Source organism: Thermobia domestica, chromosome 15, assembly GCF_964235325.1.
Source record: "Thermobia domestica chromosome 15, izTheDome1.hap1.1, whole genome shotgun sequence".
Lineage (NCBI taxonomy): Eukaryota > Metazoa > Arthropoda > Insecta > Zygentoma > Lepismatidae > Thermobia > Thermobia domestica.
The window spans coordinates 1,845,151-1,989,329 of record NC_137468.1 but is presented as its reverse complement, the minus strand read 5'-3'; the positions used below and the strand labels follow the sequence as shown (position 1 = coordinate 1,989,329).

Below are 144,179 nucleotides of genomic sequence, written 5' to 3'. Positions count from 1 at the left end.
GTCCCTACGAGGGTATTTTCAAAAGCTTCCAGCCTGACATTGAAATATCATGTCACTAGTAATAAGCCGTTATAGAATATAATGCCATCCATGGAAGAAATAATGGATCGGTTTTAATTGTCGACCTGCGTCAGTTCGTTGTATGAATAATTGAGTCAGCCGCGTTGCGTTGAGCTTTTACAAACTGCATGAAAATGCTCCACTCCACACACGACTTTTGCTGCCAAGGCTACAGTGTTATGAGCTTCTACATCTTGGCTGTGGGGTGAGTGCTAAATCTCTCCACTATTTTTCACTGGAACCTTGGCAATAACAGGCGTGTGAGATGGGGCATTGTCATTCTCTGTCAAGCTCAATGCACGGAAGTTGATTCAAATGATTTCCTCCAACGAAGTGACGCAGTTAGACTACATTATTTCTTTCAAATAAGGCATTTATATGTCTTGAAGGGTTATTATCAGTATTACGATATTTCAGTCTGAAATCAGAATTTTTTGAAAATATCCTCTTAAATGTGTTTTCTGACATCATATACATTGTTCAACTGAAAATTATTGAATTTGACATGATGACTGGAGTTTAGTCTCACTTTTCAGCACGGAGGCTATGTAAGATGGAATCTAGAGTTTGAAGCGGGATCCGAACTAGTACTCTGGTTTGTATCCGAGAAAAGTATTCCCACCAGAAATCTAATTAGGAACGGTGCGTTCAGAAAACATGAATATTAGTTACTTGGCAAAACGAAGGGACAACTGATTTTGTGTTTGAACATGTTAGATAACTTGTAAATTGCACTAACTGGTCGAATGACAAAATGAAAGACTCACAAACGGAATTTCTCAAACATCGTGTAATCTGAGATCAATATCGAAACCCTGAATCCTTAGAGATGAACGCTTTAGAAGTCAGCTATGTTAGCTCATGCAAAGCTCTCTGTCTAATGATCATACATGGTAATGTACGATAGAGAAATAGTTCAAGGGTTTTCTCCCACCTTTTTTGTGATAAAAGTTTCCATACGGTTAATACAGTGGATTACAAATGAGTAATGTATCTAATGATCTTTTCTTCTATAGGTTACCCACAGCAGCGAGTAGTTTTAAGGGTTGTTAGTTAAGAATGGCCTTGCCCGATGTAGCTGGGTTGGAAGTGCAAAGATATAGTTAAAAGAGTGTCTCCCACCCAAAGCACATTGAAGAGATATGTAGGATGTGATTAATTGGTTACTAATCTCTCCTGCCGCTGTGAGTCCTCTTTTATAGTCAGTCTTCGGAGGCGGAGCCTATATAGGGGATGAAGGGGTTCTCTTCGTGACTTTTCGTGTCCTCCTCGTATTTCATCGGAGACGGGATTCGTTGGCTGCTTGATGGTGTTTGTGCTAAAGCTTGAGTGTTGTTTACTAATATGAGGGAATATTGCAATATGCTTCGTATGTTTAAGATTTTAGGATTTCCAACTATGATATACATATGTATGGGAAGTCTTATAGAATTGCTATTCCATAACTATTTGCTTGAACGTAACCCAAAATTTGCGTTTTAGCTTCCGATAATAGGCATAGCAGTTATAATTAAATTTTTCATGTTCCGCAATTCAGTATGCTCCGCAAGGAAAGTACTGAATAAAGCCTCGTTAGTTTGTCAACAGGTATCAGAATCAAAATGGTCACAGATAGCGAGATGTTTTGTAATCGATTCATCGTTGGAAAAATTGATTCCCCTCTCTTTCCCTGTCCCTCTATTAAAACAGGAAATAGTAGACTTATCAGTTTCTGTTTCAATATTGGAGCCATATAAGTCGGAAGGCTATTGCAGATTCACATTGTGAACTGATTCTCATTTGTTTTATAGCTACGTCCAGTTACGTATAGACTATTCTGTGCTAATACTATTTTTAACTTTTATTTTAGGATAATCCACAATTATGTCTTATGGAGAGTTGCTATGGACATTTTGACTCATATGATTGATGACTATCAACAAAAGAAAATTGAATTCCATAAGATTTTGTTGGGAGTTCGTTCGGAAAGGAATCGTTGGAGCCAATGTGTGGAATGGACAAACAAAAACCTTGGAATGGCTGTTGGAGCACTCTTCATACGAGACAATTTCAACCATGAGAGTAAGGTAAGTCAACTGATTGTTTATTTTTTACACTTGGGACAACTGAAAGATTATCAGAAAGCTACGTTGGACATTGCATCACAAGTCTCTCTTTTCAGCATCTACCGTGTCTCTGTAGATGAACATGCCCTCTGGAGTGTCTTTCATGGGGCAACCAGGGCTCCTGGGTGTCAGTGCTAGAGGGGTGCAAAATGTCATGGAAGAAATAGCAACTAGGCCCTATAACAGTCGCTTCGTGCATGTTATTTTATTCTATGTCAAGTTAACACTTCCAAAACTTTCTGCTTCTCCCATAGAGTTCTTTACGCTCTCTGTATGGAGCCTAGAGATGTGATACTACAGCTGACTGAACAACATGACATTAGACTTCTCAAATTCGACAAGAACACAAGAAGAGCACTGTTAACTAACTCGTTACGAATAGAAATAATACCCTAGCCCAGGGACGCGCCCATCCGGGGGTCCACCTGGTACAATTTCCCATTCAAACTGTTCTAACTCGACATATATTTTTCAGGAGCACGGTGACCCTAGTATGTAGGGCCCTTGGTTCGCTCTCAGCTCGCGCCAACTGGGCTTTGTGGTGTACAAATATCGTGTTCGTAGGTTATCTTGGAGTGCAATTTCCTCCCACTTTATTCATTCCACCATTGCATTCATTTCTCGTCATCGCCGTCTCCTTTGTTGCATTGGACTTACTTCTTCAAATTAAAATACCAAAATCAATTGGGTAGTCTTACAAGGTGTGTTCAATATGTTTTGCACAAACGGTTATAATATTGTTATTAGTTGCAATATGACGATGGAATTTTAGGTAAACATATTTTGGTCCTTTGGCTACAAGATCATATTACTCAATGTGACCTGCATGTGCTTTGGCGCATCTCGCCCATCGTTCTTCGCACTTTGGTAAAATTCAGGATCCCGACTTTCACACTACTGTTTCACACAAGAAATGACGGCCTTGTCTCTCTCGAATGCTTTTCCTCGCAGGAGAGCCTTCAGACTACCAAACAGAAAGAAATCTAAAGGAGCCAAGATCAGACTATAAAGAGGCTGAGGAACGACTTCCCATCCCATTTTCATGATTTTCTTCTATGTCATCATGGCTTTGTGAGGCTTGGTATTGTCAGGATGGAGTTTGATTATCTTATTTTGCAGCTCCGGTCTCTTCGTCTGGAGAGCTCGTCGTACTTTATCCAGTGACAAGCAATAACTCTTCTTGTTAATTGTGGAGCCATGTTCCAAGAAGTGTATGAAAATGAAATCACATTGATCCCAGAAAAACTAGGCCATAATTTTCAGGGTTGATCTGGAAAGTGGAGGTCCTATGTGTGATCCCCATAAACAGGAAGCAACTTCCTATGAATTGATGTGGTTGATTCATCACCGGTTATGAACAGAAATCCCATTACCGACCTTTGTCAGACCCTGATATCTACTTCATTGTCCAGCGTACAATTAGTACCATGTAAATATATGTTTTCAAGATACCAACCAGGTGAAGTGTTCATTGTCCAACGTTTCGGGAAGAGACATTGCTCTCATTTTCAGGGTTAATATGAAGAGACAGGCAGAGGAATTGTATATATATATACTATCTGGACCGGACAAGGTAGGCTCTGATTGGTTGATAGATTGTCCGATCAGTCTGAAAACTGGATGTGGTTTTTCGGTGGCTGGGGCTTTCTGATTGGTTGGTGCATTGGCCAATCAATTACTGGCCTGATGACTGGCTGTGACTAATCGCTAGCTGCTGCTTTCTGATAAAGAAACTCCTGGTGTTACTGTGTTTATAGTCAATATCCCTGTTGAGATTGCTGCCTTCTTTCAAAATTGCTATGGCTTCTTTTATTTTCTATCTCAATATCCTAGACTTCCGAAAAACATAGTGGTTTTTTAAAACGAGATGGCATGCCCTTCCTTTTTAATATGTATCTCAGTTCCGACTTGTCTGCTTGGAGTTTTATATAGTTTCCATGTCCTTTATATAGTTTCCATGTCAATTGTGCTTCCAGTTTCTCGAATATAAGCTTTACGACAGTTAAACAGAATGCGGTAAACTCGCGGTGTTCTGGGTCCTAAGCTATATTTCAGTGGTCGTAAAAGCGCTCTGAGTTTTGCTGAAGGTTTGTGGATTGGTTTTGTTCCGTGTTTGGATACAGTCCTACTCAATTTCCCTAACAATTTACCGGTATATTGTAGACAGGTGATTTCTTCTGTTTCTTCTTTCGGTGTAGGTATCATGGCTTAAATTGGATGTGGCCCTTTTCAGGATCCTCACTGCCCAATGCCACTCAAGCTATAGCCTTTTTGTAGGAAAGTGACCTGTAGTTGCTGAAGTTCAGCTTGTAGGCTGTCATTATTGAAGATAGCAAAGGCTCTGTGTACTACAGTGTTAATTACTCCTAGTTCCTGAAATTTGTGGTGAAAGCTGTTAACATTGAGGTCAAGCTACTGTCTACACTATGTCCCAGGCTTCCGTCGGATTTTCTTCTGATTAGGATAAACAAGAACGGCAGGCAACTGTATTTTTCTAATTCCATGTGAACTTCATTCTTGTATGATGCCTAGTAAGGAACTCCAAGAAGGCTTCTAGTTTCCATGGGGAAAAAAAAATATTCAACATATCTATCAAAATCAGCTATCTTTAACGGGGCAGATTGTTAAACTTGATGTTCAAATTTTTCTATGAAAAGGTTCGCAACGGCAGGCGAAAGTGGTATTCCATTGGAACCGTACAGAAAGTAAGTGAATGTAAGTGTGTGACGAAATAAATGTACGATGCCTGCTAGAAATTGTTTCTCTAAAACGAGTGTCCTGAATTGGTGCTTTTGTGAAGAGAGAGACAACATCAAAGCTGACTAAAGCTGGATTGTCACTTTACAAGAATCTTGTAGCTGTCATAAAAGAAATCTTGCAACCTTACAATATTTCTCCATGTAAACATAGTCTTGATGGACATTCAACATTTTTTTCATCTTCCAAGGAGTCAAACCATGTGCAACTTTCTGGGTCGTCTTGCTTGCTACTTGCTATCGCCCTCCCAGTAACACAGTTTCGCCGCTTCCAAAACAACGGAATGTTGAAGGGGGAGGGAAAGCGCGCCAAATACACGCTTTTAATGAAGAGATTCACTATTTGTCCACTAGAGTGCAGTGCTGCATGGGTGGAGATATCTTTCTTGCTTTCAGAAAATTGTAATGTGTAAAAAGTAAATAGAAAGATTGGCTTACAAGAGTTTTAAATGACAGCTACAAGATTTTTGTAAAGTGACAACACAACATAACATATCGTCAGCAGATAGACGTATTTTCTTCAAAGTTTCTACGAAATCTATTGAGTTATTGACATGATGTTGGCCCACTAACGGCTGTAGAAGGAACGTCAAATATTTCGCTAAGCGGCAAGTTGGGCTGCTTATTGCATTGACAATTGGCCTCAGCGGGACGTCGGTCTTATATATCTTCGGTAGTCTATATACGCGGGAAGGCTGACTTCCGTGTGGCAAGAGCTGTTTGTGTAAAAGATTTGAGCCCTGTCAAAAATGAGATGTTAAGGTTGAAAGACATGAAAAGGAAATAAAATTATGCCTGGTGAGATCTCAATGGATAAACACTAAACATGAAATGCAAGAATTATGACGGGATCAAGGGGTCGTACTCTTCTGTAAGTGGATTATAAGTTCACTTTGTTTGATAATACTTATTCAAAATTGAGTTGGAGTTCCTTCTGAACGTTAACTCATTGTTATGGTTCTGAAAGTTACGATTTTGAAAGCAGCTTTGAACCATGGACAAAACCTACAGCAGTAATGTTGATACAAACCAATTACATGATAGTATTTTCCTTTATTTCGCGCTTCAAAATTTCAGGGCCTCAAGAGTTCGTCGATGTTATCGTGCAGTATAGTAATGAAAGCGTGTGACCGTCCCATACATCCACCCGAGGCGGCAGTGGTAATTTTTGGAATTCTGAAGCTGGTATAAATCAGTGTCAAAACACCTCAAGGAAGATCATCACTATTGTCTCAGGAAAGATGATTGATATGTTAGCGTTTCTCAGAGGAAAGCATTTATTTTTATACATTTTAATGTATCTCAGTAGGGATCATTGGCGATCGGTGGAGATAATGAAATTGTGTTTAGTTTACATCAAAGGAGAGCGGATGTTGTGTGAATAAATGTCTCAAAACATAGATACAACATATTTTTGATTAATGATGATACTAACATTTAGTTGTATTAAAAACATCTGTATGTCTTTTTGTTTTGTTTGTCAGGAGACTGCGATTGAGATGATCCATAACATCCGCGAGGCCTTCAATGAGCTTCTGTCAGAGAACGAGTGGATGGACGATGAAACGAGGGCTGTTGCCAGAGAAAAGGCTGATGCCATGAACGAGAGGATAGGCTACCCAGAGCTACTCACAAATCCAGAAGAACTGGCCAAGGAGTATGTTATGGTAAATGACATTATAAGCACTGCATAATGAGAACATGTTCACTGTTACTAGGTCATAGAGATTACGTGTTCCAGTACGTGGTTGGTTTCATTCTTTTGATAAATGATATGAGAGTCATTTCATAAATCATGGCAATAATGCTACCAGAGGTGGCTTTAGTGGGTAGGTCCGGGCTTACCTAAAAGTTTGGAAAACATGAACATTAAAAAGGTAATATATTTTACGGCAAAAGTATAAAGCCAATACATTTATTTTAAAAAAGCATTGTTAATTATACTATATCAATGATTGGAGATTATTTAATAAATAATATCAACTACAACTGCAAAAATATTCGTTGAAGCTTTAGTTTACAGAAGCAAAGCTAAAACCAGAGGGTGAAGGCCACCATAGACGTATGTGTATATCCAAAAGTGTCAGCCAATATTTCCTACTGTCATTATTCAAGAAAATATTGTAAGAATTATATATGCACATGAGCAAGGGAGCAGACCTACCCAAAATTAAAATACTAAAGCTGCCTCTGCGTACAATAACCTCAAAAAAAAAAAAAAAAAAAAAAAAAAAAAAACTATAATTCACTATACAGTAGTGTCATTCAAGACATTTTAACAACCGGTTCTATGATTACTATATTATGTTGACTTAGTATCAATATCATTACTATATTATTATGCATTTGTTTATTATTATTATTGTTATTATGTATTTCAATGATACTACTAAAAATGACTAGAATTAAGGGATATAGCATTCTTATATTGACACTCTGTTCGCAAAATTTGCCAGCTGTTGATACAAGTTTAGAGCTAGGGAAGAGATCTAAGTAAAGACGATCGTTACAAAAAGACCACTGTTCGTAAACAATATGACGAAACTATAACAAAAGAAATTCTGACCAAAGCCTCAACACACACTGTATTTTAATCTACAGTATAATGTGTTACAGTTTCGAACATGTATCATATACTTCATCAGACATTATATAAACACTGATGAAGGATATGGTAGATATCCGAAACTGTAATACATTATAGTTTAAAATACAGTGTGTGTTGAAGATTTGGTCAGTATTTCTTTTGTTGACATAGCCATGGACAGCGGCGCAAATTTGTCTTCAACATTGGGGAGACGAGTAAGACCGTTCCCTTAATTTTTTTTCTATTTTTTAAGCGATGTTCAAAATATTTATGAAGTTGAAAAACAATGCTGTGGAGGATCAGGGAAGCAGAGTTGTCTCCAAAATTGGGAGGCAGGCAGATTTGAGGCTTATTCTGGGGAAACATCAATTTCTTTGTAGTAATCGGACACAAGTCTCACATTTCTCTCCAAAAAAGACTTTCAAATCGAATTATTGGGGGGACAGTTCCCCCAGTTCGAAGATTGAAGGAGACATGTCACCCTCCCCCAGGGATTTGCGCCAGTGGCCATGAATAATGTTATTATGGAAACTATAACATAGTGTTTGCCATTTTCGTAACAGCAAATGTCCCGTCCTAAGTCATGCGATTTCCTGATTACATGCAAAATTTCCCACCAACTAAAATAGATATTCCTTTTGTTCATTCAAACATAACGGCGACGCCTGTGTGAGTGCTGAAACACTAAACGTCAGGAGAACATATTTTATCTGCTCCCATCAACGCAATGCAAAATTCGCGTTTCTGATGAGAAATTAAACATCTGTTACAGTAACGGACTAGTCTGCCCATCGGTAGAATTACATTTCCATTGTTAAATGCTGTAGAAAATTAAATTATTATATCTCAACTGCAGCATGTCTAAATTCTGTCTTGACAAGCAGGAAAGGAAAAAGATATGTACTAGATTTTCAATAATAACACGAAAACGTTATCATTATTATTATTTTGTAAGTACTGGAACTAGAGGTGGAGAGACAATTTTGACAACTAATTAGGGTGAATCAGCTAAATGATCTCACTGATTAATATGTTTAAATATCACAGGAAGATACTTCTAAATACCATGATCACTGCTTATATGCATCTGATTTCTCAAAGAAGCTGGGATAATATAAAATAGTAATTGTGAGAATCCATTAAAAATTAAGATAAGTATGGCCATTTAAAATTAGATACTAACTTTTCATCCATCCTATGTATACCTTCCACGTACTAAGCTAATTTGCGTAACCTGGCCTAGCCTGTCATAGCTACGAAGAGATATTTTGTACACACTCATAAAATCAAGTTAACTTACGTCACCGAAGTAAAATATGTGATTGCAAAGTTGGATTCATGCTACACACAACTTATTTTTTTGAGTTTTCTGTAGTATGCAGGGGTAAAAGTGGATCTGAAAAGATAGAGGGACGCTTGACGACACGCCGTCTCCCTTGACTATCTGTCCCCATTGTATTTTTTTTTTTTTAGAAAGTGAGGGGACGCCTCAGGTATTTTCTGGAAGTGGGGAACGACGTTCCACCGCGTTTCCCCTCACTTTTACCCCTGGTAACATGACACTAAGGCACTATACAAATATGTTTTTAAAAGTTACAGCTTGTGATAAACATCTCGATGGTTATGCTAACTACACGACTTTGTAGCACTGCAAAAGAAAATAAATGGTTTTGCAAGAGTTACAAAGGATGTCTAGGAGTAAATTATCACTTGCGTCATTATAAGTAAAACTGATACGATTCCATGATTATGAATATGAAAATACTACTAAAAAAAAAACTAATTTAGTTAGGAATGTGAATTGATTAAATATGAATATAAATATTTAATATGAAATTGGTGAAAGAAAATATTATGAAATTAAATGTTTTATTTAATTAGAAATTGATGACCTCGGTGCAAGAAGAGGATAGCTCCAATTTTACCTTTGGTTCAGGATTGAAACAAAATATCGTTAGAAACCTGTTTACTCTACTTTAGCCTCCAAACGTTTTGTAAAGAAATGTAGTATTATAGGGATGAAATTTCTTTGCAAAAAGTTTGGAGGCAAAAGTAGAGTAAACAGATTTCTGACGATATTTTGTTTCAATCCCGAACCAAAGGTAAAATTGGAGCTGTCCCCTTCTTGTACCGACGTCTTCAATTGCATTAATTGAATATGTATATGAATATTTAAGATAAAACTATGGAATAAAAATAAAACTATAATAAAAGGAAATACAATGAAATTAAACATTTAACGTAATTGGAAATGTGAATTGGCTGAATATAAATGTGAGTATTTAAGGTGTCAGTTTCGTAAATAGCAATAATTATCATATTTATTTTTGTTCTATCTGTATAGTGTCATAAGCTTGTTAGATTTTCAAAATGAATGTTGGAAAAGTCCGGAACCTACTTAATTGATTAAGATGCGAACGAAGACTTAAGAGACCTAATCACTGCGAAATTAAAATACCGCTAATTTTACAGTAATTATGTGATATCTTCAAATAGATAAAAGATAATCGAAATGTAGAACAAGAGCGCGCTAGACAATATTATTGTATTTTGCATGAGGTATTGTTATCACGAATCACCTAGTAGCTTTCCGTTTGCAGCCATTTATACACGCGAAAATAAATGCCGAAATTCTAAATGGCTGAAAATCGAAAGCAGATAAGTAAGTCGTGATAACGGTGTCTTACGTAAACTAATATTGTCTAGGGAGATCTTGTTCCACTTTTCGATTATCTTTATCTATTTGAAGATATCACATAATCACTGTAAAATTAGCGGTATTTTAATTTCACCGTGATGGGGCCTCTTGAGACTTATTCAATGCAAGTATTCTCACCAGATCGAACCCTAAGCCACGAGCAGCGAAAGCATACGTGTATGATAAAGAGAATTGAAAATATTGGATTGGATTGAAGTTTAGCGTCCCATTAAACATCGAGGTTATATGAACGTGAACCTACAGCTTAACGTGGGATCTGAACCACATGAGCTCGCACCGAGAAACGAACTCGAGTATCCCATACCAAAGGCACATGCGCTATCCACATATCCACAAAGGTGATAATTGGAAAATATTGCCAAGCATAAGGAACTAATACCAGCTGTAGCTACTTAATACTCAAATAGATGGCTGGTTAGTAGTAATATAAAACAGCACTGCACATTATTTTGCAACTTCTAATTACAGTTTTTTTTAAAAAAGCAAATATGAAGCTAAAAATTTATCAAAATCGAAATTAATTTTCCGGATACGGTACATTTATTTCGTGGACTTCTTAAACCCCTTTCTTCGTATAGTAGGCTGCTAGTTACGCCCATGATACTAAAACTTTTACAGTTCCTTAAGGCTTCTGCTCCAACTTTATAGCTTACTCTCACTTTGTGTACATATAGGACGTATCAAAAAGTCCGAGCCAATAGTTCAATATGAAGGAAGGTACGAAAAAATAAAAGTTGTATGAAATAGTTTTCAATATAAAATTTCTCGAATCGCATCAGACATAAAATCCACATACATAAAATGACCAATGTTAAATAAATAAAAAAACAATGATTCCAGTTCAACAGGTTGTTTGGACAGAACGTAAGGGAGCGCAAAAATGAGAAGGAGAACGTACATACAGGGGCTGCTTTAGGATTTTAAGTTTGGATAGGCCCACTCCCTCGCTTATGGATACACATTATAATGGTAGGAGGGATTTCCGATAAAACATTAATGGTTCGATTCCACATATCCCGGTTCATAAAGCCACATATTACGTTATCGGGATCCGAACTTTGGGTCTCACTAGAAAAGCAATCTTCTTTACAGCATCATTCAATTGCAAAAGATTAGTGAGATCCTGTAATGAAAATCAATGAACTAGTAACAAAATAAAATAACTCCACTCCCACGGTCTTAGGATTCGGACGTTAAGAAAACCAGAGGCATATGCCATGTACCCACCATCATCATTGCGTCAAGCTAAACGTAAACTCATTAATACCTGTAAAAGAATACAAAGTGGGACGCATATGCATAATTAACACCAGATGAGTAGCGGGAGACGAAAGTAAATGTTTGAACTTCACCGCTTCAAAGATACCTTACCTTAATCAAATCCTGGTTCAAGTTACGTACATATCTGATATGATATCTTTCATTCGCTTAGAAGGAAACACATGATTATCAATCACACATTATTAATATTGAATGTTAACTTAAGTTTGGAGAAATAAAAATTGATTTGTAGATAATATTTATATTTGATATCGATTTTCACTAAAGAAAACACATATGAATATATAATAACACCTTTGGATTGTAAATAATATTTCACTTGTAATCAAACTGGCCCATTGATATTATACGATCACGGGACGATACTGTTAATGCGCATGATTTTCACGACCGAACAGATACGGTTAGTTCCATGAAGATTATGAAGATCATTTCAACACAGGATTGCCATCGTTATATAGAGAACATTTTACTTAAGATGTTCAGTATTTGGATTGTCGTAGCACTCATTTATTGGTACCTTCTTTCCATGGCATCAACAGATTGAATGACGATGCACGTCTAAAGTACGTAGTTTACACAGTTACACCACAAAATGCCAGAAATATATTGATTTTCATTGCGCTGTTTAAAGAATGTTTAATAAAAATCTCGTAGCACAAAATTGTTATAAAGATAGCCTTTTGAAAAACTTTCCATTTTTATAACTTGTGGATTTTGTTTCTGTAAGACTATTACTTCAATACATGTTAGTCTTACGAAGTCTTCAAGTCACTCTGACGCGTTTTCGTGAGCGTCTCTTCGTTACCTATTGAGCAGCGCAAGAATACACTACCAAACTAGAATATAGTGCGCATGAAACATGTAGTTTTTACTTCACTGTTTCACTAATGATGTGTAATGGATAATCTATCGTTTAATTGAAATTACCTTGAAGATACTGATACTCCCAGTAATGCAGAAAATTGATGATTATTAGATTCTCACGTAGAATCTGTTGTCGTTGCTCGAGTCTGTTCTGCGTGGGCGTTAGTGAAGAGAGTAACAAATTCCTCACCTTGTTTGGTCTGACGGGAGAAGCAGGGCTGTCTGGAAAAGTGAGGCACCTTTTGGGTAAAAAATTCTTGTGCTTCGCTCTTCTGCGAATGTTGGCTGGCAACGTATTGCTTCTAAGAATTGACGTTGGAAAATACGAGGGTTGATTAAAAACTTAATGCATATCCATATTGCCACAACATACACATTTGATTGATTAATGACAGTAGGAAATTACTTTTACAGTAGTGATTGATGTTGTTTGTTAAATAATTATCTACCATTAATATAAATAGTGGAAACTATATTTATTCTTTATTATATCTTTTAGCGTTCATATATTTTTCAAAATCTTTGGATAGGCCCACGCCTACCCGCTAAAGCCTCCATTGAGTACACTTGTGTAAGGGAATCTAAAACATGTTGAATCCGTTTCTCAATAATGCTGTATTGTTGATATGTTGAGGACCCAAAGGAAAACCAGTTATATGTAACTGCAATAATGAAAAGTTAATGCTAAAAATGTATTTATAGTAAATTTTATAGTCTCCTCATATTGTCTGTCAGTGAAATTATCTCACAAAACGATTTGAACAAAATTTGGAATTAACATGATCGATAACCTTCTTAGGTAGCTTGCCAAATTGGTTAAGAACATTTAAAATTAGAATATGGAAACGATAAATGTCCCAAAAGTAGAAATCATAACAGACCTAACCTAAAATATGTTTGAAATGGCAGTCGAGAAGATACATTGCTTTTAGCCTGAATTAATTTTCATATTTATTCAAGGTAAATTGATACAATTAAATGCAACTTTGATTTCTAGGTATTTGGGTTTCTGAAAATCTATCATAGAATGTTATTTTCCGCTGTATAGTCCAACTTCTTTATTTTTTTGTTTGTTGCAGCTAAACATAAGCGAAGACCACTTCCTGGAGAATATATTGAACATCTACCGGTACATTGCCTATCACAATCTTCAAAAGCTTCGTCTACCAGTAAATAAAGATAAGTGGTCAACTGAACCAGCGGTTGTTAACGCCTTCTACAACCCTAACAAAAATGATATAGGTATGTATCAATTATATTTAGTTCTCTATATATTAAGGCATGGAAAGTGTAAAGACGCGTGGGTCGAGAATAGATGGAATCATATTCACCTATCTTTTCAATTTATATTTCAGGATTTCCCTATGTTTATAGTCAAATTCTAACGATTGACGTTGAATACCCCAAAAATATTGCATCAATAAACCGATGATAATCTGGGCATTTCTTTGATATTTCATTCAGTCAAATTCAAGATAATGTTTTTCAAACTTTCAAAAGACCAATTGAACTAGTAATCAGAGGATTGCCGAACATCTTTTTTTATGTTTCATTTAATCAAATTCAAGATAATGATTTTGAAACTTTCAAAAGACTAATTGAATTAATAATCAGAGGATTGCCGAACATCTTCTTTTTTTATGTTTCATTTAATCAAATTCAAGATAATGATTTTGAAACTTTCAAGACTAATTGAATTAATAATCAGAGGATTGCCGAACATCTTTTATTATGTTTCATTTAATCATATTCAAGATAATGATTTTGAAACTTTCAAAATACTAATTGAATTAATAATCAGAGGATTGCCGAACATCTTTTATTATGTTTCATTTAATCAAATTCAAGATAATGATTTTGAAACTTTCAAAAGACTAATTGAATTAATAATCAGAGGATTGCCAAACATCTTTTTTATCTTTCATTTAATCAAATTCAAGATAATGATTTTGAAACTTTCAAAATACTAATTGAATTAATAATCAGAGGATTGTCGAACATCTTCTTTTTTTATGTTTCATTTAATCAAATTCAAGATAATGATTTTGAAACTTTCAAAAGACTAATTGAATTAATAATCAGAGGATTGCCGAACATCTTCTTTTTTTATGTTTCATTTAATCAAATTCAAGATAATGATTTTCAAACTTTCAAGACTAATTGAATTAATAATCAGAGGATTGCCGAACATCTTTTTTTAATGTTTCATATAATCAAATTCAAGATAATGATTTTGAAACTTTCAAAAGACTAATTGAATTAATAATCAGAGGATTGCCGAACATCTTTTATTATGTTTCATTTAATCATATTCAAGATAATGATTTTGAAACTTTCAAAAGACTAATTGAATTAATAATCAGAGGATTGCCGAACATCTTCTTTTTTATGTTTCATTTAATCAAATTCAAGATAATGATTTTGAAACTTTCAAAAGACTAATTGAATTAATAATCAGAGGATTGCCGAACATCTTTTTTTTATGTTTCATATAATCAAATTCAAGATAATGATTTTGAAACTTTCAAAAGACTAATTGAATTAATAATCAGAGGATTGCCGAACATCTTCTTTTTTATGTTTCATTTAATCAAATTCAAGATAATGATTTTGAAACTTTCAAAAGACTAATTGAATTAATAATCAGAGGATTGCCGAACATCTTCTTTTTTATGTTTCATTTAATCAAATTCAAGATAATGATTTTGAAACTTTCAAAAGACAAATTGAATCAATAACCTGAAAATTATCCGAACAATTACATGATATCTTATTGAGACAAATTGAAGCCAATTATGTCCGAAGCCAAATTGAATCATTAATAAGCCTATACTATCTTCCTTTCTTTTAGATTTTGTGTCCATTATTGAGATAGTTAAATGATTGGTGGAATTATGCTCAAGTTTAAATTAAAATGCTCCTAAAGTAAATGAAACAATTCAAAAGAAATAAAGAAAGAAAAGCTTCACGAAAAATGCTTTAATTACTAATGTAATAAGTCATTATTTTAAGTTTCAACATTTGTTCCTTGAATTTTACTGAATTATTATGAATCAGAGTTGTCAATGTTAGTTATTCGAGTGACTAGTCGGCAAGAGAAAGTTGAGAACTTTATAACGTGAAATTTTGTTTATTTGATTACCTACAACAGAGTAGCACGCATTTTTCCCGCCTCAGAATCCACAAATGATGGTGGATATATGTGTTATTTATGGCACAGCCATTTTTGTTTTGTGCACACGGATTAATAAAAGAAGAAGAAAAAGAATTAGGTGCCAGGAGCACAAATTCTTCTTCTTATATGTTTTGTCATTTTTATGTGTCTGTCGTCCAAAGTGAAACAATACACTGTTTTTTTTTTTTTTAACTAATAAACCCTTGTTCTGTTTGCCTATTAAATTGTGTTTAAATGTTTATGTATGTATGTATATATGTGTGTATGTGTGTGTGTGTCTCAGGGAAAGGTAACGGTATGTTACATTTTCTAACTTTAGAATAAATGGGAAAGAAAATTAAACATTCCCATGCAATGCAATGCAATGACACATACAAACATCTTGAGGTACATTTCGAAATTAAACTACCTACATACTCTTCTCTGGTTCAATCCCAACCCGTTTTACCTAATTATTTAATTTCACCGGAAGTCGCGATTATCCCGGTAAAAGACAATGGTAACCGATATTTTCGAACTTTTGAGTAAACTAGAAAAGAATCGTCAACTTTCCTATGTGATGCAATGCAACGACATACACTAAACAAGTTTTCCTGTCATCTGCAGATGCATTTATATATTCCATGAAAATCTAAGATTTGTACGGAAGGTATCTTGAATCATATTATATTTTAATCGAAGAACAGAGTAATCGATACCACATTAAGAGGTTAAATTTACTGCTTATTCGTCACTGATTTTAATCCTTAGATTACGAAAAAGTCAAAGAAAATGTACATTATATCGTACCAAAACCAAATGGAACTTAGAAAATTTATCGTGGAATTCTCAAAGAAATCTGGGAGAGGAAGAGGATAGAAAAGTAAATCCGATACTTTATTCTTTAATGATTTTAATTCCTCGGAGAGGGAATAATGGAAAACTTCAGAGAAAATGTATGTATGATATGCTACGTCAAAATCGACATTTTGTAATAAAAATTATCATGGAACAAATTTTTGAAAATGACGGTACAGGGATAAATCCATACTTTCATTCTCACCAGATTTTAACCCTAAGCTGTGGGGATACTTCCAATTTCAGTAAAAAAATATACTTTGTTTCATCATATTTGAATTTTTTTTACGTGATTTATATTGAAAAATTGCCTTGCATCTACATATGTAAACTTGCTACATGGCATGGAGTTTATTCCGTTTAAATTGCTTATACTTAATAAGTTGTATCACCAAACAATATGGTTATTTCTCCAAGCAAAAGGGAAGAACATACCAAGTTTTATCAAAATCGAATATGTTTTATAAGAATTATCAAGAGCTTACAATAGTTTTACAAGAGACAGACGGATAGATGCATATACACACAAATGAAAATCAAGTCGAATACTAGAAACTTCACTAGCGGACAATTCAATAGTGTAATATTTGTCAATGGCAGCATAAAAAATATAAGTTTAGAGTACAAAGAAAAGATACATATTTAAAGTTTGAAGAAATATATTTATTCTATTATTATCATTTTTTAAATTTCATTTTTCTCTGCAGTGTTTCCAGCTGGAATCTTACAACCATCGTTCTACAGTCAACATTTCCCGAAGTCTTTGAACTACGGAGGAATTGGGGTAGTTATAGGACACGAAATTACTCATGGATTTGATGATAAAGGTACGTTTGTCTTTCGTCTTTGTCTTTGCTCATAAGTATCATAGATGCGCGATTAATCAAATCATTATTTGATTTCTGTACTTGTTACCATTCTATTTTTGTTAGATCTACTGTACTTGTAAAACATTCTTACAATGGAGATGAGATCATCATCAAATCATAAAGTTTGAAGTTAGTATAGTGAATACAAACACAATTCACAAATATCGGGTATCTATCTTATCTTTAGCATAACCATTCCATTTGTGAATCCGAGCTAAGGAAAAAATCAAAGACTAAATTGTCAGCCATACCTTAGCCAGCCGGCCCTAGCAAATTTGCCGCCCCATGCAATGGCATTATTTGCCGCCCCCTTTCTCCAGAAAGAACAAATCTTAAAAGCGACGATTTTAAGTATGTTACCCTATCATAAACAACAAAGGGAAGGGAAAGTGCACTTGCACTCAGAAAGGCCTAAACACTACAATTACAATGTTGTTTCTTTTTATCTTTAAATAATTATCTATTATATTAGTGGAAGATAAAGCAAACATCTTCAAATCAATTATGCTGTCTTAAATTTCCGGGACGAACTGCTCAGCAGTAGGCCTAAAGTGTGTTTCTGTATGTGATACCTTACGTGCTTTACACCTACATATTCTTCCAGTTATATACATATATGATAAAGCATTTAATTGTGTTTATTTTAAAAATAGTTTCAGTCAGCATTAAAAAATCTGAGTATTGTTATAATTTTACTGAAAACAGGAATAAATTTAGTGTCGAGAAATATCACACTATTTGGAGTTTCAAGTAATGGATACAAAAATATTGGTTGAAGGCTATTAGAAAGTGGCAAGTCGATGGTCGGTAGAGTTATTGTCATACCACTGGTAAAGCTGTCACTGTATGCTATTGCCATTATATATACAGCTACCAAACACATGGCAATATCAGAACATTTTTCCTTGACGCCATATTGAGTATACTTACTGATCCACTTGGACTCTTCAAAGCTATTTTGTTTTTTCTTTCTTTCTTCCTTATTCCTACGCATCGTCTGCTACGCATCTGATGAATCCTTTAGCGAAAGTACTTACAATGTGCTCTCTCAGTGTTGTGTGATATTGTTTTTAACAGTTGTAGTAAGCAGCTAATTTTCCATGCTTGTTGGGAATTCTTTCCTTCCAACTCTACACACATATGTGTTAGTGGGGTTTAACTTTAAGTGCGCACATTGGCTCAGAACGAGATAAATTTCAAATCAAAAAATATCTTGTGAAAAATCAAGCATCTTCCTTTCAGTATCTTAGAATATAATTTTGAATTTAGTATTAATCATGCCGCTGTTCTTATGAATTATGACTCCATGATACACATCTTTTTCAAAGATACTGATCATATATAGTCTCTCAGCGCCTATAAGATTATATCGAGGTTTTTGATATTAGTTGAAAAACTATTATTATTATTATTATTATTATTATTATTATTATTATTATTATTATTATTATTATTATTATTATTATTATTATTATTATTATTATTATTATTATTATTATTATTATTATTATTATTATTATTATTATTATTATTATTATTATTGTCATTTATTCAAAAGTTAATGTTCTACCTCCGAATCTTAATAAAACATGTTTTGTATCTTTTACTTCAAAAACAAATCATGTTCATTATAATTATGTTGACAATGTTTGGGTCAAAGAGCTTTTCTCTATTAAGGATCGTGGTATTACCTTTGATGCCAAATTGTTGTTTAATAAACATCTGGAATACATAGTTTCTAAAGCTAGAAGAAAGTTAGGAATTATAAATGGATTTCTAAAGATTTTTCCTCTTTGAAAACCCGCTTAATTTTATACTATACTAAAGTAAGAAGTCACCATGAATATTGTACTGGTATTTTGAATAAAGGAGCTCAGTACTTTCAAAAAGATATCAAAGTAGTCCAAAATTTGTTTCTATCATGGCTAAGATGGAAATTCAAATTTCTATCAGAGAAAACTCAGGATAAAATTAGGCACCTTCTTGGTCTACTAAAACTATCTGAACAAAGAACTTTATTAGATATTAAATTACTCCATAATATCTTGACTAGCAAATTACCATTAATTGAGGCTGTTACTCTTGATGTCCCTAACATGGCAAGAAGAAATTTTAGATTTTTCAAATATAATCCTATTTTTAGTGACACTCCGATATATAAATGTTTGTCAAATGCCAATTATTCATATAGCACTGATGTCTTTTCTCCTGATTTTTCTTCTATTCAAAGGAAGTTTATAACTTACCACTTATCATAAACCGTTGTCTGTGCATGGTTGTGTCTTTTACAATCTGATTGTAATTTCAGTTATGTTTTACTTAATATGTGTTATTATGTTACTTTATGTATCTTTATATTTTAATATTATAGTATGCATGTTCGCTTTGTTATTTTTGTACTATTCTTGGAAATTGTAATTGGAGTGAGAATCTGTAATTTCCTGATACTAATGAAAAAATAATAAATATTTTATTATTATTATTATTATTATTATTATTATTATTATTATTATTATTATTATTATTATTATTATTATTATTATTATTACTCAAAGTTTAATGTAAAAAATCGATTTATCTTTTCGTAAGAATACTTTTTTTTTTTTTTTTTAAAGTAGTTAGCTTCATTGCTTATCCATTTTATCAATTTGTTGATTCTTTTACCATCGTGTTAAGAACTACACGCATGCCGACGGAAGAACAGAATTCACATACTTATTTTTCTACAACACAACTCTTGGTTATCAGAATACACAGAGTGTTTCGATAAATTTAACTTTTCGTGTGGTATAAATGTTCATTGAATCCAACAATCAAACCAGTAAAAATTTAAATATCTCTATAAACTAAGGGACGAAAGCCCACTTAATAGACTAATTATTTATATTGATTTAGGGAGCTGTATGAAGCTTTCTTCCCATAGATTTAGCAATAAATCAGCTTTAGTGAGTTGTATGAAGCTTTCTTTCCATAGATTTAGCAATAAATCAGCTTTAGTGAGCTGTATGAAGCTTTCTTTCCATAGATTTAGCAATAAATCAGCTTTAGTGAGTTGTATGAAGCTTTCTTTCCATAGATTTAGCAATAAATCAGCTTTAGTGAGTTGTATGAAGCTTTCTTCCCATAGGTTTAGCAATAAATGAGCTTTAGTGAGTTGTATAAAGCTTTCTTTCCATAGATTTAGCAATAAATCAGCTTTAGTGAGTTGTATGAAGCTTTCTTTCCATAGATTTAGCAATAAATCAGCTTTAGTGAGTTGTATGAAGCTTTCTTTCCATAGATTTAGCAATAAATCAGCTTTAGTGAGTTGTATGAAGCTTGCTTTCCATAGATTTAGCAAGAAATCAGCTTTAGTGAGTTGTATGAAGCTTTCTTTCCATAGATTTAGCAAGAAATCAACTTTAGTGAGTTGTATGAAGCTTTCTTCCCATAAATTTAGCAATAAATCAACTTTAGTGAGTTGTATGAAGCTTTCTTTCTATAAATTTAGCAATAAATCAGCTTTAGTGAGTTGTATGAAGCTTTCTTTCCATAGATTTAGCAATAAATCAGCTTTAGGGAGCTGTATGAAGCTTTTTTCCCATAGATTTAGCAATAAATCAGCTGTAGGGAGCTGTATGAAGCTTTTTTCCATAGATTTAGCAATAAATCAGCTTTAGTGAGTTGTATGAAGCTTTCTTTCCATAGATTTAGCAATAAATCAGCTTTAGTGAGTTGTATGAAGCTTTCTTTCCATAGATTTAGCAATAAAACAGCTTTAGTGAGTTGTATGAAGCTTTTTTTCCATAGATTTAGCAATAAATCAGCTTTAGTGAGTTGTATGAAGCTTTCTGTCCATAGATTTAGCAAGAAATCAGCTTTAGTGAGTTGTATAAAGCTTTTTTCCCATAGATTTAGCAATAAATCAGCTTTAGGGAGCTGTATGAAGCTTTGTTCCCATAGATTGTAACAATAACATTTAAATTTTTACTGATGTGACATCACTTCAAACTCATTTTAGGTTAAATCACCGTTCCAATTCATTAAAGAAAGTGTGTCTTCCTCTCTTCTCAATATTAAATATTCCCGAAATTGGCTGAAGTTTGTCCCTGCCTGCCCCCTTCCTCCCAACAGGCGTATAATATCCATTTTATATAATCACCTTGATAATTAAAACTTGTTTCGCTTGCAGGCCGCCAATTCGACAAGGATGGAAATATGATGCAATGGTGGAATGATGCAACGGTGCAGGCGTTCCGTGAAAGAGCCCAATGTATCACAGACCAATATTCCAAATACAAACTGGATGAAGTGGGCCTTTTTGTCAACGGTCGAATGACACAGGGTGAAAATATTGCAGATAATGGAGGCCTTAAGCAGTCATTTAGGGTATGTACAATAACAGAATTCGTATCAGAAAAGAAAGAGAAATGTCTTCATTTATTTTGACTTCTCAACTAGTTCACTGTTAGTTTTATTCTACCACCATGAATGATTTTATTTGTTGATTTATATTTTTATCCTCCCACCATTGATGACTTTGCTCCTTGATTTTTATTTTTATCCTATTACTATGGGTGACTTAAGTTTTTGACTTTTATTTTGTCTTACCGGCATGGATAACTTTAGTTCTTAATTTTTATTTTTATTCCATCACTATGGATGACTTATGTTTTTAATTTTCATTTTCATTATATCACCATGGGTGACATTAGTTCATCGTTCTTATTTTTATGCAACTACGATAGATGACTTAATTATTGGATTTTTATTTTTATCTTACCACCATGAATGATTTAGGCTGCTGATTTATATTTTTATCCTATCACCATGGATGACTGCTTTCTGATTTATATTTTTATTCTACCACTATGGATGACTTCAGTTTTTTTATTTTTATTTGTATCCTAACCGTGGATGATTTTACTTCTTGATTTTTATTTTCATCTTACCACCATGAATGACTTCTTTATTTTTATTTTTATTCTATTGTCATGAATGACTTTAGTTCTTGATTTTTATATTTATTCTACCACCATCGAGAATTTTAGTTTTTTATTTTTATTTTACCACCATTAATGATTTTAGTTCTTGACTTTTATGTTTATTGTGTCATCCTGGATGACTTTAGTTCTTGATTTTTATTTCTATCCTAGAACCATGAATGACTTTAGTTCTTGATTTTTATTTTTATCCTACCATGATGGATGATTTTAGTTGTTGATTTTTATTTCTATCCTATGAGTATGGGTGACTTTAATTCTTGATTTTTATTTTTATCCTACCACCATTTATAACTTTAGTTCTTGATTTTTATTTTTATCCTACCATGATGGATGATTTTAGTTGTTGATTTTTATTTCTATCCTATGAGTATGGGTGACTTTAGTTCTTGATTTTTATTTTTATCCTATCACCATGGATGACTTTAGTTCTTGATTTTTATTTTTATCCTACCATGATGGATGATTTTAGTTGTTGATTTTTATTTCTATCCTATGAGTATGGGTGACTTTAGTTCTTGATTTTTATTTTTATCCTACCACCATGGATGACTTTAGTTCTTGATTTTTATTTTTATCTTACCATGATGGATGATTTTAGTTGTTGATTTTTATTTCTATCCTATGAGTATGGGTGACTTTAGTTCTTGATTTTTATTTTTATCCTACCATGATGGATGACTTTAGTTCTTGATTTTTATTTTTATCCTACCATGATGGATGATTTTAGTTGTTGATTTTTATTTCTATCCTATGAGTATGGGTGACTTTAGTTCTTGATTTTTATTTTTATCCTACCACCATGGATGACTTTAGTTCTTGACTTTTATTTTTATCCTACCACCATGGATTATTTTAGTTCTTGACTTTTATGTTTATCATTACATCTTGGATGATTTTAATTGTTGATTTTTATTTCTATCCTATGAGTATGGGTGACTTTAGTTCTTGATTTTTATTTTTATCTTATCATGATGGATGATTTTAATTGTTGATTTTTATTTACATCCTAGCCCATGAATGACTAGTTCTTGATTTTTATTTTTATCGTATCACTATGAGTGACTTTAGCTGTTGATTTTTGTTTTGCATCTCGTGGATATCTAGATGTTTAATTTTTTGTATGCTTTGATTTTGGGTGCACACTATGAGCACCCTTAATCATTTAAGTCATTTTTGACCTACAATTTATTTAACAACAACAGAAAAATTCTAATATGATGCCCTTACCGTTTTTTCAATAGTCATTCTAATTTCTTTCATTGTCTCTTGTCTCTTACAAGTTATTTAAGTTTAGAATTGTAACTTTTATTCTCAAATTTTTGAAAACGAAACTTATTTGCAAACTTGATACAGTATTATCGCAATTAATTAAACAAAATTATATATATTATTTTCAATTCTAGAATATATATATATATATATATATATTCTAGAATTGGAAGTAAAATATACAGAATATACACATACCTATTAATAACAAAAGTAATAAACTATGTATTTAATTTTATAAGGTAAACAGCGCCTCATTATATCAGCATAAAAACAACACAACAAAAAGTGAATAAATTACAGGGTACACATCCATGGTTTTAGGTGTATATGTAGTATGAATTACTCCTCTGTTTTACTTGGATGCATTTCCAAATATGTTATCTTGAATCTTGTAACTGGTCTGGGTTGGCTAATTACTATTTATAATTTTATATGTATAAATTATATACAACAAACTTTCAGTTATTCATGGTAGTCAACAGATGAAGTGTCACGAATAAACAAATCATCACTTCTCGAAAATGTTTATTAATTTGCCAGAATAATGAGTTAGCATAAGGAAAACTTAAACTTGGCTGCTAGTTGTACCAGCTTAGTTTATACATATTCGAACTTTATTGACGTTTGAGTCTTTCGAACACCTTCGCCCAAGTAATAATAATAATAATAATAATAAGAAGAAAACCGTGCACGAATAACCCACAAACCGGATAATCTGTACACGCATAATCGAGACTTTGCTGTATAACTTAAATGAGTGTTAAATAATAATCTCTTTTAGATAACACACTAAAGAATTTAAACATCCATGTCTGTCACTTAAAATTCTAATTATTGAAAATTCCTTCCATTTCCAAGTTTTTGACCTTTACCTGGAGCCTTGTTCACGGAGATTAAAAAATAGGAGTAGAAATAACAAAAATATTCAGGAAATATAAAGGAAAGGATTCACGGGAGTAGAGCAGTGTACGAACACATCAATTATTGTTGATCACACGTCAAGTAATAGTGCAGCACCCAGTAAATTGGCGGGCTCAAGTTACATGTTCTTTTCTTCAAGCAGGAAAGGTTTCCAACTCATGTTAACGTTTTTGTTGTTGTGCTAACGCTGTATACATTTTTAGTTTCTGCAGGCTCGAAGAAAAAATCGGAAGCTTGAAAATGCAAGGAATATTTAGGAATTAGAATTTAACGTAACTGAAATGGTCCGCTAGATGCAGAGTGCCTACTTTGAACCAACTTCACACTCAATCAATCCAACATCACGCTCACTTAACCTCATACTCACGTAATTTCGGTCTCACGCTCACATTATCAACCCACCATCATGTTCATACCCTTTCGACATAACGCACACAAATCATTTCGATATCACACTCACATAATTTGGACATCACGCCCTTTGAACCTCACATAATAAAGCCTACATCGTACTTACTCAATCTGAAGCTCACATAATCAACATGTCATACTCATTCATTTGGCCTCACGCTTTCATCACCAGTCTGACATCATGTTTATTCAACCTCACACTCACAACATCTTTTCTGTTGAATACTATTTGTTACGAGAATTTGTTGTAAACACAGAGGAAGAGGAAAATGAAAGAAAAGCAACATTTATATAAATAATATTTATGGATTTTAAATGGTATAGGATTACATATTGAAAATATTAAGATTAGAAGTTATATGTCGTATATATAAAGAAAAATTATAGTTAATGTTGTATACATGATAAGAAGACTATGGTTTAAGTAGAATAAAAGAAATTTAATATTGGCCGACTTCATGAGTGTTGACCTTTGCTCTGAATGCTTTTGGTCTTCTGTGTTTCATCTGAATCCTCCAATTGTAGTCTCGTCTCTTTACTTTCAGGCTTACCGCAAATGGGTAGAGAAGTATGGCGAAGAACCAACGCTTCCAGGCATCAATCTCACCCATGATCAACTATTCTTCCTCAACTACGCACAGATATGGTGTGGCTCGATGAGACCGGAAGATGCTCTCACAAAAATTCGCTCATCAGTTCACCCACCTGGGCCAATTCGAGTTCTTGGTCCACTGTCGAACTCGTATGACTTCGCTAGAGCCTACAACTGTCCCGTGGGGTCACCTATGAACCCTGAGAGGAAGTGCTCAGTCTGGTAAGAACATCAGATTAGACAAATATTCATCAGGCGTCCGGTGGCAGTTCACAGTGCCACTGTAGCTGGGTACGAGCGAAAGAAGGTCTACACATATCAACAAAAGAAAGGAAAAAAATAGTTTATACAAAACATTCCTATCAAACACCAAACTAAACCGATTTTTTTAAAAGAAAAAAGCGTATCAGTTATATAATTGAAAGCGCTAATACAAGGCAAGAGACGGTAGTGAAAGAATTACGTGGAAAGTGAAGAGTTAATATAAATATTGATGTGATTTTTATAAAATAGGGGAAAAAAATATTGTATAAACCCTACAAAAAAACTTGACTTGCAACATCCGATCTATGCAGAAAAGAGTGTTTCATATCCAGAAAGGAAGTATTTTGAAATAAGACTTTTTCTGCTTATCGATAGAGCGGTATAACAATCAATTTAATGTAATGATCAGATGGACAATTGACCCGAATTGTTGATTGCTAATAATCTATTTTTGTAAGGTAGATAAAGTATACGGGGAAAGCCAGCATTGAACTTTATTTCAGTGAGAATGTGGGGATTCTAAAGGAATGAACCAGACCAAATCCTATAGAATAAATAATATAAATATGATCGTGTATAGACATTATGAAGTCTCATATTCGTACGGAAAATATTCGGAAAGTAAAAAGTTGATAGTTTACTTTAAAAAAGTCAGGCAATATGTTTGTCTCCAGACAACAAATATACACACAAAAGAATACCATTAACAATTGTTCAATCAACGTATACGCCAGTTATAGGAGGCTGTATTATACGCTTTATCTGGTAACAATTTCAAAACTATTTTCATGTTCGGGGTGTATATGTTCTATTGCTATCCTCTTGGGTAACATCAAATAACCAGATATAGAATTTACATGATAACTTTCTTACTGTAAAACTCTGAGTATGATATTATATAAAGAAAAGCAGTCAATTGTTCATAATCTGAATAATTTGTAACTGAAGTATTCCATCATTTTTAATTTCTAAAAATAACAAACATTCTGTTTAGCTATGTATTTAGTTAATATGAGCATGAACGTTGTGTTTCTACGACTGACCTTGTCTTCCAGCTAAACTCGTTCTTTTTTGTATCTTTCTCTTTAGAACCATGCAAGAGTAGGAAGACATTTAGATTGTTGACGAGTCTATCTGAATTTTTCACCTGCTTCTGTATGGGAATGCAGATTATGACCCTCGAGCATTTCTGCAAAATTTACTAACACAGATAAATGCATATCTTTTTTGTGAAAAATCGTTATTTTAAAGAATAACAGGCCTGATTAAAATATAAGACTTAAGTGTTTCTCTACAAAAGTTATTCTTCCAACAGTTCTGCGTAAGTGAATGGACTTTTATATTGGTTTTCATGTGTATGTTTAATTTTTAGAAATATACTAAAGCTTCTGTACTAATCTTTGAAGATTTATGATCCATTTTGAAGCATTACATTTCATTTAAAGGAAAAACACTCATGAACTATTATTACTGTGTAAGTATACAAGCAGCAAAATAATGTACAGTACAAATTAAATATTTAGCCACTTATATTAATTGACGTGTAGATTAACATATCATCTACCATAAAAAAAATATATATTGTGTGGAGTAGTTTATATCTAAATATATATAAAAATGAAACGATTCCACAAATTTTGCAAAGTGATTTTAGGCGTTATAGTAAGACAAAGTTTTTGTTTCTAATTTTTGTTGAGGGATGCTTAGTTTCGGAGTTACAGCCGTAGAAAACTTCTAGGAACAAGAATTATCAACTAGTTGGAAAAAATATTTATAACTGTTTCGTGTTTTCTATAGAGAACGATATACATAATTCAAACTCACCTACAATGTGTTGTGTATTAATGTTTCGTACCTTATAATTGCTTAATCTAATCTAACCACAATATACTATAAAAACATAGATATTTCAATCTCCTTGTAGAGGTTGTCCAAGGACATTACTTGGACATAATTTAAGGAAAATGTTTCATGGAGGCTGTGATAAAAGATATAATAGAAGGGTGAAGGATTGGTCCTTACTTCAAAATAAAGAGATTATAGAAAGGCTGTACTAAATGAAACCTAAATTTTCGTCAAGTAAACTAGAGTCATGATAGAACACTAATGACAATGATGGGAGAATTCTACTAAAGTTTCATTTTGAATATGAAAGTTTCCAGATTTCAATGGGATTTAAATAACTAGAAAACTTTCTGCTTGAGGATTACCCTTAAAGCTCTTTACGGAAAATAAAATAATTTATTTTTCTATCGACGTATCCACATCGGTTATACATTAATCTAATTGCACGAGTTTTCTTCAGAGCTGTAACTCAGATCTAAGAGTAGATTATACACTAACATGTAAATGTAGGTATTACTTAACAAAAGGAGTAACCTATCACTGAACTTGAAAACCATAAATATATACATACACTTGGATGTGTTTAGACAATGTCTTGTTCAAACACTGTTATTACATCCAGCCCTTAGTAATCTGCAGAAAATAGAAGATGGACTTTTATCTCAATGTCTAAAGTTCATTTGTAAATTTTCGTTAAATATGTACACTAGTTAATCAGTCTTTGCAAGTTATATTAAAACAGCTAAGTATTTTCTATTCTAACTAAATGGGAAGTTTGATTTTATTTACTGTCTTATCTACGCTATTTAGTTTGGAAATGATATTATTTACAAGTGAAATTGGCTCAGATATCTTAAGCTGAATAATAACAGTAAGTAACTTACTGTTAAATTTGTTCCTTAAGTTCAACAAACGCTACATATCAAGCATAACAACAACTCTATTAAGGAGTATTTATTTAGTAATAATACTCATTAAGAAAACCATACTGAACGTAATAACTAGAAGTAAAATATCAGCATAACGTGTAAAACAATGACTACAGTTTCTATTGCTAACTTTCTGAGAATAAAGTAAGAACTATAACATACATATCATAAATGCATCAAACTAATTTTGTAATTAGAATTTGATACTCTGTTTTATGTAAGTTAATACTAATCACTATATATTTTCGATAAATTATGTTTAATAGTGATATAGCGAACATTAAAGATAAATATGAAAAATAGAAGTGGTTTCGTTTCCATTAAAAGCCCATATATCTATGTGTTTCTGTGTAAAAAAAAAAAAAAAAAAAAAAAACTTATTTAAAGAACTGTAGTTTCTATTTTAGACTTTTGTTTAGGATTTGTACATAATACAAGAGCGGAAAAGGTCATAAGAGCAAAAATAGGGAAACAATAAATTTGAGTCTAGTTACGAACAAAATTCTTTCATGGATTCCATGATTAGGTTTATACGTATTATTAATTTTTGACAAAGTCACTGTGTTTTTTGGTCATATATCAGCTCAAAAGTTTACGTTGTTTGTTTGTTCTAGTTGTAAAAACTATACGTCAATTTTAAAACATGAAAGTTTAATAATACGATACACATCTAGAAATGTACTGTCTCTGTTACATATTTTTTTCTGTTAATTCAATTTTGTTCTTAAATAAGAGTACAAAAAGAGATTTTTTCCTGTCACAGGTTAAATAATTTAAAGCAGGAATTGTTATGACATACAGCTTTCATATGTAAAGATTTCGTCAATATTTAATTTAATAAATTGAAGATTTTAGTAAATAGTTTTTATTATTCACATAATTCTAGTTATTATCTACTTGTTATTTCTTAATTTTAAACCATAAATCGTTAAGTTCAAACTTTATATAACTTGCATTAGTTTATTTAACTATAATGAATTATTTTATGCTTGCTGTAATCTTAATTATACTATTAATTTTACTACGTTAATTTTACTATTAATCTCATTTATTACAGTAGACTCCCGAACACTCGGCCTAATGTTGACCGATGGGTGGCCAAGTTTGTGAAAATGCCGAATTATCGGGAATAGGATTAAAAAAAGAATAAGTACGAGTGTTTCCTCAGAAAATACAGTACTGTATTTGTATGTATTGGTTACTTTAGAATACAACAAAAAATAAACTGTCCAAATAGCCTTAAACAAAGAAAGAGTACGTACTTTATGAAGGTATAGAGCCTTTACTATACATGAGAATAAAAATTAATGAATACACACTGTACAGTAATTTACCTGATAAGACAAACCTCAGAAAAATACTTTATGAAGGCATAAAGCTGTCTATAATGAAAATTAACTAATCGACTTTGCAAAAACTATTTTTCCGCCCTGTCAAGGATGTGGCCGGGTTACGGACTCTACTGTACAGCCATTTCCTTTATCATCACAGTCATGTAGGTCAAATTAATGCATGTAATTAAACATTTTTGCAGTAATTGAATCATAATAATGTAAATAAGTCTTGACCGAAACAAAAAAGGTTATTTTAGAGAAAATATACACATGAGTTCACTTTTTTTCTTTTTTTTAACCGTTTGAACTAAAATGACGACAAATCATGGTTAATATTGCTTTAATAAAGCGATGTTTTACTTGACAAATTTTGCGAGATATTTTACATGTACTAACATATCAGATTGCATTGTGTAATATTAGCATGACAATAGTACGCCGTGGTTTATTGCAATTCTAGAAGTTGGAATTCTGTAACTTATGGAGGAATTTAAATTATACTTACGTTGAAGCCAACTGATTTCTGAAATTATATATTTTTTAAAAGAAATTTGATCTAGTCCTTCAGGTTATATGTTAAAAATTGAATATTGTTTCTTCAAAAGTTATATACTAGGATAAAATAAAATCACTGAAGTCTTTAAGTAGCTTTATTAGGTAAACATGTTACATTTCTACAAGGTATATAGTTTCTCAATACTTTTAGAAAACTAACTTTCTCTGCTGTCACACATGAGTACTTCCATACTTTAATAATGCGGTAGCTATAACTTCAGTATATGTAACCGAGTAAAGAATATGTGTTAATAAGGTATACCTCAACTTTTAGTATGGTGGCATTCTTCATATAATTGCTTTTTTTTAGATTAAATTAGTAGTTTTAGATATAGAGTTACTTATGAATCAAACTACCAATACCAGCGAAGAGAATCACTTACCAAGTCAATTGCAAACACTATGATGTACGGAACAAATTAAAATGTAAGAAGTTTTACGCAAGGACTGCAAGGTATATTGTGAATGTCGAACACTGTCACATGAACCATATATCAAAAAATGCGTTGTGATATTCTTCTTGACTTAGCTTCTAGTTTTAAGATCATTAGACATTTGTAGTGAGCATCGTGTGTTTTATAACTCAAGAGATTGTAATTTATTTATATCATCATATTCTATATGAGTTTAACTAAATTCATTTATTTAAAAAAACACTAATAATAATTTCCGTGTGTAAACAAAGTAAAATTAAACTTACCTTGTTATCTTCAACATTATTGTTTAGTAGGTTATCATTTAGATAACACTTTGTTGTTTCAATCGGAGGTAGAACCATTTCAGGCATATCCAGGTACTTATTTCAACGCAAATGCATGTAAATGATGTCAATATGTTATGTAAATTAAGAGAGCTGTGTAGAAAGAAACAGACGTTTTGAATTTTTTTTTTTTAAAAAAGGTAACAGAATGAGCAAACCAAACCGTATTATACACATTTGAAAGGTACACTCTTAAGCTATTTTTCCACATAATTGCCATTCAAATTAAGATATTTATCATACCGTGGCACAAGTTTTTCAATACCTTTGCAATAGAAATCTGCTGCCTGCGATTTCAACCACTGGCTTACACCAACATGCACTTCGGCGTCAGTATCAAACAGTTGTGTAGCGAGCTATGTCTTCACCGTCGATGAGAAGAGATGGTAGTCGCTCGGCGCCAAATCCCAGCTGTATGGTGGATGATCGAACACCTCCCATCCAAAACCATCGAAGCGTTCTCGGGTACGCTTGGCCTTGTGTTAACGTGCGTTGTCATGAGAAAACAACACTTTCGCGCTAAGTTTGCCCCGGCACTTGTTGCCGATGGATTTCAATTGACTTGTGGTTCTTTGCCAACAAAAAGCTAACCACAGAACGCACCTCACAAGAGGCAGGATTTTCTATTCCAGTGCACATTGTAACACGTTACAGAAAGCACAGTAAGAGCATCACAGTCCTCGCGCTACCACACCTGGATGCATACTGAGTGTAACAACGTTCTGACGCCAAGATAGCGACTCCAGCCCCGCCCTTTGCTGCAATTGGCCAAAACATTTGGTACCTTCTGGAGAGCTCTCGAATTATCGCATTTTCCGTATTCGCATTAAAAATCCAGATTTTAATAGATAGAGGAAATCTAAACACATACGGAATATAATTATCAAAGCCTTTATTAACAGACAATATGTTTAATTCTTACTACAAAATAGATGTTTAATTCTTACTACAAAATAGAGCCACTTATAAGTTGCTTCGTGATCTGACAACACTGAAAAGAAAAAGTATTATGAAAAGAGAGGAGAATAGGAATTTAACTGGGATTACATTCTGGATCTAAAACATCCTGACTCATCCTTATTTAGTGCTCCAAAGACAACAATAATATGAGATGGTTTCCGAAATTATAAGAACAAAACAATAATATTTAGCATTACAAGGTCAGTTTAATCTTATTTTGTGTTTCTTTGCGAACTATATAACTTGTTACTCGGTGTGTAAAGTTTCTTAATAACAAATTAACATTAAACAAGTGATACGTGTAGTTATTCTAGCTGTTGTATTTGTACTGTGCATATTTAAAATATTTAAGACAAATCTTATCTAACGTGAGAAAACATATCCCGCATTTTTCTATTTGTGTTCTCCATACGTATATATGTAAGTGTGTTCTGTGTTTGTAATATTAAGTCTGTGTATGTCTGGCTTTTGTTTCTTCAAGTATTCTGAGAGGAACGTTCGTATTGTTGTATGTACAAAAGGGCGTGGAAGAGGAAATGCATGATTGTGCAAATTGTAAAACATTTAAAAAAAATCAAATATAAATTTTCCTGTACATATAAATATGTATTTATATACATGTATGTATACTGTGCATTTATAACTGTGGCTGGTAGATTCAGCTTTTTAAGTTACTAAAACTCTTAGCTTTCTAGTTCTAAACAATATTTATTATTTCTTCTATTAAAAAAAACATGAAAAGAAATTTATTAGAAACTATTTTTCTACGCATTACGCTGTCGCTCTTAGAAAGAATAGTATATATTCTTTATTTGTGGTTTATTGTTCTATTTCGATGTACAAACAGAATAATTATGTCAGATTGGGCAATGTGTTCCTTCTTTCTGCAAATGTAGAATTTATAACTTTTTTCAAAATTAATGTAACAAGGATTAACTTGACCATTGAACAGTCAATCCTTCTGAATGTTTCATTATTATTAGAAGCAATACGAAAACTTTTGTTTTTGTTACATGACTAAGTATAAATATCAGTAACATAAAACCTGAGAACAATCTGTAAAATACGTATTGCATTAAATGTTAATTTAACAAACGTTTATAGTTGTATTATTTGTATTTCTTGTACTTAAACCATATCTCATAAGGAGGTATATTAACACGTTGACTGCCATGTGTATGGAATTCTATACACACGGCTCTCCTGTGCAGCGCCGCGTATATGATTTTCCATACACAAACAATATATTGCTCTTTTGCCGCGTTCGTTCTACAGGTGGGTATGCAATTACATACATATAGCGTAGAAGTCAAAATTTTATGTCCACGCAGCGTATATGCAAAACCATACACAAAGAAAATTATACATCCATGGGCCTAAAAACAAAGGACAAGGAAAACAAAGTATTACTAACGGACTGTGCTCTTGGTGCACAGATAATAACGGTCAACATATATGGTGGCAGTTAAGATGTTAAATATCAGGTAGACACATGATCTCTCCTGGTGACGTGAAGAGAAGAATAAATGTTACGAAACATGTTAAGAGACAGCGTTTATGACGTTTGAAGGCAGGGCTCTGAGTTCTTTTTAAACGCTATTAGAAAATAAGGGGACTGCGGTGTTCCCATGTCTTTATACATATTCATGTCCATATTTGTCAGCGTCTGCTTAATCACACACCCATTAATATACGGCAACGTCATGTCAGAGCCTAACTCACACACGTCATCGATTGTGTCGACAACTTAACAAAGATCGGCAACTGTGGCAAAGATGAAGGCTCACCTTAAATGCATTAACTTAAGGCACGTTAAGAACTGTAAGTAGTACTACTCAATGGCTTTGAAAGTTACGAAGAAATTAAAGAAACTTACAAATCATGCAAATATCATTAACGTAAAACTGCAGAAAAAGTATGCTACCGAATACTCTGACCAACAACTACGTGTGTAGAAAAAGAAAGAAAGAAAGTTCATTTTACAAGGGAAGTTCGGGAGAAAGTACTCACCTGCAGAGAAACTTAAGTATGCCATTTGAAAGACCAATTCATACTGATTATAACAAGCTAATAAAATTCCTGTACAGTTGAGAACTTTTTGAGAGATTCAAGGTTAAATGCCAGAAGTATATAACCGAAGTGTTCTCTCCCATGACGAAGCCTGATAGTTTGAAACTTGCTACTGCTTGATTGCTGGAGTCCATTCACAGACAAATTGTCCATTGCAAGTTGGATGACGGATGGCAAAAACGTAGCGGTTGAGAATATACCAAAGAACTGCACACGATTTGTACAACCACTTGATGTGTTTGGTTTCGGACCAATTGAAGATTGTTGCAGGAGATTTGTACATAGTATCAAGTTTCTTCATATGGACGTTATGATGTACCAACGAAACTATCAAATAAAGTTCGTGTCCATGCTAATGGATCAGTTCAATCACCGCGATACATTAGATAGTTTCTGCTTGCGTTCCACAAGGCAGGTTATCGAACAAATTATATGCCTTTTGAATCACCTGTCAAATTTACTTTTCGCGTTGGTTGTGCGAACTGTTCCTTGACGGATGCAACGCAATTGCACATATAAAACGTTCATAGTACAAGGAAGTCTTTTGCCTGCGTCATTTTTTCATAGAACAGAAGAACAACAGTGATCAATTTTTATCTGATCTATAATTATTGTGAACAGTATAATGACTAATTGTAACTAATTAACCCGTTTGTTATTGCAAAACAGTTTTTTTTCTGTTACCTCCGATAGATTTCAATTCGTATGTCAATATTCGTTGCTAATAATGTCGTACTTAACGCGTTTAATGCACATATAGTCATCTTTTCACATAAACTTCCAAGCTGAATCTCTCGAACAGTTCTCAACCGTACAGGAATTTTATTAGCTTGTTGTAATCAGCATCAATTGATCCTTCAAATGGCATACTTACAAGGAACGGATATGAACGAGTCATTTGGACATCCCAATCAAACCTAGGCCATTCGAAAAACATAACAAAGATATGTTCATGCACAAAAAAAGTGTCATGGACAACGGAGTAAGTGCCTGGGGCCCATTAACCCTGTTACTATTAAGAAAATCGTAAACTCGCAGTCAAATAGCTATTGCACCAACACTGTTAATTGGAAAGTCATGGTTTGTAGTTTATTCTCTTCAGCATGAAACAAGCTTTCCAGAGGTGATATGTGTTGGGGCCCATAACGTACTTGACCAGGGAAAATTCGAAAAATTCTCTCCAGAAATATATTCTATCACTTTTGGACCCCTCCGGAGTGGCCTCAGGTAAAAGCACACAATCCAATTGTATCTCGAAAAGTACTATAGAGGATAATCAATGACTGTACCTAGTTTTGTACTCACACCTATTTTGTCTATCAGTACAAAACTTGGTACACACATTTCTTATACATTTCTAATGGATCTTGTTTCTTGCTCTCTCATAATTTCTGCTCTACACATAGGAAAGAACAGGAGAATCATCAAATTGTTCCGCTGCAGTGTTTCTTTCAGGCATACACCCTAAGGTCCCCCGGGGTTGACCAATTTCCGTGTACCAAGTAAGATAAATTTACTTGCGATTATATGTCACTATGAAATCTTTAAGTCTTACGTCCTACGGTTATGCCGGTTAGGCTAAAGAAGACGGTGATGATGAAAGATGAATGAAATGGTGGAATGAAGAAAGTGGGAGGAAACGGGAGAACCCTGAGAAAACCCACGAGCACGATGTTTGTCCACCACAAAGTCCACACGGCGCGAGCTGGGATCGAACCAGGGACCCCAAGCACCGGAGGTGAACACTCTACCGCTGAGCCACTGCGCCCCTATATGTCACTATTATTAGGCCAAATTATGATACATGTACATATTTACTTGATTATGTTTATGATTGTATTCACAATACCGAAACATTGAAGATATGGTTCGTGTATAAATATTATTTGTTACACGTTTTATTGTACTCCAAATACAGGAAGTTTGATTTATAATAAAAGACTTAAAAAGGAATCTTCTGTTGTACTAGCATCGATTACCCGTTTCGCTAGGTTGAAATAAAAACGCGAAATGCACAATTCCTTATCTCATCTCTAAAAACTATGGATTCGGCACTAATATCGGTCATTTTCGAACATTTTTATATATCTCCCCCTTCCCCGAATTGCGGGGCTGAATTTGGATGTAAACAGTATCGGAAGTATGACTGTTCATCTCAAAGATCCCGAAAACTATGGATTCGACACTAATATAAGTCATTTTTGATCATTTATATATATCACTCATCCGTCTTCTCCAAGTTGAGGAGCTGAATTTGAAAACAAAATATTTGAGTTTTACGTCCACAGTTATGTCGGCTAGCCTAAAGAAGACGATGATGATAAGAAATTAAAGAAATAATGAAATTAATAAAGTAGGAGGAAACGGGAGAACCCCGAGAAGACCCATGCACATGGTGTTTGTCCACCACAAAGCTCACTTGACACGAGCTGGGATCGAACCAGGGACACCTTGCACTATCACTGAGCCACCACGGCCCCGTAGCTGAATTTGGATTTAATCACAGCATCGGAGTGTTACTGTTCATCTCAGCGACCCCGAAAACTATGGATTCAACACTAATATCGGTAATTTTCGATAATTTTTAAATATCACTCCCTCCCTCTCCCCCAAGTTGCACTGTCAAAGTGAAATGATAGAAACCATGCCAATCCCGAACCTCATCCTTGTTGAAAATTTGATCGAGATCGGTCGGGTGGTTCAAGAGATATTAAGTCACAAAGGTAGTCACGTTTATGTATTTTTGTGTATTTTTATATATTTTTGTATATCTCCCCCACCCCTCCCCTCGTAAGTTGCACTGTCAAAGTGAAATGAAAACTATCCCATCCATGTAGCAAAGTTGATTGAGATCGGTCTTTGTTTCAAGCGGTTCGAAGTCACAAATATAATCACTTTCATATATATATATATATATATATATATATATATATATATATTTATATATATATATATATTTATATATATATGTAGATATTAAAAATAAAAAAAGCGTTGGATGGCTATGGAGACAGCTGAAGGTTTTTTTTTTTTTTTTTTTTTTTTTTTTTTTTTTTTTTTAAGTAAATCTAACCATAAATTATAGTGTTTGCGGCACCGTCGCAGATCAGGAAAATTTCTTCCGGTCATGTATTCAGAGAAGTCAGGGAAATTGATATCGGAATTTAAGTATGAACCATGCATAATTATTTACTTTTCTTCTTCATCCGTTTTCTTTAGCGGAAAGAGCATAATCGTAGGAGGTTTAGTTCAAGATTTTACCTTGTAAACGGGGACTGAAGATAAAACTGCACAAATTCAGAAATAAAATTGATGAGTAGTTGGTTAAATGGAAGTAATCATTCCAGAAACTAAACATCAGCATTCATTCCTGTTCTATGTTAAATGTACTCCATTCAATATTTTATCGGTTGCAAATTTGTTTGCAACAGAATATCAAGAAATAAAAGAAACCAACTTTTTTTTTATTACCCAGCTTTATGGGGTGGCTGAAAGAATAGATAGATAGGAGGAAAGCAGGCAGAGGAGAAGGCTGGCTTCGGGACGGGTATAAGGGCACAGAGGGCATCAGGTCGGGATCAACATTTAGGATTCAGGCGTCAGGACAGATATCAAGAACCCCAGCGTCAGGTCAGACAGAAGCACAAATGCCCAACCAAACAGACAGAGAATATGTCGTGGTAAGGCTTCTTCTTCTTTCTTCTTCGACGAAAGAACTGAAAAAGAAATACTAACTGTTTGTGGATGCCCTCGTGAGAGAAGTTGCACCGGTAAAACTTAAGTTTTTTCGCTTGAAAGTAAAAGAAGATAACTTTCTTAATGTATTAATTGTTGCATACAACAATTAATACATTAGATAACTTCTATTCTTCTAATTTCAAACGATAAAACTAGCTTTTACCAGTGTGACTTCCCTCACGAGCCGTTTCTGTGTGTGAATAATGTTTGCGTACGATCTGTAGACATAGAAGGAACAAAAGCACACTGAAAGAATAAAGTATTTAGCTTTCAAGATTAAGACTCTCGTCATCAGAATGTATTCATGACCGAAGAAAATGGAAAATACTAGACAAAAGTGTCACTATCACCATATTGAATTTTATTATAGAACATTAACATGGAAGGATGCGTAGTGAGTCATGCAAGAGAAAACATTAAAAATGAATGCACGGCACTGAGAAAATCACTAGAGAAGCACGTAAATACAATGACTGTAATATGAAATACTGCAGAACGAGAAAAGATTCGGGTGAAGAGAACTGGAGATAGTGTGGTTGGTGATTAGGGTTATGATGACGATGATGATGATGATGATGATGATGGGAAGGAGTTATGATTTATTATTTATTTATTTAACTTTATTTATTACTTTTTATTTATATTTCTTACATACTGTAACAAATCTTTAAGTAATTTATTTATTTATTTGTTAATTTGGTTCACCACACTGTCTCCACATCTTTACCACCCTTTCATCCTAGTTTTCTCCTTCCTCCATTATTTTAGATTACAGCTATTATGTCTATTGACTTCTTTCCAGTGATTTTATATGTAGACGTGCCTCCATTCAAGATTTTCTCATCTCTGGATACTAGTCAGACTTTGACCTGATAGTACATTCTCCCATCACAACATTCTAGCAGAATATCTAATATGGTGAATAGTGACACATTTTTCTTCAATTCTTCATTCTTTTCTACATTCTGATGGAAAGATGTCCTAATGGAAGCTGTGGAAATGGAAAGAAATAATATTTAAAAAGTGTGAATTGAGAAACGAGTAATTGATATCATAATGTGTGAAAGAAATAGTAATAGAACAAATGTAGGTTCAGTAGCCAATGATTGTTATCAGAGAGAGAAATTAGAAAGAAGTAAAAACTATTGAATACAGAGAAAGAACAAAGAAGACACATTCAAAACCTATTTGAAGAAACCAGAAGAATTATTCGAAGTTGGTCAGTCATTTCACATACCCCAGAACAAGACTGTCGTGACTGTAAAATGTAAATTTTTCAGGTAAGTATAAAATTACCTTAGTTATCTAATAGCATTAATTATTGTATACAAAATCTTTCTTTAAAACATACAAATTACAATTATTGTACATTAAAAGTTGAAAACAATTTAAAATCTATTTTGAATTACGACAGTATTATTCTGGAAGCTCGATTTGTGTTGTAAGTTTGTAAATGCTACAATACTTACCCATCTGGATCGCAGTGCGTGGTCCCTCGCTGCATCAGTTTATGTGGTGATGAGGAATGTAGGCGTTTGGATGTGTGTACGTGTATATGTTGTGTATATCAATCCGCTCAGCCAAACACCCACACCCCCATCCTCCCTTCTTCCAAGGCCCCCTCAATCCACCCGTCAGCCCGTCTCCCCTTTACCGGACCGTCTGCCCAGCGGCCCAAACACCCGTCCTGTCCGCCAGTCTACTCCCCTGTCTGCCCATCCAGTCACCACCAATCTTCCTAGAGATCCTAATAAGATTGGTGGTAGACATACCCCATCCATCTATTGATCCAGCCACCCCATTTAATCAAAGCTCCCCCTAATTTTTTTTATTCATTTATCTTTTTTCTTTTCTTTTTTCTTTTTTGGTAACACATATACATTGTTAGAGTACTGATGACACCTCTGTTCTAGTTCACATGTGAAGACAGCCGTGAAGTTTGTGATGATTTGATGAAATGCAGACATGTTGATTCAGTATGAGTGATATCCTCTCAGCTACTAGAAGAAATTCGATGCTTATCACAAGGAAGATCCATATTTGAAACGTCCTTAATACATGTTTGTGTGTTTGCATATTTTCTCTGCGAAGTTTCAAAAGAGTTGCCTTATTTTAAGATGCTTTCATCTTAATGATAATATAAAATCATTCGAAATGCAAATCCATAAAGTGTTAACGAGAATATATATAAAAAGTCTTAGTTTAAAAAGAATCCTGATTACAGCCACTCGCGTTGTTGAGATCCATAATCTTGTCGTTTTTTATCTTTAGCATATAACGTATGATCGTTTTAATTCCACATATTTAGTGTCCGAAGAAAAACCACTTTCACTGGATTTAGATGATTTGTTGGAACCAAACACAAGTTGTTTCTAATAGTTAAACACATAATAGCTTTGCGTTTCGTATTGTGTTCAGACCTTAGAGCCACCAAAAGGGATTTGTTGCTTTTCAATAAGGAATAACATTTTGCAGACATGTAGTTTTAACTTTGCCAATTTTCTCAAAACCAATAATCTTGCTCTATAAATTTCAGTCTGCATGACAGCACAAAATCATTCGCGAAATATAAGTGGTGAATAGAAATGTTTTTCAAAAATACTTCAAGTGTCTTTGTTGAATATCATATTAGCAAACACTTTGGTTTATGTTTCATATCGTATTTACATGTGACACTGTATCATGTGGAACTAGTTCGGTTGTTATGGTTTGCAACTGCTTATTTTCACATTTGGTTCACTTGACTCAATAAAAGATACAGTCAATACTTTCTGATTTGATATTGAAACCATCTGTTTCTGACACCATTCAATAATACAAGATTTTAGTCTCCATGGAAGAAAGCTTCTTCACAAAATGTTAGGAACTAGTTCAGTAGAACTGTCGTCTGGTGGTTGAAGCTGCTCATCAATTACGCAGAAACACTTATCTCGAGGAAACATCTTTTCCAAACGAGATGCCTCTAGCTTCCTGTTCAGAAAAAAATATCTTTTAAGGACCCTTAAAATATTAATAAATCAAAAAGAAACTACAGAAAGCTAGATTATTTTTTCAAACTATTCGGTAAATACAAGAAAATCCCGTAATTTAAACTTTCTCCACAAGAAAACAGTGATTTCTGTTAGCGATGGAAATGAAGGAAGGTAATTATATTAGGTCATTAAGCAGAACATCATTTCAGTATTTTTTGGAGGTCTTTTAAAAATACTACGCAATGATATTAAATAAAAGAGGAGTAATTACGGGTTAAAAATTAAATCAATTTCCGGCGCTACAAGTTATGAAGGATTATTCTTGGCTATATGGTGTATCATACATTCAAATGGATAACACAGTCAGCATATAGGTTCCGAACATCAGCATTTTTTGGGTTTGTAGATAGATGTTTGCTATCTGGCGAATCAAGCAGCTTTCCATTTTTTTCTTTTTAAATAGATGTGATGATAAGAGATCAGAAAGAGAAAGAAATTCCATTTTTAAACACGTAAAGGACACGGGACATAATATTAATTGGTGCGAGATTGAAATGTTAGCACGGGAACAAAGGACGTTAATAAGAAAGTGGAAGGAGGCCAGGTTCACTGAAAAAGAGGAAAGCTGTGTTATGAATTGAAATACAGGACTTAAAATTGTCAAACAGTGGGGCAACTCTTTGGAAAGATTTAATTTGTTTTCCACTGAACCAGGGAGGGAAATGGATCTGCGGTGTTAAGTTTCATTTTTTGTCAACCTTTTTTATGATTGGCTGAATCTGTTTTGATCAGCCAATCAGTTTTCAGATCCATTTTCTTGGGCAACTCTTTCTTGTTTTTACAGTGTCTGATGAAGCTAATATGTTCAGTTAGTTGGTGAAACTGTCACACAATTTATTATTTTATAAATAAACGTTGATTTTCTCATCAATTTGTATTTTTAGTGTAAGTTATTCAGGATAGCAAATCTAGTATGAATCAGTTACCTTTCCAGTTGCATCTTGAAACTTGTTCAGTATCAAAATTACGAACTTCAAAACTTTTTTTAAAGTTGATTTTGAATTTCTTTCTGTTAAGTTCCATTCCATGGATTTTCTTAGTTTAACTTTCTAAACCTTTTGTGTAGTGCCACACAAGTATGTGCATACTTACTATACTGTGAAGCAGTGTTCAAAGTGGGAAAAAAAGCAGAGGTGGTATGTTTTATTATGATTTTGACTCAACCTATCGGCTATTTAAATAATTTCTTAATCACTGAAAAACCAGAGACAGTATGTCCTCATTGCTGAAAAACCAGAGGCGGTATGGCATACCACCCCATACCGTCTCACTTCGACCACTGCTGTGAAGTAACAAAAGCAACAACCATTACAATCAATTGGACTATTTGAATCATTGTTAAAATCAAATTATTTTAAATTTTAGCTTCATAAAACTTTTGATTATGCATGTACACTTTCAGACAATCGTTTGAAAAATGATTATGTTCACTTCATCAATGTATGTTAGCCAATAAACGAAAGACTAGTGCAGCTTTCACAATTATAACACATTTCTTTAAACTTCACAAATCTTCTGGTTGAATGATCTACAGTGTCAATGCTCTTCATTAACAAAACTATGGGAGAGCAGACGACCAGCTCGGAAAAGTAATACTCCCGGAAGTAGCTCTTTTCACGCGCTACCCTAGCTAGTTGTTTTAGGTTGGTCACAAAATTTGTATCATGGAGGTCAAGGTGGAACAAAACGAGCCCTGCTGGGCTTCTAACCCGTTCCTACTATAACTACTACTACTACTACTACTACTACTACTAATCTACACCAAAGTTAAGTAAAATCTTTTTGAGTGTTTTTTATCTTATTTTAATAGAAAAACTGTTATGAAAATAATAAAAAAAAACTTTCCTTGGGCCAGGTTTGAACCCACGCAAAAGTAGATTTTCAATACTAGCATGTTGCGCTAGCACGCTCAAACACAAGGGTCGGCAGCTGCAAGCGTTTGATTTTTGCTATATATAAGCTTCGTGCCAAGAAATGGATAACGCCAATCAATCAGAACCGTGCATTTAGTTCCTACATCCGGGAGCATTACTTCCCTGAGTGAGTCCTGAGAACATCCAGACTCAATTGGAGATAGAAGCAATCTCCAGACTACTATCCCGGACCTGAGGCGCTGTAGTTCAACGCAGAGGAAACAGTCTAAGGAGGAAATCTAAGGCCTTTATCCAGTGATTAAAGTTAAGCTACTTCAGAATTCCATTCATCTGTCCTAGCAGATTTGACGGGATAAAAACCCAGACGTGAACTCCATCTAGTTTCTACAATTGACAACCAGGAAGTAGGAAAGTGCTTCGAGAAATCCATGCATCATTCTTCAGGACAACGATGTCATCGAGCATCAGGAACAACTAGGGCAAGTACTCATTCCTAGACTTCCAGTTAAATCCCTTCTTTTCTCCTTCTTTTACCTTCTACCTTATCTAGTCGATCACTTTGAAATAGTTGTATTTCATTTATGCATCAAAGCATAGCCTTCCAGTATAACAGTTGTATGTGAGTGGTCGGTTCTCTTCCCCATTCATAACTTTTTTTTTTTTTTTTAGATTTATAATAATTTATTGATAAGTTATAGATTAATATATGAGCTAATAAAACTGCACACTGTTGCCTATTTCCACTAGAATTGGAGACAGTTGAAAATATGTCTATGAAGAAAAGTTTGAGCCATTTTCAGAACGACAATTGAAACGTAAATTACACAGTTAATGCATATTTAAACAAGTTTAGCGGACGTGTCGGGAAATCTAACCTGCATAAGTATGATCCTGGTGTTAGCGACTGTGTAATAGACCTTGTCCCTCTATTGTAACAGGAAGTTATAGATCTACTATTTCCGGTTTTAGCATTGAATTTGCATTATTTGGAAGTTACCGTAGTTTCACAACATGGAAAGAACTAACTTGTTTTATTTAGTATGGTCATACACAGGTACTGTTCTAGATTTTATTTTAAAACTGTACTAGGCTAACTCTAAAATAAAACATTGTTATTTTCTTTTGAGAGGATGCACGATCTTGGACAGATTCTTTCTATAACGGACAGAATATAGAAAAAAAATGCAGAACAGCCAGTCAGTGGACTTTGCAAGTTTGCCACATGTGTTCTCGCCTGCAGCAAATTTTGAAAGCATAAATATTTTAATCCATATTTTCTTGTGTTGCAGGTAGTTTGAATCAATGGCATGAATAGTTGCTTGACAAAGGAAGATGTTTAGGAGCATCCCTTCTAGTTTTTCCTGACTGCGGAGCTTTTAGGTGTATTCATAAGTGATTATCTTTCATGGTCTGCTCATATCTCCACTTTAAACAAGAAACTAAGTACCGTGTGTTTTGCCTTATACAAACTTCAAGGTACTGTGTCGCGAGAAGCACTCCTTAGCTTTTACTACGCCAAGTTTAATTCATTAATTAACTTCGGCATAATACACTGGGGATCTGCTGAAAACAGTTTAAGCACTTTCCGATTGCAAAAGAAAGCGATTAGAATAATTTTTGGATTACCCACAAAATCGACATGTAAAAAGGTTTTCATAGGAGCAAAAACTTTAACACTCCCCAGATTATATATCTATAAATCTATTATTTTACTGTCAAAAACAAGCATCTTTTTATCTTTAACAAAAATGTTCATTGCCATAATACAAGGCAAGGTAGTGACATATTTGTAATGCATCAAAAATATGCTAATATAAGCAAAACCGTGTACATGAATTGTGTCAGATTGTATAATAAACTTCCTCTGTGCTTCAAAAATATAACAAATGTTTCCATTCTTGGTAAGACCTTATATAATCTACTCGCTGAAAAGTGCTATTACACCATTAAAGAATACTTAAATGATTCATTAAGTGAAGAGTTGGTAACAGATACTTACCCGTGAGTGCATGCCTGGTATGGTACAAACAGTTATCTAATTACGTTGTAAATTGTCATGTTTTTATACTTAATATATCCTATTATGTGGTTTTGTATTTTAAAAAGATTCATGATGTATACCTCTGGCACTTGACAATATCGTTTTTTTTTTTTTTTTTTCAACTGTAATGCTTACATGAGAATTTCTCATGCTTTGCAAGCTAATGAAGCAGGCAAATAAATGAAATGAAATGAAGGTTTGGCTAAATTACGTGTGCATAAGTGAAATAAGAAATTATTAGTTCAGTTCTAAGTTGTAGTTACTTGAGAGATCTTGGCAACGTAGGAAGGTGGAAAAGAAACTAAACCATTAACTTTACGTTCCACAATTTAGGATAAAGGAAACGAATGATTAATGCGTTTGTTGGTGGAATGAGAATGTGGGATGAGAACTTTGAGAAAACCCCACCAGAAACTCACACGGCCTGGAATCGATTCAGGGTTTCCTCCAACTATAGCTGAATGCTCTGCCACTGAGCTCCCTCTCCTGAGGTGGAGTTAAACGATTGGGTGGTGGATTTTGGTGGCTGTGTTGCATTTTCTTTTAAATTTCGCATCTGCTTTGAATATACTTGAAATTACAAAGATAAATAGAAATAAGTTATTCCTGTTTCATTTGACAAGATATGACTCACCAAAAATGCAGCCCTGACATCGCACGGGACCCCATGGCCCCATACAGGTTGTGGCAGACAAAAAAGGAACTTTTATTTGTCAAATTACATCATGTATCAAAGGATCTGTAACAAAGGACAAAGTAACAATTATTAAAATACAATAATAATAAAGCATTTCGAGTTATAAGATTTCGAGAGATAAGATAATATGTTAAATACTGTTGCGAAATATAACTCAAGGTTGCATATTAGATTTATAACAAAGTGAAACACAAAGTTTTTGCTTTCTAGCACTACTTTCTCAAAACTTAATTTATTGATTTATTTTGTTAGATGTTTTCTTTTTTTCCTTGAAGCGAAAGAGCTCTCCTCGCTCCCACCTCTGGCAGATATTTCAAAATCGAAGAGTACTGTCATAATTTAACTGTACAATTTTACCTCTGTTTATAATATGCTATTGGTTTCTATGTGTTGGATATTGTTAAGTAATAGTTTTCAAAGTGTATGACCTCTCAATTTAGTTCAAATCATATTAGTCATCGAAGCTAAAAACTTGGGAGTCACCAATAACGTATTTGATGGTATTTTGTAGCCTACGTATTAGTATACTGCGCGGTAAGATTGCAACAGTAAACCTAGATTTCGAAATACAATTTATGATAAATGTGAAAAAATGGAATGGAATGGGGCTTATTTCAATTTTAAACTGTCTTCAATATCCCTGGTTTTGTAAAATCAAACTGATGAGATCCCTGGTGTTTTCTCGACCTTTTCAACGAGGGTGAGCAGACATGGCGAGTTGCTTTTCGTCCTTCTATAGGAAGTATAGGAGGAATAATATTTGCATTTTAATTCTACTGTTTATTAAAAATTATTTATTTTGTACTCTTTATTACAAAATAAATACAAATATTATTTAAAAAGTAGTTAACAAGGAACACAGATCGCATGATAAGTAATCAATTGCCGTTGAGTTCATTTTTCTAGTCGCTGCCATAACCTAGATTTTTGGGTAATTCAAATTCTGGTCACACTGTAATTTCTATGGATAGCAACACTGAAAATTCTTCCGATTCGTAATTTTGGGTGTAGAATAACATTATCTATTATTGTGGTAAGTTACATTTCATTATCTGTTTTCACTTACGAAAAACTAGCAAAAGAAAAATTGGTAGCTTTTGAAAAATATTTAGTAGTCTGGCCCCTTCAGCTGAAATTATGTTTTCAAAATAAGCATATTTTCGAAATAAGCGCTCACAAAATTCTTTAAGACATGTCCAAGATTTGTCGTGAATGATTTTTCGTTAAACCACTTGGACTAATTAGACCTATTTTTTTTTTTAAATGGCGTGTAGATGCTAGTTCAATAAAACTCACCTGATTCTTATATATATCCGTAAAATCTGGTTTAGAATCTATCCTAAATTGCTTCCTTGAGGACAACACATGGCTTCAGGCTTCTCTGCCAGTTGGTTTTGGTGGATTAGGCATCCGATGAGCCATAGATTTCGCTATTCCCGCCTTCTTGGCATCATTCTATGGTTCCCGATGTCTAATAGAGTCACTTCTCCAACAGGATATAAGCTTCTACATGGATTCTGAAATAAAAGATTGCTCTTGCACTTGGTCACTACTAGTTGGATCTGAATTACCTGAATTTAGTACCAGAGCAAAGCAATCCACATGGGAAGAACCTCTCTTTAAATCACACTTCTCCTTTTTGCTACGGTCTTCAGACAGCCTAGAAGACAAGGCTAGAATAATTGCTGCATCATCCATAGAAGGAGGAGCTTGGCTTAAAGCTTTACCTTCGTCCCCTCTAGGCCTTCATCTCAGTAATGAGAGTTTTCGAATAGCTGTTGCGTTACGGTTGGGAGCAAATATATGTGAACCTCATAAATGTCAGTCATGTAAGAATCCAGTAGATAAAAAAGGACTGCATGGACTGTCTTGCATAAAAAGTACAGGTAGATATCCCCGACACTCGAATGTCAATGACATTATAATGAGAGCACTCATTTCAGCAGGTATACCGGCAATAAGGGAGCCAAATGGATGTAGTAGAGCTGATGGTAAAAGACCAGATGGGATGACCTTAATACCTTGGAAGAGAGGCAAATCATTGATTTGGGATTTTACATGCACAGATACTTTCGCCCCTTCCAACCTTCCTTTCTCCTCACTCCAAGCGGGCAATGTAGCCAGTCGAAAGGAAACAGAAAAAAGAAGAAAATACAGTAACCTAATAGAGAAGTACCAATTTGTTCCCATTGCCATTGAATCCAGTGGATCCTGGGGCAAAGAAGGCCTCAGTTTTATAAAGGAAGTAGGTAAACGCATCACTCAATTATCTGGTGATGATAGAGCAAGCACCTTCCTAATTCAGAGAATAAGTATGGCAGTGCAAAGAGGTAATGTAACCTCTATATTAGGAACCATACCACCAGGTAAAGAGCTAGAGGAGATTTTTCTCCTTTAAAACACCTTTCTTTATGTTATCTGATTTTCTTATGCTTGAAGAAGAAGAAATTGATTTGTATATAAAGTTATCTCTACTGTGAGATTTGCTTTAGGATTGTTCTGTTTATATACATGTTATTTATTCTTGTAATAGTTAAAATTTAATTTTTATCACTTGTTTGACCAGTAGTTGCAAGAAATAATCATATCATTATGTTATGATTTTTTCAGTAATAGATTGTATTTTCGCAGGTTTAATCTTCCAGTTATTGTATTTTCTATACTTGTACGGTATTACTCAGCTCTTGTTTTTGTAAATTTGTTAAATTATATATATATATATATATATATATATATATATATATATATATATATATATATGTGTGTGTGTGTGTGTGTGTGTGTGTGTGTGTGGTAGGGTTGCCATATTTCAAAAGTGAAAATCCGGGACGCTACTAAATTACAAGAATCTTTGAAAATGCTTAAAATGAAAAGAAGTGTTATATACTAATTTACTTTCTTCCATTAGATAGAGTTGCTCAAGTATTACGTAATCACATTTTTAGTTATTTTAGTAGACTTTTTCCTCCCTGGTTAAGCAAACGTAAGCAGATGATTTAACCCATTCCCTGGTAAGCCACTTTTTTTTTCTTTTTATTTCTCAGGATCTGTTATGTTTCATGGGTTTCAGAGTCAGTTTTATACGTTTTCCCCCACACTCCAGCAGTTTTCCATTGTTGTCTGTTCAGTTTTATTAATTAAAACAATATATTTTCTTGTTGAATGGTCAGCGGAAATTTACCAAAAAATATGGTCAGGGATTATTGATTAAAATATTTCAGAAGCAAGATGCAGATTGAAACAGAGTACTAAAGATAACAATAAGATTGAGCAGTAACGCAGCAAGATTGAGCAGATTGAAACGAAAGCTTCGTTCAATGTTAAAGTAATTAAATCTGAACTTAATTAAATTGAACTTTTGAATTTCCATACTGAGAAATTGAAGTGAATAATTATATACCTAATCCTGTGGAAAAAGCAAACTATAATATTCCCTTCCTTTCTTCTTCGCTGAAATCCGGGACATTTAAGCGTCCCGAGAAATATTTCGGCACGCTGGGAAGCAGATCTCGATTCCGTGACGGTCCTGGATTTTCCAAGACGAATGGCAACCGTATGTGTGGGTGAACTTATCATTAAAACTTTTAATAATTTTTTTGCTAATTTTAGTGCTTTGTGTGGAAAAGGGGCTACATGTTGAATAAAGTGTGAACATGTTCTTAAAGTCGAAGCTCTTCATCAGATCTGGTTGCTGAAGACAATAGACTGGTTGCCTAAACCATACTAGGAACATAACAATATCTTTAGGATTTCCAGAGCATATTATCGGTGATTGTAGTTGATCAATCCTTACTAATATATAAAATAATGTGTGTGTGTGTGTGTGGGCCTGTGCGTTTGTCACCAGATTTTATGTAAAAACAAGTCGCTTAAAGTCACCAAATTTCGTAGAAAGATACATCTTCAACAGATTTAAACGTGCATGGAGATTTTTTTTTGACTCCAGAAGGGATTACAAAGGTAACATGTTATGGATGTTATGGAGGTTCAAAAACAATAGAGTACCTCAGAAACCCTCCAGTTAGACAACTCGAACTACACTACTACGTTACACATGTGAACACGAGCAGTTTTTATAATGTTTATTAGTAGTAGAAAATGGATCGATCTGGAACAACATAGGACAGTATAAGACAACTTAGGACAACTCACAAGCCCCTGGGAAATTGACCACCGTACACCGTGAGCCCACGGTCTTTTACGACCTCCATTTTAGGGGTGAATTAATTCCCTTTTATGAGCACTTTTTAGGGGGTGTATTCGTTCTCTTTTACGAGCACATTTTAGGGGTGAACTCGTTCCCTTTTATGAGCATATTTTTCAACCCTTATTTTAACATAGCAGAAATTACACTGAGACTATGAACACACAACAGAACAGATAATACATAAGACTCGTTCCCTTTTATGAACACTTTTTTAGGGGTGAACTCGTTCTCTTTTATGAGCACATTTTAAGGGTGAACTCGTTTCCTTTTATGAGCACTTTTTCAACCCCTATTTTAATTACGAACACATAGAAGAGCAGATAACACATAAGAGTACGTAACACACAGTAGAGCAGATAACATATAAGAGTACGTAACATAACAAGGGTTCAACCCCTATTTAAACATAGCAGAGCTAATACAAGAGTATGGCTTATTTTCCAACCCCTAAATTACGAACACATAGAAGAGCAGATAACACATAAGAGTACGCAACATAACAAGGGTGAACTCGTTCTCTTTTATGAGCACATTTTAAGGGTGAACTCGTTCTCTTTTATGACCTCCATTTTAGGGGTGAACTCGTTCCCTTTTATGAGCATATTTTTCAACCCCTATTTTAACATAGCAGATAACACATAAGATTACGAACACATATAAGAGCATCAGACTACGAAACATAGCAGGGGCGAACTCGTTCTCTTTTATGAGCACATTTTAAGGGTGAACTCGTTCTCTTTTACGACCTCCATTTTAGGGGTGAACTCGTTCCCTTTTATGAGCATATTTTTCAACCCCTATTTTAACATAGCAGATAACACATAAGATTACGAACACATATAAGAGCATCAGACTACGAAACATAGCAGGGGTGAATTCGTTCTCTTTTATGAGCATATTTTTCAACCCCTATTTTAACATAACAGAAATGACATAAGAATACATAACTCATTCCAACCCTTATTTTAACATAACGAGCAAAGATTACAATCGAACACCCACGGTCTACAGATAATCATTTTAGAGGGTGTATTCATTCATTCTCTTTGATGACCGTTTTTTCCACCCCTAATGAAATTACATAGGAGAGCAGATAATACATAAGATTCGTTCCCTTTTATGAACACTTTTTAGGGGGTGAACTCGTTCCGTTTTATGATTACCTTTTCAACCCCTATTTGAACATTTTAACATCGCAGAAATGACATAAGCATGTCCTCAAACTACTGACCATCGTGAACAAAGGTCAAACTCGAAAACGAAACAACATATCGACGTGCTGTTTCCACATTTAGCAATTGGTCATCAAAAAAGTACTGACCATCAAGGTCAAAAATTAAAACTCGAAAACAGAGCCACATTTAGTAATTGGTCATCAGGTACTACAAGTTCCAAGATAGTGGCCATCGAGGTCAAAGGTCAAAATACTTAAAACCTAATAACTCGAAAACGGAGACATATATTGAGATGGTGTTTCCACATTTAGTAATTGGTCATCAGGTGCTACAAGTTCCAAAATAGTGGGCATCGAGGTCAAAGGTCAAAAAACTTAAAACCTAATAACTCGAAAACGAAGACACATATTGAGATGGTGTTTCCACATTTAGTAATTGGTCATTAGGTGCTACAAGTTCCAAAATAGTGGGCATCGAGGTCAAAGGTCAAAATACTTAAAACCTAATAACTCGAAAACGGAGCCACATATTGAAATGGTGTTTCCAAATCTAGTAATAGATCATCAACTACTACAAGTTCCAAAATACTGATCATCGAGGTCAAAGGTCAAAATACTTAAAACCTAATAACTCTAAAACAGAGCCACATATTGAGGTGCTGTTTCCAAGTCTAGTAATTGGTCATCAACTAGTACAAGTTCCAAAATAATGACCTTCCAGGTCAAAGGTCAAATATTTAAACGCAAATAACTCTTAAACAGAGTAACGTATTGAGGTGCTGTTTCCAAATCTAGTAATACGTCATCAACTATTACATGTTCCAAAAGTACTGACTATCGAGGTCAAAGGTCAAATATTTAAGCTTTAATAACTTTAAACAAAGCCTGTGTGACCTATTCAGTTTTGTACCAAGCAGAGAGAAGTGAAGAATGAATAAATATGATTGGTTTACTTCGAGAAAGACAGCAAAGATATGCCATTTTAACTATTTAAACAAACGAAAAAAAAACGAAAAATTATTTTAACTAACTCAGACTTTTATACCATTTTGTACTACTCCAATAAACGAAGAAATACCAGAAAAAAAGAAGTAAGGAATGAATAAAATTTAGGTGCATTATTTTCTTTTGTACCAACTGGAAAAGAGAAGAAGAGCTACTTTTACTAGCTCGTTATGTACTGTTTTAAAAAATTGACCTTATGTAACTTTTGAACTACTGAAATGTTCTATTTTTGTATTAATCAGAAAAACCTAAAGAACGATCATTTTAACAAGTTCATAATTTCGATGTTCTACTTTTTATACCAACGAGGAAAAAATGAACTAGCTGAATATACGAAATAATAAATTTAAGTGACCTATTCAATTTTGTACCAATGAGAAATCTCATTTCAACCGGGTCAGAATTTTACTACTCAAATAAACAATGAAGTATTTAGTTTTGTACCACCGAGAAAAAAAAGAAAATGCACCATTTTGGAGTATTCAAATAAACAAAAATCAATTAAACGAAGTAATGGATTTGAGTGAGCTATTTAATTTGAAAAACCGAAGTTGAATATTTTATACCATTTTGTATTATTTCAACAAACAACGGAATAAGCAAAAAAAGGATCATTTTATATCATTTTAAACTAGTCTAATAAACGAAGGCATAAATATGAGTGAGCTATTTAATTTTGCAGCTGAGTATTTTCACGAAAGAACAAAATTATACTAATCAGAAAAAGCGAAGAAGGCCCATTTTAACTAACTGAGAATTTCTGTACCTTTTTGTACTATTTAAACAAACGATGAGATAAATTTGAGTGGCCTGTTTTTTGTACTAACCAGAAACCCGAAGAAGGATCATTTTAACCTATTCAATTTTGTACCAATGAGAAATGGCATTTTAACTGGCTCAGAATTTTACTACTCAAATAAACAATGGAGTATTTAGTTTTGTACCACCGAGAAAAAAAGAAATTGCACCATTTTGGAGTATTCAAATAAACAAAGGACTTATAAGTTGTGTCAACTCTAAAATCAATTAAACGAAGTAATGCATTTGAAAAACCGAAGTTGAGTATTTTATACCATTTTGTATTATTTCAACAAACAAAGGAATAAGCAAAAAAGGATCATTTTATATCATTTTAAACTAGTCTAATAAACGAAGGCATAAATATGAATGAGCTATTTAATTTTGTAGCTTAGTATTTTCACGAAAGAACAAAATTGTACTAATCAGAAAAAGCGAAGAAGGCCCATTTTAACTAACTGAGAATTTCTGTACCTTTTTGTACTATTTAAACAAACGATGGAGCAAATTTGAGTGGCCAGAAAAATCGAAGAAGGTACCTTTATACTAGCCCAATGAACGAAAGATCAAATTTGGGTGTTCTACTTTTTATACCAAACAAAGAAGAACCATTTTGTACTACTCAAATAAACGAAAGAAAAAACGAAAAAAGACCAATGTAACTAGCTCAAAATTTATATACGTTTTGTTTGGGTGTCCTACTTTTTGTACCAGCGTGAAATGCCTTTTTAACCAGCTCAGTAGTATTCAAATAAACAAAAAACCGAAGAAGGATCATTTTAACTAGCTCAGAATTTCTGTACTTTTGTGCCATTCAAACAAATGAAAAAAACTAAATTTGGATGGAGTATTATTTTTGTGCCAAGCAGAAAAAGGAAAGAATTTGTACTGACCAGAAAAGGCGAAGAAGGATCATTTTATACCTTTATGTGCTATTTCAATAAACGAAGGAATAAATTTGAGTGGTCTATTTCATTTTTTGTAACAATCAGAAGAAAAGCAAAGAAGGGCCATTTTAACTAGCTGAGTATTTTTGTGCTACACAAATCAACAAATGAATAAATTTGAGTGACCTATTCAAATTGGTATCAACAAGAAATACCATTTTAAATAACTCAGCATTTTATACCTTTTTGTGCTATTTAAATAAACGAAGAAAGCGAAGGAGGTACAATTTAGCTAACTCAGAATTTTATACCATTTTGTACTAATCAGATAAACGAAGAAATAAATTTGTGTGACCTATTCAGTTTTGAAAAGAAACAGGAAAAGAAAAGAATTAACATTTTGTACCTATCAAATAAACCAAGGAATAAATTTAGATGGCCTATTTAGTTTTGTACCAACCACGAAAAAAAAGCGAAAAAGTTCCATTTTAACTAACTCAAAAAAACGAAAGAATAAATTTTGATTGGCTTAAGCAAAGAAGGTCAATTTGTACCTTTTGTGCTATTAAAACTGAGTGACCTATTCAATTTTATACCAAGTAGAAAAAATTTTGTTTGCAATTAAAAAAAACCGGAGAAGGTCTATTTTATGTACATTTTGTACTACTCAAATTCTACTTTCTGTACCAACCAGAGAAAAACAAAGAAATACCATATTCTGCTACTCAAACAAACGACGGAATAAGCTCAGAATTTCTATACCTTTTTGTGTTATTCAAATAAACGAAGGAATAAATTTGTGTTACCTATTCACTTTTATAGCAAGCCCCTTTTAGTTTTATACCAACCATGAAGGTCCATTATAACAAGCTCGGTATTTTTATACCATTTTGTATTACTCTATTTCATTTTTGTAACAATCAGAAGAAAACAGCTCAGAATTTTATACCTTTATGGTGTTACATTTTGTATATTTTTGTGTTATCCGGAGAACAATTTAAATTGACTCTCACTCACAATTCAGTTGCCAGAGTCCAATGCTTGTAAAATTACAATACTACAAATTGATCCATTTATAAAACAATATAGTTAACAGTTCAGGTTCTTCAATTCTTACACAATCAAATACATATGCTACAGTGTCTCAGTGTTTATTTACAGAATTAAATAATTGTTTATCTTTTTCTAAAAACATTTCTACTATTTCTTTGATATAATAATCACACTGTGTAATGTATTCATATACCAGATTAATTTTTTTCTCCAAAGTATAAGTGTTCTTAATATTACAACCTTTAAAATGCTTCTTTATATAAAGTTTATAGATTTTCTCTCTCATTTCACGTTTAATTAAGATCGTCCACACCTTTTGCAATAGTTCGTTTTCATACTGCAGCAAACAGTTGTGATCTTTTTCATTCTCATTATGTTTAGAACATGCTTCACATAATAATACTGAATTTGGTGTATGCTCATTAAATAATTGTATAACACATGTATCACTAATACTTTCACTAGTACACTTGCACTCATTCGCTTCCAGTTCAAAACAGGTAATATTAGAAACACTGTCATCATCACTTTCCGGGAGTATTTCATCATTATATCTATTATAGCGTCTAAAATAATACACTTCTTCTATTTCTTGTGTTGGATATATGATTCTCACTTTATCACGTAATTCATCTGGCAAATCGGGGTCAGACGGCTGGATTAACAGTATAGGTTTCTCATTTTCACGCTGAATTTCTTTTTCTCTAGGTGAAACATAAGCAATTTTCATGCTAGTCATTTTTCTACTCTTCAGCAAAAACAAATAAATAAATAGTTTTATATACCTACAATAAAAGCATTCTATGCATTCTCCGTGTTTCATAATATGTTTCAAGGCAATATAACATCATGATGTATGTTCTATTATTTTCCAAATATACTCCATAATCTTATATTCCATTAAAATAAAATACATAATTGCAAAACTATATATTTGTCTTTTTGGACTTAGACGAGGAAGGAAAGTCTAAAAAATTAATTGAATCGTTGAGCAATAGGCAGTATACTAGCAATACAACTGTTAGGTAACGCATTTGTAACGTTGTTTAAATATCTGCAGCACTTTTTATAGATGGTATGGAACATGGAACTTTGAAAACTTTTCTTTTCCTTGATGAGCTGATTCTTCTGCTGTGATTCAAAATGGCCAAGTATGCTGTCATAATTTGTCATCCTTCATCAGTTTTCTTTAGTACGCTAATTGCTATGGAGTCTGCTCTACAGAATTAAGTTAAAATTCAATGTATAACGCAACTCTGGTTGGTTAAATCTTACGTTCAAATATGTAGTTAATGACCGGAAAAATTGAGACTTCAGTGTAACACCACAAAGGTATAAAATTCTGAGCTGTTTTCTTCTGATTGTTACAAAAATGAAATAGAGTAATACAAAATGGTATAAAAATACCGAGCTTGTTATAATGGACCTTCATGGTTGGTATAAAACTAAAAGGGGCTTGCTATAAAAGTGAATAGGTTACACAAATTTATTCCTTCGTTTATTTGAATAACACAAAAAGGTATAGAAATTCTGAGCTTATTCCGTCGTTTGTTTGAGTAGCAGAATATGGTATTTCTTTGTTTTTCTCTGGTTGGTACAGAAAGTAGAATTTGAGTAGTACAAAATGTACATAAAATAGACCTTCTCCGTTTTTTTAATTGCAAACAAAATTTTTTCTACTTGGTATAAAATTGAATAGGTCACTCAGTTTTAATAGCACAAAAGGTACAAATTGACCTTCTTTGCTTAAGCCAATCGAAATTTATTCTTTCGTTTCTTTGAGTTAGTTAAAATGGAACTTCTTCGCTTTTTTTCGTGGTTGGTACAAAACTAAATAGGCCATCTAAATTTATTCCTTGGTTTATTTGATAGGTACAAAATGTTAATTCTTTTCTTTTCCTGCTTCTTTTCAAAACTGAATAGGTCACACAAATTTATTTCTTCGTTTATCTGATTAGTACAAAATGGTATAAAATTCTGAGTTAGCTAAATTGTACCTCCTTCGCTTTCTTCGTTTATTTAAATAGCACAAAAAGGTATAAAATGCTGAGTTATTTAAAATGGTATTTCTTGTTGATACCAAATTGAATAGGTCACTCAAATTTATTCATTTGTTGATTTGTGTACCACAAAAATACTCAGCTAGTTAAAATGGCCCTTCTTTGCTTTTCTTCTGATTGTTACAAAAAATGAAATAGACCACTCAAATTTATTCCTTCGTTTATTTAAATACCACATAAAGGTATAAAATGATCCTTCTTCGCCTTTTCTGGTCAGTACAAATTCTTTCCTTTTTCTGCTTGGCACGAAAAATAATACTCCATCCAAATTTAGTTTTTTTCATTTGTTTGAATGGCACAAAAGTACAGAAATTCTGAGCTAGTTAAAATGATCCTTCTTCGGTTTTTTGTTTATTTGAATACTACTGAGCTGGTTAAAAGGCAATTCACGCTGGTACAAAAAGTAGGACACCCAAACAAAATGTATATAAATTCTGAGCTAGTTAAATTGGTCTTTTTTCGTTTTTTCTTTCGTTTATTTGAGTAGTACAAAATGGTTCTTCTTTGTTTGGTATAAAAAGTAGAACACCGAAATATGTTCTTTCGTTCATTGGGCTAGTATAAAGGTACCTTCTTCGATTTTTCTGGCCACTCAAATTTGCTCCATCGTTTGATTAAATAGTACAAAAAGGTACAGAAATTCTCAGTTAGTTAAAATGGGTCTTCTTCGCTTTTTCTGATTAGTACAATTTTGTTCTTTCGTGAAAATACTCAGCTACAAAATTAAATAGCTCACTCATATTTATGCCTTCGTTTATTAGACTAGTTTAAAATGATATAAAATGATCCTTTTTTTGCTTATTCCTTTGTTTGTTGAAATAATACAAAATGGTATAAAATACTCAACTTCGGTTTTTCAAATTAAATAGCTCACTCAGATCCATTACTTCGTTTAATTGATTTTTGTTTATTTGAATACTCCAAAATGGTGCATTTTCTTTTTTTCTCGGTGGTACAAAACTAAATACTTCATTGTTTATTTGAGTAGTAAAATTCTGACCCAGTTAAAATGCCATTTCTCATTGGTACAAAATTGAATAGGTCACCTAAATTTATTATTTCGTATATTCAGCTAGTTCATTTTTTCCTCGTTGGTATAAAAAGTAGAACATCGAAATTATGAACTTGCTAAAATGATCCTTCTTCAGGTTTTTCTGATTAATACAAAAGTAGAATATTTCAGTAGTTCAAAAGTTACATAAGGTCAATTTTTTAAAACAGTACATAATGAGCTAGTTAAAGTAGCTCTTCTTCTCTTTTCCAGTTGGTACAAAAGAAAATAATGCACCTAAATTTTATTCATTCCTTACTTCTTTTTTTCTGGTATTTCTTCGTTTATTGGAGTAGTACAAAATGGTATAAAAGTCTGAGTTAGTTAAAATAATTTTTCGTTTTTTTTCGTTTGTTTAAATAGTTAAAATGGTATATCTTTGCTGTCTTTCTCGAAGTAAACCAATCATATTTATTCATTCTTCACTTCTCTCTGCTTGGTACAAAACTGAATAGGTCACACAGGCTTTGTTTAAAGTTATTAAAGCTTAAAATATTTGACCTTTGACCTCGATAGTCAGTACTTTTGGAACATGTAATAGTTGATGACGTATTACTAGATTTGGAAACAGCATCTCAATACGTTACTCTGTTTAAGAGTTATTTGCGTTTAAATATTTGACCTTTGACCTGGAAGGTCATTATTTTGGAACTTGTACTAGTTGATGACCAATTACTAGACTTGGAAACAGCACCTCAATATGTGGCTCCGTTTTCGAGTTATTAGGTTTTAAGTATTTTGACCTTTGACCTCGATGATCAGTATTTTGGAACTTGTAGTAGCTATTTTTTAATATTCGCAATATTGAAATTTTTGAACTTATATTTTTCACGCGTTTGAAGAAAAAAGATATGATTACTAGTAAAATTAGCCTAATACAAATATTTTTACTTTATCAATTTTTCCAATTTTTCAAGAAAGAAATCGAAACGGTTTTTTACCAATATGTTCAAAATTTCCGGAAATTTTACAACACTAGTTCAGACACACTTGTACTTTGCCCAGCATTAAACTCTGGTGTTGGTTCCGACGCAGTTCGCTGCCAGTCCTGTTTTATCAGTCTGCCCAGCCTACGACGTCGGACAAATGTAATGAAGTGGGGGGCGCCCAACCCCTCGACGTTTGGACGTCGTTTCCCCTTAGTTTCGGCACTTGTTGAAGACACTCACCACAACACTCCTCGAACATCTGACAAGTCCTGCAGTTTCCGAAATTCTCGTGCCAAGTGTTTCTGAATGAGTACTTTCTTCAAAATAATATTAAAAGTTATAGAAAGATTTTCGAGACATTCGAGTCGAGTCGAGATTTTTAGGAGCTGTCTCGACTCGAAAATTCGAGTCGAGAAATACGTTTGTCTCGACTCGTCTCGAATTTTACAAAGTGTGTCTCGACTCGAATTCGAGTCGAGTCAAGTCGAGATTCGAGACATGTCTCGACTCGTGCGCATCCCTATAAAGAAGCAATAATGGTCATAACAATGACAACAAATACTTTTTTCAACATTAAAAATGTACAGAACAGTAACACGGTATGAAACTTAAAATTATAGATTCATAGTAGAGGTTCATAGTAATGTGAAATACAAATATATATTTTTCCCTACATTTTACAATTTGATTCCTCGAAAATTAATAATTTTGTTTCGATTCCTCGCGGCACACCAGCAACCCAATCACGGCACACCAGTGTGCCGCGGCACACCGGTTGGGAAACGCTGGTCTATGGTATCGTTAAGATGGATATGCTACTCTCGGTTGTCATGTACACACAACAATATATTGCAATACAGGTACATTCATAGACTCCATATGGGAGGGTATGGTCTCTCCCTAATAAGTAAATAAGCAGTTTGTACTAAGTTTCCGAGCATAAGAAAATATTTTCTGAATTTAATGCTGCAGTAGTTTCTTTACTTTTTTTTTACGTTTACTACTTCTATTGTAAAAATAGATATTATATCCGAGAGTATTCTGCACACACCTAACACCCAAAAATTTCCTTACACACATCCCTGGGCGTAAAAATATTGTTTTCTCTGAGTTTGTGTAAAAATGCATACCCCACTAAGTAAAAGTTCCTTGCGTTCTTACTGATTATGTCATGCAATACTACCGTGAATACCGAGACGGTATCAAATAAATCAGTCTCAGTGCGACTTCTTTGTATATCATTTCTCTTAGTATATAGCCATATTAAAGGTATAAAACCAAGGAACAAACTTTGTCCTTTCCTGAAAAAAAAAAAAACTGTGAATGCATTTTTAAAATGTATTGTGATCTTTCAAAAACTTTTGATTGTGTAGATGATGAAATATTTCTTGGTAAATTAGAAAATTATGCTATCTGAGTAAATTAAAGATAAATCCTCTTCCTCGGAAGCTGAATCTATAAGCCAATACTTGCTACTTCTTACAGTTATTGTTCTATAGTGATCATGGATACAATCTTCTGTAATAATCTGTCAATATATCGAAAAAATAAGTACATGCCACAGGTTGACGAAAAACTATCTACTAGAACTCTGCTTTTATTCCATGAACGAATTTCTACATGTTCAAATGAATATAATTATTGCTGGTATTCAAAATGAGCCTTTTGTGTATTTCTGTATAACAGACTTAGCTTTGGAATCAAAAAGTACAGTTTTGTATGTATAACTTACATACTGTATAGAAGTTACATACGTATCTTTATCATTTGACGAGTCTTATTCAAACACACGAATTCGTGTAATATATTAAAGGCGAAATAAAATTGAATTGAGTATTAAAATCAGAGAGTAAATTTCTAGCTTTTCTGGTTTGAGTATGGAGATACAGGTAAAGATTGTATATTTTCTTCAGACACTGAATCAATTCCACAAAGAAAAATCACTTATCGCTATTATTGTAACTGTTCTACGACGATCAAGGTAGAAACCAGATATTGTTTATTTCTACCACTTCTGGCTTAAAAACTTGATACTGGGCGATAAAGAATATACTATTGGGACGCTGAATCGATTTCAAAAATGCTATAGATATATTATTGTTTTTGCACTACGACGATTAACATTGAAACAGGATATGGTTAATTTGTACTTCTTTCGGATTAAACAGAGAGGCTTAACGCAGTAGATGGAATCCATTCTTGGGATGCCAAACCATTTTTTTCAAAACCCTTACCATTTTAGGCCCTTACCAATGAATGGAGACCAACATTGAAACCGGAAGTAGTAGTAGCAAACCCCTACTATTTCCGGTATTTTTAGAGAGATACGAGTGAAGGTGGTATTTTTTCTTCAAAACTCAAATAAATCCCCTCTAAAAAGAAGCACTTGTTGCTATCTGTTGCCATTTTTGTTCAATGGCGATCAATGTCGAAACCGTAAATGGTTACTTTCTATTATTCCCAGTTTGATTAAATAGTTAGAGAACTACAAGCAACAAAAAATGTTATTACAATAGTCAAAAATAAAACACAAATTTCGCGTTGAGTTTACGCATACCGATACGAAATGAGGTCTTGTATATCTGAGGATTGTTTGTATATGAACTTTATGTGTATACTTTTACTACATTTATTGTATTTTATAATATACGTATGAGAAAATCTTGTACACAAGTAAGATTAATATGAAAATTAATGAATGAAAATACAAATATGTTGCTCCGATTTTTCCAGAACTCCTCAATGAACTTTGCGAATCAGTACGACGCAAAGGTCATATGAACCCTGGCAGTTGTAATGACGCAGAATCAACTTCAGGAGCAGGGAAGATAAAACATTAATCTTGAAACTTGAATCTTGAACCTTCGTTTGTGAATGCATCCCTCCATGCTTTTACAGGTGGAAGACCTACAGTAGTGTTTGTAAGGACAATTAAATGTATAAATTCAGCGTTTGTGTATTGTAATTACATTCTAACTATTTAATTAGTTTCTATTACGTCGTTCCAGCAAGTTTAAGTCTATACTGTAGTTGTTAATATGGCATCAGACGATCAAGAAGAGGAATCTTTTGCCGGTGAGTTGATGTTAAATATTTATTATAATAATACCAAAAAAAGAAAAAAAGTGACAAGTTGCTTCGATATTTAGATTTGTATCTGATATTTTTAAGCAGATATTATTCAAAATTCTGCATGCTGAATGTGCTTTTATAGAAATATTCTATAGTTTAGTTTTAAGTAAGTTGTTAAATAATGGAAACAAAACTTGAAAACAATAATTCGTGGCGTTCTTATTACTTCGGAATTGAGGAAAGATTGACACAAACAAAATGGTGGAAGCGTGGCGCCTAATGAAATGCAAAATCGAATATCGATGCGCAGAATAATATTCATGTATTATATGATGTGTATTAATATAAATGATGATAACGCACCTTTTGTTTATAAAACTCTGCATAACATTACTTCATATTAGTTTGTGCCAATTTAGGGTGTATTCCCTGTATTAAAAAGTGTGCAAATTACCTTTTTTTTTTTTGGTGCAAATTGAGAACCAGATCCTATTATTCGCCCACGTATACTATTGATCGATTAAATTTTTACATTTATGCCAAAACCATGGTTTTACAAATTGCGCTAATATCTAACGGAGAGTGTTATCTGCTACTGTTGCTAATGATATAGTTTTTTTTTTTCGAAATTCTAAAAAGAAGATCCTCGAAATTTATCTATAATCATTGTGTAACATTCCCCCTTTCCCGCCATTCTAGCATTTAGGGTATTAATGTGTATTAAAAATAGCAATGTGTAATGTTATAATTTTGAAGATAACATATTTCAAGGAGAATTGAGAGATTTAGTTTCATAAATTTAGCCGGCAGAATTTTACTTCAGGCATTTCGTTCAATGATTCATCATAGGAACTTTCAATGATTTCATTATTATAACGATGTAACAATAATCGCAACTTTATATGAAAATAATAAAAATAACAAGTTGTACATTTTTAATGTAAATGGATGTGTCACGAGGAAACCGATGTCAATATATAGTGTAATCCCTGTATTTGCGCATGATGTCAACGCGAATCTCAGATGCGCTGGGATTGAACTAGGAACCGTTTGCGCCAGAGTTGAATGTTCTACCACTGAATCACCGGGTCAAGTTTACAGTTGCCCCTCCGTTTTTTTTATAAAAATTAGGAACATTTACGGAAGAAATGAGATAAGAAATTATGATTTGGAGTTCTTACGTGATGTTCAGGTGTGTAAGTTTGGCAGTAAAGTTATGTTTAATACGATAAAAGATATGTGGAAGTTGGTACTATTTGCAAGACGCGTAAGGTTTCATGATTCAGCAGCATGCCCATTTTAGGTCGAGAACAGAACCCAACAAACTCCTGCGGGGCTTCTAACCTTACTACTATCCCTACTCCTACTCCTAATACAACTACTGCTTATACTATGGATTTGTATAGTAAAAATGCACGTTTTAATGTTTTTACTGCTTTTCTGTAGGTTTGAAACTGGAGGGGCAACTCTGAACTTGAGCCAAATTACCATACGTGCAGTTATATTTCGTGTAACATACATATTAATTATTAAAAATAGCCGTTGTAACGAATAAATTGCCTAAAACAAAGTCTTAACCTTTTACCTGTAAAGTAAATTAGGAATTTTTTGTAAACGATATACGTAAGTGTCAAGGTAAATGGAAGAGCCTACAAGACCGTAGTGGGACCCGCAACATTATGCGAGGAAGAAACTAGACATGGCTGAAGTTAAAATACTCAGATGGATGTGTGGTGCAAGTTTGGATAAGATCAGAGACGCGATAGCAAAAAAGTGACTGAGATGTCGAAAAAATTACAAGAGAGATGATTACAATGGTACTATACGGTCATGTTATGAGAAGAAATTGGCAAGATTTTATTTGGGTCATTTCATTCAATGAATCGATTCGTAGGGAACTTATTCCCGTGCAACTTTACTATACGGATCCATAGTATAAGTAATAGTAGTAGGAACGGGTTATAAGCCCCACAGGGGTTCGTTGGATTCTGTTCTCGACATAAAATGGACAAGTTGAAGACTTCCTCAAAGTTTTCTGTACGTTTTGCAATCTGTGGATCCGTATAGTAAAACTGCACCCTTATTCCTCGGAACAGTTTGTTGATTATCACTAGGAATCAGTTCCTCACGAATTGAATCCAACAGAAATCATGGTGGTTCAGGCTGTAATGTTTCTCTACAATTATTTTAAACACTGCCATATTCAAATCCTAATATATTTAGAACTATACTAATTTGCCATAATAACACAGTTCTAAATTTATCAAAACTTGAAATATGCAATGTGTAAAATGAAAACAGAGACAAACTAACTATGATAACCACCATGTTTCTCGTTTGCTATAAAGGGCACATAATAGATAATACGAAAACAAATTATTAATACCCGAAAGCCAAAGTGGAAAATACACAAGAGGATGAATTAAAAATATGAAGCACATAGACTATACATGAGTGGTACAACCCCCTGAACAATTAAAACAATAATACTAAAACTAATACGAGCGCCTCACAAAATTACTTGAAAGGAACAAGCCCCCGATCAAGACGAGTTATGTATCATAAAATAATATATAAGAAATAAATGAATACCCGAAATTTTAATGTGGTAAACATAGTTCTGCGGCTTGATTCAGGAATAAATATTATAACCAGAACAGAATTTTCTAGTTCATAAATAGTAGTGAAACTGCATCACCATTCCGTCTAAACCATGTGTACGGCTCAAACTCCTTTTCGAATGGCCGTTATTAATATTTTGTGTGTATGTCCCACTAATACGATTGATGAAATTACAGGAGTAGTTCAGGGTTAAATGTCTTCACTGATTACTAAGAACGAATAACCACTCAAAATGAGTGAACTTCATTGATACTAATCTTTACCACCGATATATTTCTAATTTGTTCTTTGTCAAAACGAACATTCGCCACATTAGGGCATGTACTGCCAGGAAAACAGCATAACACACAACAGAAAGCGACACGCGCGAAATGCACCTGCAACAGCGAAGTATGGGAGACGAGGTCAAATCATAAGCAAGACACATGAAGAAGAACGCTATCAGCACATGACATGAAGTCATATCCACCAAACTTCCACGCTCAAAGAGAAAAGCAAAATCCATCAACACTAAATCACCTCCTGACTCGATACAGCAACGAATTTAGAACAGATAACGTTGTCAAAACCGGAACCAAAAGATGCACATTATTGAATCGAATGAAATAACCAAAGTAAAAACTTGCCAAGAAATTATGATTATGGCGTCAAGAGAGTAGGAAAGATGGAAGAATGGATTGTGTGGAGAATAACGTTTGAGATCGAGCAAGACAGAAGTCAATTCATCAAAAATATCTACTCGCGTAATGGGGAAAAGATAGTCAAGGAAGACATTACGCATAACGGGTCATGTTGAATTAGAAGTATCATCACTATATTGAGCATAATGATAACGAATTAATTATATGCAAGCATATTCGTGTTTGTGTCGAGAAATTATGTGATTTCATATTACTTCTCATCGGCATGGAGACTCGGAATCGACTTGGTCCAGTTGTACATTTTTGTAACATATTTGTGTTTACCTAAGATCGGATGTAATTTCGGCATTTATTCCGAAGTTTGTCGTCCACCTGGTTTTCCATAAAAAGGTGTAGTAACAGGTACGAAAATTTAAATATCATCATTTTTTTAGGACCGGTTTAAAAGGGTATAATACAGTAGGGTAGGGTAGAGCAGAGTAGAGTAAGGTAGGGGTAGGAAGGGGTTAGGTGAAGGTTAGGGAAGTTTTGATCCATTTTGTTAAAATTAATAAGAGTGTAATTTCTCATCTCTGCATAAGGATACCAAATGAATCATCTCTGAGCAGCTACAGCCATGTTACTTTCGCACAATCCAGCCATACGGTATTGGACTCCTTGCGCGAAATAGTTCCATCCTTATAACCGCTTATAAAAGAAATAAACACAAGTTCCACTTTCTTTACATATTATCAAACAGACAAACGAGTAAATTATCCATTCCTTCCCGGTAAATGTTGAAAAATTTGATAGAAACGGACGACCAACTTTGGAACTTCACCCGTACTTTCTACCATGAATTAAAAATATGAATGAGGCAAAAGGTAAATAGATGACTTTTTTTTTTTTTTTTTTTTTTTTTCAACGATATGAAATATGTTTTTGTCAAGGTAAGGAGTTCAGGTAACTTCACTATGTTATTGTTTGCTGCGCTATTTTGTAGTAACAATAATGAGATTAAACTAGCTATAGTATATGATAGCTATTTTCCAATTTCAGGTGACGAGGAAGAGCAAGACGATTTGGAGGAAGACACTTCTATTCAGGCACAACAACAGGAAGAGGACGAGAATACTCCAGAATCGGAGGAAGGACCGCAGGTACATAAAGTGTTTATTATTATTATTGCTATTACAAGCACTTAACCCAACGATCTAATTTTCGGATACCATGAGAAGTCAGAATGCTAATGCCTAGTGAAACAGTAAATTTTTACTCATTTCTTGAATGCTTCTTAATTCTAACCCCAATCTATCTTTATAGTCCAGCTTTTTATGTACCAAAGGGAAAGAAACTGGCAAGTTTATGGTAGTTCCACGTTGTTATATGGGATAAATGAATTAGGGATTGCGTTTGGAAAGAATATTCAAACAGGTTCTTACTAGATCTATGGTATTTTATTCGTGCAAAGTCAGGAATACAAACACTTAGTTCAATTAGAGAATGGGAAGTGATTTCTACAAAACATAATTATCATTTTCATTGCGGACATAACGTAACGTCGCTTCTTTATAAGATGTGCACTGTATAATTCTAGCAATGAAATGTCGTAATCAATGTGTTATGGGACGATTCTGAGGCTACTGACCTCGATTGTGTTCGTAAAAACTACTAGAGCAGTTGGGGACAATTTTTGTTGATTTGTTTTATTGTTGTAATGGGTGATACGGAAAGTCTCGGCAAGTGGTCACTAAGTAAATGAGCACTCCTTTCGTATGAATTATCAAAGAAAACGAACCTTTTTTTAATTATTATGTAGCCGCATAAAAGAATGATTCAAATTTAACAAAACATTGGTTAGTTACCAATGAATCCTCCCTTGCAGAAACTAAATACTCTCAACATGTACCGGAATAACAAGCTAGTTCCTTCTTCAGTGATAAGGTGAGAAGGGTAAAAACGGATGAGAGAAGTAAAGGTGTAGAAAAAGGAATACATACCACAGAATAGATAAATATAACGTGAAGAATGCTAAAATACCACGAGCTAAGCACAGTGCGAAAGAATGAGCTGAGTTGGAAGGAAACGCGATGTGTTTCGCCACTATTGCCAGATCCAAAATATACATTGAAGGTAGGTAACCATATTCCATCAATGCTGCCAGTATCCAGATTTAAAGCTGATTTATATTTATGAATAAAGAATGATTCTTTAATCTCACGTTGTTTCTTTATTTTTGCTGAACGTATTGGCGCTTCCTTCAACTAAGCCCATTCTTTCGCACTGTGCTCTGCTCGTGGTATTTTAGCGTCCATCCTTTGTTATATTTATTCATTCTGTAGTATGTATTCCTTTCTCTATACCTTTTTTTCTCTCATCCATTTTTATCTTTGTTACCTTACCACTAAAGACGGAACTAACTTGTTGTTCCGAAACATTTGGAGAGTATCTAGTTTCCCCACAGGATGCGAAGGCCAGATATGTTTGTAGTAGACATGTGTCCGTGTTTTTTCTGGGGTTCTCCCGCATTTTCATTCCATTTATTTCGTAATTCAATTTTATCAATTATCCGCCTCCTTTAGCCTAAAGAGCATGATCATGAGACGTAAATCTAGAAATTTCATTTCGTATACTACATATCGACGTATAGATCTTAACTCTGAATCACGGTGATAAGCTGTTGGCTTTAAGGCATGGAAGTACCTCTTTTTATCTGTAACTGAAAGATGAGCATAATAGTAACTGTATTGTCCTAACACGTAGCAGTTTTTCTGTTACAAACATGTAATTATCAGTCTACCAAATAATAACCACAGAAACTGTTTTTTTTTGGGTTGCGAATTCAAACTGTTACAGTGCATGAGAGTTATAAGCAAACGTAATATGACGCATGTTTTTCTTCTATTTTAGGACGATGACGATGATTATGAACCAGAGGATGGTAGAAAGCGTAAGAAAGGAAAAAAGAGAAAAGCGAGGGGTGAAGAAAAAAGAGGAAAAAAGAAAAAGAAGAAGAGAAAGTTTGACAGCGGCGAGGTGAGTTGTTTCATTGGTATTGTTACTTATATAATGAGCGAACTCTTATATGTATATTCACACACATTCGGTTTGTGTGAATATAATGTTTTTCTCATGTTCTGAAAATTATTTTCCGTGATAGTGTGAAGCACTCTCTCCGTATTTGCTTGAATGTCTTCAATTGAGTCAAATCTCTTCCCTTTCAATGACAATTTTAATTTAGGAAGGAGGTAGAAGTCGGCCGGGGCCAAATCTGAGGAATACGGGGGTTGCGGAAGCAAGGAATGTTGAATTTGACCAAAAATCCCTGTATCGAGAACGCACAATGCGCTGGTGTATTACCTTGGTTGAGGATCCAATTCTTTTCTTTCCAGAGGACAGGCCTTTTCCGCCGCACATTTTCGCGCAGACGTTGAAGGACACTTGTAGTATTCCTGGTTGACTGTCTCTAGGAGCAAATTCATGATGCACGATACCCTTAGAATCGAAAAAAGAAAATAACACCATTGTCTTCACATTCGACCGACTTTGTCGCGCTTTCTTTGGTCTTGGTGAATCTGGGCTCTTCCACTGAGAAGATTGAGCTTTTTGTTTCTGGGTCATACCCATAAATCCATGATTCATCACCTGTTATTCCCTATTCAAGAAATCTGAGTCCATTTAGGCTCGATTAAACAGTTCTTGAGAACACTTCAAGCCTGTGTTGTTTCTGCTCGTGTGACAGCACTTTTGGAATGAATTTCGCAGACACTCGACGCATGTTCAAATCATTAGTTAAAATTGACTGAACCACATAGAAACTTAAGTTCAGGTCTTCAGCCATCTCCCTAATTGTAAGTCTACGGTTTGAGCGCACTAAATCGCCAACTTTCGCAATGTTTTTGTTAGTTTTTTTTATGTTGGAAGCCGGCCAGATCAGGGGTCATCCTCTACTGACTCGCGGTCATCTTTGAATCTGTGAAACCAGATAAACACGTTTGACCGGTTCAGACATTTGTCTCCAAAAGCTGTTTTTAAGAGGATATTCTGTATCTATCATCCCCTTAGTAGCCCGTATTTCTTTTTGTTGGTTCCAATTCCAGTGGGAGACAAAAAACAGAGTAATGGCTTAGCTGTAGGTCTCGACGGTGAACTTCTATTTATCTGTATAGAAATTGCTGTTTTCTTTTCGTCGCATAAGGTACAAAATGAAGGCAACTACAGTTTGCTGCGGACGCTTCAGGTTGGTTCCATTTTGATTCAATAACGTTTCGAGGTAATCTAACAGTTTCTATTAGCATCCGGTAGTGAGATACAATGCTCCAGTAATGTTGAGTTGTAAATTAGGTTTAATGAATAAACCCGAAGGTATTCGCTCTGCTCGTTTGCATCCTGTATGAGTTCATTAAAAAAAATATTAAAAAAAAAAATCGATGATTGTCAAGACAGGTAAGAAAAAGAGATTTTGATAGATTGGTATTGGATATAATAACTTGTCATGTGAAGAGCTTGCAGTGCGGGTTTTTACAGGATACTCAGCAATTTTTTTTTTTTTAAGTATGAACATTTAAGGAAATAGAGAAGAGCAAGATGAGTTGAGTAATTGCTGAATTAACTATAAGAATATTTCTTCAAACCACTGATATTATAGTGCATTCAAAACTAGAAACAAATTGACGTTTGGAGAAGCACGTGATACGCTGTTGCCACTTCTTGCGCATCCCGACCCAGTTTGTGCATGTTAGGAAGGGGGCTGTGTGTGTGTCTTTTTAAAAATCACTTCCACGCACAGAGAAGCGAAAGACTAAAATAGCCTCTTTCCTTCTGAAAACACGTGTTTACTAGCGGCAACATTGGAATCTTAAGGTCGGTTGCCAAGGAAACCCTGCACCCACTGTTGCTAAAATGACTGATTCTACCCTTGCTGAGTGACCGCAATAATTATGTGACGTAGATTCCCTTCTTCAAAACAAATCTGCACGTGTTTTTGAGCTGTCAATTTGTTTCTAGTTTCGAAAGCACATTAAGTTGAATTAAATTTGACTTACCTTTAACTGTTGTAAATATATAACATTTGGGCGCAGTGAGTTGATCTTATTCTTTTTACAAGTTATCTTTTTCATAACTGTTCCATTTCCTTTATTCTGTGAATAGGAAAGTGATTTTGGTTTCGACGATGATGCTGGTGATTCAGACTTTGGTGGAGGAAGTTCCAAGAGAGGACGGAAACCAAGAGCTCAAAAACATCAGCCACCTGCTCAAGATTCTAACTCAGGTAAAAGTTCTGAACCTAGTACATCGATTGATTTATGTCAGAAATTATTTTTCTCTTTTCTTTGTAATGAACTGGAATTTTAACGATTTCTTCGACCCTAATTAAATGTCTGTTGCTTTCTCACTATATATTACTAAAGTAGCAAACGGCCCGGCCCGGCCACATGTGTTACTACATCTTCGATATATAATTAATCCGAACTCTCGAGGTCTCATACAAAATTCGAACGCTTCGTTTGAGTATCTTAGTAAACCACTCCTACACCTTCTTCCATTTGATATCAAACATTTAAGAACGCTGAAACACATTTAATTATTTTAAACGAGAAGTCGAAATTCCAAATTTCACGAGTCTATCCTTCAGAGATTGCAAAATATGGACTCTTACTTTTTTTTTTTTTTTTTTTTTTTTTTTTTTTTTTTTTTTTTAAGCATTATAACTACAACTGTGTATTTGAAATGCATAAAATGGAAACAAGTGAAAGTAACAGAATTAACTATAACTTAGCTTGTAACACATCGTGATATTTACTGACGGGAACAATAACTTTTTCAACATGCTCTCGTGTCGAAGTATATGCTAATTTTAACTTATATTTAACACTTAGAACGACTTCAAGAATACTTTATTGCTACTATTCAGATGTGGTAAACAATTATCTCCTTGAGACTGGTACTGTTCAGATGCAGTTAATGGTCACCTTAAATGAAACAAGTATAGATATGACCATGAGAGAGTGTCACAAATATTACACGGTTTACAGTTACGCGAAAGTTCAAAAACAGTACACTCTTCTTATGTTACTAAGTTACTTCTTCCTAAGTTTCCTTTTTTCTGCAAATGATGCATGTAAATTACGTGTGTTTATTGACTTGTCGTAACTGGAGGCTGTCAAAAGAAATAAAGATATGTGCAAAAACATAATAACAACAACACTGCATGCCATATGATTTTTTTTTTTTTTTTTTTTTTTTTTTATATATAAAGGAAGGTACCTTGTGTATATTTTCCTTGTAACAATCATTTCGATACCTGTAAGAATTAGTGGTACCTTTTTTAAATGCACCTTATCTTAAAGGCGAAGAAACCTAGCTTTTACCTACATCTTTAGTTCTTCTTCCATATAGATTCTGAATACTTTAGCGCTAACTTATACTATAACAACATTGGTGCTAAATATTTAATAAATTCATACACTAATTCACTGAAAACTATGAGTTTTAAGTGTGAAAGTCATCTGAATATGAAAGTAATAATACAACCTTCTAAATTGAAGTGAGAGCTGTAATGTTTTCTTAGGAAAAAGAGATGCTTACAATTTGTAACAAAAGTATAATGTCCTGTACATTATTATTTTGTTTTAGGGATGCCGACGATTGATGAAGTGTGTGCCACATTTGGACTACAAGACGTAGAAATAGACTACACGGAGGCAGATTTCCAGAACTTAACTACTTACAAACTGTTCCAGCAGCACGTGAGGCCATTGCTACAAAAAGAAAATCCTAAGGTACTTGTGCTGTGTGCTTTCATCGTCACTTATCATAGTGTTGTACGGTTATTGGCTTGTTATACCATTGATTTCCCTTCCGCCCCCGTCTTTAAAAAAAAAAAAAAAAAAAAAAAAAGAATAATTTAAAGACAGTAGGTAATGTAAAAAATATAGGAAGTGAACCAGGAAGTATCTACAAAATGTTATTAAATAAGCTAAGCAGTGTTTTCAACATTTTCTTAAGAAATCAGAAATTTGGATGCACAGTTCATGACGTCATAATTGTTGGACGCCCAAATTTATACATTATACGCAAGGTCTGGAAAAAAAATCATTACTACTTTTATCGTCGGTCCAATGCAAAAACCGCAGATGTGCAAAGTTTGCTATTTTCACGTAAGTGCAGTTTCGTGTTGTTATTTGGGACACACATTCCAATACCAAAGTACCATTTGTTTAATATGAGAATATTATAAGTTATCGTCAATTCCTACAATATGTACCTAAGTCTATATACTGATTTTTCGGAGTAAGTTGAATATTAAAATGCTTATAACGCAAAGTCAAATTTAGCACATTCGCGGTTTTGGCATTGGATCGACGTTATGTAATAAAGTTTTGTAGATATTGCCTGGCTCATTTTATAAATATTTGGTGTTTTTCATTCTCTTGAATGGGTGGCTCAGTGGTAGAGCTGTTACCTCTGGTGCGTGTGGTTCCTGGTTCGATCCCCGGCCAAATAAGTTTGTGGTGGACAACATCGTGTCTTTGGGTTTTCTCGGGTTTCCTCGCACATTCCCATTCCACCAATTCTTCCATCATCATTCACTTGCCTTAATCATCCGTCTCCCTTAACCAAAAATGGCATAATCATGGGACGTTAAACTCAAAGGTTTCATTTAATTCATTCTCTTTAAGTTATTCATTAAAACTTACGAAAGTGGAGGCGCTTAGCGAAACGTCTTCACAGGTACATTTTACTTCTTAAAAAAGTTAATCTTTTTAAAATATGCAATCCACTTAGAAACAAGTTATAATGAAGTCATGTGCTTCAAGATGCTAGTTTCAGTATTACTGAAGAAAACACATGATTAATATTTTCATAACAAAATACAAATTTTGAAAGTCAGAAAATGCTTCAAAATATGACGAGAGACACTAAAATTTATATTGCACAGAAGCATCAGGTGTTTTTTTAAAGCATACAGAAGGTATGAAGAACACTTGAAAGAATCGAAATAGATTTAAAAAGTTGAAACAAGAAAAGTATCGTTAGAAATAAAGAAGCTTGAGGGCCACCGGAAGGTGTAAAAACTGAAGAACAACAAATTAAATTAAAAATTCAAAGATTAGTTTGCAAATTGTAATATGTGTTTACTTGTTATGCTTGTGAGTGTATTCATAATGACGAGATATTTAACATATTGTTAATTTATAATTATTGATTAGTACTAGAGCGTTTCTATTTCAACTATGCCCCTTCTGGCGTTGCTGTCGATGTGTTTTCCCGTACCACCCTCGAAAGAGCAGGGACAAGTTGCTGCAGCCGAGATCTTTCCATAGTTAGATGCGAAAGCGTTGTCAGAATGAATTATTTCATGGACTTCGCTGTGCTGTCTTGTTAACCATTCTAAGTAGCCTACGATCTTCACTCGTCAAGAGCAAACGACTGAATGACAAATTGGCAACACAGTCGAGGTCATTCACTTCTTTTCCAAAAGCAAAGTGAGAGTTTCTTCCGTAAGAGGGCAGCGGGGGTGGAGCCGAAGTATGTTTCACATATTTTCCGAAGGCACACTTGAAGTAGAAAGGCACTAGTGTTTTATTGTATTCCAAATACAAGAAGTTTCACTTATAATAAATATTTACAGTAACAAACCTTATTGTATTAAAAAAAAAAAAATAGTGTTGGACGTCTATGGGGATGGTGAAGGTCGATTAAAAAAATTACTTGTTTGTAAATCTAACCATAAATGATGATGTCACAGGTCAGGGAAAAATCTGCTTACTCGGTCATGAAAACTCATGTCTTTCAAACAAATTTAACCCAAAATAAAAATTTGACGAGTTAAAAAGACTGAGCCTGGAATCAAAGTTGGGCTTCCAGCTTCCTTTGCCGATGTGCTCCCTGAATAACTACACTTCCATCTGTTGAAGTCGGTTCTCATATTTTCAGACCTGAACTCTTATTTTGCCTGAATATATCGAGGAAAATAGTTGTGGCATATTCTGAAAATATGAGCATCCATCAGTTTCAAGAGTGAAGGATGTGTAGCTGTTCAGACATTGGACTGTTAGCTCACCGATACGGTGAGCCGTAAACCTATGTTCGATTTCGTCTCAGCTTGGCTTTTGGTTCTCAACTCTGAATTTACTTTGAATTCACTCATTTAAAGAATGTGTACAAGGAACATCAATGGAATCAATGAATGAAAAAAGACCCAAGTCTATCTTGTGTAGCTTTGAGATATTAAAGAACTAGGAATCTTGATCTTTCTTGCTCTCAACCTTCACTTCAGGTCATTTAGACCGTTGTAGCACCTTCGACACTTGCTCTTCCTGGACAGGAAGTTGCGTATACCCCTGGAGAATTGGAAAAGTTTATAAAACTAATTTGAGAAAAATGTTTGACACTCGGCTTGGGTCATTTCTACAATCATAGATTCAGTTGATTCCCAGCAATTCTCTTACATGACTTCGCACTCCTTTCCGTGCGAATTTCAAACCTAAGTGTATATCCCTGGAGGACAGCAAGTGTGTATCAAGTTTATAGTAGGTAATGGTCTTTTTCAGGAAAGACATTAACTCGATATAATTGTTATGTACGAGGGATGATCAATGAGTAACGCACATGAATTATGTCAATTTGCAACGTGAAAGAGAAGTACTTTGATGTTCACATTATGGTCAGCAGTTGTTCTATCAGGTGTACCTCTAGCGACAGAAGCGTGAACTTCTTAGCAAAAGATGTTGCGTGTGTTACAGTCATCTACTTTTGAAGAGCAGAAAGGTGTAGTTATTTTTTGCAGGCAAAAGTGCAAAACCCAGGGAAATGGTGTGCTTCTATGGTGAAACATCTCGAAATACTGCTAAGTTTTTAAGGAAGGTTGTGTGAACGTTGCGGATTTACCACATGTCGGGTGTCCAGTGAGCAAAAAGTGAACAGAATGTCACGGCCATTGAAAAGAGTATTCGTAATAATCAGCGAATCCATCTCATTGTGGCACCTTCAGACTATAATCTTTTGGCTCTATTAAATAATTTTTGGCCGTTCAGCGTATCAATCGCAATGCCCAAATCAAATCGGTTATGCGTAGATGGCTATACTTCTAGAAGCCGCACTTGTATAAACAATAGAGTTACCAAATGTCGTCTTTTTGGGCATAGAAAACTCCAATTTAAGGGTTCATGATTATATGTATTTGTAAATAATTGTTGAAACTGTTGCAGATGTTCAATTTTCAAAGAAATTCAACACGTCCATCTGTAAGTGAAAAGGAAGTATTTCTGTAATCAGAACTTAATAAAGTTAGTTGTATTCACTGTATTTTCTTGCCAGGGCATTAAAAGATACGTCAAGTAATAAAAATCTTTATGTAAAATCTAAATCTTCCTCATTTTCAAAGTCTCTCGTATCGTAATCCTAATCATCTCATATGGTATTCTGAAACTTGCGCCTCGATGAGACAATTTGTAGTCATGCTCAAGATGATGGATTATCTATTGCATATTCTTCAACATAAGTTATTGTGCGTTACTTATTGACCCGACCTCGTATATCCATTGATAAAACTGATTCTAAACAAAGAGGGAGGAAACTATTACTACAATGCTATCAGATGCACTCGAAATGTAATTATTGCACTACATGTGAAAGATTTTTTACAACTTGAACGTTAATTTATCTCTTTCTTTTCGTAGGTTCCAATGTCAAAGTTAATGATGTTGGTAGCTGCAAAGTGGCGAGAGTTCTCGAATTCCAACCCGAACACTCAACCGGAGTCCCCAGTGGATTCTGACTACGGGTCAAAGCCCAACCGAACGAGGTCTGGAAGGGATAAGGATGACTTGGATGATGAAGATGAAGAGAGGGAAGATAAAGTGAAGAAGAAGCGAGGGAGAAAGAAGGGAAAGAAGGGGAAAGTACCAACTCTCAAAATCAAATTAGGAAAGAGGAAGAGAGGAAGCTCCGTAAGTAATATATCAACCTTACCTCAAAATAAGCATTTTTCTCTTTTATCTAATACACCAGCTTATTTGAAAATAAGCGACCATTTTCATACCGCAAACTAGTGACTTTCACAATGGAAAGGCTATAATGCTTCATTCAATTGGTGTCCACATGCAGATATATATATATTTCTGCCAAATCTTGACAACACTCTCAATCCTGTGTCGGAAGAAACCTGGTTTCCTAAGACTGAAATCTCAGAAGATTGAAGGTACTTTTAAAACCATCCGAATTCTGATTAGCCAGTAGTCAGAATATTGTTTAACCTACCTCTGTATCCGGTGTGAATTTTCCTTATATTAGTGAATTATACTCATTAGCACTATAACCTTCTTCAGCACCAGTTCTTACAAAGTTTGATTCGTTAGATAACTGTTGTGGAACTAGTTTCCCTGTAAAACTAGTTTTGGGAAACAGGTGCATCTGAACAATTTATAACTTTTTCCTTGTTATTCCCGCACTGTTTTTCGAATCTTTATTATTATCGTGGAAATAGTTACAGAAGTTTTGCAATTCCTCCCACCTAAACGAAGAGAAAACATGGCTATTCTTATTAACGAATAAAACCGTTGTATGTTCTTCCACACAGAGCTGCCAAAACAGTAAAAACACTTACGTGTTATGTATCCTGTAGCGTCCATTAATAAATATTTTAGACGATTACTAGGTTGCGCAGAGAGTAAGTAGCTTATTGATGGTAGGTCAGGACAAAATAGGATGTACTTCATACATAAGTGAATTCAGCTTCAGTTCCGTAATTCTACCTGGGGGCAAGGTAGTTCAGTGGTAGACTGGGTTGTGAAAAACCCAGTTGAAAAAGCAGCCCAGTGGGTTTTATTGGGCAAAATTTGGGTGTATTAAATCTTCTATATGAATTTAAAACCGTATTTCTTCTTAAAATGCCACTTAAGCATTCATGTTCTATTGTACACATGAAACTATAGTTTCCTAATTCCAAGTCGCACAAATGAAATGCATAAACTCCCAACCTCGTTTCGTGGAACACACTCTGCATCATTGACAGTTGCTTATATTTTGATTTCTACAAAAAAAAAGGGAGTAGACAGTTTCGTAGAGTAACGAAGAGTTGGGCAATTCTGTAGAACCTTCTATACGAGTATATGTAAAAATGTAAGTATGTATGTATGTTCCAGCATAACTCAGGAACGCGTGAAGGAATTTCAACCAAACTTTGTACACACATGCTTTATAATCTGGAAAAATATACTGTGGGGTGTTCCTGGGGATGGGAGGGGATGACATGTAAGAGTAACCGAAATAAACCTATATTATTGTCGAATCCACAATTTTCGAAGTCGTTGATATTAATAGATTCCGGACGCCGTTAATTCCAATTTTAATACCGATCAGCAGGAGGGGGGAGAAAGGATAGAAAATAAAATGTCCAAAATTGACATTGTGTGTTGTTTGTGACTGTATCACGGGAAAATGGCTTACGTGTTTGAAAGTAATTTTCAAACGTAGTTAGTACTTATCTCAAACTGTGATTAAAGGGCATGTCCCAAGTGGGTAGGGAAGTTCAACATTTACCAAAAAGAAATTATCGTATGAATTTTTATAATTTCCATTGAAATACCTATCCTAAAGGGAGGAAAGGTTTAATTTCAGTCCATAAAACCCTTTCCCTAATATACTCAGATTCAAATACTGGGGTCAGCCGTTCTAGTTTCTCTCAAAACGCCAGGCACATACTCGGATAGTACCTCAGGATGAACATCATCTAAATGTAGCGTTGAGAAAATAGAGATATATCTTTACTAATTTCATTTTTTTAAGTGAAGCGTTTAAATTTGTAATTAACTGATACATGGAGAAAGGCATTTTATTATTTATTTGTACTAATACGAAAGTATGTACTGCAAAATCAAGAGGAATGTAGTCGCATTGCTTTTTGGTCCAGATTACAGTTGAATACAGTTACAGCAAATTTGATTGAGCGCGAACAAAATTCGTTACGTATGATTCTCAAACTTTTTTTTTTTTTTTTAATAGTATTTTTTTCTGAAGATCTCTTTATAAATACATATGTTAATTCAATTCTGAAACTAGGTGTGTATTGAGAAACTCGCTTGAAGAAAATAATTATAATCACATTAAGGCTACTATTTCAATATAAGTTTCAAAATGTGTTTTGAAAGTAGGTTTTACCAAAAAAAAAAGTATTTTTAGGCTAGGGAAAATTCCAACAACTTTAGCGTTCACTTCTGGTACGAGGGGTTTCTATTTCGATCCCAGGCCATGCAAGCTTGTGGATAACATCGTGTCCTTGGGTTTTCTCGGGATTCTCCCATTTTCATCCCAGAGTTATTTCATTATTCACTTTCATTAATCATTGCCTCCTATAGAGCACAATGAGACCTGAGCACATTTTTTTGTTTGTTTGTTTGTTATAGCTGCTCTTGGTCCCTGCTAGGAATGTATTGAGAATAACGTAAAACAATGAAGGTATTGTACTCACTTAGCTGCCACAACCGATATTCATGACATTGTGATATCAGTTATACGTCAGGGTTGCCATAAGTGTGGAAAAATTACCAAAGTTGGTGAACGAAATACAAGTTTATAATAAACACTTTCGCGTAAGATTTGGGTGTAGATGGTGGTAGCAGCTCCTTCCTTAGTTATACCTAACGCAACGGTTGAACTGTCTAGTTTCAAGTTCACTCGTGTAGAATTTCTTCCTTTATATTTAAAGATCGAAAGACTGGATTTCAGGTATTATTTTAACGAATTTGTAATTTTATAGTTTCTCGGAAAGCACTGTCTTTGTTTACAAGGATAGTTTATTACTATTGTTATTTTATTATTGGAAATCGTGATAGTTGGTTACTTGTTTCAGGAGGAAGAGGGCAGTATGACCGACCGGGATTCTGATGCAGAATTTGAGCAGATGCTTCAGGAGGCTGAGGAAGCCTCAAAGACCGTGGAAGAAACCGAAGTCGCTCAACCACAGCCAAAAAGGAAAGCGAAAACAAAGTTCGGAAACAAATTGAAGAAGAAGAAAAAGACCAAAACAACTTCCAAGTTCCCTGTTGGCGATGGAGAAGATGGTTACGAGGTAATTACTCATTATCTTACTAAACCTTTCGTGGCTTTAGGGTGAAATAATTGCTGTAAATTTGATGTCTCAGCCTACAGGTATAATAATTTCTCGCCCATATCCAGTATTGCCATTTCGTGTCAGTACAGATCAGATAAGAGTGAGTTATTTAATGTTTTTACGGAACTTATATTAGTGTAAATTAAAACTATTTTACCTTATAGTTGCTTATTATTTGCAATTCGGAACAATTTTTCCTGTCTTCGTTGAATCTTCTGCAAACCTATTTGGGAATTACTACGTATAGCAATGCATACGAAGTTTCTACTTCTTGTTTCTTCCCTGCTAAATATCTAAAAATTTTCACCGAAGTTGTGAAAGCATTAAAGTTATTTCTTCAACCTTCAATACTAGAGTGTTCATATCATTTAATGCCTATTGTGAATTCCATAAACATCACATAAGCAACAGAAATTGTTTCAAATAGGAAAAGAACACATCTAAGGTAAAATAGTTTCAAATTGCAGTTAGCTGTGCTCCTTAATGATTATTGAATTATACTGCTTTCTGTTTGAGTCCTCAAACCAAGATTCGTGGTCTAGGCAGGCAAATGCTGGTGTAATAACTTGCAGTGCATCTGTGACCTGTCTTTCCATAAATTATGCTGAGATTGCTTTCCGTTGATCTGGTGGAGAATGGACAACGTAAAGTAAGTTCAAACTGCATATGTAAAATGAGAAATGGTTATGCCCGAAATGGTGATAGAACTTAATAGATTATACTTGCAGGTAGTATTGAGTAATATTTGACAGCCGTCTTTCGTTCGCAGACTGACCATCAGGATTACTGCGAAGTGTGCCAGCAAGGTGGAGAGATTATTCTGTGTGATACTTGCCCACGGGCGTACCACTTGGTATGTTTAGACCCTGAGTTGGAAGAGACGCCAGAAGGCAAATGGTCGTGTCCGCATTGCGAAGGGGAAGGCGTTCAGGAGCAAGATGATGATGAACACATGGAATTCTGCAGGTGAGTCACTCCATATTGGCTGGGCCCAGCTAATGTTGCAGTGCTCAAGAGTAAACACTAAGAATCATTAGAATTGTACAGGCATGTTCCAGACAAATGTAACTACCGACGCCCCCACGCAGTCCTTAAGTGAAGTTATCTTGGAGGGAGATCTTCATTGATCGTTGAGGTTTTTTGTGTATTATATTTCGCATTACGTCATTCTTCAGATGACTATCTAAGGTCCACGGAGCTAATACGTATAAGGTTGAATAATTGTTTTTACTTTAATCTTTGATTCAATGGAATTTACACTATTTGAGATTGTTAGCATCATCAACTGAATAATAACCTTACCTGTCCTCGTGAGCGAAAAAACTTTTGTATATTTGTGCACCACGAACATACCTCCTTCAACATATTCCTTGTCAATAACTTCAAAGTATGTAATTAATTGAGTGTAATTTTCAGTAGATTACATAGAATTATGTTATATCTGCGTAGAAAACAACCCAGATTCACTCTGAAGTTGATGAAAAGAACATGTAGGGAAGAGGGATGTACTTTTCGTGCGGACTTTACGCTAAATTTAACCCAAAAGTTTTCTTGAATTTCTGAAATGTGATCTGCATTTTGGTTAAGCGTTTAATTGAAAGTGTAAACTGCAAGAAAATTGAAAGATGATTTTATGAAAGCCATAGCTACAAAAGTTATCACAAATAAACTCAGCCGGTACTTACCTTTTCCCTTGTATCCTGTTACGAGCTTGTTCAAAATATATTAAATGTTGAATTTTCATTATATCGTGTTCTTTCAACGAATACATATATCGTTTCTGTGCCATAAATATTTCGCGCGTATCATCTGTCGTTTGTGTTTTACAATAAAACGTTCATTTTCTGGATGACCCTCGTATTTTTCAAATTATCCTACCTTTTAATCAAATAATACACTTACAGGTATTCTGTAAATTGTATTTCAGCTGTGAATAATATATACTCATAAAGAAATGACTGTGACTAAGTAGTAAAGCTGTTATATATATATAAAATGCAAAGTAGTGATGAGTACTAATGGTAGACTTCTACATAGTTAATGTGTTTGTTCTGTTCATTGCAGGGTGTGTAAAGATGGTGGTGAATTGTTGTGTTGTGACTCGTGTCCATCAGCCTATCATACGTTCTGTCTCAACCCGCCGCTGACGGATATTCCGGATGGCGATTGGAAATGCCCTCGTTGCTCGGTAAGTTTAGTTGTTAACTTCACAGATACTAATCATTCCATTTCTGTTCCGAGATAGCACAAGCACCCTCATACATTTCTAAGAGATTTTTCGTGTGGTAATTGAAGTTTTGTAGTAGAAAATAGTATTCGTCACTTTATTCTGCTAACAGCTTTAAATCAAAGAAATTCTTACTAAAGCTTCATGTAATTGTGCTTTCAAAATGGATATAAATTTTACGATATGAACAAATGGTCATGTTACGAGCGTAACACCTCCATATGTGACAACATATCTTCATCTTTCATCGTTACTGATAGATTAAATATTTGACTTTTATTTTATCATTCTTACTACCTTTGGTTCTTTACCCTTACCAAGTAACCCCGACAAAAGATGGTCAATATCCCACTGTGTTATTGATTTTACCCTTGTGCTTTTGTCGTTGTGTTTACATGTTTTCTATATAATATTATCTTCGGTGACAGACTTTTAAACTGAAATTTATATATTGGCGGGTGAGAAAGTTAATGCACCCAACCTCAACCTTCGGCTCTTTTTCTCTGTAATAACTAGTGTATGCAATGTAAAATTAATGTATAATCTTTGTCATATGAGAAGAGTTGCAGCTGTTTCTTTACATTATTATGGGAAAAGTGCCTGACAGCTAATCATTGTAACCTAACTACAGGACTTAGAGCACTTGTTTCAGAGACGCATCCTCGATAATACATCATACTATAGGTGTGGTTCTCCTATCACCGGTTAACACAGTACTTTTATTTCTTACTAGCTGAACCTGCGCTCTCTACATAGCGCATCATTCGCATATGAGCATAAGCATCCTTCTCATTTCTCACATCTGTACATGTCCCTTTACAGACACAAGTGAAAGAAGTCTTGAAAAAAATCGGCAAGGCGTATTATAAAGAGGAAATTTTATCGATTATTTTTTTTCTCAATATCTCACACCGTTTGCAAGATTTGAGCCTACTTCCGGTTGGAGTTTCTAATTCATGCATGACCAGTGTTTTCTTTCTTCTTGCATGCAATATGCAAGAAGCAAATATATTACATACACAATTAATTATAATGGCAGTTATATATGGTGTTCATTGGGCAAAACACTCCAAAAATAAAGATTCATCTTACTGCTTAGACTGGAGAAATGGTTATAGTTCCTTTTTCATTATTATTTTGCCACGAAATAAACTCCTGAGACATATGCAACCATATGGTGTTGGAATGTATAACGCGTAGGATATGATGCGTTAGGGTTGTTTTTTTTTTTTTTTTTTTTTAAATCAACGCTTCCAGTGTACTGTAAAAAATGTAATAAAGAAATAATGACCATGTTTATTTTATTTTATTTATTTATTTTTTTTTAAATATTCAATTAGAACTGGTCAATCCACGGAAAATTTCCAATCGATCAGTGAAAACGTCATCTTTGTACAGCCTGTAGTTTCCGAGATCTCGTTGTTGAAAGGATTGACCACAAACATATAAACGTCCACAACATATAGTTTAAAAGAATTCGAAAGATGGAAGCACAATCCACGTGCATGGATTTTAGAGAAGGCATATTAAAATACAAAGGCTTTGAACAGTAATTTTATATCATAAACTTTATGAAAAAGATATGGTTAACTAATTTGTTTAAAGTACTCGTACTTAAAATGTTTGTCTCTGTTAAACGTGAAATCACACATAACCGTAGATGAAAGATTTGAAAGCCGAAGTTATAGGTTGGAGCTCGGGCGCTTTTAATTGGCATTGTAGCATTTTAATAGATAGATTACATGTAATATGTAGTATTTTCCTGTGATCTGTTTGGAAACAAGTTAAATATACAAATATATGAGTATTTGCTGGTTGCAGGTGGAACCTCTTCCTGGGAAAGTGGCGAAGATCCTGACATGGAAATGGGTGGAACAAAAGTCTGAGGACAAGGACGAGAAAGAGGATGAGAAACCATCAACAAGTACAAGTAAAAAAGGTCAACAGAAGCGTCTGAGGGAGTTCTTCGTCAGATGGGCTGATAAGTCTTACTGGCATTGCTCTTGGGTGTCGGAATTACAGGTAACGAACTAAACTGTTGCATATTTGAGGAAAAGAAAAAATGGTATTGATGATGATTTTAAAATAATAATAATAATAATAATAATAATAATAATAATAATAATAATAATAATAATTGTACCGAAAATAATTTCTTTTTCAAAAATGTCGAATAGATTGCAGATAGAAAAATGAAATTAAGAAATGTTCATTGTATGTGCTATTATTATTAATTTGCCATAGACTCTGCGCGTAATTTCATAGTCTTGTGAACTTTTCCTATCGTGCAATACTTGTGTACTTTCGCCACCAGTTTGGACTACTTCTAGATAGTTTCATGGTGGAAAAAAAAAATGGTTTAAAATCCTTATTGTGTCGGTAACCTACCTGTCGCCGTTTTCAGTGACAATATTGTCAACAAAAGGCGTCATTCGTGGGTTTCCCGGATCGTCATAATAATCTTATCTATCATCAACATGTGATTACAGTGTTTTGAAATTGTCTGTAATTCATCTTTTATACAATTTCTACGTTCACAAATAATTTTGTAGTCTCGAAGATCTGACTTTGGATATCAACAAACTCTTTTGTTACTTTATCGATTAGTGTCGTACAAAAGTGACCATACATCGCGTAGTACTAACGTTAGATGCTAGTTCATTATTTAAATATAAATTTTAAAAAAGAAAAAATCCGAAGTAAATACATCGGGGAACTTAATAATTACATATCGATATTACCCTGATTTTGATTCGCAACTAGAAAATCACGGTATTCAAGTTCTTTAACTTGGAGTGGGTAGATCAAATAGTGCACTCACAATTTGTTTACACTGATAAAGTAATGCTTCAGAATCATCATTGTAATTCCTGTCAATTATATCTTTAAAAAAAAAAAAAAAATAGTATTCATGATTTTAATATTACCTTTGATATGCACCTGTGTTAATGTTTTGTTTTTAATTGTTCTTTCCAGCTTGACGTATTTCATCCAGCTATGTACAGGTATTATTTGAGAAAGTACGACATGGATGAGCCTCCAAAGCTCGAAGAACCGTTGGATGATCTCGATATTCGAATGAAGAAAATAAAGGAAGCCAATGTTGATGAACAAGCTTTGGAAGAAAGATTTTACAAGTACGTAATTCAAATAATTATTTGTACTAATTCTTATTATCAGAGGTGTTTATTTTTTTTAATACAAGTTCACGAAAATGTACTGATAACTTATGTCCAGTTGAGCACTTTACTCGATTTCAGTTAGAAGGAATTTTTCACCAAAATATCCTTGTGAACATTCATTTAAAACTGCGATGTTTGGACAAACTTTATGTTGTTTTAGTACTTATCGTGAAGTTAGGACATGAAAATAAATGATCGTTAGCAGTTACGAGCAGATCAGAAAGTAAGGTTACGAAGCCTGCAGTGAAACGTATATATTGAACGAACTTATAAAGTTCGTTTCTGAATTCTCTCTCTGTGTGTCTATTTGCGATTTTTTCAATTTTGAACACTGCATTCGATAGAGCATCAAAAACTATCAGAGAAAGTGATTAAATTTTTCACGTCACTCCTACCGTTCCCGAGATATTGTCCAAAAAATGGCCGACTTCCAGAAATTTAAGGAGCCATATCTCGGGAACCGTAAATCATAGAGATGATATTGGTGTTGGGCAGCATCTGAAAGGATGGTAAATACTTTGGTACCAAATAGTAACCCGTGTCCACTGTCCAACTGGCCACTGGTTTGGCCAATGGCCAGTGGCCACCAATTACCAATATCATCTCTGACTTACCAAAAAAATGGCCAATTTCTAGATATTTAAGGAGGCAAAGTTCGCAAACCATAAATTGTGGAGATGATATTGATATTGATCAATACCTAAGAGGGTGGTAAATATTTTGATACCAAATAGTAACCGGTGGCCACTGGTTTGGCTAATGGCCAGTGGCCACCAATTATTATCGTTACCAAAATGTTTACCATACCCTTAGGGATTGATTAACACCAATATCATCTCTCTATGACTTACCGTTCCCGTGATATTGGCCAAAAGATAGTTCCGATATCGGGAGATTTAAGGAGCCAAATCTTGGGAACCGTAAGTCACACGGAGATCATATTGGTGTTGGTCAGTGTCTAGGAGAATAGTGAACATTTTGATACCAAATAGTAACCGGTGGCCACTGATTAACTGTCTATTGCCCAACTGGCCACCGTTCTCCAGATATTGGCCAAACTTTTCGAATTTCTAAATATTTAAGCAACCACATCTCGACAACTGTAAGTCATAGAGAGATGATATTTTGCTAATTTTTGCGAGAAATAGAAGAAGGTACGGATAAAATTTACTTTTCCATGTAGGAAAAATCACAGTTATCCTTCCCACTCCGTCTCTCCATTCTTTTTAAGTTCGTTCTGGCAATGCTCTTGGAACATTCTCAACTGGTTTATTTCATACAACCAATACAACGAACGGATATTACATATATTAGATTATTTTTCGACAGAGTCTAGGTACTTGTCGCATCGTGGGATGAGTTGGAAGATTCCCTCCTGGTAAAAATCTTTTGCTTGTGTGTTCAGCCACGTTTTCACGAAGTGTTCCTCCTCCTAGGTGCTCCTTTAAGTACGGGAACAGGTGAAAGTCGCGTGAAGCGAGGTCCTGGCTGTACAGAGGGTGGTCGATGAAGTCCCATCTGTGTTCAGATCTGTTGATGTCGTGCTGGGTACGCCACTGTGCTCCTTGTCGGTGACGTTTTCTCTATCAGCTGCAACCTTTCGATACTTATTCTGCGACATACTGACGAGACATTACAGTCTCTCCGTAAACATCTAAAAGCTGCGGGTGAATTTTAGCCGCGGTTACACATTTCACTCACAGAAATCGAATAACTGACCGTACTTCTTCGCGACACCAGTTTTCCAAACGAGTCGCCATTTGTGTTTACCTACAACTAGCCCCATAGGTTTCAGGTGGCTGAAACTGCATAGTTGCCAACTCCCAATTACTCTACACTCCTCATTCCTTTATAACAGACGAAACTCCAGAAATATCGGCTTTGTAACCTTAGTTTCTGATCCTACTTCGTATTTTGTGACTAGTTGAGGTATTCAAAAAACAGAAAAGACACATTGATGATTTTTCATCCTTGAGTGTTTACAGTAGGCCCTCTTTAATCCGGTACCCATGCATGATTATCCAACATCAATATAGTTTTAATGGATACCAAAGATAAATCACTATATATATATATATATATATATATATATATATATATATTCAAATGATTAAAACATGTATTCTATGTGCTTTCTCACATTCTGAACGTGTGCAGACGATATAAATATTCTACTGTACAAAGCATTTCGTCATCTTTTATTTCATAAATTGTCGAAGAACCAGTATTGAAATCACACATTGTGAAGTTTCTGCTTTCGCCTTTTTCGAGACAATTATCTTTAGTTTGGCTATATAGTGAATGACTGACATGCTTATGCTTGTTACTTTCATTAGAATTTGAAGAACTCGCTGGACTTCAAAACATTTTACGGTACAGTACACTGTATGAACACAGTTGTAATATTGTGCAAATGTGATATGTAAATTGATAGAAAACAGGAAACACTGATAGTCAAGATAAACATTGAGCAAACTAAAAGCACGAAGCTGGCGATCTAATTCTCGAATCCACCGAAAGGAAAACAAGAAAAAAAACTGCTCGATCGTTGCTAGAGTACAGAATGTATCGAACCATAGAATGGTGGATTAAACAGCGTTTACTGTATAAATTTTCATGTTCAAAAAGTGGTAAAAGTAATATCAAATTTTACCGCAGCACTAAAATATTAAGTACCCCCTCCCCCCCCCAAAAAAATTCTTATTTCGTCCATAGACTCTTTTATTTTACTATAGGAGAAACAGAAATACTGAATATATACATTAGGGTGTTTCAAAAAAAATCATTTTTCTATTTCCGGAACGCTATAGTGCGCAAAAGTTGCAATTGGTATAGACAAGAAAACACTCAAAAGGGGAAACTTTTATTTATATATCTTCCGGTCCCGCATTGCCGTTGAAATTTAAAAAATCCCCTAAAAACAATAAATTTTCATTTTTTTTTTTTTTTTAATGGACTGAAGAATATAGGATAATGACCCTATATAACCTAAAGGTTTCTTCAAGTATCTAAAAACAACTTTAAAATAAATAATTTATATAGTATTTTCTGGTCGCACATCGCTGTCAAAAATTTGCAAAATTTGCGAATTTAGCAAAATTTGAGAGTTTAACGTTAATTTTTTAATTTTCTTAAAACAAGTAAGATAAGAACGCTACTCACAACGAGTGGGTGACTGCACGTGGGGTTCCACTACCCAACCAGCCATCCAATGATTAGGGTGTACTATTTACTATTGTATTAACAAGTTCATAATTTTACATAATTCGTCCCCTACAAATTTCCAGTTTTCCGCTTTGTTTTTGTCCATTACTAATGACTTTAGGCTCTGATTTATGCGGGGCAGCGGTGGCACAATGGTAGAGCGTTAAACTCTTGTGCACGGGGTTGTTGAATAGATCCCAGCTCGCGCGAAGTGAGTTTTATGGTGGACAAGCACCATGTATGGGTTTTCTTGGGATTCTCCCATTTCCTCCTACTTTCTTCATTCCACCATTTCATTAATTTCTCATCATCACTGTTTCCTTTAGCCTAGCTGGCATAACTGTGGGATGTAAAACTTAAAAGATTTCATTTTTTCTGATTTATGCGAAAATGTAGGCATAAATGATCTTGACAATAGTGTAGCTCTGATGAAGCCGTCTCTAGCACTATGTCTACACACTACACCGAAAGTTTCAGTCGTAAGCTTAACGCATCTGCCGACAGCATCAGTATGATATGGGAACTTCTTGAAATTTATAACTAGTATAGTGTCTGCTTATAAACTATCTTATTTCGTCATTAGTCAATGATCTTAACAAAGGAGAAATAAGTTTACAAGTATCCAATTGTATTAATTCATTGTAATCTTTAGCTACAAAGTTCTTGTTTGGTGGTAAAAATGTCTAATAGGATCACTTTCAAAACTGTTTTCTTTGCCTTCAAAAGTCGTCGGTACCTAAGCTCTCGAATGTGGTTTCTGTCATCAATTACCATCGCCAAAAGCAAATTTTCGGGATGAGCAAAGTATGCATTCCGTTCTATAACAGGGTCCACAACTTATTTCAGCTCTTCTAGCAAAATATCGCGTTTTCTGAATGTTCTCGTAAACACGTTGGGGACTTTCGGTTGCTCAACTTACTGGTAAACCACATAGGCATATATAACTTTAAGATAAATGTGACAATTTCCCTCATTACCTGTAGGACTTTCCACATTAATGTATAGCCGCAGAACTATTAGCTGTAGTGAGCCATCTTGAATGTGACAAAGGGCCAGAATCATGAACTGTAAAGTCTTCAGAGCAGTGCCCTAACTGGAAGAATTTTGATATTTCCATTAAATACAGTTAGTCTTTGCAGATCATCTGTCTGTCTACTTCAGGAATCACACAATTGATAGGTTCAAATTCAATAATCGGTAGTGTGTGTGGACACAGTGCTAAAGACGGCTTCCTCAGAGCTACACTATTGTCAAGATCATCTATGCCTACATTTTAGCATAAATCAGGAAAAAAAATGAAAAATGAAATCTTTGTTTTACGTTCCACGATTATGCCGGCTAGGTTAAAGAAGATGGTGATAATGAGAAATGAGTGAAATGGTGAAATGAAGAAAGTTCGAAGAAACGGGGTAATCCCGTGAAAACCTACACACATGGTGTTTGTCCACTACAAAGCTCACTCGGCACGAGCTGGGATCGAACCAAGGACCCCATGCACCAGAAGTGAACATTTTATCACTGAGTCCCCGCTGGCCCCACATAAATCAGAGTTTAAAGTCATTAGTAATGAACGAAAATAAAGAGGAAAATGGAAATTTGTAGGGTACTAACTATGTAAAATTATAAACTTATTAATACAGTAGTAAATAATACACCCTAATCATTGGATGGCTGGTTGGGTAATGCAACTCCAAGAGCAGCCTCCCCTCGTGGTGAGTAGCGTCCTTATCTTACTTGTTTTAAGAAAATAAAAAGACATGTTAAATTCTCAAATTTTACTAAATTCGCAAATTTTGCAAATTTTTGACAGCGATTTCTTAAATATCATATAAATATAGTTTATTTATTTTAAAGTTGTTTTTACATACTTGAAGAAACTTTTAGACCATATAGGGTCCTCGTCCTATATACTTTAGTCGTTTTTTAAAAAAATATTGAAAATTTATTGTTTTTACTGGCCTTTTTAAATTTGAACGGCGATGCGGGACCGGAAGATATGTAAATAAAAACTTTTCTTTTGGGTTTTTTCTTGTCTTTACCAATGGCAACTTTTGCGCGCTATAGCATTCCGGAAATAGATTTTTTTTTTTTCGAACCACCCTAATATGCATGTGTATGTGTAAAAAACAGTAATTCTCCTCATTTAAATCCAATCGAAGAATTATGAAGTGTTTTGTGGGTGACGTTTCTGCAAGAAAGCCTACAATAAAAATTGAGTTAAATGAATCAGTAAACAATTCTGTCAGCACAGCGTTCCTTTAGAAACCCTGCGAAACTTCGTGAATACCAAAACTGTGCAATAAAGTTATCAAATCGCGTGGATATCCAGTCAACTACTACCATAAGGCAAAATCATTTTTTTACGTACCTAAATTTTTACTTTATTTAATAATACATGTTGAATTTTCTTAAATATTATGCATTGTTTCAGATATAAGTAGCTGCTAAGTTGATTTGTATCCTGCATAAAATTTCCTTTAAATTGATGTGTGTATGTATATCATGCATGTTTTCATAGAAACTTCTTTCCAATCCTTATAAACAGTTGCTATTTTCCCATATCTATATACAGGGTGTTCATTTATTATGTAGCCAAAATTCACTGGTGAAATCCTCACACCTAAACAATAATATTTAAAAAGTTCGTATGAACATAGGGCGAAAAACGCGTTGTTTCAAATTTACGGGATGCCGAAATCAAGAAAGTTGTAACTTTGAGTCTGCCTAGCAGGAAAACTATGAGAGATATCAAAGGCGGTTAAAGACATGTTAGAGGAACTAGTACGCTATCTAAATAACCATGTTTCAGAGGCGCATATGATTTTAGAGAGAGGGAAGGAAGAGTGGAACCTATAACGCAGCTCCCTCTATAAAATCCGTTCGACATCCCGTAATCGACTGAAATAACAAGTTTTTCGCCTTATGTTCATATGGACTTTTTTTAAATAGTTTAAGTGTGAGGATTTCACCAGTGAATTTTGGCTAGATAATAAATGAACACCCTGTATTTTAAGCGAAAGATGCAGTTATTTCAGTTATATTTTGAAGTTTTCGTCTTCTGCTTTGGTAACAAGTAATCAAAATACCTTAGACATTAGTAAATGCACATTCGCGTGCACAGAGCATTTAAGAAAAATGTCTATAGGACATTGAAACACAAATAGAAATAGATTGATTTAGTGTGTTATTACGAGGCTTAATGTGACCGCCACTATTCGTTTCATTGTAGGTACGGTATCAAACCAGAGTGGTTGATAGTGCACAGAATATTAAATCATCGTGTTCTTCGTGACGGACGCACACAGTACCTTGTTAAGTGGAGAGACCTTTCATACGATCAGGCTACCTGGGAAGATGAAAATGATGATATATTAGGGCTCAGAAGAGCCATAGAGTATTATCAGGTAAGCTTTCATACTATTAACAAGTTACTAACAGATACTATTATTATCTTACTTTGATTAAAATGCATATTCTAAGGGGAGCAAGAGTCATAATTTATGCGAAAAATTGAGTATCTCACAAGCCCATCAAGTTAGAAACATGAAATTCGATATATGAACTCCTCGTTAAAGCAAAGGAAGACACAGATCCTAACATTTTTGAGAATTACACCAGTTCACGTGTAGTGCATCATCAGTTCCGTGAGGAAGGATGGAGGCGAAAATCTCCGCCAGATTCTTATCTCAAAACAGCCCACAGATGTTCCATTACGTTCAGGTTTAAGGATTAGGCGAACCAGGGATATTTTTCAACTTCATCTCAATATTCAAATCACACCGTAACAGTTTTAGCTGTATAAATGGGCGCATTATCATCCTGGAACTAGCGTCATTGCCAGAAACGTCTGGACCGTAAGATTACTTGATTCCCCAAAATAGCGATGTATTCAGAGGCAGTAACGTGACCTTTAAGCGTCAACATAGGACCCACAGAAAACCAGGATATTGTGACCCACACCATCACAGAACCGCCACTGTGTTTCATGGTTCGGCGGAGACACTGCGGATTATACGCTTGGTCGAGCATCCGCTACATATGATTTGTGGTTTGAAATAAACTGAATGATGATTCATTCAACCATACCACGTATCTAGTCAGCGATCGATGCTGCATGTTCGCGACACCATTGGCGTCGTGCTAATGCGTTATGGCCCTTACCAGCAGTTTCACCTATGCAACCTCACCTGATCTGTCCATGTTATGTAAGGACTGGATTGTCGACACAGGCCTGTGGGAGACGGTGTTTGAATTCTTTATATCATTTGCACACAACGGTTCTGAGCGACAATCCGCTCGGTGGGACCTGTCACTGTGGGTTTTCTTCCGACCACTGTTCCTCTTCTCTGATATGGTTTTGCCGAGAGTTTAGAAGGCCTTCATCACCTTGAACACTGTTCTCCGCGACACACCCAACACTCTTGCCACTTCCGTCACGTTCGCACCAGATACCGAGTCTCAACAATTTGCCTCTTTAGAAATCAGTGTTAGCCAGTTTACCCTATCAATGTCTGCTTAGTTTAGTGCACTGTCGTTCTACATCTTTTTACGTAGTACGAGTTTGCTCAAATACAAGGTGAGTCATACTGATAGGAAACATTTAAGTTGCATTTGTGGAGCATGTGGAACACAACATTTATTACGGGGACACGGTGACTTACTTCTGGTGCGTCTCTGGTCGATCCCTGGCCAAGTAAGTTAGTGGTGTACAACATTCTGTCCGTTGGGTTTTCTCAAGATACTCCCGATTCCTCCCCTTTCTCATTCCACCAATTCTTCCATAATTATTCATTTGTTTTAATCATTGTCTCCCTTAGCCTAAAAGCCATATCCATAGGACTTTAAACTGAAAGATTTCATTTCATTTCATTTTTGTACGAATTCTTTCATTTTCATTACATTCAGCCTTTAGCCTTCAGACCATAAGTTTGTTTTTGTGTGTGTGTGTGTGTGTGTGTGTGTGTGTGTGTGTGTGTGTGTGTGTGTGTGTGTGTGTGTGTGTGTGTGTGTGTGTGTGTGTGTGTGTGTTTGTGTGTGTGTGTGTGTGTTTGTTTGTTTGTTTGTTTGTTTGTTTTCTTTCTACTTATATGATGAAAAGTCTTCAGAATTTCATCAAATGTTTCAGTTTGTATTTATATGATAGTACTTTTGTGGTAATGAGTTTTAAGACGTTATCGAGATATCGGTTGAAGGTAGTGCTGTTGACCTTGTTATTGAGTTTTGTTTTTGTTCATTTACCAGCATTTTTTTTTTCTTTCTTTCTTCTTATTGTGTGAATCTTAACTTTTCCATTTGCTTTGCTTACTTTTAGAAGTTTAAATTCATCGATGGGTTTACCGTAGAGATTCCCAGAAAAGGAGTGTTTTTTTTTCTTTCTTTCTTTCTTTCTTTCTTTATATCATTGTACGTGTGGGTAAGAGAGAATGTTCTTTTAAGATTATAAACGAAATATGTTAATATCTTTATTTTGTAGGACTTGCGAGCAGCTTGCAATGCAGACTTCACCCCGAGCAGAAAAGGAAAAAAGGGTAAAGGAAAAAAGACGAAAACAAGAGAACTACAGGATGAAGAAGGAGACAGAACACCGTATGTAACATTTTTCTTTGTTTTCGCGGGTACTTCTTTCCAAGTATTAGGGACGTTCAAATGCAACCCGCTCGATAGCTTTATCAGAAATCGTTAAAAATGTAATTACATGAATTTTATACAGTAAATACAGGCATATAAACGACTTTGAATTATATCTGTTCCTCAGAGGAAGTTATCAGAAGCATTCAGAGGCTTGTCGTATTGCTGAACTAACCGTAGAATTCCCCCTAGACAGTATTTGGGGGTAAGTCATGTTTCAAACATTATGATAAGCAGTTGCTTCATTATCGTATGGGTAGTACCGACGTTCATATTGAATTCTCCGTGGAACGAATAGTTTCATTCATCGGTGCAGGGCTGTCCTTTGTTGCAACCAATTTGGCCTGGGTGGAGTTTGTTTGTTTGTTTCGTGTCATCTTTCACGAAACATTTGGGACCAATCCATGGTAGTTATTTTGCAGATGCATTGTTCATCGTATAGGCTTCATTCATCTCAATATGTCAGTGGCACAAAATTTTCCGCACTGACAATTTGAATGGCTGACGTTGACCGTGTTTAGAGGGATTTCGAATAGTGAATACTATTTTTACAGTTTATTCTCGAAAGTATACAAAACATTGACAATTAGTACTATACGTTAAGATGAACGCTTGCTACTACATCGTATTGAAAATCCACACGCGTCGCGATGTGCTCACCGAACTGGTTTCATTTGAACACTCCATATAATTTCCGATTGTATGATAGAGGTAGAAACATAATGGAAGTTACGGGAAAATTAGTCTGTTAAACATAACCTTCATTAAAAATAACTGTTTTCCTCAAACTATATAATTAAAGTCAATCATTTGTACAACCTGTAGCAATTGATATGTGAGTTGACATTAACGTGCATGTTATTAGGCCAAGATCTGTTTAGCGCACAGCGGATAATGTTTTAGTTTCTAAATAATATATATACACACCGTATTAGAAACTAAGGAGAAATCCTATAAAAAGAGTGAGGGTAAAAATGATCTGCAGAGACTCTTCTGAGAAACTAAAATACTAAAGAAAATTTTAGAACCAAAGATTAGTCTATTCTTGCCTATAAATGTTCTTAAGACGAAACTGAGTATTAAGAAATTAAAATATCGCTCTTATCGCCGAAGAAAGAAAAGATGCTTTTAGATTAATTTTGAAGTTTAGAGGAAGAGCAAGAAATAATCTCTCTCTGGCATTAAACGAATAATTTTACTGAAACACAGATACTGCCATTTTATTTCCAAAGCAAATAGGATCCAAAATCTAACAAGAATGTAAATCCTTTCAAAATTTATAGCGAAATCAAAACAACCTGGAAAATATTACAGATGATGCCAAAATTAGTACAAAATAAAAGGAATACTATGAAGGCTGTAAAATAACAATATATGTAGTTTTAACTCGCTGCAAGTTACATGTGATATTTGTTATCGGTTGTAACAGTAGATAAATAGGAATTGTCGCTTTTTAATCAATGGCACTTTTCAATCTACCTTCACGGGAGTCTTTTTCGATAGATTTACTACATTCAGGGGAACCTTTGCTCCCTTCAGACCCTAGTAAGTGTGGCTTCAGTCTGTCGTCCTAACACATATGACAATCGTCAAGGAATTTCAGCTGGTTTTGAATTTCACCAAAAACGTTATCATCATGCGCTGTTCCTGTACTGTAGTCAGTTGTTCCGACATCGTCTTGAATATTACCTTATACTTACAACTTCCGCTACAGCCTTTCTGTTTCAAGTGTGCCCCGGCTGGCGCTGCTGTCGATGTGTGTTTTCTCGTATTATCTCCCCTGAAAGAGGAGGGACAAGTTGCTGAGGGCGAGATCTGTCAATTGTTGGATGTGGAAGTGTCGTCACAATGAATTATTTCACGGACTTCACTGTAAATTTTCTTCTTAGCCATTCTAAGTAGCCTACGATCTTACTCGTCAAGATCAAACGACTGAATAACAAATTGGCAACACAACCGAGGTTGTTCACTTCTTTCTTTCCTCTATGGAAAGGGTAGGTTTCCTCCATAAGAGTAGGCGGGGGGGGGAGTATTTCACATATTTTCCGAGGGCACACCTGAAATATAAAGGTTTTAGTAAGTGTCAAGACACTGTTTATGTGAAGTGATTATTAAACTCAAGTAATCTGGATAATTGCTGGACGATTGTCGTAAAAAGATAGTGACGGAAAAGAAGACTTTCATTGCGACATACAAGTTTTTTTTTTTTTTTTTCAGTTAAATGTTGTGGAAAAGTATGTCAAGCTGGAAACAGCAAGACTTTGATATTTTAATTTTAGTTGCATTTAATCTTGATAGTGTTTGAGATTATAGTTAAGTTTTTCTGCATTTTTCAGGCGTCGATACACGCCTCCACCAGAGAAACCCCTCACAGACTTGAAGAAGAAATACGATAAACAGCCTGACTTCATAGATATAACTGGCATGATACTGCATGAATACCAGTTAGAAGGTCTCAATTGGCTTCGGTATTCATGGGGACAAGGAATTGATACAATTTTAGCAGGTTGGTAAATCAGTTTTAGCATTAAATAGAAGTAATTGTTATGTACAAGAGAATCAACAGCCCTCTCCAGTAAGCTAAAATAAGTTGGAATTTAAAATATTAAAAGGTAGCTAGCCCAACTGTCGGGAGCGCACTGCAAGTAGTTTTGAGAGAAAGGAATTTCCACAATGTTAACTGGCGAACGAACAACTAAACATATAGTTAAGCATGTGAAGTAAATTTTTATTGATCATTTTGTTTGTTTGTGTGTTAAGTTTACTTTGTATAGTTTAGCTTCGTATCAGACGATTATGCTTCTAGACTAAGGGAGATTGTGATGATGATACTGAAATGGTAGAAAGGGCAAACTAGGAGGAAACGGTAAAAATCCATGAAAAACGACACACACACGGTATTTGTCCATCACGAACCAAAACCCACTTAAAACGCGAGGTGGAATCGAACCAGGGTCCCCACGCACTAAGAGTGAACGCTCTATTACTGAGCACTGCGGCCACACGGAAGTTGTGTAGGATGTCCCAGTAATAGAACGCTCACTTCCGTATTAATGGCTCCTGGTTCGATATCCATGTTCATGGGTTTTCTCGGGGTCAGTAACATGTATCGCCTACTTCTTTAAATATTGCAGAATATTAAATTCAAAGTTCCAGTTTTCTTTTATGGTTCTAGTGTAATTCATAATGAGTTTTTATTTTCATGGTTTATTTTATACAAGACGAAGTATTCTCATATTTTTATAGCGTAATACTGTACAGTTTTATTAAAGAAGTAAATTTAAAGATGGGTAGGATTAGATCAGGTAAAAGTTACAGAGCATCTATAGTAAGTTTAAGTGAATGCAAGTCACGTGAACTTTTACTGACATAGGTAAGAATTTAGTAACGTACTGGATTGATGTGATTTCCTTTTAATCCTACAAACATAATAAAAGAATTATTTTCTTTCAGACGAGATGGGTTTGGGCAAAACTATTCAGACCATTACGTTCTTGTATTCCTTGTATAAGGAAGGACATTGCAAAGGACCCTTCTTGGTAAGTTGATCAGAAGAAAAGTGTTTATAATCGTGCATATTGATATTTATACGCCCTAGGTTTCTAGTTAAAGCTTTGAAATCTTTCCCATTTTCGCGAAAATCACAAAATTTCTTTCATTTAGCAAATTTATATGTATATGCCTTCTGCTAGTTTCATAAGCTAAAACACAACCCAATCACTTTCAGCAGTTTTTTGAAAATAAATAATTTTAGCAAATTAGGAAAGGTTTTTGCTTATGTAAATATTCTTGTGAAGAAGAAAAAAAAGGAATAAAAAGTAGCGCAAGTGAAACTGCTACGCTTGTGTGGGAGTAGGTGGTTTTCTGTATTCAATATATATCAAAATATAACCTTGATCATGTCTAAACTCATACAGGACTGACTAAATATCATGCAATTCCTTATTCTTTAAAAGTTAATTAGTTTCATTATTGTAGTAAAGGTTGAAAGAAAGAGCTTAAATCTAGTTATTAAAGTTTTCTACAGAAATTAATAAAAAAAATAAATTTATATCAATAATAGCGAAGTTAACTAGAGTAATTATGTCCACATATTATTACCTTAGGAATTTATCAGCTTGTTTTCTAAGTGAATATTTGTTGGTTGCAGGTGAGTGCACCGTTGTCCACTATAATCAATTGGGAGCGAGAATTCGAGACGTGGGCTCCCGACTTCTACGTGGTGACATATGTAGGAGATAAGGATTCTCGTATGATAATCCGTGAGCACGAGTTGTCGTTTGAGGAAGGCGCAGTCAGAGGTGGAGGAAAGGCGTCGAGGGTTAAAGCCTCAACTGTCAAGTTCCATGTTCTTCTCACCAGCTACGAACTGGTCTCTATCGACTCCGCTTGCTTAGGCTCCATCGATTGGGCTGTGCTCGTCGTCGATGAAGCCCATCGCTTGAAGAGTAATCAATCCAAGGTAAGGAACTACTAACATTAATTAAAACGTAAATATTTAACCTCCAGAAAATTCTGAGATGATATATGTTTATATATTGGCAGGACTTCTGAAATTTTGTTTATTTTCACGGTAATAGACCTTCAAACCTCGTAAACTTAGTTACTTTAAGGTCTGTTCTCAGTTTAGAATATAAAAAGTAGTTCACCCAATTTTGGGTTTATAGTTCGTTTCTCCGAATTTTTCAAAGTAGCGTTTTCATAGTATGTGCAAACAAATTACTCTTGAAATGAGTTAATACTTCTGGATTTTGTATAATTGCTCGATAGATTTTGTGCATGTATTGAAAGTTTCAGTAGAATGGCTAGTGTTATTGGGGAAGGCGTTGTGGTAGCTGATATTTAAGAGATATCTGAGACCCGATTCTTTCTAGAGGAGAAAAATCCTCGTTAAAAATTTCATATTTTTCTAGAGTATGAATTGTACTACAATATAAAGTAAAGAATGTTAAAAAAAAAAAAACATTTCGTATTTTTTTTTTTTTTTTTTTTTTTTTTTTTTTTTTTTTAAAGTCCATTTGGGACATTATTTAGCAACTATCAGGGTCCGACCAAGAAACCATCATGATTTTCGAAATTAATAATTGAAGAAAGAGATGGTTTAGATATTTCATGGTTGATAAGTATTGAGATTGGTCGAATGCACGTTGTACTGTATCACGCGGAAATTAGTTGCGTGAAGTTGCTTGTATTCAGTGTCAAAAGTAAAATTTCTGTTCCAGTTTTTCCGAGTTCTGAAGAGCTACTCGATTAACTACAAGCTGCTGCTGACGGGAACTCCGTTGCAGAATAACTTGGAAGAATTGTTTCATTTGCTCAATTTCTTATGTGAAGAGAAGTTCAACGACCTGTCTGCATTCCAAAATGAATTCGCTGATTTGTCCAAAGAGGAGCAAGTGAAGAAATTGCACGATATGTTGGGACCACATATGCTGCGAAGATTAAAAGCAGATGTACTAAAGGTAAGTAGCATAGCTTAGTAAAAGTGTTGTGATAGTAAGGCAGTTATCATTTACATAACAACATTCGCTCATTTGCTCAAACTATATATTGCAAATAAATTCTCTCTACTGCTACAGTTATTGGAAAAAAAAAAAAAAAAAAAAAAGATCAATCGTTACATATTCGGCGCCTTGATTATTAGCATTGTGAGGACAGCTAAAATAGAAATCTCAAAATGTTGGTATTTTAATGTGAAGTTATTATTGTGTTGGTTAATTCGAGTTTAGTGTTAATTTCTTGCACCGAGACTATGAGATATGGACGTAAAGTTTAAGGTGGAATCTAAACAATTCATAATGATTTCAAATTCCAAAGCTCTTCCATCGGGGAATCTAACCCGGGACACTGTGCATCAAAGGCCATTAGACCAGTAGGGAGAGCAAGTGAAATCAGTATACACAGTTATCTATGTAAGTAATTATCATGTATGGTATTTTTTTCTTCCGTAACTGTATGTGAACAATTCTAACAGTAAAGGCAATTCGCAAGTTGATGCTTTTAATGAATCCGTGACAGTGTACAAAAAAACAAGATGACGGACTACTTTTTTGAGTTCCTATAAAGAAGTCCTTCAAAAGCTTATATTGACAATTGGATCAAGGTAATTGATGTAAAAAACTGTTACACCATCGTCGATTATATCGAAAAGTATACATAGTAATTTTAGCATGTTGTAAGCCGTTCTGTAGACGATATTGTCAACTATGATCATGTTCGTGTATTCTATACATAGCGCATGCTGTGACTGAATCACCGTAGTTGAATATTCAACGTTCAAGTTAAAATTTTGTACTCACTGAAGGATCCAAATGTTAAAACGGCGTACGGACGTTGTTTCGATGACCTTATCATTATGCGTTTTATTGCTATTTTGAAGCAACTGTGCTGCTAGTACAATTACATATTTTTATCAGTCCCCCAACGATACGCGAAAATTTTAATGTTCCCTTGAGTCGATGTTGTTAGATTTCTAGTTAAAAACTAGTAGTTCTACTTATCAGTCAATCAGTCAGTGACGCTAACGCTCTCGCCTTCGGTGCGAGTAGTCCCGAGTTCGATTCCCGGTGGAGGCACTCGGTCGAAAAAGTGTAAACCCCTTTTGAAGGCCAGCCATCCAAAATGAGGTTTTTCTCAATCACACGACACAAATCCCGGGGTGGTACCTAACTTATAGGTCCTAGGCCACTTCTTTCCTCAATCCTCTCTTCCTTCACTTTCCTCGGATAGTGTGATCGCAGAGGGACGTCATCCTTCAAACGTGACGGGTTAAGTGGCCTTAGATGCCGAAAGCCCAGAAATCTAAAATCCCAAATCCTTATCATTCACTACATATGTCGTATTAACACATTTGACAATAAGCTTATTCTGGGTTATTTTAATATATAATATACAAGACTGTGAACCGACAAGAGTATCTGTGCTCAATTCTTATTTTAACCACTTCCCTCCAAATAGGTTTGGATCTTGTTAGAACACAATTCTGACGTCGTTTTACATTTACACGCGTGTTAAACAGTTCCTTGTAGACATGTTGGACAGTCTGTTTTGACAGCTACAAATTAGGCAATTTCATTAACTGTATTCTTAGGATACCCGAACACAATACTTTTTTTTTTTTTCTTTTCCTATTCTGTCTTTGCTTTGATTCATCTTGAAGAGCTGTGTCCACACAACTGTGCTGACATAGGTAATTGCAGTGGTTTTGGGTCATTTCTTCACTTATCAGAGAAATGCTATCTATAACAACAGAAACGGTCCATTGCTAGTTGTAGAGGGAGTAAGTGATTTTTAAGATGTTTGGTTTAACAAAATACCTTTATATATTTTACCTTGTGCATGTGTTCGGGAGACAAAAACTCTCAAAAAGTAGTATTTGTTGAATCATCATCAAATTTGTTCAGAAATGATAGTAGAAATCAAGCATTTCCGGTTTTTACGTTGATCACTTTAGAACAAAAACGACAATAGATATGTAGAAGCTGTTATCTCCAATTGATTAAGCGTCCCAAGAGTATATTTCATCTCCATATTTAACCCTCTACTAAACCCGAAAGTTACAGTAAGCCACTACAATTTCCGATTTCAGTATTGATGTACAGAGCAAAAAATGAGAAAGAGAGCAAGAAGCAGTTTTAACATTCTCTTTTAACCCTCTGTTCAAAGTGAAAGTGGCAGAATACAGACTGTTATAGAATAGATAGCGAGAAGCAGTTTTCTGTAATCAAATAAGCGTCCCAAGAATATATTCCGTCTCTCTAATAAATATGTGAGAAAATATCATTTCCATGCAGTGTCGTGACATTGCAGCCTATTTTGTCCATGTTCTAATATTATTCTTTAAAATATGGAATACTGATAAGCACCTTTCAAATAACACGTATTGCAATAGATTGAAAATCTCCCACTTGAAATGGGGGCGTGGTGGCTCAGTGGTAGAGCGTTCACCTTCGGTGCTTGGGGTTCCTGGTTCGATCCCAGCTCGCACGGTGTGGACTTTGTAGTGGACGAACACCGTGCTCGTGGGTTTTCTCGGAGTTCTCCAGTTTCCTCCCACTTTCTTCATTTCACTCATCTCTCAATCACCGTCTCCTTTAGCCTCACCGGCATAACTGTGGGACGTAAAACAAAGATTTCATTTCATTTTTCTCCCACTTGAAGAGTGTGTGTTGCGTTTCCGAAACCATGATGGAGATTATTTTTAAAACCGCTTAAAATGGACAAAAGAAGTTGGACCTTGCCTTCTATTAACAATATATATTTCTTTGTATATCACTAGTGCACCATCACAACTAATTTGATAAGTAGGAAGCGATGCCTCGTTACGTCACTTTAAAAATCTTTAGATCTAGTTCAAACCTATGTTTAAAAATGTGTGTTTGTTAGTAAGTGGGGAATAAATAAAATTTATAACGCTTTTGTCTTCCAGAATATGCCTGCCAAATCTGAGTTTATTGTGAGAGTGGAGTTGTCTCCTATGCAGAAGAAGTATTACAAATACATTCTTACAAGGAATTTCGAAGCTTTGAACGCGAAAGGTGGTGGACAGCAGGTAAGCCTTATGTCTTGCTTTTAGTGTCAAGTATTACTGAATTTCATACTCTGAAAATTAAACAGATTTCGGTACTTAATCTAATATAGGAAATATTTGTTGATAGTAATATCATATGGAGTAATTATTTCAAAATTCGTTTAATTAGAAGATAAGTATTCATTCGTAAATGTAAAAGTGAAGATGTATAATTAATGTGAGCATCGACAATATCTGACAGTACCTGCGCGATGTCTTGAGTTGACCTTAACTTCGTCTCCACGTTTTGCGAGGAAATCGCTTCTACGCCTTAAAAAGTTAAAATACTTGTAATATGTTTGGTTTTACATTTTCAAAAGGAATCTTACTATTTGTTGAGGACATCTGCCACAAAGCAGCAGCATCTGCCGTCTTCACCAGTTTGATTCGTCCTCGACGACGTAAATTATATAAGTCTGAATTAGTTTTTCGTCCTGTTTCACACTTTTTAGATTTCTGAAGTATTCTTTGGTAAACAGAGCGATTTGCAAATAAGAATAAACTTTTAAATAAATGTGTTGGCGAAATCAGTGACGTAGATAGAAGATAAAGGAAGGGATGTAGCTACGGAGAGATTCCTTATGATTTCTATCAATGCGCATAATTGCATTTTATTTTCAAAGTTCATGAAGCTTTTTTGCATGGTAGAAATGTTGAATACTAACGAAGTTAGTTAAATGTAGTAATTGGTTTGAGATTTTGTATTAACATTCTTTCAATTAATGTAGTGACTCTTAAAACAGAATATTTCATTAATAGTTATGTCGCTCTATTTTACGTCGTTGCCAATGTATTGTGGCGGAAGGTAGCCATTTTGAACATTTACACCTACAAAAAAATCTGCTTTAATTGGAGGTAATTTGATCTAAAAGAGTGCATATATTAAATTGAAATAGTGGGTATAATTGCTTAAAAATTAGATACTTCTGCATTTTACATCAAGTTTGGATAATCTTGAAAAATGTTAGTTAATTCGTAGTAGTATTTTTCAGTAGTGACATCTTATACTAATAAATGCGTCCATTGGCTTAATTCTCAAGTTCGCAGCAATCACTTTGATTCATTAGAGTCAATCTACGAACTTATCCATCTATAACTATATACACCAACACAGATAGAATCTCAAGATGCGGTTTTTTGCATTCGATTTAGCGCCCCAAGGATAGATTCCATCTCCACCGTTAACGCTCTATTCAAACTGGAATATGTTCAGATTATTCATTTCCGGTTTCAACATTTATCACCATAAAACGAAGACAGTAACATAGCGAGAAGCTGCTTTTGCAAACGATTCAGCGTCTCAAGGCAACGTACTCGGACTATCCCGAACATTCGACCATAATAAATTGGAAGTGATTGAAACACAACTATTTCCGGTTTCAAAACGATAAGAGATTTCGAGATGCGATTTTTGTAATTGATTCGGCGTCCCAAGAATAGGCCCCATCTCCTCCGTTAATCTTCTATTCAAACCGGAAGTGGTTAAAATAAACCATTTTTAATTTCAATATTTATCACTGTAGAACAAAATGGTATTAGATTGCAACAAGCTGATTTTTGCAAACGAAGAACATACCATCACAACCCGTAACAATCTACTAAAACCGGAAGTGGTTAAAATTTACTACTACTTCAGGTTTCAATACTGATTTCCATAGAGCAAAAACGGTAAGAGATACCAAGATGCAGTTACTTTGGAATCAAAGTAGGTTCTATCTCCTCCTCTAAGCATCTATTTAATCCGAATTGGTTAAATTTTTATCATCATTGAACAAGAATAGTAAGAAATGGCGAGTAATGGCTTTTTAATATGGATTCAGTATCCGAGGAACAGATTCTATCTTTCATCCTATTGATCTGTTGCAACCAGCAGTTATAGATGTTGGAATTTTAGTATTTAATTCCCATAGGTTGGAAGTCTACCTGTTCATTATTTATTAGTAATATATTTTGTAAAGCTAAAGCCCGATGGAAAAATTCTATAAATAATTGAACGAAGAAGATGATGTATGACCTTTTATATCTACGCCACTGATGAAGACCCAAATAGAAATGCTTAATCTTGTAGAACATAACTTTGTGAATCAAAGTAATGAATGCATTTCGTGATATTTCAGGTCTCTCTGTTGAACATTATGATGGATTTGAAGAAGTGCTGCAATCATCCGTATTTGTTCCCGGCTGCTGCTCAAGAGGCTCCAACTATGCCAAATGGTACCTATGAAGTTAACTCTTTAATCAAAGCATCAGGGAAGCTTGTATTGCTTTCCAAAATGCTCAAGAAATTAAGAGATCAGGGCCACAGGTAAAGAATCTTCTTTAATTCTTATACATACAGAATAAGCTCATATATATATAGGTATATTCAGTTGAGATAGTGCATTTTTCTGTTATTGGAAATATAAATCATATGAAGACAGTCATCTTTTTCTCCTTTATTCTAATTTTAATTTAAATCAATAAAGAAATGATTAAATCCTAAACCTCAGTGGCACAAACCGGCTATTGTAATAAATATATATATAAAAAAAACAGTGAGGGTGTAGCGGCAATCTTGAACCCAAGTAAACCACTACCTATGGAAGGGTCAATTATCTTTCCCTGAATGCGGAAGAGTTTGGGCAAGTAATCTTTTTTTTTTTTTTTTTTTTTTTTTCATTTAAATTATAATTCTCCTTCAACTTGAACAATTTATTATATAAATACTTTAACATGAATATAAATTTAACAGTAACAAAATAAATGTGCTGACACAAACAACATTATTCAAAACCAAATTCAACCCTTTCCCATTTTGAATGGTAGTCCGGAAGTTATTACACATTAGCATTCTACTATTTAATATTCTAAATGGAATTTACTGATTATTCTTTTTGAAAGGTTTCTCATATCAAATATATTCTCAAATTGAATTTAATCCCCCAAATATATTTAACAATATATGATTATTCTAGTGAGCAAAGACATACCACTCACCAAAAACTTGCAGCAGTTGGCTCAAAAAGAGGAAAAAAATAGAGTAAAAATTTAGTACTTACATATTCTTCCGTCTACCTTACGTCTAGGAGCAGTTTAAGTCAAAAACTATATCGAGATTACATTATATTAATTTTCAATTTGACGAACACAATTTCTAGGCTCCTACTCCGGCTTACCTCACGTTTCATTCTAATGGAAACGTAGTAGTTACGGGTAGATTACAAAAGATAGGTGGCGTTTTAATCACTTCGAACAAACGACTATCAGATCCCTGACATTGACCTACAGAGTCAATGTTTCCATATACAAGTTTATTTAACTAATCAGCTGATCGAGAATGTCCAAAGTTCTTCGACTTTTTTTTTTTTTTTTTTTTTTTAACATGAACTTGCAGAGAAATGTTTCAAGGGGGAGTCCGAAAATAAAGTTTCCCCAGCCGACTGTGGATAGAGGTAGGGATGCAAGATCAAAAATAGCATGAGACATTCAAGATCAGACGTACCTTTATTTTTCCACATAAGTACCACGTACGTTGAAACATTTATCATACCGGTCTATTAGCTTCAAAAACCCTTCCAGGAAAAATTCAGGACTCTGCATTCGGAAGAAGCGTCGAACAGCTTCTGTGACTTCAGCATTGTTTTCAAAGCACCTACCGCCGAGAGTCTTCTTATAAACCGGAAGCAGATGGAAGTCACTGGTGCGAGATCAGGACAGGATTTAATTTCCATCATTGCTGTTCGCTTTCCTGGGGAAAACGAAAGAGGAAACTTATTTTCGGATCCCCCTCATACTATTATTAGTATTGTTATTTATTTCACGAACTTAGTTATATCATGCAGCGCGAATTCTATGCCAAATTATTATTTTCCTTGTTATCTGAATGAATTTAGCAGTTAGGATACATTTTTCTATGTAAGAATATTGTTTTCCTCAGCACCTATATTAATTCTGAAATTTGAAGACAACAATGAATGGCCAGGAATCCCGAGCCGATTACATTTCACAAATTAACTCAATGGGAATTTTGAACGTGTTATTCTCATATAAAGTATTTGTGTGTTACGTTAAGCTGCTTTCCCATCCATAATAATTTTTATTCCATGTACCATCAAATTGCTCTCCTTTTGTAGATTTATAAAAATGAATTGTTTTTTTCTTCTTCAGAGTACTTATCTTCTCGCAAATGACAAAGATGTTGGATATCCTAGAAGATTTTCTAGATGGCGAAGGCTATAAGTACGAGAGAATTGACGGTAGCATTACAGGAACACTTAGACAGGATGCAATTGATCGATTTAATGCACCAAATGCCCAACAGTTTGTGTTCCTTCTGTCTACAAGGTAAGTTCTTTTAATGTAACGTAGTCAAAAATCATTTTGTGGACATTTTCAGGTTGAAGGTTATTCCAACATTTAATAAAAAATACGCTCTCTTGTGAATATAAATAACTTAGTAAATATTTTATGACATTGAAAAAAAAATATATATATATTTATAACATGATTTAAATTTCTGTGTGTAATATTGCAAACTAATGACTACGGTTTGAACAAATGATGGAAAAAAAAATCAACTCGACAGTAACTTAAGATTGCGCCAAGCTTGTCAGTACAAATCAGTGCAAAAAACTTACTTTTGTTAATCAGCTTAACTGTAAGCTTTTGGCAAGTTGCGTCACTAATTTAACAACTCGTTAATTTTCGAACTTTTATTTGCAGAGCTGGCGGTCTTGGTATTAACTTAGCGACAGCAGACACTGTTATAATCTATGATTCAGATTGGAACCCCCATAACGATATCCAGGCTTTCTCAAGAGCACATCGTATAGGACAGTCTAACAAGGTAAGTTGTCTTGGTGTGTTTTGTTTGCAGAATTTACAAATAATGATATAATCAGAGAGAGAGAGAGAAAAGCAAATACATAAAACAGTGACACCTTCATATTAGAACAGAAGTGAAATCTATACTTGGAATTGAGTCAAGTAATGTGTGTAAATGCTTTTATGAAACTCATTCACTCTATGGGTTATGAAAGCCGAAGGTTCAATGCCGCGTTCACAAAACCTTTCCATTGACTTCTATCCTTAGCCAACTGGATCCAGTTTCTACTTTGTATTCCTATTTCTGCGAGATCAATTTTAATATTGTCCTCTCATCTGCGCCTTGGTCTTCCTAATGGTCGTTTTACGATTGGACTTCCAGTGAAAACTTTGAAAGCGTTTCTACTTTCATCGATCGTGGGTACATGACCTGTCCACCTGAGCCTCCTAGATTTGATGACCCTAAGAATGTTTATCGCTAACGCTCTGGCCTTCGGTGCGAGCGGTCCCAGATTCGATTCCTGGTGGGGGCACTCGGTCGGAAAAGTGTAAAACGCTTTTTCAGGCCAGCCGCCCTCTATGAGGTTTTCCTCATTCACACCAGGCAAATGCCGGGGTGGTACCTAACTCTTAGGTCCCAGGCCGCTTCCTTCCTTCCTCAATCCTTACTTCCTTCCCTTTCCCCGGATAGTGTGCTCACCGGGGGACGTCATCACTCAAACGTGATGGGCTAAATGGTCATAAGATACCGAGAGTCCAGAAATCTAAATCCTAAAAATCCTAACAATGTTTGCTAAATCGTATAAATTATGTAGTTCCTCGTTATGAAGTTTCCGCTATTCCCCATTCCCGTTCCTCTTGGATCCGAATATTCGTCTCAGGATCTTGTTCTCAAATACTTTGTCTACGTTCTTCCTTCCGAGTAAGCGACCATGTTTCGTAGCCATACAGAACAACAGGCATGATTATCGTTTTATATATTTTAAGCTTCAAATTCCTCGTCAGGTTCGCGACAAGAGATTTTGAACTGAATAATAACACGAATTCCCAGCTTTTAGTCGACATGTAATTTCTTAGTCAATATGGTGTTGATCTGTTAATAATGATCCTAGGTATTTGAAAATATCTACTTTATCAAAAGTATTATTTGATATTTAAGGCATCCGTAATTTGCAGTATTTCGATCGCGACGAACTTCCATGTATTTAGTTTCCTCTGCATTTATTTCTTCGTTGTAAGCGTTTATTAAGACCTCTGCATTTCTTTCTATTGTTCTCCTATCCTCCCCTATTAAATTTACATCATTAGCATACGCCAAATGCTTTTATACAAATGGATATTTTCGAGAGAGAAAGAAAGAAAATCCTTCAGTCTGTAAATTACACAACGACTATATTTGAATAATTATGTTGTTGCCTATCGCTGTAGAATCGTCCATAACTATATAAACCTGAATTTTGTTTTAATTTTATTTTGATTTGGGTAACAGCCCCTCTTGCCACTTCCTTAAAGGATTCTTTTTCTTTATTTATTGATGTATGCTGTGGTGATTGAGGAAATGAATTGATAGACAAATGTGAATTTGAAGTAAAGTTATTAAAGTATTATATTTTCCGTTCAGTTGAGCTTTCTGTTTTCATTATTTATTTAAAAATCTCTGCTATTTCATATCTGCATCTGAACAAAAGAAAATATTCCCGAATCGAATGATTTTCAATGATAAAAAGTGTCTTATCTCACTGTATCTTGTGTATGTCAGTAAATATAATATTTTCAGCTATTAAGGTATTTTATGACCTAACAGCGTTATTTGTCCTGTTAAGTCAGGGATAAAAGTGGATCTGAAAAGGTAAGGGGACGGATGACTTCACGTTGTCCCCCGTGCCCATCTTTGCCCATTGTAAACTTTTAGTAAGTGGGAGACGCCATAGATATTTTTGGAAGTGGGAAAAGTGCGTCCACGCGCGTTCTCCCTCACTTTTACCCCTGCGTTAATTACGATATATATTTACCATACATTTATAATTGTAGTTTTTAAAATTTTATTTATTATGTTTATTTATTTTGTAGGTGATGATCTATCGTTTCGTCACAAGGAACTCTGTAGAGGAGCGAGTAACGCAAGTGGCTAAACGGAAAATGATGTTAACTCATTTGGTTGTGAGACCTGGTATGGGTGGTCGTGGAGCAAACTTTACGAAGCAAGAATTGGATGATATCCTCAGATTCGGTACAGAAGAGCTGTTTAAAGAGGAAGAGGTAAGGGTGGCCTTTTGATCGTAATTATGTGCTATGTCTGTCAGTAGGTATCGTATATATATATATATATATATATATATATATATATATATATAAATCCACTCACTGTTGTTTAACAAAGTCAAAGGGAAAAAAATTTCAATGCAATACGTGAGTAGAAAGGTAAATAAAATCACTGTACCTGCTTTTTTCGTATCCAGAAGGTGACTGTGTTGCTATTTTTAGGAGAATTTAATGCGTCTATGACTCTTAGAATATCCATAAGGTTCCTGCTGATTTACGTGTATTTCAAAGCTAAAGCACAGTGTCTCATATTCAGCAATAAAAATCGTAAATACGAGGGAGAAGCAAGAAAATTCAGAAAGGTGAGATTTTCTCCCCCAAGTCAAAGACTTTTAAATTTGAAAGTCTCTTGTAAGATATTCTCTCCTGTGTTAAAACTTGTAAAAATTCTAAGTCTTGGGATTACCGACAGTAGTCTGACAATAGTCTCCTGTACTCGTGAAGGTATATTTATGTATTTTATTTTTAATTGATAATTTTATAGAAATGTTTATAAGTTGATGAATTGTCCATTGATGATACTGTTTATTGTAGGGTAAAGAGGATGAGGCCATTCACTACGACGATAAAGCAATTGAAGAGTTATTGGACAGAACAAAGGAGGGTATAGAGCAGAAGGAAAATTGGGCCAATGAGTACTTGTCTTCTTTCAAGGTTGCCAGCTACGTCACCAAGGAAGGAGAGGATGTAAGTGCATTAACTGTACTGGTAAAAGTTGGTATATTTAAGATTATTATCATTGGAAATAGACTGTAGAAATTGTGAAATCGACGCTTGAGTTTGATAGATAATGAGCCATCGGATAAGAAGGAAAGATTATATCCTGTTAGTAATCTCTATCCGAATTTAATTATTCTTCCGGATGTGGCAGTAGCTGCTGCACAAGGAAGCTATTTGTAATTGTATTGTGGTGCCTGGTCAAAATATGACATTTTCAAAACCATGTCGAGTTATTGTACCATCAGCAGCAAAAATTGGTATATATACACCCAACATCCTTTTTGATACTAAGAACTATTATGCTGTTTGGGCTTGTGGCTCTTAATCAGAGGATAAGCAAGATGTGAGACAGTATGAAAAAATTAAAATAGATCACATTTTATCATCTTCACGTACTTATTTCCAAGGATGTTTCATCTGTCTGGATAAAATATTAGGATTTTCGTATTGATATTTTTGTTTTGGAGCCATAATCAGTTAAAATTTTTACTATTGTTATCTGGGTATTTTGCCCGTCTTTTATTTAGAGTAAATTAACTTTCTTTTTTTCCCGGCTGTATGATGTTCCATATATAAGATCCGTCTGAAAAGTTCGGTGAATGTGTTTATGTTATCTCTCTGAAGTAATATATAGATTCTCGGAAGTGATCTTAACTATTTTTGTTTCAGGAGGAAGAAATTGGAACGGAAATCATAAAGCAAGAGGCTGAAAACACCGATCCTGCTTATTGGGTAAAGCTCCTCAGACACCATTACGAACAACAGCAGGAAGACCTTGCCAGAACCCTTGGCAAAGGGAAGCGAATCCGGAAACAGGTGAGGAGCTACATGGTGAGGACTACAGACTATTTCAACTCAGCATAGTTGTGTTCTGTTTCAATAGTTTTGTTCCTGATAATTTCAATGATTCGTTTCCTATTCCACTTACAAAGAGTGGTGATGCACTTTCTTACCTTAATAAACGGAAAATAATCTTTTATTTTTTGGAGCAGTTCTGGACTGGGAATTTTGTTGTTTCTATACCGCCCGAAATTATCAACAACAAAATTATTGAAATAGAACGCAACTAAGGTGAGTTTCTTATTATTATAAATACTTCTCCTTTGTGTAGCGTAGCCCATTAAATGCTTTCTTAAATAATCAACACAAGACATCCAGAGTGCGTTTTCTTTGCTGTATCTTATGTCAGTAGAGTAGTATTAATTATGGGATCCGCTATATCTTAATGTCAGTAGATTAGCATTAATTATGGGATCGGATCCGTATTCTGAAAAATCAGTAAAAGTAACAAGATGATTGTTTAGTCAGAATGGAATTAGAGTCAGTCTTAAATACTTGAGTAGAATTAATTCAGAAAAAAAATTCATTATAAAATTCAGTTTTGTATTTGATTATTCTAAATAATTTCAAGAAATATTCACTTAGCTTTTCTAAATTATTATAGCATGGTCCAAAAAATCCTGTTAAACGTCATATTTTCGCTGACAGCCGTCAGCGTTATCAACATATAGGTAAGGAAAGGTTTTAGTGGGGATAGGTTGTATGAAAATTAAAGCTTTACACTAATAAATGAAATGTTCATGGTGGTGTTGTAAACCTTTAATTGCTATACAACCTATTTCCATTAAAATTCCTTACCTATGTGTTGATAATGCTGACGGCTATCAGCGAAAATTTGACCAAGGATTTTTTGGACCAAGCTATAATAATTTGAAAAAGCATTGTTTACCTTCTGTGATAAATAATAAAAGTGCTCTTCAAGCAGTTTTCAGTTGATTATTCTTCTTTGTCATGTAGAGTAAGAAATTTAACGTAATATTTTGTTTTGTTTCAGGTGAATTACAACGATGCCGTTGATGGACGTGATGATGCTTCGTGGCAGGATAATTTGTCAGATTACAATTCCGACTTCTCAGCTCCTTCAGGTAAGTGCAGGCTTCTCTGAAAAATAATTAAGTTTTATGAAAGGAATGGAATGTTAGTCTTTCAAATATATATAGTTCGGAAATTTTATTCTAGTCCCCGAGATATCTTTGGTAGTAATAGTAAAAATAGTATATTTAATGGAGAGGATTTGAAAAACTATTTTTGGCTAACCAATGCCTCGCATTTGGGAGATTTAAATACCGTGGCTCATCCAGATTGAGGTTTAAGACTTTCTTTCTGCATTTTTGAAAGATATTCCACCCAAAGACTATGGAACATGATTTTCGTAACGTCATTTGGAGGAATAATTGGATGGAAACGTCAGGAAGGACCAGAGAGTACTTAAGGTGTCTGTCTGTCTGCTTGCACATTCAGAGTGAAGCTTAGTGTACTGCAGATTCCACGAACGATTTAATGCTGTTAGTTGTACACCAATACGGCAACTTACCAGGTGCAGATGTGCTTCTTGTACCACGTGGTGGCAGTTATTTATAATGCTTCATTTTACTTCAGTAATTCTAATAATAAAAGGCACGCTAATTCCTAATAATAAATAGTCATGGTAATAGATGTCGCCACCTGCGTTATCGCTTGTTACTCAATGATTAAAATCAACACAATGTTGAGTAGAAAGTAAGTCCTTGAATGAAATATGGAATGGAGTTCGGGCTCAAGAAATATAAACGTAAACAACTAATATTTATAATTAACCATGATTTCAGCTTGTGTACAGTGGGCAGGAACAATTACTTCCTTAGTTGGTGAATTTGAGTATAGTGTATAAACAGTTTTGAATAAAAATATTGCAACGGATCGCTGAGAGTTGAATGCACCAGAAGATTGCCATAAGTGGGATAAATCTGTAACTTCAAGTAGCCAAAATTTTGTAATTATATTTATTGTAAAAATCATAATATTCTGGTCTCGATTTCTCCGCGTCATATTACCAGAAAGAACCCAATCAGAACGCTAATCTTAGTTCACATTACCTGATGATCTAGTAACTAGCAAACACGCGCCTTTGGTGCACGTAGTTTTAGATTATTTTTATTTATTTTTTTATTTTATTTTTATTTATTTATTTATTTATTCATTCATTTATTTTTTTGAATGCATAATAGTGTTTCCGATTCTGCTGTAAAATTTTAGTTCACGTCTTAGTGTAGTAGCGTTTGTACTGAAAAGGGCCAGTGAACTTCAACAAACAAGAACCAAGCTAATTGTGAGTCAGTGTAACTTGTTATACATATATATTTATCTTGATTCCATCGGCAGTTACATAGCAGTGTGAGGTAATCTATAGTATCTTATGTTGAAATACACACATTTTCTTCTTTCCTTTCTCTTTCTGGTATGTTTAATTTTTACAGCAAGACTTGAAATTATGTAAATGAAAAATAGTTATTATAGTAATCTACAATTGATTTCTAAATCCTATGTAGTGAAAGTAATATAACATTTTCTTTCATTTTCAGATGATGATAAGGAAGACGATGACTTCGATGAGAAGGCAGATGGTGAGTAGCTTTTTTTTCTCTGCACTATTAACTCACTACAAAATTAGCATAACAGTCGTTTTTTACTTCAACACGCACAGAATGGCACATTTTCTTTAGATTACGTAACACTCTTAAGATTAGCTAATAATGTGCCCTAGGAAACGTAGAAGGATTTTCGACTCTCATTGCAATAAAACAGCCAACTCTAAATTTGGACGAAGGAAACTTCGACAAGAATTGGAATTTAGCTATAAGCAGCTTCATTCGAAAATTCGAACCTCTGTGACTAAATTTTATAATTACGCAGTTTTGCATATTTCTACTTACAGATCATTATGACAATAAAAATATATGGAAAAATTTGTAACTTTACAGATTAATATGGCATTCGACAATATTTCGCCTTCAGGATTGCTCTAATAAGACGTGCAATGGAGTCGTAAAAGTCATGAATGGTAACAGAAGGAATATTACGAAAGTTCGCGTACACTGCATCCGTGAGAGAGTGTAAAGGAGTAAATCTGCGCTGCATTCGTGTCTCCAAAACGGATAACAGATATTCAGTTATGTTCAACTTCATTCTGATATTCCTGAGATCATACTGCAACAGCTCCATTTGTCTGAATGGTTACATTAATCATCCTCGAATATGATATCATTGCATCTGGACCATGGTTCCCAAAAATGGTGGCATACACATGGACAGTAACAGAATCCACTCAATACCAGGATATTGCTGTCTATAGCATTATAGAGCCGCGCCATGTTTCACGGTTGCGAAGACATTGCAAATCATACATTTCTTTGGGCGTCCACCATACACAAACGCGGCCTAGCGGTTCATGTTGCATGTTAGCAGCAGCATTGGCGTCGTGCTAAAGCAATATGCTTCCTTATCAGCGGTTCCTACCGTGCAACCCGATCCCATATGTCCAGGTCGTTCAAGTCGCGGCGAACTGTGATTGTCAGGTGTTGCGTGAATTTCTACGTCACTTCCACGGCAGTCACACGACACTTACGGGAGTGAAAATCTGCTTTAATGTTCGTCGGGACCTGTCATTGAAAATTTTCTTCCGACCTCTGTTCCTCTTCGACGATGTGGCTTGTCGTGAGTTTTGAAGGCCATCAGCACCTGAATTATGCCCCCTCACAACATACCAACACACTTGCCACTATAGTCATTGTCGCACCACATAATCAGGCTTCAACAGTGGCCTATTTGGAAATCACAGACGTTGCGCATTTTACATTATCGCAGTCTTTTCCGTTCATAACACCTGTACTCATCGCGTAGTTCGGAGTTTGCCTTAACACCACCATCAACAGCCCGCCTCTGTGGTCGCTGTGTGACCGCTGCAAACCCAGATGACATCTTTTCAATTCCAGGTTTTTTTTATTATTTGATAACGATCTGTATGTAGATTTATATAAGTTCATTAAAAAAATTTCTGTAAGTTAAAGAAACCAACTGAATCATTTTAAAGTTTTTTGAAATATGTGTAAAGAGTAACATCGTAGTTTTGTTTTTGTGATGAGACCAGTAAGTTGTGTGTTAGTATGTGTAGCTAACTTTATAACATTTCAATAACTTTGTGTTTATTATGGAAAAAGCACTAAGTTAAGTAAAATGTAAAAAGAAAAAAAAATATATGTATATGAAGCCGAAGCTCTTCATTACTGTCTAGCTTTTGAAGGCAACAGGATTGGTCGCCAAAATCATACTACAATTCTTAACAGTCTTTTTAAAATTCCCAGTTAATCATAAGGAAGGTTAAGAAGCAAAAGGAAAATACATCTAAAATTCTAAAAACATTTATTTACATTCTGCTACTTTAAATCTGTCCAAAACAATCATGTGGTTCGGATTCCACGTTAATAAGTAGGTCCCGTCTCATATAACTGCTGAAAGGGACATTAAACTCAAAATCAACTCAACTGTTCGAAACAAGGTCAGTCTGTTTTCTACTATTGTAGCTGTAATTAGGTACCAAAACAAATATAAATGGATTGAGAAATGAATAAAGGGTGCCTTTGTTCCGTGTAATACAGTGACGTTCTTTGTTCCAGGAATAGAAGGAAGCCGAAGAAGCCGACGAAGACAAATGGAGAGAAAGGATGAGAAAGATCGACCCCTGCCTCCATTACTGGCACGTGTCGGAGGCAACATTGAGGTAAGATCATGCATTACCATGTTCGGTAATCATACTCATAGTATTCCAACAGCTAGAGGCTCTCGGCTATATGAATATTTGTAAATAGATCTATCAGATAAATATTTAGAATAAATAAGCTTTGTTTACATTTAGGAGTTTATGACCTTTTGCTGTGTGTTTCCATTGAGACAAAGGAATCACACGTTCATAAACTCCAGATTAATTGCTGAGAGTGAGTAATTTCATTGCACGCTTATTGGTAAGTGGAAGTTTTTGGAGTGATAACCTTTATAGGTCACCACCAAAGGCACTTCCATACATTCTGTGAATAAAACTACCCAGTCGAGATAGCTATTCTTTAGTTTTTGAGAGAAAAGCTCATGTAACAAGTTAAAAATAGGTCAATGTAGTTCATCGAAATTTTTGTGAATGTTCAGATTTTGTTCTGTAAGTTCATGTAAATATTTTAACTCTAGTTTGAATAAATTAATAAATATACAAAAGTTTCGAAATTAAATAATTTAAGACATTGTTTCTAAAATTTTAATTCAGGTCATTGAAACAAGCCCAAAGCAATATAAATGGCTTCACATTACCTTTCTGTCGTCTTCAAATGTTATATTGAAAATAATTAATTGTATTATTATTTCCTTAAGATTTGTATATCAAACTGTCAATCTCTTTTCATTGCATTTTATCCCTTTCTCTCACAAATTCTGTAAATAGTCTAAAATATTTCCTAATTAAAACGGAAGAAGTATTCAATTCTCAGTTAAAGCTCTAGTATTATGTAATTCTCACAAGATCACAATTGCTACCGGATTCAGTAGGGTTCGTTGATCAAAGCATATGGCAGAGGGAAGCTTGGAAGGGACACAAGGTGCATGTTTGAGAATGATAACACCGTGTGCGTGGGTTTTCTCCCACTTTTTTTCATCCCATTATTACATTCATTATCATTATCGTCTCGTTTAGCCGTGAGGCATAAACATCGCCACTACTTGTAAAGAAGACCTTGTAAGAAAGTTTATTTTTTCATTCGGGACAAAAACATGTAATTATAGAGTTCATATATGTATATATATGCGTCTGGAGCGGGTAATTAAGAGGTAATATAAACATAATTATGAGAGGAAGTCAACTAGTAAATTAGTGTTGTCTGCAACACTTCTATACAACGTTGTAGTGAACTCCTATTCCCGCGTTAGTCGTTGGAATGTAGCAGACCATTAACATGGCAGCTCCATTGACGATCTGCACCAAGGAGAAAATGCAGGGTGTCTACTGATACTGGAAATACTTGAATTATACTGCAATTTAATTTCGATACTGGAAATACTGGAATTTTGATCCACATACTGGAAAAATGATGAAACTGGTAATTTGTCAACAATATTTTTTTTGTAATGATTTTAATGGTCTTAGAAACAATTTTGTTGTATACATTGTGCAATTAGACATTTAAAGCAATGGGTGGGGTGGAGGGCTGTGAGGGGAGTTGGGAGGCCCTTTAAAAATGTTAAAAAATCATTTGTATTAAAAAAAGTCTAACTAAATATATTACAAATAAAATATTCTTTTGATGGTAAAACAGTTACAACCTTGAAATCAACAAGAATGTGATTATTCCTGAAGAAGTTTTAAAAAATCATTGTAGTAGGTACTGGAATTTTGCTGATGGTTGTACTGAATATACTAGAAATATACTGAAATTTGAAAATGAAACTCAGTAGACACACTGAAATGAAGGCAGTGATTTGCTTTTTGTTTGCGCGAAAGGTGCTGCTGTGACAGCTGTTTATCGCGAAGTATTAGACACAAAGGTTTGGACATCTCTCGTAAACATTTGCCCCGTTATCGTTGCGATAGAGATGAATTTTTACAGGAAATCGTTACTGTAGATGAAACTTGGGCACATAATCATGAACCGGAAACTAAGGCTGCGAGCATGGTTTGGAAACCATCATCATCACCAGATGTTAAGAAATTTAAAGGTCAACCATCAGCTAGTCATTGATGAGGTGCAAAATTGGTTACATGTGCAACCGAAATACTTGTTGTACGACTGAATAAAAAAGTGAGATGTTGGGAATAGTGCGTTGAAGTGCAGATAGATTATGTAGAAAAATGATGTATGTTTCAGTTTTCCATCATTAGAATAAATGTACCTTTTCTTTTAAGCCCCTTTACTTTGTCGACTTCTCCTCGTATAAGAACTTAATATGAACCCTCACCCCTTAAAAAAATGCCAAAAGTAATAGAGACCAGATGTTCGTGAGTAAAAGGATGGAAAATAATAGCACTGAATAATAGATGAGCTCAAAACAGACATGAAAATAGTGACCAAAATCGGTTTTGAAACAATGGAGATAAACATTTCAATAACAAAGAGAAAAAAGAAGGAAATTGTATATAGTGTTCTAATAACCTAGAAAGACCTTATTGTTATTTGTAGAGAATATCTTTTAAATAAACATGAAAATCTTTGCATGTGTATGTACCAAATAAATTAATTATAGAACTTGATCCTTACACAGAGCAGTCCAACGAAAGAAATTATTAGTCACTTTCAAATGAGTAACTAAATTGTTAAATGTATTTGAATATATTTTGAATGTCATTATAGGATTTGACTGAAAATCTGTTAAACTTCCTTCTATATTTTTCAGGTTCTTGGTTTCAATGCTCGCCAGAGGAAGGCATTCCTTAATGCTATCATGAGATACGGAATGCCACCACAAGATGCTTTCAATTCTCAGTGGTAAGTCTCTTGATGGAAATACATAGACACACTAATTTAATGATAATTTCCATTTAAAAAGTTTTTAGCGTTTAATTCTTACCAACTTTCACTTATCCCATCAAAAAGGCGCACACAATTTTTCGCACTTTGCCGGTAGAGAAAAACAAGATAATGAAGAAAGAAAGAAAAAAAAAACTGTCAAGTTCGTGGTGCAGAATTTGATGTGCGACTAAGCATTAACTGTATTAGAAAAGATTTTTATAGTTGAATCGGTTTCTTTTTTGAAAAGTAGTTCAGACAAGTAATTACCAAACTATGGCCCCATCAAGAAATTCAGAAATAACTCGCAGTTCGTTGTAAATCCCCTACACTTTCATAGTCGGTCTTCTGTTTACAGGCTGGTGCGCGACTTAAGAGGGAAATCAGAGAAGAACTTCAAAGCATATGTTTCCTTGTTCATGAGACACTTGTGTGAACCAGGAGCAGACAACGCGGAGACCTTCGCAGATGGTGTTCCAAGAGAAGGATTGAGTCGACAACACGTTTTGACACGAATAGGTGTGATGTCTCTAATTAGAAAGAAGGTAAGCATCCTAATCTTGCTAATGAGAACTGAACTGAATGTTGAGTGTCTTGCATTTGCACCTTGTAGCTAATGAAAACGGAGATAGTAGTTCATGCACGTATAACGTTTCTGTGAAGGGGTGGGGAGACATTGTGGTTCAATGGTAGAGCGCTTACCTGTGGTCGGGGTCCCAGGTTCGATCCCCGCCAAAGTAAATTTGTGATAGACAAACGTGTCTGGGGGTTTTCTCGGGGTATTCCCGTTTCCTCACACACACTCATTCTACTGATTTTTCCATCATCCTTCACTTATATTGCCTTAATTATCGTCTCCCTTAGCTTACAGAACATAATCGTGAGACATTAAACTGAGATATTTTCAATATATTGTTATTTGTTCTGTTGTTCTAGGTTCAAGAGTTTGAGCACATCAACGGCTACTACAGTATGCCCGAGGCAGTGAATAAGCCTGTGGAACCAGTGAATAAGGAGGGCGATAAAGGAGATGCCAGGAGCACAACCACCAGCACCAGTGCAACACCTGCCACAAGTGCTGCCGCTAGTCCTGCGCCTGTTACGAAGGAAGAGGACAAGAAGGAGGACAAAGAAAAAGAGGTAATGCATGGACGAAATCGGGCTTTTATAAGGAAGGCTTAGAAATTTAGACAGAACTATAATGTTACATAAGAAAACTTATAATTTGGTACTGAAACATGAGATGTAGTAAAATATTTCAAAACAACGTTAATTCAGTGAACAATCTTGTTGAAAAATTGTGGCCACCAACTTTCTTTAATAACCCTTGCACTTTTAGTCAGAAACGGGAGTGAATCAGTTATGAATTTCCTCGGGTTGCTTAAAGCCTTTATTTCAAGAGTACTAAGTTCTAAACTCAGTTGTAAGGATGCAACCATTTTTTAGAGAAGGTGATGGCAAGGTTTCTCTTACAAAACTGTAAAAGTGTGAAAATACACAAATACCTAGGTATAGCAAATTGGAAATACAAACCCGGTTCTGTTGGAAATGCCCATCAGATCCCTATATTGATAGTAGACCTGTATATATTTTATTCTTCAGAGACTACCCTTGTTTTGGGGTATAAGGGAAATCCAGAAAAAAAAAAAAATAATAATAATAATAATAATAAAAAGAGAGAGAAAACTGGGAAATTTCTGTAAAGTCAAGGTATGAAATTTAGTTTTGATACGTTTAATGTTTTAATATCAAGATGTCTCCACATTACACAAAATCTAAGAAAATCGTAAGTTCTATGTTTTCACGATAAAAAACTTATTATAGTCACTCAAAAGTAAAGAATTGAAGGACCTGCAGTAAAAATATGGCAACGCTGTATTTGGCATTTTGATCAGGACGGTTCTATACATAATAGATGGAATTGACTTTCTCTTCTTTTCATCCGAATAGTAGGAGTAAGGAATAATCCTCAGGTTTTTTTTTTTTAACTACCACTTTGGGCTGCGAAATAAAACAAGTTGATAAGAGTGGTGAAAATGTGTTATACAACCACGTTTCATTATCCGTAATGAATAGAGGACGTAATGAGTCAGAGAATACTGGGTGGAGTTTTATCGCGTGAAGTGGAGCATACTTCAGTTTGAGCAGCGCCGTAACTTAGATTTTTTTCTCGGGGGGCAAGCATTAATATGCGTATTTGGAATCCCTAGAAAAGTTGTTTTTCTAATTCTTGGGCCCCCTCTTCTCACTCTCTATGGGCCCCCTGGAGCCTGTGGGTCCTCCTGTACGACAAGGTCTGCGGAGCCGTCAGTTACGACCTGGGCCCGATCCATACATAACAAATTAATTAAGGGGACAATAGTGATAAATCTCAAAGCCATACGAATAAATATTATCTCTAGGGCCTCTAATAGTAGACATTTTTTTACTGAAATGGGCCCACGACTCATTTTTGTTTTATTTGCCTTCTCTGTGCTGTTTTGTTTATGTAATGTAGTGAACCTGTTTGATGTTTAATTTATACTTTCATGTTCGTATGGTATACGGAGTAAGAAAATTTTGCCTTAAAATGGACTCCCTTCGAACGACGGGGAGCTTCTCTGGGGGGAGTTGCCCCTCCACAAGTTACGGCCCAGAGTTTGAGGTGATGAAAGATATTATTTTTTGTATTAAGTCACATCAGTTTACCCATGGAAAGAAAATCGAGGGAACTCAGAACATCAAAACTTCCTTTTTCTTCAAATATTGTTGTTTAATTAAGATTTTTCAGGAGTTCCATCTCCATTTTTTCACATTATTCAAATTGTTACGAAAGTCAATAAATGATACTGAAGTTTCTCTGTTAGAAAATACTAGTTAATGAAATACTCCTTGTCAGAATATCCCCATTGTCAGAGAGTACGTCTTCAAATGAATTATGTCATCATAGGCTGTGTTTTACAGTTTGTAGAAAATTACACGGGCAACTTCTTTAAGATTCCATTTTATCAAATTATATAATTTAACAGTATTTTGTTCCTCCTAATATTGCTTATTTTTTTGTTTTTCTAGACTGTATTTTAATTAATAGCCTTTAACTCATATTAAAAACTCATGAGTGAAGTAAGATAGCTGCGACTGTTTGATGATTATAGCGAACTCCATACAAACTCAATGTTTATATAATTAACAAATTTAAGATTTCTTCATGTGCACAAATTTAAGGATGTTTCGCAGACACTATATTAATTATAGAAGACATATATAACAGTTTCTTGTTCAATTTTACATTTGGAAACTTGGATCATATGAAAGTTAAAACCTAGTTAACTGAAATATCATCTAAAAAGCTAAAGTTACCCAGTATTGAGGTTAGTTTAAAGGGACAAGTTTTGCCGATAGATGTCACTACAATCTTCGTATCTCTCTTATGTATTTTTTACCTTTGACGAAAATTCACGATTTCTTTTACAAATTTCAACCTAGAGACTTCAAACTTTTTGAGAAGGAACTTCATAACCTATCGAAGGCAACAATCCGTGCCGATTTTTTTATTTAGAATTTTCTCCATTGTTGAAATGGATATCCAAACCTTTAACAATATAACTTTCAGAAATGAAGAAAAGTCTAAATAAAAAATCGGCACGGATTGTTGCCTTCGATAGGTTATGAAGTTCCTTCTCTAAAAGTTTGAAGTCTCTAGGTTGAAATCTGTAAAAGAAATCGTGAATTTTCGTCAAAAGTAAAAAAGAGATACGAAGATTGTAGTGACATCTACCGGCAAAGATTGTCCCTTTACACCAATCTTAAGGTGACCAAAATATTCTATTATTACGAGGGACGTTCAAGTTAATCCGGAACTTTTTGTAATAATAATAATAATAATAATAATAATAATCTTTATTTTAGTGCCGCTAACAGCTTTTTGCAAAAATACAGCACGTAGTATCAGAGCATTACATTGGGTATGGAATAATAATAATAATAATAATAATAATAATAATAATAATAATAATAATAATAATAATAATAATAATAATAATAATAAAAATAATAATAATAATAAAAAGTAACAGAAGAGTACTAATACAAAACACAATGTAGATAAAAGTCAGTTAAGAGTGACACACGTACGGCCATTTTTGAGGTGTTTGACTGCGGTTGAATGCCTCATCACTAAATTGTGACTATCTTCTGCAAATTTCAGCGGGTTAGCTGTTTCAGCTGAATTAACTCTATATCCTTTGGAACCCGAAGGTTGAATGCCGCGTTCACAAAACCTGTTCATTGACTTCTATCCTTAGCCAACTGGATCTAGTTTCTGCGAGATCCATCTTAATATTGTCTTCCCATCTGCACCTAGGTCTTCCTTCGTCACTAAAAACTTCACCACATGTTGTTCCGTCCGTATGCACGTTCACGTAGTTGTTCGACATCTTAAGTAACCTTCTCTGGATTGGGAGTGGCATATATCAGTAGCAGAACAGTTGCTAGTTCCTACTGTATACATTACTTCGGCCCTAGGATTCAATTTTAATCCACTAACTGCCATTTTTTTTGCACTGTACTTTATTAAGCTACGCCGGGCGTCCCAGTCCCAAATGGAGATTACGGCAGATCCATCAACAACATTGTTGATGCAACAGCAAGGTTCACTAAATCAGATTCAGCTCTCCGTACTGTACGACGAATTTAAACAAGACCGGGAATATCTGTAGGTTTTTCATTGACTTCTTCATTACCAGTCACGTCATACACGCACTGAGGAGGAAATTTCTACAATATCTATAGCACCACTGTCATCATCTTCATCGTTAGAATCGAAAAACTCATCAGTATTTATAGTATCACTTATTTCTGCCAAAGAATAAAATATATGCCATGCCATTTTCTGTAGAAGGTACTCCTAAGGTATTTAATAATATACTTGTAATCTGTATTAGATGTGAATCCTAAATGGGTGGAGTTATTTTGTCCCTTGTAACATTTCAAAACTATTACAGACCTATTCAATTTTCATCATAAAACAAAGTAAGTTCAATAGCATCATAAAACGTCTTTTCTGCCCTTCAGAACACATACCTCATTTTTTGACAACAGTAGATGACCCAGTCGAACAATTAACTTGTTTGCTCAACACACATCAGGCATGTGATTACTTTCATTTCCCTCTGACAGTAGACATCTAATTGGATAACGTTAATATCTCATTTTTAGTTTAATTGGCAAACGGCGTTAGTAGGCAGGTTAAAAGTATTATTTGACTATCTTCATTTGGAGATCAGGTCAGTCAATGGGTTAAACCTAAGAATAAAAGAAGTTTCGGATTGACTTGAATGTCCCTTATGTATATCTTTCTTCAATATTTTAAAGTAAAAAGTTAGGTAGGAACTGAGAAGCAGCCTTTAATACAGCTGGATAACGACGTAACGCATTAAAGCTTTCCTTGTTTTTCTTACGAACTTTTCAGTTAGTTTATACGTCTGGTTTATGACAAAAATCTATGCTAAGTAAATTATCAACTACTTCAGTAACCTTGAGTATGTAAATAATTAATTTTGGTGTGTGTGTATATTGTAGGCTGGTGATGCATCTAAAGATCAGAAACCTGTCGTGAAGGAAGAAACCAAAGATTCTTCTGAAGAGAAGAAGGAAGGTGAGTCAGTTGAAGTGAAGACAGAAGAGAAACCGGAAGAAAAGGAAGGAGAGAAGAAAGAGGAAGAGAAGAAGCCAGAGCCAATGGAAGTAGATTCTCCTGAGAAGGACAAGGATAAAGAGGAGAAGGAAAAAGAAGAGAAAGAGGAGAAGGAGGGAGAGAAGGAAGAACAGGTGAAGTCAGAGAAGGCAGACGCTGGAGAAGAGCAGAAGGAGACAGTCGAAGTGAAACAAGAGAAAGAGGAAGTAGCAGATAAGAAGGAAGAAGGAAAAGAAGAAACCAAAGAAGAGAAGCCGACAGACAAAAATGAGGTAAACCATCTATATCTGTTTAATAAGTTGTAATGTGTGTCTATCCTCTTTATTCCGTCTTTGAGTTCTCCTGAAGGGTTTGAGTTACTTATTCTTCTTAACAAGTAAAGTCACTTACATGAAGGTCGAATACTTTATAATGTGCTCCTCGAAGGAGGGGTTCTAAAATTCAACAGCTGACCTCGTGACCCTTCATAATTTTGAATAGATGTACGAGGAGAGTCCAATAAATTATCTTCCTAGACAGGAAGGGATGCAGATAGACTCACCTGGTTATCATTGTTTTTCCATGTAGTCTCCATAGAAGTCTATGCACTGTCGCCACTTTCTGGGCAGCGAAAAAATCGCAGAGAAAAAATAGTCTTTGTTATGGCCTGCAAACCACTGGGAAACAGCCTGTTGGACCTCGTTGTCCGACGAAAAGCGTTGCCCTCGCAGGTGTTTCTTCAGGTCTCGGAAGAGGAAATAGTCACTAGGGGCCATGGCAGCCTGAACCTTCCGGGCCTTGTGCACTGGCGCGTTGTTTAGAAGCAAGAGGATCCCGTTGGCCAACTTTCCACGACGTTGTTCTGCAATGACATCTCGCAAACGCTACAAGGAGGCAGCATAGACATCACCCGTGATTGTCCTCTTGTGGGGCATGTACTCCTCTAGCAGAAGTCCTTCAGAATCCCAGAAGTGATCGTCATGATCTTCCCCGCAGAAAGCTGTGTGCAGAACTTCTTCGAGGGTGGGGAATCGTGGTGTTTCCATTGCATGGACTCCTGCTTGCTCTTAGGATCCCAGTGGTGGATTCAAGTTTCATCCTATGACAACAGTTTAGCCAGGAATTTGTCCTGGTCCTCCTCAAAGAAGTCCAACAAGTCTCGGGATACCTGAACCGGCACTGCTTATGTACAGACGTGAGCATTCTGCGTCTCAGTGACCTCAAATTGCGCCTGCGTGTCAGGCGTCCTTTTCTGTCTAGGTAGATAACTTATTGGACGCCCCTCGTATATTATTATTAAAATTATCTTCAAGGAAAGAAGTATGGGACTCACTTCAGGATCTTTTATTTTTCATTCATAATAAGTCATTGAATATAAATTTTTGTTGTCTTATCTTTTTGAAGTTTTTGGTTGGTTGGAGTTCAAGCGGCCCTTCCAGCATCAAGGCTGTATGAGACATGGACCTACAGTTTAACGTAGGATCCGAACCACATGAGATTCTACCGGAAATCGAACCGGGGACTCACACGTCAAATGCGTGTAAACTAATCTTCTAGCAATAAGGGAGCTATAATTGAAATTCTGTTTACATATAGAGCTTCACAGTATTTAACAAGAAAGATTTCGTTTAGTACTTTCAGGTTAAACGTTTCTCTCTCATTGTTTTAGATTATAGAATCAGTTTATTGGCTTCAGATCGTATTATTATACCTTAGTTACTTTGAGGAACTCTAAATGCGGTTGAGATAATCAGATGAATATTTTAAACCTACAGAAAAGTTTAAACAGATATAGGTGAGTCACCTAATTAAATTAAATAAATGTTCTAAGTTCGAGAATTGGGAATGATAAAATATTGCTTGTATTAATTGTAGATGTTTTTGATTGTGTAGGAAGTTAAGGAAGAGAATAAAGATGAGAAGAAGGATTCTGAGAAGACAGACGATAAGGAGACTAAGAAAGATGAGGTGAAGGAAGAGAAAGAGAAGTTGAAGAGAAAATTTATGTTTAACATCGCTGATGGAGGATTTACAGAGCTTCATACTCTCTGGCAGAATGAGGAGAAGGCTGCAGTTCCTGGAAGAGAATACGAAATCTGGCACAGGAGGTAACATTGTTCTTATCATTACGTAATGCATAATATTTATTTGATGCAGAATTAATGGGCTAGTAAATGCTTTGAGTTTGATACTGCAATAGTGTTACGATAAGTTTATTCTTGATCCTAGTTCATTTGTTGTGCTTCCTTGTCTGTCTTTTATTTTTTTAATGGCTTGTTCGTTCGTCTTGTGGAAATGTTGCACTGTATTCTGTATCTACTGTAATGTAAATTTTTTTTTTTTCGTTTAGCTATTAATAAAAGGGGAAACAACATATTTTTTTTTAACACGGTGAATTCTATGTGAATCACTATAGGTGTGAATTCACTTATCACACTATAGATGTGAATTCTATAACATACAAAGAGTGAAAAAATGACTGGAGCGGGACTCGAACCCTGGGACCTCCGGCATACCTGAACACAAAGATTGTCCAATAATAGGAGGGGTCTGTGGTGCAACCCATGTGGTCCTAGATGAGAGTGAGTAGCTGTTCTGGAAAGTAGACTAACTATCGTAGTGGTTAACGCATGGGAACGGTATGCCCGAAATCCCGGGTTCGAGTTCCGGTCCAGTCGGTTACTTTTTCACTCTGTAAGTTTTTTCGTTTGTGTTAATGTATTGTGAAATTTCGTTTCTGAAGAGTCTGTATGACATCGCTACAAACGTTACTTCTACTGTATCAGTGTGATAGAGTATTTATTGATCTCTTAAATGTTCTAACATTGTTTCACAGGTCTTCGATATTTCTAATACGTTCACAGCGTCTCTATCGGTCACAAAAGTCCCGAAAGTCATGAAATCAGAAAACTGTCATGAAAGTCAAGAAATTTAGCTTGTGGGCTTTTTTAAATTATACAAATATAAGTACAGACTGGAAAATTTTGTCCTATAAAACGTCAAATTTCACCACCAAAAATGTCTATGGTCGGCTTTAGACGCTACCAAATCACAAAGCTCGCTTCTATCGCATGCATGAAAATTGGGCCTAATTCGCTCTTGTGAATGTTACGAAATTTTATGGTTTGGTAAAGAAAAGGTCACGAAAACGTTACAAAATTTCATTTTGGAATTTTAGTAGACACACTAGTTCAGTGACTATTCATTCTCAGGAGCAAAACATAATCTTAAAACATACTATGCTCCAACTAACGTCTTCGCTTCCTAGGTGGAAGTTTCGTAGCTGGCCATTGTAAAGTTTTTCAGTTAGTAAATGCTAAAGTAGTATCTTTATATATCACTAGCGTTAATTACCCGCTTCGCTTGGTTACAATAAGAAAAATTAGGAATATGTCCCATGTCCCATTAGTGAGTCACTTTTTACTATAGCTGAAGCGCTCTCTTATATCGGTCATTTTCGATTTTATATACACCCTGTTTCAAAAGGAATATACGTATTACGAAGAATTATTTTGTCCAAACTATTAATCGCTGCGCCTCGGCTCGGCTATTGGAGAAACGAATACATAGTCTAGTTTATATTAATAGCCGCTAGATGTCACTTGTCTTCTGTTTTGCTTGGTAACCGTCATATGTTTAAAATGGCTACTCCGCAGCAGAAATCATTTTGTGTTCTCGAATTTGCGAAGTGCAATTCCGTGATTACAGTGCAAAGCCGTTTGAGGTTGAGGTACCAAATTGATCCTCCGAATGGGTGGAACATTCGCAGATGGTATCGACAGTTTGTAGATCAGGGTGTGTATGTAAAGAAGAAAGAGTTCTGGCCGCCCTAGTGTTCCTGAAGAAAATGTTGCACGAATTCAAACTGCTTTCCAACGTAGTCCTTCAAAATCAACTCGTCGTGCCAGTCAGGAGTTACAATTGCCGACAACAACAATTTGACGTGTTTTGAGACGTCGGTTGGTTATGAAGCCGTACAAGTTACAGCTGTTACAAGCGCAAACGCAAACGTGTGGCATTTTGTAACGAGATTCTGGATGGTATTGACAATGATAACACTTTTGCACAACGCATCGTGTTCAGTGATGAAGCGACTTTCCGTGTTAGTGGTCAGGTAAACAAACAAAATGTTCGAATTTGGGGCCTACAGAACCCACATGCAGTCATTGAACATGTACGAGATTCGCCCAAAGTCAATGTGTTTTGTGCGATATCCCGATCATCTGTTTACGGCCCATTCTTCTTTAATGGAAACACGATTAACAGTCAGCAGTATCTCCCTATGTTACAAAACTGTTGTTTCCGAGGCTGCACGAAGACAACTTCATTTTTCAACAAGACTGGGCACCCCCTCACTGGAGTCGCCAAGTGCGTAAATATCTGAATGAAACTCTACCGAACCGTTGGATTGGTCGTCAAGGAGCTGGCGACTTAGCATGTCTCAGCTGGCCTCCACGGTCACCGGATTTGCCACCCTGTGACTTCTTCCTGTGGGGTTTCGTTAAATACAACCTTTATGTACCACCACTCCCACAGAACCTGGAAGAGTTGAAGAACCGGATCCGTGCTGCCATAACATCAGTGACGCAGGACATGCTTGCCCGAGTATGGGAGGAATTTGAGTATCGATGTGATATTGTTCGTGTCGCTGATGGAGGACATATTGAACATCTGTTAATTGAACTTAGACCTGTAATTTGAACTTGAGAGGTTCATAAATATGTGTGTAAAATTTCATAACGAACTGAATGTTAGTTACATTAGTACATCAGTTATATTTATAACAACTAATAACGATACGCAAAGCCTTCACTTGTGCAGAGAGTCTCTGGTTTGATCCCAGACCACGTGAGTGTTAGGTTCGTCCATTTCCTCCCACCCTCATTCCACTAATTCATCCGAAATCATCTTCCATTATTCATCCGTCTCCTTTAGCCTAAATGATATAATCATGGGAGTTAAAACTAAAAGGTTAATGTAATTTTCATTTAATCTTACACAAAGAACAATTTATAATGTCGACAAACCGAGTTGTGTTCGTCCTTGCAATTCGAGCTTATAATTTCGACTACTTCTGCAGCCTTGTATGATGAAGCACCTCAAGAAAATAACTTAGAAATGTGAGGTACTACAAATGGTCTAGTAATTAAAAATAAACACCAGTGATCTTGTTCTTGCTTCATCGTTGCATAGTCATAATTTAGTTGTTAAAATTTTGTGTTAATCGAATGTTAAAAACACAATTTGAAGTTACATCTTGAAACAGTTTTCTTTGAGCCAGTGTGAGATTAGAATCTGTTGGTTTCAGGTTTTATGGGTCTTAGAGTTTAGCATGCCATTTTTCTATCACATTGGTGTCATTTCCATTTTCTTTACCAAAGTTCAAAATACGGTGGTTCATATTGTCTTCTGGAGTTATTGTACGCTGTAATAAAGGAACTAATTCATACATTGGATTTCTTTTAGATAATATTTAGTGTGTATTTTTACATGTAATTTTAACGATTTTCTTTTGTTTACATCACATGTGATGTTCTTATGTGTGCTTCGTCGTAGGCATGACTATTGGCTTCTGGCTGGAATCGTTACTCATGGCTACGGTAGATGGCAGGACATACAGAATGATATGAGATTCTCAATAATCAACGAGCCATTCAAAATGGATGTCGGGAAAGGAAACTTCTTAGAAATCAAGAACAAATTCCTAGCAAGGCGCTTTAAGGTAATGGAGCGGCTAGCTCTTTTCCAGTAATTATCCGGAACTACGATATTATTTTCTACTAGCTGAATATACTCATTCTTCGCATGGGGGCTGTATTTGGAAGTCAGCGCCTGTGGGAGTATCACTATTCATTTCAGCGACCGCGAAAACTGTGGATTTGACACTAATATCGGTCATTTTGGATTACTTTTATGTGTCTCGGTATCTCCCTGGTGATCCCCGGCTTGCAGCGAAATAGGGTGAATTTGAAAGTTATTGCGATCAGAGTTTCAACATGGATCTCAGCGACCGCAAAAACTATGAATTCGATACTAATATCGGTCATTTTCTACTACTTTTACATGTATAGGTAAACGCCCCTTGAGACCCCCCCTGGTTCGAATTAAAAAAAAAAAAACGCCTTGGTCTGGGGCCTGGACCAAGGTATCCGTGACCAAAATTTGGTAACTCTCGGTCAATTTGTCTGGTCCCCAGGCCGGTCCCGTAAGCGCCCCCCTTGAGACCCCGTGATACGAAATATGAAAAAAAAAAACTCTTCGTCTTGGTCTGGGGCCTGGACCAAGGTACCCGTGACCCAAATTTGGTAACTCTCTGTCCACTCGTCTCGTCCTTAGACTATATATATATATATATATATATATATATATATACACATACATACATACATACATACATACATACATACATACATACACACACAAATTCTTTATTTTATTTAATACAGTTGAATATACCCATTCTTCGCACGGGGCCTGTATTTGGAAATCAACGCCTGTGGGAATATCACCATTGATCTCAGCGACCGCGAAAACTATGGATTTGAAACTAATATCGGTCATTTTCTACTACTTTTACATGTCCCGGTAAACGCCCCCCTGGTTCGAATTTTGACAAAAACGTTTAACTCTGGTCTGGAGCCTGGACTAATGTATTCGTGACTAAAATTTGGTAACTCTTCGTCAATTTGTCTGGTTCCCAAACCCCCCTGGTTCGAAATTTGAAAAAAGGGCTTCGGCTTGATCTGAGGCCTGGGCCAAGGTACCCCTGACCAAAATTTGGTAACTCTCGGTCCACTGGTCTGGTCCCCAGGCCACACACAGACAGACAAACACACAAACTCACTCTTGATTTTATTTAGATTAGATTAGATGTGTTTACCTGTAAATCGTAAGTGCAGTAAAATATTCATAACACTGATTGTACGAACTTCTTCGAAGGTAATTGCATTCGTTAATTCTTTGTAAGAACTTTAGTTTATAGGCAGGGTGGAAGAGGCTTGATAATAATAAAAAAAAAAAAAAAAAAGAACAATTTATAAGATTTATGAATCACTTTGGATTATCCCAAATTCTTGTTTTATCAATTTCATCGTATAAGCATCTTATTTTCTATTACTACCTGGTATGAACTTAAATTTGCAACTTGCATGGAATTTATTATTTATATATTATTTTAAATATGAGTTTGCCACCTGAATATCTTGGAACTTGCCAGCCATATAACAACTGTATCCTGTCCTGCTAATGTCAAGTTCGATTCTATACAAGGTGTTCATATACCGATAAACTGGAGGAGGTAACATGAAATTAAAAAAAAAAAAAAAAAAAAAAAAAAAAAATCTGAGGAACATAGGTTGGAAGCGGCATCGTTTTCACATGAGAGGTGTTGAAAAACCAGCGAAGGCGCTGATATATTGGGAAATATCTCACGAACGCGGTAAGGTATTGTTGTCAGATCAAAAGATTACTTAGAAAGTGCACACGACCAATGCAATGACACAGTTAGTGACAAAAATTCTTTCCGTTTGATAAAATGTATTTTGGGAATAACGGTGGTATGGCCGGAATGTACAGAAAATTACATTCTTTTTAATTTCCTGAAAACTGTACTCAAATTGTCCTTCCATTCTGAAGTTGTTTACGAAACTAATTTCATCAAACGGAAAGAACTTTAGTCGCTGACTGTACATATGCAAGCGGAACAGTCGACGCGATACGAGGATCTCTACATAAAAATAGAGATTTTACACATGTATTTTTGAGTAATCTTTTAATCGGATAGCAATATCTTGCTGCGTTCGTGAGATATTCTGTTTTATATCAGTGTCTTCGCCGGTTCACGTGAAAACGGTACCGCTTTTAATCTATGTTCATTAGACATTTTTTGCTTAATTTCGCGTCTACTAGTATCATCTGCTGCAATTTGTCGGTGTATTATCTTAGCACCCCTAAATTGCAATTCGACTTTGTATAAAATTAGTGATGCCTTTTGTTGAAAATAATAAGATTTCTGAAAAGTCTAGCACTCATAGGCTAAATCACCGCATTTATTCACTATGCTCTCCGTTTATAGGCTGAATCATAAATTGTTGAGCGCGTGGAGGGCATAATCTGGGCCAATTGCTTCGCATTCGTCTTTGATTTCTATATGAAAGTGAGCCATATCGCGACTCGGTGGTAGTGTGGAATATGGAATGGCGTCGATTGAACTTTGAGACAAGAACTCACTGAAAGATTCTTTACGCACATACAGGAGTACTATTTCCCAACGTCCGTCCTGCGATAACATGAATCATTACAACAAAAGTGCGACAAATATATGTTACCATTTTACCTATTGTGCGAGACTTTTAGAACAATCTTACATACCCAAAATTTCCTTCATTTACTATTGTGTTTTCATAAGGTCAGTAAATTCAATGTTAATGAGTCTAAAAGGTAAATAGGAATGGAGAAAAACGTGTGAATTAAAAACAGCTTTTCGAAAGATTAAGGAAAGTTATAGTTTCTTTTCTTGTCTTTATAGGCAAGTGTATGTTTCTTAGTGAAGGTTTTTCATTAATTGACTAACTATAACTCGCAAGAGACCTCAAGTGACTAGCCATAACTCCCAAGTGATAGGTCAGTTCGGACGCTGGGCGGATTTACTAAGCTTGAATGTCCTTCCGGCAATCAATATTTTTATTCTTTCGGAAAACTTGCCAATGATGTCACAACGTACAAATCCATGATTCAATGCATAAGAATAATATACAACTTTTGGTAGTAATGTTAGCGTGTTGAATACACAAACTCAAAGTTTGTATATGACAGACTAAGATATACATTTATTAAATGGAATATTTTTTGTTGCAGAAAGGATTTTGACCACATGCATTACTTCATTAACTACAAAACATTATATTCTAATAGAAATCATTGTGTAAGCAATGCATATAGTATCATGTACTGTAAAACTTGCCTAAGTTGGCGATTTTTGCATCACAGAAAATGGTGAACGGAATACACCATCATTTGCTTTCATCTACTGGGCTTCCATAAATGTACAGGCAGATAGATCAAATGACAAAGTTAGAGAGGTGGCAAACTCCAGCTTGCACCAACAGTGATCAACATGGGTATCTTGAACGGTAAAAACACAGAAGTATTAGCATAGTTCAGCAGAAGGGTACTTGCTTTGATGATCGATAAGTCAGTAGAACAGGCTGATTGAGCTATTTTCAAACTCAAAGAAACATACCTGGCAAAGGTGATTCTTAATAGTGGGTCAACAGAGATTGGGTTAAAATATTTTACCTAACCTAACCCTTTATATGTATTGTTTGTGTTGTAGCTTCTGGAGCAGGCGCTTGTAATTGAAGAGCAGCTTCGACGAGCAGCGTACCTGAATCTTACCCAAGACCCTAATCATCCAGCGATGTCGCTGAACGCACGCTTTGCAGAAGTCGAATGTCTCGCCGAATCTCATCAACATTTATCGAAAGAAAGTTTAGCTGGAAATAAACCTGCAAATGCAGTTTTACATAAGGTAAGTTCAAACCTAGCTTCAGATGTCCTGATCGGTTTCTATAAGTAATTAGTTGTAAAATGAAGTGACAGTACTACGTACTCACTGAATGTTAGGTGGGAAAGCTTTCGTGTGGATAGTATCTGACAGGTTCCCATAACACTACCAACATACTGAAAAGTAAGGGGAGGGGGGTCCATGATGGTTCAAGGTAAAAGCAATTACGAATCGTGGTTACATAGTGTTTGGTTTGTAGTAAATGTACATCGTGTACTATTATTTCTTTCCTTTTTATTATCCAATCAATGTGCTTCATCATCATATCTTGTATTTATCATATTCAACCTACAAGGTAGGGGGCGCTATGGCTCAGTGGTAGAGCGTTCACCTCCGGTGCTTGGGGTCCCTGGTTCGATCCCAGCTCGCGCCGTGTGGACTTTGTGGTGGACAAACACCGTGCTTGTGGGTTTTCTCGGGGTTCTCCCGTTTCCTACCATTTTATTCCACCATTTCATTCATTTCTCATCACAGTCTCCTTTAGCCTAAGCGTGAGACGTAGAACTTAGAGATTTCATTTAATTTTCAACCTACAAGGAATTAAAAATAAGGAACTCCTTTCTTTGTGAATATTAATCATCATTAGGGAGGTGGAAGTTCAATCTTAAAAATATAGATAAATATATATATGGCCTATAAATATGAAAATGAGAATTAAAAGAATCCAGCAAATGGTCATCGTGTCCGCGATACCAGAAAAAATAAGATAGTTTCTTCAGTTGAAATATGTAAAATTAATTTTTAATGAAAATAATCAAATAAAATATGAATTTAAACAATTTAATAATTAAGTAAAATACAGCAAATTATTCAGTGTAAAATGCACTCACCAGCATCTCTATCTACGATGTAGCATGGCGTCTTTCCATGTCGTGTTATGTTACTGTAGAGATAAAGAAATAATACATTCACATAAATCGTGCAATTATAGTTTAGAATTACAAATTGTGTATGAAAAATCGGAAAGTCAAAATCAGGTATACATTCACGAAGGGGGGGGGGGTCCTAGAAACCCCGCCAGTTTCCACCAAGATACAAACCACCGAAAAAGTAACAAATTTAAAGGTCGGAAATTATTTTTAAAATATTACACACAAATTAATTTTGGAAATATTTAATGAAAACGAGGACTCCAAGTTACTTAGGTTACATATGATTTCATTACACCACCATTTTTTTGTTGACACACAGAAACAAAGACTAATATCTGTAGTTTCGAACCTCTTTCTTTAGTTCGTAAATTGTTGTCTTATCAGAAAATATGTTTATCTCGGTGCAAAACCTCGAGCATATTACCAAAATCAAAAGAACGAAAAAAAAAAGTAATGAAAAGTTAACGAAACATACCAGAAACGAAAAAAATCATCGAAACTTAAGAAAAATGACCTAAAAGCTGAAAATTGTCAAAATATTAAAAAAAAAACTTTAAAATTACCTTTTTTTTTTTTTTTTTGTATCAGAATGAAGTGTAATATTATCTGTATTAGATGGGAATTGTTCGCGATACCAGAAAAAAAAATGACATTTCATCAACTCCGCACCCTAGTCATATGAAGGGTAAAGGGATAAAAGAAGGAATGTCACAAAACTGCATTTTCGAGAAAACGGCGTTTTAACATTGAAAACCGCATAGAAAATGAATAGGGTTAGTCAAATCTTTTGCCCCTTTTACATGGACATTTCTACATCTACTCATGCATGGCATATACAGTCAAATAGTACCAAGAGTCACCAACAGATAGGACAAAGCACCCGAAAAAGCGCATACATGATCATTCTTTGTTTTTTCCCCCTTACCCTTCATATATAAATATATCTGTTTCATTAAAGTTTTTCAGACTGTTTTCAAATTTTTGTCATATTTAGAAAGCAGTGTTTCAGCTGTTAATGCAGGCCTCTTGTTTAATGGACTGGTAATTCACAAAGGTATAACTTGTGTTTTATGGCCCCTATAGAAAAAGTGTTTGTTATGTTTGCTCGCCCCGATGTATGTACACACGTCTAAAGGTCGTACCGTTCAATATATCCGTATCATATTTTAAGCTTAAAGCTTTTATATACGCTAGTGCGGTTTTTCGAATTTTCTAGCCCCAAAAATAACTGTAATTTACTGGAGGGTGAAAATTAAAAATGTATGTATGTATATTATTTTCTGGATAACAGTTCTGATTTTGTATATATTTCATGTATCCATATGTTATTAGCAATCATATGGTGTGGTATAAAGCATTTCTCTGAGAAAAATCCAGAAGGATGAGGATGATTTTCTCAAAAACTAACTCCTGGGATTTTGTTCTCATTTCGTAAATATTTTATTCAAACCTGACAATATAGCATAACTCAGTTGTCCTGAAAATATCCAGAAGGGGTAGTTTACTCATTAGGTGATTTTTTTTTTATTATTATTTTTTTTTTCGAACTTTTCTGAAGACTTTATTTCACAGTCATATATGTTTTATAAGTTATGTATTCATATCCGTGTTAAAAGTAGTAGTTATCAATTGTATATTTCTAAATAACCAGCTTGTTCCATTAATTAACTTTTCTTAGTAAAGATATTGATATTGTTTTTGCAGGTGTTAAATCAGTTGGAAGAATTGCTGTCAGACATGAAATCGGATGTGAGCCGATTGCCTGCTACCCTGGCTCGAATCCCTCCTGTCGCCCAACGACTGCAGATGTCTGAGCGCTCCATCTTGTCTCGACTGGCAGCGACAACGACCTCAGGTAGCACACCTACCACCCCCACATCGTCGCAACAGTCTCCTGCAAGTAAGTGATTCCTTTCAATGATATTACCATGTGAGGTTATTATATCCTTTCTCAGCATCAATTGAGGAAGTATTTAATACCAAACGTAGAAACAAAATTGATGAAGCGCTTACTTTGCATAGGGGAGAACAGTTGTTACTTGGCTTGTTCGGTTTTTATTGTCTTCAGTGTATTGAAATTTTTTATGGACTTACGTGTTTGTGATCCTCAGGAGCACTAAGAAAGTTTCCTAAAACAAGGCAATGCTATTCTTTACTAGGTATTCGATTGAGAAATCAGAAGCAAAATTAATAAGTTCTTAATCCATTCGAAAAAACGAATGCTATTTGGAGAAAACGAAAATATTTTCTGAAAATGAGACAAGTTCTGAAAATTCGTTTATTGCTTTAAAAGAAGTAAGGCTTATTTTATATAAACGATGGTTAAGTATAAACGATCACACTATGTTACATTCAGATATGTTTCAATAGATAACCTGGTCCGATCATGACTCGTTGGAAAGCATGAGTTATTGGATCCATATACAGTTAATATTTCCAGTTGCTCTCGATGCGATATCCTGGAAACTACATCTAATCAAAGGTTTGTCTGGCAGATGCATTACTTCCTGCACATTTGATTCGCACTTATGACCTGTATGTATCTAATTTTTTTCCCTGACTACAAAAATCATTCATTCATAATTATTGAAGCATCGTTTCGCTTTGACATGTGTATTTGAGAGTAACAGTGTTAGTAGTTCTTTTAGAGCGTAAGGAGGAAGTGACTCTTTACTTAAGAAGCGTAGTTACTAGGGAAACAAGCACTTGTACACTCATGTCCAAAATTATTGTCGCGTGTCTATAAATATGTTGTTCTAGAAATATAATTTGATAACGAATTCACCCGGTATTTTGTATAATGTTAGTATGTGTATAATCAGTAAATACAGGTATGTGGCAAATTTCGTGTCAAAAGAGCAGTAAATAAGAATAATAAAACGAAAATAAAACTTTCTTCCCATTTAGCAACGTTTTGTTTTACTCATTCGAATTTTCTTGTTTATAATTCTTTTCTATGAAATTTACCACAAATATACATTTCCCGATTATACACATAGTATCAGTATTAAAAGTACCCTGCAAAATCATTATCAAATTATATTCTTACAAGAAAACAGTTATAGATATGCGACAATCATTTTGGACATGAGTGTACGTATATCACTTTCGATCACGGTTTTACAAGCAGTTGCAGTTTGTCGGAGGTTATTAATATAATATTGCACACAATTTATATATATACGAATACACAACAGTCCTACGAACTGAGTTTATTTTACACTTAATTACGTAGATTAATTGTAATTAATGTTTCCGGTAAGTTTGTGAACATAAAGTTGAATGTAGGCTTTTATGTATTACAAGAGGAGGCAGAATAGCTGTTAGTTTTCCTGACCATTGCGGTGTTCACTAGCCAATCAGGGAAGAATTTTGTGCTTAAGTCTTTCTCAGTGAATAGAATGCCTACGGAGGACTATTCAAAGGTCGTTTGTTCAATTTTTGTCGTCGTCAGAAGAGAAGAGGAAAACCAGTATCGACAAGATATTTTAAAATATTTGCACAGTTAGAAAACAAAGAGCAAGTATAGAACATCACATGTTTTTCAAACTGAGGACGGCAGAGAGTTACTGATAGTATATACATATGATAGTCACTGGGACCAGTCCTGTAATCCAGCTCTCGGAGGCAAGGAAGTGTGGTGGGGAACGGCCTAATATGGTAAGAGTTGATCTTGCATGATGGTCTGTGAAGCCGCCACTACTCTCGTCGTGGTTCGAATCCTACATTAGTATTAAGTCCTGTCGGTGTTGTAAGGAGAGAAGACGTAAAAACTTAAATCCTATAATCATGGGTTTGGCTTCGAAACCACGGTAATTCAGATACAGGAATCTCACTTTGAATGCAGGATTACGAGTTTGACATCAGACTTTTACATATGAATCTTGATACACCCCCTTCCCATCTACCGAAGTTATTACTGCCCAAATCATCTCGTCGATATTGATAAAACTTTCTTCAATGAATGAAAGTCTACGAAAATATTAACTAAATCCCGTAGTCCTGCTGCTTCCTTCAACAAACACTGTTATAACAAATTAAGTTTAATAATAATGCCAAACTAGTTACGTATCTTAGTAATTCGTTGACTCAGAATGTGTTAGCAATTTTAGAATGGCTGAGACTGCGGGGCTTTTGTAAAAAGGAAAGTGATGCACGAGCCTGCCTAGCCTAGTCATTTATGTACTTCAGACTGGATTAAGTGTCATTTACTTCTTTCCACTACTGATTGCAAACAAGTGCTAACGTATCCTCGTGAACCGAGAAAGAAGTAATTGAAATTAGGAAAAATCGGCCCGCTTTAAATGTAAGCTAAATATTATTATTATTATTATTATTATTATTATAGAAAATCATTTTTGAATTGTGGTTTCAGCGTGTCCCTTTTCTCCACCGGGTAAACGTGTTCGTTTTGAACTTACGATCGCATATCCTGTTCCATTTGACATCGATTCGCGTCAATGACGTACCAGACATTACAATCACCACAGACTGTTATCATCAAGTCCAAGTGTATCAGATTCATATCCCATTCAAGACATGTATGACCAGAGTACATAACTTGCAGTGGCTATGGAGGGAAAAAATCATTATACTTCCTGTTAGACGATGTTGCGAATCTTTGGAGTAAGCATGTTTTCATCTTTCAAACATGTCTTTCCATTTGTGCAAGTTCCAATGCGTTACTCGTCGAGGAGTTGGATAGCTTTCCTTGTAAGAAAAATTGATTTTGAATTATCCAAAAGTAATGATACAGAAAAATGGGACGTTGGGCTTGCTAGGGGTTTAGACGTCAAATCTCCCTCTTTCCATACGTTTATTCTAACTAATTGAGCTAACGGTACAATACAATTACGTTATCCCCTGTTATCCCCTGCCAATATATATATATACAGGGTGGTAGGTAACTCCACCGACAAACTTTGGGAGATGATTCCTTATATGAAATGAAAGAAAAAAGTTCTAATAAACATGGGACGAAAAACGTCTCCTTTCAGAGTTATGAACCGCTGAAAATTCGAAAATTCACGTTTCGAAACGCTCTGCCTTAGAAACTACAGGACCGATCCCGAGCGGTTTAAGGAATTACAAAGGAACTAGTATGTGAACTATTTAAATATCCATGTTTTACCATCCTCCGTTATCGGCGAAACGAACCCGTTATTAGTACTTAAAGGAGTATCCCTATACCTCAATTTCCTTTTTACAGTTAGTTTCGTCGATAACGGACGATGGTAAAACATAGATATTTAGATAGTTTACATACTAGTTCCTTTGTAATTCCTTAAATCGCTCGGGATCGGTCCTGTAGTTTCTAAAGCAGAGCGTTTCAAAACGTGAATTTTCGAATTTTCAGCGGTTCATAACTCTGAAAGGAGAAGTTTTTCGTCCCATGTTTATTAGAACTTTTTTCTTTCATTTCATATAAGGAATCACCTCCCAAAGTTTGTCGGTGGAGTTACTTACCACCCTGTATATATATATAATGCATAAATGTAGAATACAGCGATATAATTACTCAGAACGAAGTTGGCCGCTGCACTGACGGGTACTTAACACTTGCTGAGCGATCAGCTAGACGAGTTACGACTAGGCAGCCATGTTTTCTCTTTTGGTATTATTTCTCATATCTGCAAAAGAACTAAGGGTCACTCAAAAACAGTTAGAAATATGTTTGTGTAGAATTCAGAATTGTTAGTCGATACGGATCAACAGTACTTTCCACACAGAAAGAAAACTTGTCTAATAGTTTTAGTATGTGCATGTATTCGTATCCTTTTTTGTGCATGTAATAAATTAGTACTTGATATGTGTTGCAGTCTTCAATTTTCCGTGTTTCTTGCACAACTACTAAACACTTACTAGAACACCTATTTATTTAGAAAATCGACAATTATAGTAGGATACCAAAACTAACATCGCCTGCTTTTGTACAGTGATGTTTGATTAAATAACCACCATTACCAAATTTTCCACTCTTTCTTTCATTTTCAAGAGAAAATTGGAAAGTTTAAGGTTAAATGTTAGCATGAAATGAGATGAAATAAACTAGTATGAGACGTCATTAGACAGACGCAGGTTTCTTGAGTCTTTCTAGCTTTCAGTGTAAATATTTATTAAATCCATGGTATTGAAATAATGCTAAAGTAGAGTTGGCGAAAATTGGACCATTTTTAATTAATCAGTTGCAGTTTGATTTTCTTAGTAGTACTTACTAAATAACAGCCACTCTACAATAAAAGATTGTCATCCTTCATATTACTCGTCGGAAGAAGACTGAAGGTCCAATCCAATAACATAATTGGAAAAGAAATCTTTTATTGCAGAGTAACGGCTACATTTTCTACTACAGAACAATAGTAGTACTCCTAAGTATTTTGGTAAGTAATTTTACTAAGGGGGTGTAACTTAATGGTTAGCCATTATTCTTCGCAATGGGAAGGTTCCGTGTTTGTATACGGTGACTGAATTCTGATTGACATTTTTCCAGAATTTTCTTCTTACATTATAGGAATATCGGGCAGTACCTTTAAATTGTTCTTGCCGGCTTCCTTTTCCATTGTTGCTGTGACCGTTCATTGTTAATGCTTTTAATGTAAATAGCCTCGTGGGGTATACCAGAAATTTAAAATAAATAATAAGGCGGGTTGGATATCACGAATGATACAAGAAGTTGATTGGAAGTACAAAGAGAAGCTACACATTGCAAACTAAAGTGAATGTTAGCATTATCAAAATAAGGAATAATATTCTTTATGAAATTATGTCTGTGGGTTGAAACAGAAAGTTTAAAGAAGTTCAGAATATTCTTTCGTGTTGTTCATATCGTATTCTACCAGCAGAGGCGCCAGTAGTCGTCCAGTAATACTAGTAGCTTCAGAAGCGTTTTTCTATTAAATATAACTGCACTGGTTTAGGCAGCAAGTTCTCAGTCGGAGCTACCAATCTTAGACCTTCCTATTAAAGATAGAAGCTCTACTGTATGTTAATGGAAAGATAGAACAGTTCATTTATAGTATATATTTTCAATTGACTTGTGTTAGAATTATATTGGATAAATTTCATCTGAAATTTTGTGAATAAATAATGAATATGTAATTCTTTTTTAAAGGTATTCTGAGCACTCAGTTCCCAGCAGGATTCCAAGCTGGTCAACTACCTGGTTCGTTTAGTGGTACAAATTTCGCCGGCTTCCGACCTCAATATTCAGTTCCCGGACAGCCACAGTCAGCATTCGCCGCCACTTCTCCATCGCCCCCGTCTGCGGCTGTAGCTGCTGCTGCTAGCTTCGCGGCTGAGGCCAAATGAATGGAAAGTACAGGTAACGTTTTCACTGCTCAGTTGACCTAATTTCTTGTCGGATTATTAAAATCAATTTTGAATTGTCAGAGTAGAAGGCGTAGTGTCGAAGATAGTATGATTAGCGAGAAAATGAGTCTACATATTCTTAGTTAATAATTTCGGATCGAGTCAAGGAGTTCAGTTTTCTAAAGACGTAGAAAGCGTGTACAGTAAAATAAAATTTAGGGGATTCAACAAATTTAGGGGACATTTTGTAATACTGAAATAATCAATTCTCAAGAATTCACGTGCAATTACAATTGTTGGAGGATAACTTTACTTCAGCATGAATTACAGACAAAAATTTGGAAATGTATAATTCAACAGTAGCGACAAATGTAACAGCATGATGTATAATCGCTCAGCATTACTTGTACATTCATTGTTCAACTATTTGTTTTAAATAAAGGTAAATCAATTCTTATGGAGAAATGTTAGATAAAATTAACATATACATAATTAAAACAAATCCTAAATAATTACAGTTAATTTCTAAATATTTTGTAATAAGAAAAAATCTATCGTGGCTACGACTTAATTCCTTATTTATTTTATTAAGGGATGAATAAGCGTTTAGTAGAATAAAACTCGTTGGTTTCTTGGCATTTGCTTTCTTAACCGACTGATCACATACAAGGTGTCCACAAACTCCCGTTACTTCTGAAAATAAGTTAACATAAGCCACTAAACGTACGTAAACAACTTCATAGAAAGAAGTGAATGACATGAACAACAATGCGTTCGAGAAGTTTTGTTAAGCTAGGAAACATTAAGTGTCCATAGGATCAGTCTGTCGACCGTCATTCTCATAACAAAGGATAATACGCCGCCGGGTCCTGTGCAACATTTTGCTGAGCATTGCAGGCGTAACTTGAGTGAAAGCTTTTTCACAGCTTCTGTTAGTTCGGCTGTGGTATCGTAACGGTTTTGTGCAATGATGCCCTTTATGAACCCCCATAGCGTATTATCAGAGATGGTGAGGTCTGGGCTTCGTGGTGGCCGGGCAAGTGGTATGGGCAGATCCAGACTACCACGACCAATCCAATGCCCAGGAAAGACTTCCTTAAGATATTCGCGTACGGCGAGGGCATAATGAGCAGGTGCCCATCATGCTGAAACCAACATGTCTTTTTGATTCCGTTCTCCTTCAAGAGAGGAACAAACCAGTTCTGCACCATGTCTAGGTATCAAGGGGTAGCCTGACTTTGTGGCCACCATGTACATATATGAAAAGTGACTACCATATCATCTGAATAATAAAATAATGTAATGAGAAAAAATATATTATAAAACAGGGCAATTTTCAATTAAATTTTGGACAAATTAAATTACATGTAGGTAAAAGAAAAAATCCTAAATTTTCTCTTATATAATAGTTTGAAAATTGTTGAAATGAAATATTTTAACAAATTAAATACCGAAAACTAGAAAGGAGGAGGCTAAAAATAATTTCGCAATTCTAATTATTTGTTTGCTATAAATAATTTTAATAGAAACTTGTTTGGTTTTTTTGCAGATAAACTGGAAATAGCACGACGGAATTAAATCCTTGGACCTAGAGAGCTGTAAGAAGGCATATTTTCCTCATTAACAAAAGAAAGAACCATCGAGTGATGCTTGGAATAATTGTCGAATGGCAGTATATATAAAAGATTCTTTCATCTCCTGACATCTGTTAGAAAATGATCTCATGACTTTTAGTGCATAATGTGGTTCCTTGTGTACTGTCTTCTTTTTTAAAATTAAAAAAGGAATAAATACGTAGCGTTAAAAACGTACTCCTTCTTCTACAGAGATACGTGAATGTTAGTTCCATTACTTCTTCTCTCGAGAGGACAGACAACACTGCATTCTACTTGTTATTCTACTTCTCTCTGGCTCTGTTAGTTGGTCAATCACTTTCATTGTATTTATAAAAAGCAAAGCCCCTACAGCGTCTCAAACACTGTAGGTTTTAAGTGTAAGATGTAATAACGAAAGTGGTAATTTATTCCAGATTCTTATCTTATAAAGCACCTTCTTTAATTTAAAAAGAGAACAATAAAGTATTAAAACGTGTACCTGTTCGCGTGTACAAGGTGTTGGCCGTGTTTTGGTCTTTGAAATCATGTGACGTCATTTCCTGGTTCTTCGACATTTTATCCATAATCACACTTCTCTTCAATAGGTTGTGTATAAATGTTAATTTTAGATTTGTTTGGTACATCTTTCATGCATGGCAGTTAGAAACAGAACACCTGTCCACTTCATTTATAATATATATACATATATATATATATATATGACGTTTTGTACCGTTATTGGGTTTGCATTTGCAGATACACTGGATTTCATTGTATTTCATAGGACTTAAAAACTAAAAAGAGAGATAAAAAAGGACTTTGTAACAATATTGTTTGTTTTTTTAATGCCTATGAACTATTATTCCCAATCCCTGAACGAATGTTATTCAAGGAAGTATAAGTATTTGTAATAAGTTTTCTTTGAGTCTTGGAGCTGTATATTGTATGCGAATGAAACTCAACCTTTTGGTGGTGTATAAATAGTGTGATACATACATATATTGTTATACCTATAACTTACGAGTTTTGTACAGTGTGTTC

At 34.8% G+C, this 144,179-nt stretch overlaps 2 protein-coding genes across 9 annotated transcripts in view; both read left to right on the top strand.

The window, feature by feature from the left end:
- LOC145672034 (neprilysin-1-like) overlaps positions 1-33,176 on the top strand; it is a 134,105-nt gene extending 100,929 nt beyond the window's left edge. The window contains exons 8-14 of one of the 2 annotated variants that reach the window (XM_081741239.1): positions 1,910-2,126; positions 6,406-6,588; positions 13,455-13,617; positions 17,095-17,214; positions 21,428-21,624; positions 25,391-25,659; positions 26,791-33,176. In XM_081741239.1, the coding sequence (XP_081597365.1) occupies positions 1,910-2,126; positions 6,406-6,588; positions 13,455-13,617; positions 17,095-17,214; positions 21,428-21,624; positions 25,391-25,659; position 26,791 (1,150 nt within the window). In that variant the 3' untranslated portion in view covers positions 26,792-33,176. Of the gene's footprint in view, positions 1-1,909; positions 2,127-6,405; positions 6,589-13,454; positions 13,618-17,094; positions 17,215-21,427; positions 21,625-25,390 lie in introns of both variants that reach the window. The other variant, XM_081741237.1, reaches the window with a different exon arrangement.
- Positions 33,177-61,559: 28,383 nt separating this feature from the next.
- On the top strand, positions 61,560-143,966 carry Mi-2 (chromodomain-helicase-DNA-binding protein Mi-2 homolog). Of its 7 annotated transcripts, none has more exons than XM_081741235.1 (37): positions 61,560-61,775; positions 66,074-66,174; positions 67,925-68,050; positions 70,166-70,286; positions 71,651-71,796; positions 75,700-75,969; positions 78,870-79,088; positions 79,900-80,096; positions 81,195-81,318; positions 83,179-83,379; positions 84,334-84,494; positions 90,973-91,147; positions 93,217-93,329; positions 95,708-95,877; positions 96,825-96,910; positions 97,522-97,833; positions 98,594-98,833; positions 101,800-101,922; positions 104,058-104,245; positions 106,087-106,263; positions 106,642-106,765; positions 108,814-109,002; positions 109,600-109,752; positions 110,455-110,601; positions 111,620-111,710; positions 113,187-113,228; positions 115,284-115,381; positions 118,033-118,124; positions 118,504-118,690; positions 119,082-119,285; positions 123,705-124,091; positions 125,692-125,906; positions 129,355-129,520; positions 133,133-133,327; positions 135,940-136,135; positions 141,347-141,556; positions 143,093-143,966. In XM_081741235.1, the coding sequence occupies exons 1-36, from the start codon at positions 61,739-61,741 to the stop codon at positions 141,541-141,543; spliced, it is 5,970 nt and encodes a 1,989-aa protein (XP_081597361.1). In that variant the 5' UTR covers positions 61,560-61,738; the 3' UTR covers positions 141,544-141,556; positions 143,093-143,966. The 7 variants fall into 7 exon arrangements, with proteins under 7 accessions (XP_081597361.1, XP_081597358.1, XP_081597357.1 ...); XM_081741232.1 differs by having other exon boundaries at positions 115,278-115,381; positions 118,486-118,690; XM_081741231.1 differs by having other exon boundaries at positions 110,455-110,616; positions 118,486-118,690.
- Positions 143,967-144,179: the final 213 nt, after the last annotated feature.

Excerpts from the sequence above, each read along its gene's own strand:
- Mi-2 (XM_081741230.1), top strand. The coding sequence starts at position 61,739 with ATGGCATCAGACGATCAAGAAGAGGAATCTTTTGCCG. Across the intron at positions 118,691-119,081 it reads TGTCTCTAATTAGAAAGAAG|GTTCAAGAGTTTGAGCACAT; the intron begins GTAAGCATCCTA and ends CTGTTGTTCTAG. Across the intron at positions 136,136-141,346 it reads GTCGCAACAGTCTCCTGCAA|GTATTCTGAGCACTCAGTTC; the intron begins GTAAGTGATTCC and ends TCTTTTTTAAAG.